Source organism: Equus caballus, chromosome 4 (assembly GCF_041296265.1).
Source record: "Equus caballus isolate H_3958 breed thoroughbred chromosome 4, TB-T2T, whole genome shotgun sequence".
Lineage (NCBI taxonomy): Eukaryota > Metazoa > Chordata > Mammalia > Perissodactyla > Equidae > Equus > Equus caballus.
The window spans coordinates 61,197,013-61,319,446 of NC_091687.1; the positions used below are offsets into that span (position 1 = coordinate 61,197,013).

At 42.7% G+C, this 122,434-nt stretch overlaps 3 long non-coding RNA genes and 1 pseudogene across 3 annotated transcripts; 2 read left to right on the plus strand and 2 right to left on the minus strand.

Moving 5' to 3' along the window:
* Window positions 1-35,288: 35,288 nt before the first annotated feature.
* Window positions 35,289-36,581, minus strand: LOC138923960 (uncharacterized). The gene is made up of 2 exons (XR_011438339.1): window positions 36,445-36,581; window positions 35,289-35,487 (listed from the first exon to the last, which is right to left on the minus strand). It is a non-coding gene; the product is annotated as an uncharacterized lncRNA (long non-coding RNA).
* Window positions 35,792-43,617, plus strand: LOC138923959 (uncharacterized). The gene is made up of 3 exons (XR_011438338.1): window positions 35,792-35,954; window positions 36,523-36,641; window positions 42,589-43,617. It is a non-coding gene; the product is annotated as an uncharacterized lncRNA (long non-coding RNA).
* Window positions 43,618-52,059: 8,442 nt separating this feature from the next.
* LOC138923773 (uncharacterized) lies at window positions 52,060-100,354 on the minus strand. The gene is made up of 8 exons (XR_011437884.1): window positions 100,205-100,354; window positions 74,613-74,831; window positions 64,465-64,533; window positions 62,888-63,100; window positions 62,576-62,730; window positions 55,981-56,062; window positions 54,859-55,172; window positions 52,060-52,305 (listed from the first exon to the last, which is right to left on the minus strand). It is a non-coding gene; the product is annotated as an uncharacterized lncRNA (long non-coding RNA).
* On the plus strand, window positions 59,080-61,654 carry LOC100068466 (S-phase kinase-associated protein 1 pseudogene; annotated as a pseudogene).
* Window positions 100,355-122,434: the final 22,080 nt, after the last annotated feature.

Consider the following 122,434-nt stretch of genomic DNA (forward strand, 5'->3'; position numbering starts at 1 on the left):
AATGCCCAAAGCAAATGCCAAAGGAGTCTGAGGCCATTCCCTGGAGTTTCTAACCGGTGAAGCAATGGCAAATTATTGATTATGTTGGCCCCCTCCCTCGAAGTGAGGGTTCTAAATATGTCTTGGTTTGTGTGGACACCGCGTCTAGCCTAACCCAAGCTTTACCAGGTTGCTGAGCAAACCAGGCTGCCACCATTAGGGGATTAGAGAAACTGAGGACCATGTACAGATACCCTCATTGAATAGACAGTGACTGGGGTGTCCCATTTCAAAGGTCACAATATACGAGACTAGGCAAAAGAACATGACATTCAATGGAGGTTCCATCTCCCCTATAACCTGTAAGCAGTAGGGTTAATGGAAAAAGTATGGAATATTAAAGCAGCAGATTAAATTACTAGCAGGTAAAATCCCGTTGGTCAGGTGGACTAAAGTACTGTCCCAGGCTTTAATACATTTGAATGATCAACCAGTAGGGCCTGTTACCCCTTATGCTAGACTGGGGACCCCTGCCGAGACACCCATGCCAAAAAGATAAGAAAGTCCAGAGGAACAGCCATTGCCTCATCTCTCACCATGGGTCAATGTGCTATGCTGCTGAGAACACCAAGCCCCGTCACACCTGGGAGAGACATTATCTCCTGGAATTTGCAATTAAACCTCCCACCAGGATGGGTGAGTTACTTCGTAACCCTGCATGAGAGAGAACTACTCAATCTCCACTAGGATGCCATTGTTGGCTGCAAGCTGAACCTGTTGAAATTCACTGCACCTGGAATGGAGCATCTGCCATTGAAAGAGGGGAGAAAGTAGGGGTCCTGATCCAGCATATCGCCCCTACCCAGTCCATCTCCTCATGCCTGACAGTGCTGCCTCCCCCAGCCATGTAAGGTATACACAATGAGGTCTAGTTCCTAAAGCTGCCAACCTCTCTCTCCTCAAGGCCAGGTGGGCATGTTCTGTTTTCCACTGATACAATCATTTGGCTACCGTCTTTGTACCCTCCATTGGCCCAGGGGACATTATACTATATGTAGAAGCCCTTACTAAATTCACCCAGCAAGCCTTAAATGATAGCCAGCAAAGCCTGTCCTTATTGAACACTGAAAGATCTCTAGTGAGAAAAGCCGTCCCCCAAAACAGAATGGCCTTGGACATTATTACTGCCTCACAATGAGGCATCTGTGTCATTAGCCAGAGAGAACGTGATGTGTTCATAACTGATGAGCTTGCTAATATAACATCTTTGTTAAATCACATGAGGACACAAGTGAACAGCCAGAGTGATCTGACCCCCAACCTAGGGGACGTCGTAAATCAGTTGTTAGAATCATGGGGCTCTTAGTAGAGAACATTGTTATCTATTTTGGGAACCTTTTTTTTTAAAGATTGGCACCTGTGCTAACATCTGTTACCAATCTTCTTTTTTTTTTCTTCTTCTCCCCAAAGCCCCACAGTACATAGTTGTATATTCTAGTTGTAGGTCCTTCTGGTTGTGCTGTGTGGGATGCCGCCTCAGCATGGCTTGATGAGCGGTGCTAGGTCCGCACCCAGGATCCAAACATGCAAACCCCGGGCCACTGAAGCAGAGCACGTGAACCCAACCACTAGGCCACAGGGGGCCCTGGGAATCATCTTAATCTGTGTTTTCTCTTGCATGTGCCTATACTCTTGCTATTGTATCTGCCTCCAATGCAACCACATAGCCGCCAAACAAGCCACCTCCCTGCCAGTGAAGCCCTGGCTGATGGCTCAGGCCACACTACAGAAGAGCGGGCACCAGGGGAAAATGTGGGAGGAGCTCATCAAGAGGAACAAACATACCATTAACATTTTGTGATATTTTCTTTAGTCTTTTCTGCATGCCTGCTTATTGTAACCATTATTTGTGTGTGTTTTTTAAAAGTCATGGTTACATTGTTGTTTTTAGTTTTGACTTAGAATGCATACACAACTTTGTATCCTTATTTCCATTTAACATAACACAGGAAGTATTTTCCACATTATTATACACTTCTTATAAATAATATTTTTAATGGCTGCAAAATAAGGGATACGCTTTTAAAGACAAAATTTCCAATTCTATTGGGTGCTGTGGGAGATAAATGTATAAAACCAAAATATAAATGTAGGTTTTCCGAGGACAGTGATTTTTGTCTCTTTGTATTCTCAGCAGTGACCCTGGTACGTAGACGAATTCCTGGCCTATGATAGGGGCCCTTTAAGTAATCAAGAATAAGAATGGATGAATATGTGGAATTCTAAAAGCCTCCAGGACTCTCTCTCCTAACCAGCACTGTCCCCTGGTTTGCTATGAACTCATTCTTCATGATAATTGACAAGCAACTAACTTTCTTCGTGTAACGGTTTCTTCTATGATCTGTTGCTAAGACACAAGTAAGAGTAAATACATGATTCTTAAAAATAGCAATAGGTTTCTAAAAGCACCTGTTTCCCATTTAACACCCTCACAAGCATGTTTTGAAAACTACAGGGACATCTGAGGATGCTTCAAATTGTTTTTAGAGTATTTCAGAAATTAGAAAAAGTGCAAATTACAATAAACTCATCTCTGTGACTCTCTGATCCCCGAATATCTAAATATGTTGGAAACTGTGAAAATGGATAAGCAAAGGACCTGGTTTAATGCAAAAATAAATTATAAAAGACACATTACTTTGTTAGGCGAACAACTTCAGTGGCCAACAAACAAGTCAAGACTTTGCCCCACCCTGAAAGTCTGTGCATAAAGTTCTGGCAAAGACAGTGTCTAGTTAGGTTCTAGGGTCTCATCACCAAGAACGAGGGCAAGATCAGTGGTTCAACCCAAGGACCAGAAATTGATTCGTGGAAAATTTCAAATAACAGCTAGGAAGAGCTGAAAGGATATTTTCTGAAATGCCTAAGCACTAATGGAAGGATCCCACAAGCGAAATAGATTTTTGCTTATCTAGGAGCCACCACTGAACTTAACCCTTTTATCATACTGAGTAATTTTCTTAGTATATTGTATTCATGCACTGTCATACTTCTCCTTCACTCCTGCAAAACCTAAAGATATATACTCCTATAAATGTCCACAGACCTACTGCATGAACAAAATTTGACTTTGAAAACAAATATAACGTGAGCAAGAAAAATGCTAAAATTTTAAAACATTATCAGTACATTTTAGCCTCTCACATCAGCTCTAGCACAGGAGCCTGAAGAAACAAGAGAAGGACGAGCGTTACCCACATTCTCTCTTCTCAGCCACTGATGGATTTCAGACAACACAGGAAGTTTCTAGTCCACAGCAAAGGTGAATAAGAGGTTGGGAGATGGAACCCCTGAGGGAAGGCCAAAGGAAGTGGGGAGATTCAATGTGATAAAGAAGTGGAGATAGAGAACTTTTCAGATTTTAAAAATTAATCTTTAATTATGTGAAAGGATGTTTATGCAAGAGGGTGACCTCTTTTTTACATCTTTTCTGGGGCAGGTCAAAAAAAAAAAATGGAGTTAGGCTGTAGTGGAGTGGGTTTAGGTAAGACAGAAGAAGGAATTTCCTGAATGTGGAGGTCATTAAAAACTGGACTGAGTTACGAAGGGAGGCTGTGGACACTCTTCCTCTGGGGAACATTTAAAAATAAGATAAATTTTCGTCTGTCAGGGAGGGTTTAGAACTAATCCAACCAGAAGGCCTCTCAAAGCATTTTCTAGCCCTATAACCTGAGGGCCAAATTCCCTCCAATTTTATTTCTACGGTTAACTAGACATAACAAGCATGCCTGAAGCAGGATTCAGGGTTTCAGATGCAGTAACTAGAGGCTGTCGCTTTTTGTTCTATGAGACACCACTTTGAATAAAAGACTAAAGTCGTAATCCTTCCTGAAAATCACATCAAGAAAAACTTGGCAAATTCACCATCGCACAGATACCCTCACTCTCATCCTTGCCATACAAAACAACTCGTCCTCCTCTACAGCTTTTTGTTCCCTTAGGTCCACTGAGCACACCTTTCCATTTTTATCTTTCTCAGACAGTCATTCCCAATATTCTGCTTTACAACTAGTCAATTTCTCCAAACAATCTTTCGAAACCTAACCAAATACTTTTCCAGCAATTATTTGGCTAAGTTTCGATCTTAGATATACCAAGCTAGAAAATAAACTTGCATTTTAAAAAATCGTACTCAGGCACATTCCTGTCTTTCCAGTTTCTCTTCAGTTAATCAAGCCAATGGGTGGATTTCCATACGCCCTCCGACGTGGACCGTCCTGACACTGTGGGTGCTGACAGAACACTGTCTCTTGTAAGTGATGGGCTTTGTTGGAGTTCCAGGGTTTGCCTTTCTTTTAAATCCTTCAAGTCTCTTTTGTTTCAGCCCAAAGCAAGAATTTTAAAAGGAATTGATAAGCAAACCCTCCTCCACAATCACGGTACCTCCTCCTCTTCATTCTGAGCCTCACTCTTTTTTTTCCTTAGCTTCTCCCACCTCCTTCTCACTCCCTCACACCCAGGCATTTGTCAAAAGTTCCCTCTGAGTTCTCCAACCCTTTTGTCCATTGTGAACTCTCTGAATTCAAGTGTAAAGAAAGGGAATTTGGTTTAGGTAAGAAAAGGGGAGATTGGACAGGGGAAAAGGGCAAGAGAAGAGGCTTCAGCCACTCTGACCACTGGGCTCGATGCTTTCTAACAGTTCTCCCTTAGGCAGAGAGAGAAAAGTCCTTGAAGAACTTGTTTGGTACATGTCACGGCAGGCTTTGGGCAAAAAGAGATATATGACCTCCAAGAGAGACAACATGCATTTATTCATCAGTTGTGAATTAAAGTAGATCCTATGACTTACACTATTCATGAGACCAGCAAGGCTCTACAGCTTTGCTTCTGGTTCTAAATTAAGGTGACCAAATTACAGTGATCAAAATAAAAGAAAATCATCATTACTTTTACTTCTGTGGAAGCTTCCCAGAGAGCTTCAAGTCTTGGTCGGGATGGGGTGAGGAGGACCATCACCTTGGTCTTTATGCGCCATGATGAAAGTAAAAGACGTGTGTTCTCTTCTTGTACAACAGGAGAAAACCAGAAACAAGGTGATGACGTAACTTACACAGGGTGGCCAAAGTAATTGCAAAGTTCTATTTATCCATATGCAATATATTCTTCACCAGGATGCCCTGTTAGGATGAAATTTATTTGTATAAATAGGTGGTAAGGTTTAAAAAAATTGTGCTCATAGCAAGACATTGAATTGAGCTTATGAATAACATCCTTCAAATAATAAAATCACTGAATATCTAACATGTTGAGAGAAGCTTGATAGATGGCAGTCAGTCTTCCTGGCAAGAGTTGGTTTCGTTGGCATGGCCAGGTCTGCAACCCCAAGGCTTTATCCAGGTTTTCCTGGAGACCTAACCACAGCCCCAGTCATTTTTAGGACACTCAAAGTTCAACTCTCCTCCCTGAGAAAGAGAGATAGAGATAGAGGGGGAGAGAGAGAGGGATAGGGAGAGAGATAGGAAAGTCACAAAAGATTCTTCGAATTGGTTCCACCTCTGGGGACCTATACCTTCCTGGACACACTCTTTACTGGGGACAAATAAACTGTACCAGGGTATTGTATGTTGCATGCTTAACCCAGCTCTGTTAACTGTAGTCCAGTCCTTCATGGAACAATCCCTTGGCTAACTGTATCTTTGTCCCCTGGATCACCGAGAGATTGTCATGAGCATAATTTCTCCCTTTCAGCTCACCACTTCCTTACCCCCATTCATCCAACCACCATGCTCACCAGCAGAAGGGACTCTTTATTTTCTCATGTGATCTGAGCCTTCGCCTTAAACCCTTTGCCTTAAGACAATCAGCTGGTTCTGTCTTGGTCCCTCTCCCCCTCTAGACAGGAAGAACCCACGAGCTTGTCTCACAGAAGCATGTAGCCCAGTCAGGGAGTTTCTGCCAAAGCTCAGGGTACCGCAGAGCATCAGGTCCTCTGCTGAAACTTCTGGAGACATGGCTGGTTCCATCACAGAAACGCAAATCACTCCTTTGAACAAAGAGCCCTGAAACTTAGAAGAAAGAGAAGATGAAAGCTGCAGATCTCTGTAATATTACCTGCACCTTGAATGCCCAGAGGGGTCATGAATTTCGAGACCTCAACAACAAAAAGCCAATATCTGACACCTTATGTTCCTAAAACTCATTACAGCTCTGGGAACGAAAGTGCAGGGAGAAAAAAAAAACAAACAAACAGTGAATAAATTATTTAAAAGAGGAAAACTTTCATTATTTTCCTGAGCTTTTCCCAGTAGTTTCAAAACTGGTGGAAGAGAAGTCCTGTCTCCTAAATTATCCCTTGAATTCAAATTTTCTCTGGTCTGGGATTGAAAAGATTCTTCATGCCTTTATGAACCAGACTGAAAGATACAGACTCCTCCAATCTTAACCCTTTCTTCTCTTTGTAAAATATCTTAAGGAAAAGCAACAAGAAGATTTAAATGGCCTAACATCTGAGAAAGAGATGTCTGGGTTTTTTTAATCAGCCTCGGAAATTAGTGAAGACTCCATTCCCTATTTTGAATTGGGAAAATGTACTCGGAAGAGGTGCTGACCCTTCTCTGATACACAAAATATGACTCCATACTCTCACGCTATTCAGAGAAGTTTCCCACAGTGCTTTGCTTCTCCAGACAGCAGAGCAGCTCCACTGTGCTGTACTGAACTGAGCTGACGCTGGACAAATTGAGGTACAACAAACGCATGGATCTAGCTTGTTAGCTGTGAACTCCTCAAGGTGTCTTGCTCCTCTCCATATCCACAGTGCCTCACTCATAGAGAGCACTCAATAAAGCCTGATTAATTAAATGACCAAATGAATGAACAATCATGTGTAAATGACTAAGATTTTTCTCCCTCCCCTCCTCCATATCAGTGTTTCCTGAGAATCACTTCTTGTCCATTTTCTTCCCCTAGATATTTTAGTAATCAAAGGAATGCACCATATTCCTACAGTCTCACACATTCTGTTTCTTATTTCATCTGAGAAAGAATTTACTGAAGAGTCCTCCCCACCGCATGTGGATTGAATTTCCATTCTCTTCTCCCCATTTCCACCTTTCTTTTATTTCTGTCTCCATCAGAGCACAGCACTCAATATGCTGCAGAAATAATTTTCTGCTGAATGAGGTTCGGCCATAAGTCAAGGGCAGATTTATTAAGGCCTCTGCACAGCCTGTTCCCCAGCTTACTGTCGACATGACAGTTTAAATCTTTGATCACTCTTACACGTAACCCCTTCAGTACCTAACAGTGCAGACCGATGAGATGAGCAGCCCCTCCTGGCACATGAGCTGTGTTGAGAATGGTTCTGAACCCAAGCAGACAGGGCGTCTTCACCAGGGCTCAGGGGACGCCAATGTTTTCAGGGATGGTCAAGGTATCCCTCACCCCCACCCTCAACACACTGCTCTTTTCTACCTGCCTCTGCCTCGGAAGGCCACTTCATTGTCACCCCTGCCATGCCCTGTCATCCGCTTCTTCCTCAGGGAGGCAGGAAACTGCAGTTTGTGTCCCCCGGAGGGTTAGCTGGGTGTCTGTGAGAGACTGCTGTTGTTTCTGTTTGTTTTGAGGTTCTGTTTTTAATCATTTTGCCTTTCTGTGAGTTTATCAAACATCTGGTGCCACATAAACCAGCCTTTAAAAACCCCTGAGTCAGCTTGGTGTGGGGGATACTTGGGTGCTAAGACGATTACTTTTACACGTAGTTGGATGTTGCTGCGTGTTACGTTTGAGTGCTTTGGTTACCAATTCACACACACACACACACACACACACACGTTCCCTTCACAAACCAGTGCTAGAAGCTGCCACTACGAACGTTAAACTGCTTGCCCAAGTTTGAAGGCTCCCAGGAAGGGTTCCTCCATTCATGGTAACAAAAGTAAAATATTGTGTGTTTCAGGTCACCAGGGTGCACGTCCCCTTGTTTCAGATCCCTTGGTCTCCGTCTGCCCCATTGATTCCTCCCAAACAGATGATTGCTATTGTATTCCTTCTGTGTGGGGAACACTTTACATATATCAAAGTTTTCTCCATATGTTATCTCCTTAGACTCTGGCCATAATATCTGCAAGTGGAGATTATTGTCCTCATCTTACACACAAGAAAACCTGAGTTATTCAAAGTGACACAGTAATGTAGGTAGCAGACTAACTGCTTATACTCAGATCCTTTTTAGAGGCACAATCTCCTTACAAATAACCCCTTCAGAAATCACCACAGTGCTAAATAGCTTGTGGAGGGGATTGCTAGTAAAATCGCCATTTTTTTTTTTTTTTTAGTATGAGTATAAATTCACACTATACAAAAAGGCATAGAAAAAATTACCTAAATCCCCCAAAGATAACCAGGCTCCCTTTTTGGTATCTAGCCTTCCAGGTTTTTTCCCATGAAAAGACATTGTTGTTGTCCTTGTCTTAAAGTCAGATACTGATCCGTTTTATTCAAATCTTCTCACAAATCCTCCTTGAGCATGTACTAACGGGAAGGAGGGATAAGACACTGACAAAATTGAGATTGCATTGCTAATGAGAACAACTAGGCCAATAAGTTTCTTTATTAGGTAGCAGTTTCATTGATTTAGCCTAGAATTAACCTTCAAGATTTCTCTTCTCTATTTTAAATGTTAAAACAGAAGGCAGAGCCTGGGCAAACTCCTTTTGAGTGACACAGGAAAGTTTGGAGGCAAAATGTAAGATGTGGACTAAAGGTATATAGTTTATTTATACAAAATGTATATTATGGATGATGGAAAGATGTGGTCTGGAGAGAATGGTCCCTAGAAGTTATCACAGAGAGGAGTATGGCTTCCAAATAGCCAGTAAAGGGAGCCCTAACTTCTCTTGGCAGGAAATGAAGAGTGATGGGAATTGGGGTGGGAGCCACACAAGGAGAAGAGAACAACTACAGGAAGTTTCCAGGAAGGGGGAGAGTCCTCTTCTCATGAAGAGAAGTAGAAAACCCTGTCCCAACGGAACCAACGCAATCACCATAAACTCATCAACCACAATATCATCCATGGAGCAAGATCCTTTAAAGTTGCAATTACTTCTAGAAAAACAGAAGATTCCCAGAAACCAACCATAGAGTGACATTGTCAGAGAAGAGTTGGCCAGAAGTGCTTAGAGATGCTGTACGTTTTCTGTTTTTGTTTAGATAAACACAAGTTCCTGTCCGTGCCCAGTTGTTGCCAGAGACACTTGAAGAGAAGTAAGAATATGTTTTTCCTTTGGTGGAAGATTAACAACGCATACACTGACTTGCGTGTTGGTGTGGTCCTTGGGGCCTCGCAAACTCTGCTCCAAAGAAGCAAAAGAAAACAATACAGAAAGTACACAAAGAGCTGAGGAAAGCGAAATCTGCAGAAACTGGCTCAGAGCTGTCAGGAGAAATAATGAAACATTAGTCAAATTCCCAGAAAGTTGGGTGTTTGAGAAAGACCCTGAGTGTCTCCTACTTTGGATGACCCACATAAGACAATGTGCTCCTGTTAGGATCTCCTATTAGCCCTGCAGAAACAGCCCAAGGTCCCGCACTCTCTCCTCATACTACCACGTAGGTTTGTCAAAGGGGCTGCCTTTTTCTCCTGGCCAGTCCTCAGTTGTCTCTAACACCTGCCAGTTGCACAGGGTCATCCACCCAGCTCACTTAATGGATATTTTCATTATCTGCCAAATAAGCTGGGAGAGGTCTTACTTGCAGAGACGTCTGTATTCCCTCACTGATAGCACCCATTCATTTCCTTCTTGGAGCATTTTACTTGGGCATAGCAATGATTTCAGGCAGGCATTTATCTCAGGTTTTATGGGATATTTGGCCAGATCTGCCAATACTGCAAATATTTTTTAATCTATGTGCTTTAATGTGCAGTTTTAATAATATAGGTGCACCATTCCTTAAACGTTTTCGTTTTTAAGCATTTCAAAATAATTTCTGTGATTGAATTTGGTCCCATAAATTTGTATTTATGAAAAGAAGTTGGTTACAAATAATATGTTTGAAAAACCACTTTCTCAGCATTTCCCCCAAAACACATTAAATGCCACAGTCAGAGCATGACAGCCACATTGGGACCATGGGAATAACTGACAGGTTTTGTGCGTGTGTATTTTCCCCCCATGCCCTAAAGTTTCTGAGCCTTTGGGAGCCTCCAGGGACAATGACTCCGGTTTAATAACTGTGAAATGCTATTGAACTAGCAATAAAAAATATTCTCCACCATGGAACAATATGATACTCAGAACAGCCAGCTTTCCTGCCAATCACAGGACATTCATGAAAAAGTGACTTGAGTTCCTTTAGCAACGGAAATGCCTCCTTATAAAATGTGCGTACACAAGCATGCGGGTTTGGCAATGCCCTAAGAGCTCTGCACCACGTACCACAGTGTGCGCTGCGTTGAACTGTTGTATTTATGTGCGCCTAGGAGAAAAATATCTCTCTTGTTTGCAGAAGCTAAATTAAAACATCAGAGTTGCGTGTTAGTGACCATGGCCTTTACAACATGCATTTCTACTCTTTAAGTCCATCATACATACACTAGAGCACTTATTATGTAGGTCCACCAAGGCATTCCCAAGGTTCCTTACACCAAAGGACAGATTTGGCAAAATAGCAAGTTGTTCCACATGAAGGTGATTTTTTTTTTTAAAGTAGAAGGAGGGAGCGAGACAAGAAGATGCCTCACCTAAAATAAACCAGAAAAGAAGAAAATGCTGTTTATTTAAGGTTGAGAAGTGTTCCCTTTCTGTGAAGAAGCCGTTAGGCACCAGTGCATTAGCAAAGGAAGGCTAACCAAATGGCAAACCTCTTAAAGAAGTTTAAGAAGCGTGCTCTGCATGGGTGATTCTTTCCCTGCGTGAGACCAGCAGCCAGCCTGATTCAGGCAGATTTCAAAGTTCTGGCTCTGTTTTCAAGTACACATTCTATGGAAGAGAATTGGCGGGCAAACACCCTGAAACTGAGAGACTTAGAAGAAGTCATCACCCCAGGCTGCGTTCTAAAGCAAGAAATCTGAACGGAAGAAACACAAAAGGTCATCTCAAATGTCACTTCGTGGGAGAATCCAGTGACACGTAGGTTGAAGTCATAGTCAACTTTTGCTGTCCTTCATCCCCGCTCCATTATTATTCCCTAGCCTCTGCAGGACGTGATTGGAGATTTGAGGCAGCACTGATAAGATTTTAAGTTCGTGTTTTCCCAGACAAAAGGGATGGAAGGAGAAAATTCTCATGCAGACAGGGTGAATTGGCACAGAGATGATTGAAAAGGCATATTGCGTTCAATCTTTTCTTTGATCCTTGACTCTTTGGACTGAAATGTGACAGTTCCGGAAGGGTTCTGAGAGAGGTTGCAAAAGGAAGGGTTCCAGGAAGTGTAGTTACAGGACTCAGAAGTTGACACCGAGATCCTTCTTAGATTGTACAAGGCACATTTCATTGATGAAGATGATATCTTAAAATAATAATAATCTTTTCATTAGCTTATGGAGTGAAGCCAACACTATAGCAATGGTTTCTTACTAAGTTGTAGTTCTGTCCCTGGGCTATGGTTTCCCTGAGAAGACGGACCTTATAGTCTCCATCTTTAGTCCCCTCACAGCATCCAGCACAAGGCCAGCACATAGCAGGCTCTCAGTGAATGTGACCTGACCATGTGGCTCTACTTTCTCAGTAGCTAAAAATGCTATTAGTTTAACCAATGAAATCACTTTTTTGTAGGTCAAAATGGTCAAATGTTGGCAATTTCATATGGTTAAACCCAATACTCACTAACTATCCTATATTACTAGCTTCTTCATTTATTCCACAAACATTTCCTAAGAGGCACTCTTTAGCTGGACTTAACTCCAGTTACGAGTGAGGAAAGAGATATGTAGATTAGTTAATGGATGGCCAAAGCCAAGCAGTTAGTTGGAGAATAGCTAAACCTTGTGTATTAGTCCCTAAATCTTGTATGTTAGTCAGGCACATTTTCATTGTAAGTGAAAGAAACCCAATGTAAACAACCATGAGCAGAAAAGTGGCTTTAGTGGCTCATAAACTCGGAAGTTAAAGGGTGGAATTTTTCAGGCTCAGGGACTTAAGTAATAGAAGTATTTCTCTCTCTCTCTCTCTCTCTCTCTCTCATCTCTTTGTTCTACTTGTCTCTCCTCTTTTGTACCTTGGCCTTATCCTCTTTTATCACAGGCTTTCTCTATACACAAAAGCAAGAGCCCCTAAATCTGGCCCAGTGCCCACATAACCGCCTCTTGTGGAAGGATATGATGGCCACATGCCCAAGCTTTGGCCCAATCCCTGTGGAGAGAAAGATTGGATTTGGTCAGGCCTAGTTCACCTGCCTACACCCCCAGGGCCAATGCTATGGACTGAATATTAATGTCCCCCCAAACCCCTCTCTCCCAACAGTGACAGTATTAGTAGGTGAGGCCTTTGGAAGGTAATTAGGATTAGATGAAGTCACGAGGGTAGATCCTTTATGAATGGGATTCATGCCTTTATAAGAGTCCTGAGAGAACTTGTTTGCTTCCTCTGTTTTCCACCATGTGAGAATACAAGGACTACTCGGCGGTCTGAAACCTGGAAGAGGCTCTCACCAGAACCTGACCATGCTGGCACCCTGCTCTCAGACTTCCAGCCTCCAGGACTGTGAGAAATAAATTTCTGTTGTTTATGAGCCGCCCAGTCTGTGGTACTTTGTTACAGCAGCCCGAACAGACTAAGACAGCCAGTGATGAGGCTCTATCGTTAACAATCCCCAGAACCATCTAGGATGGGGAAGAAGCGATTTCCCAATGGAAAGAGCAGAGAGGCGGACAAAACCACAGATATCCAAAACTGCCTTGTCAACCCAACCCCTGTGCCTACTATCCCAACTGAGAACTTGAAACAATTTATTTGCTGATTGACGAACTATGTCCTCATTAAAAGTTGGCATTCATGAGCCTAAAGGACCAAATAACTACTTACTCTGATTTGAACAACCCCACCGTCTCCCATCCCCAGCAACAGGCTGTATCTACAGCTCGCTTCCTGTCAGGGGCAAGGGGCTATAGGAGTTAATACACCCTTTTGCTATGCCAAACAGATCTGGGATCCATGTTAGCCCGTTAGTTCTGATCCATATCATGCTTATGGACTATACTGTGGCCAGGTCAGACCTGGTCAAGGTTCAAAGTCAGTTGCCCCTTATTTGATCATAAACCAAACAAAGGCATTTCAGAATTAATTTGGGGTGGACCAAGGTTATCAGAAAATGAAGTTAAAATAGTTTTATTTTGCAGAGTTTCTTGCTTCATAATAATAGGTACCCAGGGGTTTATTTAGAGGAAATTAAAAAATGATTAAAGGCATATATAGGTGTTTAATGAACAGCCATTGAAATTAACCAGATTAAATTGAGGGTTTTCTGACTTTTCAATTAAATAGGCAAGCATGACATGACTGGTGGACTTAACTGTCTTCCCAAAGGGAAAATGACAAATCTGGTAGCAATTAGGAAGCAGTGGGCGCAGTGTCCTGGCAGAATTTGACTGTGGTTGAAGCCTAAATTGTGTGATAGCATTCACTGTGTGAGATGGCCTGAGAAGACCCCAGGGAGAGAGTCTTGGTTTTCGAGAATACCCTCACTAAGCAACCATGCTCTGCTGTGTGCCCTGTGAAGAGGACTTCTCTAGTTTCAAGACTATTTTCTTAACAGAGGGTGCCACTTTAATATCCTGCCATGGCACTTAACAGTGAGGATCAAGAGCAGCCTGGGGGAAAACCAAGACAGGTTTAATGAGACAAGGGTCAAACATCTTGAAAGAATACGGACCTCAAGGGCCAGGCCCAGCACTTCAGAGACTGCACAGCAAGAAGAATGTGAGGGGTCCAGAGAACGAGGTGCCATTCTGGGGCTCCTCAGAAGTTTTCAGCCACGTCTAGGCCACTCTAAACTGCACTGGGATGAATTCAGTGTTGCCCTAGGGAAAACCCTTCCCTTCAGGGTTAGCTGCTCACAAGTGAGTTTTTCCCTGAAGGGTTTTAAAAACCATTCACTCACCAGAAGTTCACAACCACCAGCCTTGGGCCATTTTTGATACCAACAGAGCAAAGAGTTGGAAGATGAGCCGTGGTGGGAGGTAAGGTAAGGTGCTTATTGTTATTGATAAAGAACACTGTTCCTAATTGGTTGAAACCACCCCTTGAATTAGGCTACACACAGTGGAACAAAACAATTAAGTAATAACACTTATGATGTGCCAGGCACAGTTCTAAGGGATTTCCACCTGCAAACTCATTTACTTACACCCTGTGAAATTCATATGATTAACACCCCTATTTTATAGATGAGGATCACAGGTAGTAAGTGGCAGTACCAGCATTTGAAAGCAGGCAGTTTGTCACCAAAGGCTACACTCTTAACTGCTATAAACACTGACCCAATCAGGGGTTGTCTTTTAAATAAGAATGTACATAGAATGTGTGTGAAACGCACTTAGCACGTATTATCATACCAATAGTATAATGTCTAATTAGCATAATATATTATAATTTATAATTATCATTACTAGGATTATTATTACCTCAAATAGTTAATGGTAAAGATGATCTGATTTGACTAACAATCACATAAGAAATAGTGACACAGGAACTGGACCAGCCATGGCTCTCAACCTGTTTCCAACCCCGGTCACTGATGCACTGATTACAAATTTGCATCTAGTTTCCCCCAGCTCCGCCTGGAGAGATGACGCCCTCAGACTTCTTAGTAATCTAGTTCTGAGATGTTCAGAGGAAACTCCGAGTGTTTTATTGCAGAATTGACATTAAAGTTGACAAATGTGGAAATAGTAGGGCTTTTTAACAGGAATTTTGAACCCAAATCAGTAAAAATAACAAAAAAAACCAGTGAATTTAGCATTATCAACTAGACTTTCAAACGTGGCTTTCAGTTGGTTCCATGTACAACGCTAGGATGGAAATTATGTCATTGTAGCATCTATCCAAGACAAAACATTTAGCAGACATCCAAATGAAAGCCTAGCTGGACATACATTTAACAAGAACTGTTTAAGTATGAAGGCTGAGAAATGTATTCTGGACAATATGTGAATGTCAGGAGGTTTTAGTCATTTGTGGGCACAACCAAACCAACTCTGGGAGTGTCAGCACTTGTGTGGAAGGGCCATGACTTATGAACAGGTTTCTGTCTGCCCCTCCCCACCCACAGCCATAGGAAACGGCGCAGGAAGGATGAAAAACCGTTTGCTCCTAATTGTGCTTTGATTGACTGAATTTGGGGACTGCCAGAGCAATAAGCGGGATTTGGGTTTATTTTTGGTTTTTGGTTTGTGTATGTGTTTATTTGCTTTTCAACCAGAGCAACTATCTGAGAGAATTTGGAGGAATGAGGGCTTTATCTAACGATTTTTTTCCCCACTAGGGTACACATTTTCATTTTAAGAAACATTTCGATCAGCTGGTTTCAGTGCCTCCCTGCGCCAATAAGCAGATGGTGCCTTCTCTCGGAACTGTGGGAACCATGAAGTAACCTAAGTGGTGAGCAATTGGTGTGGTTACTTAAGATCAGCTGTAATAGATGAGCAAGTTTTTGTGTGGCCATTAATGTTAAAAACAGAAGCCATGGCATCCATTTTCAGTCTCAGGCATAAAGAAAAAATGGTTTCCGTTGTTGAGAAGGCTCCTGTGTTCCCAGTGCCTCAGATGCGATGTTTGTTTTAGGCTGAAGGGAGAGAAGGCAGACAGAAAGTGAGCCGAGAAATGGCCTTTTTTCTCAGTGTGGCAGATCATTAATAACCAGTGAAGGATGGACTCAGGAAGCCTCAGAGCACATATTTCTTGGACTGAAGTTGAAGACTTCATTAATATTCTAGAGGAATATTGTTCCCGTGAAGTTTTCTATGGGCCTAAAATCTAACCCACGGTCCCAAGTAAACAACTGGAGAAGCGGCGGGCTCTAAGCTCACAGAGCTTTATCAGCGGAGGAAAGAGAAGGGTACTTCTCAGCCCCGAAGTGGAAACAAGCTGTTCTACTTTGTTGTTAATCAATTCAGGTTTAGTCTATTTTGACTCTCTAATCTCGTATATTGTGGCAAAATGTTGAAAATCCACTTCTTTGGAAAATGTTTAACTTTAGTAACATAAAGTGTGCCATATTTATTTTAACCACGTTTAGAACTACTTCAGCTTGACAGAGTTTATCAGCCCATGCCAGAGGCCTTTCAAATTTCAGTTTAGTCTGTCTAAAACTGGTTTATCCCTAGAGGCCCGAATGCACGGCTGGAAGAAAATGCAGCATCTATATTTCTGAGAGAGAGGGATGGAAAGAAAGAAGAGGGGGAGACTTTTCATTGACTGATGTACCAATATCCATACACCGAGCATGGCAAGTGGTCCCAGGAAAGGCTAGGAGACGGACACCCTAATATCTAGATCTGGGCATGGGGTAACAAGGGGAAAAAGAGAGGAAACAGAATTTTCACTCACTCTGCCTAGCTCAGAAATAGCGTGTTGGGAGGTAGAAGGTAGCACATCAAAGAAAAGAAAACCAGAGTTGGGGGCAGAAATTCCTTTTGTTTTATGCAAAATCTCTCAAGGAGAGGGAAGCAAGTTACAAATAACACGCCCAACTTTACCCTGAGCCAAAACTCCCCTCAGAGTTGAGACGCTGCAGATGTTCTTTCCTGCCAGCACCCCGGCAGGAGCAAGCCACTTGTCCAGGTCAGTGGGTGGCTTTCCTCCCCAACACCCAGGCCTGCAGCCCTGGGTAAAAATATCTGTACTGCTATTTTGTAGCACTCTGATAAGAACAAGCCTTGCTTGTTTAAATATCAATTTCTCTACTCCCTCCGCCCCATTTCCATTCCACCTTCATCTTTCTCCTTTTTTTTTTTTTTTGAAAGCCCTTAAAGGAAATATCACCAAAACATAAGGAATAGATCGTTAGTATGTCTAATGGCGGACATTTTTTGTATAAAGCTCTGAATCCGTAGTGAACAAAAGCAACTGTTCAGAACTCTCAAAAAAAAAAAAATTGCCCAGCAATTTTAAGTTAATGGGCAAGATTAATGGATTGTCATATAATGCGAAGGGAAAGTATTAGGAAAAAACAAAAGTGGCTCTACAAAATTGGTTTGGAATTGGGGTCTACCTGGAGGCCCTTCAGAGGGAGGATTACTGTCTGCTGTGCTCACAGCTAAGCGGTGCATGAATTTGAAAGCCGTGCCTTGTCCCAATACCCAGCACTTAGTGGTTGGTTTTATGTTAAAAATGCTTAGTATGAAACCTGTGCTGAAAGTTTGCCCAAACATCTCATAGTTGATTGCAAACCCGAGTGCCTGGGGGCTCTGAGCCCACACCTCAAGAATGTTGGTGATTGGGTGACATTTTGGCTCCACACCTGGATTCGTCAAGGCCTCTTAACGGCTGCTGGGAATGTGCCCTGCCTGGGGCCCGCTGCTCTCCCCCGTCAGCCCTCTGACAGATTAAAACACAACAGGGTCTGTTGCCTGACTGACACATTCCTCTCCTGTCTGCCTCTGAAAGGACTTTATTTAACAGTCCTGGAGTCGGGCTTTTGACTGACAGATTGTGAAGGGTAAAAGTCATTCAGTTCCATTAAGGTCTGTTACTGCTCTGGAACAAAACACCTTTAAAAAAAATTGTGGGGGGGAGGGGAAAATAGAGCTGTGGAGAGTGGGGGCATGAGCTTTAGGGAGAAAAAAAGGGGATTCTTTTCAGGTTCAAAAACAATCCTTCTCTTTGCCTTCTGTCTATCAATTAGGGCGGCGTTCCCAGAGGGAATACAGGCCTGGCCTCATTGGTGTCATTCAGCTGCCAGTCTCCTGACAGAGACACCAAAGAGCCTCATGTAGCACTGCGGAAACTGTCTGTCAGGCCATCAGCAGCTGCTATGACGACATCACCTCTGTTTTTCTAGGACTATTATAGAGAAAAGGGGCCGGCAGGGCTCACCAGCGGAGTCTAAGAGTCTTGGCTCCAACTCTCTGTTCATATTTTCCTTTTACAACCCTCCACAACTCCTCCATCCCAGTGTGAATTTCTTCACAAAAACAACCCCAGATTTCCTTGTCTGGCTTGGCTATGGGGTAAATAACTCGCCAGCCAAGGACACGGTCTTGGGTGTTAGAAGGAGGCTCTGCTTCTGGGAAAAATGAAGTCCTGACTGAATATATTCAATGATTCTGGTTCAAACGAGTCCAGAGAAAGGCGATTTGTGGTGAGAGGTGGCTCAACCAGCCGACAGGCCTGTACAGGCAGAGCTGTGTGAAAAGCAATGCGGCCCCACAAACGGCTTCCTGCCAAGCCCTAACCTTGTTTGGGTTCCTGTGGGTTTCATTCCCCCTTGAGTTTTGCTTGGAGCCAGAAGGCTGAAATGGAGCTCAAAACTCTAAGCCAAACTCAGCACCAAGCAACCACTTCCCACTTCTCTGTGTTTCTGCCTCGCTTGCTGCTTTCCCTGAGGTCAGTCTCCAATAAGCTAGCTTGGGTTTGCCCCAGACTCCTCGGCCTGAGCCGATCACGCTGAAGACTCAGGGCTGCAAAGGAGGGGTACGTTTACCTGAGCTCCCTGGCTTGGCTGGGAAAAATTCTCCTCCTCCCTCCTACCCTCTCCTCTCTCTACAGTCTCCAGATTCTACCTGAGATGCGGGTGAACCAGAGCCGTGAAGGTAACCTACCAAGAGCCGGGGGTGTCCTTCTGTGTTCTGTGATGGCAGTGTTTGTGATTGCTGGAGTTTCCCTGGTAGTCTTTTCACGTTACAGGGAGCTGCTTCCAAATGGTAACGATAGCACTTTATACCAAACTGAGCGCTAGCGAGCGCCTCTGCCAAGCCCCGCGGCCAACCAGGCCATCCTGTTGCAATCCTTCGCAACAGGGAGGGGGATCACAGCACTTCACATGTCCCACAGCAATCGTGCAAAATGTTTAGCCAAACCGTGTAAGAACATGGACGTAATGCTGTCTCCGTGATGTCAGGACCGGGATGGCTATCTCTTTTTTTATCGCTTCTTTCTTCCTTCATTCGGAAAGCTCTGGGGGAGTCCTACGCTTTCTGAGCATCACCTCCATCTGGGGTGGCGGAAATCCATCCACACAGCAAAACACCCATCTCAGGCACCTAGCTGCTGGGCCTGGGATATCTGCTACCTAAATGAAGAGGATACCTGGGGAAATTCAGAATTAGTCAGATTTTTGGCATTGGGAGTATAGGCAGAGGAGCAAATGGACAGCATAATTAGAGAAAGAGAGGTTAACTCTGTCATCATCTTCCTGCTCTACCGGCTCAGGAAGACACACACAGGAGCCAGCCCTTTGCCATCTGCACCAATAGAAACTGCATCAGTCAGGGGAAGCATGAATAGTTCACTAATCAATGAACGTTTCCAAATCACTTTGCAGGTCCTTGGTTGTGATTGAGGCACATTTTCATTACTAAAGCAGAGAGGGAACCAACCTAAGGAATTGGCAGGCAGGCAGGGGTATACACAAAGAGCTTCACTTCCTGGGAACATCACCAAAAAGAGACTTCAGATACTGGATCAAAAGATGTTGGTTAGCTCAGCAACCATCTTCCTCACACACACACACACAAACACGCACAAACACACACACAGAAGATGTTGGGAGCATTTCACTTAGGATGGATTATCTTGAAAATGCTACTTGGAGTTGCCCCAAGTGAGCAGATGCTTCAGAGCTCTGGGGTGCTGAAAGGTGACGTGGATTCCTATTCTGGGGCTCACATCACCGTCCAATGTCCTGTAACCCCATTCCCTCTCGTCATGAGTTTTCACAAGGACTTCAGATCCAGTATTATGAGATGATCACATTTCTGGCCTTATCATAGACAATGGTTTTCCAAAAGTTTCTCAGTAGAAGGCCCAATAGTATGCCATCTAAATATCAAATTGTCTGGACTGTAAAAACAACCACCTTTAATACCACCTTCTCAAGGAATTCCTGATTATTTGCACCCACCTTGGATTCTCTCCGGCCTCATGTTCCAACATCTATTACACTGGGCACTGTGCCCTTCATATTCTTCTTTTCAATGGCCAGCAAGAATTAAATGGTCCTTTGGGCCCTCAATGACGGGGATGCTTCCTACCTGGTGTATAATATCCGTTGTATAGTATCTTCTTTGAATTGTTTATTCTTATAGTATTTCCCCATGACTGATTACACTGTGGATAAGCTTAAATGAAACCTGTTACAGTTCAATTTCAACAGAATACATAGTTCCTACTATTTAGTCTTTATATATAAGTTTTAACAATTTACTCCTACTTACATGAGTGGATTCCCCCAACTGTGAATTAGCCTCCTTCTCTCAGGTTCTTATAGGCATAAAAGAGCAATAAAATCCATCATAAACACCACACTTCCATCTTTCATTTTCATTCCTATACAAACTGTGAAGCTCGGCAAGAGGCACTTGACATAAAAATACCTAATTTCTTCCCCACCCCCTCAACTCAGGAAAATTCTGAGCCAGAAGTATAAATGCATAGTAAGTCACCTTGTGTTGATAGTTACATCTTTTAGTTTCTCTCCAGAATGAGATAAGAAGTAGCGATTGAATGATCAACTATAATCCCCATGGAGACAAATGAAGATGGAAGATTCCAACATCTTCCTTGGAATGTTGTGAATTTCTAAAATATCACATATACTCATATTCAAAGGCATATAAAACTTCATTATTATTAAAATTATCCACCATTTTCTATTAGCCAACACATCCCGCTCTCTTGATAGAACAGAAATAACTTTGAAGAAATTGGGATACAGAACATGTCAGAATAACCTAAAATAATTGACTGGAAAAAAATCCAATATATAAAAAAATTACATATGAGAAGTATATTCTTGGCACTTCACGGAAGCATTTTGGAAAGGCTCATTTGAAAAGATGAATGGAATTGATCTATTAAAAGTACAGAGACAGCTGTCAGAGCCCAAAACAGTAATGAGGCTAAATTTTTCCAAGTTAAGACTTTGATCCTCAGCAATGATCTTAGACTAGGGATTAAATATACACAGGCACATTAATCTTTGCTTTAATTTTCTAGACCCTGTGAATTATAATATCACGACTTTACTAGAATAATCATTAAATAGGAGAAGACTGTCTTTTTAAAAAGGAGCTTAAGTAAGAAAAGTCAATCCAAAAGTAAAATTAACACTGGTTGGGAGTGTTGAGTATTGAGCATTGAGTGCCCTCTTAATAGCAGTGGACTATAAATTTAATCCAAATATTTAGGATTTATCTTGTTTCTTGTATACGACTGACTAGCTTAAAAAAATATTGTGCCCTTTAACTTTCAAAAACTTATTTTGTTCTTAAATACAGAAGTAGAAGGAATGGAAGGAAATAACAGAGAGAAGAAAGTAAGAGGTAAGAAAGTAAGATGGCTAAGATTGTTACTAAGGTTAGTAATGATTTATCCCTGAAATGTCCGTTCATCAGCTGGGTTGAGAAACCTTCAGAGCCCAAAAGACAAATCGGCGCAGCACAGAAATGAGCCAGCCACAGATGACTTCTCTCATGATGTTGACGGTCAACTAATGCCTAAACTAAGCAATGAGAAAAAGTTTGATCTCGTTCCACAATGAAGTTGGGTATCTTGGCGCCTCCATAGCCTGAAGGAACTAATCGTCAAATACTGTCTCGTCATCTTTTCTCTAACTTTTAATCTTTATTGTCTTTTATGCATTTAGAAATGGAAGCAGTTTGTACTAACATGCTGTTTAACCTTTTGGTGAAAAGGCTAATTCTCACAACGCACGATGCCTTCTGCGGCCCCAGGAAAGCATGCCTTTAATTGTGACTGAAAGCCTAGAGTTGTTTGTATGTTGAAAATTAATGTATTTCATTGAATTTCATGGCATTTTTGTTATAATTTAAAAGGGGGGAGTTGATATTCAAGAATCTTTGGCAGAAGATCTTTGTTTTAAAATGTTGTTCCAAGGTCCAAAGCTCAGTTTCCTTGCCCTTCACCATTTGTTTTTCTATCTACTGGTGTTGACAAGTTCACAATGCTAAACAGCCAGTTCTTACTCATTTCTGGAACCTCTTTATCTTTCCTGGGAATGGGGAAATCTCCAAGTTTCTTCTAAAACTCTGGAGATGAAAGAATCAAGAGAGAAGAATCTGGCTCATCTTAGTTTTCATTTGTGCCATACACATAAGCAGAATATTTCAAATGCTCAGTTTTCCATAAGAATTGATCAACATCTTACCTGTTTCCTAGTCATTTTGTAGATGAACATATGAATGTGGAACTCAACCCAAAGGTTGACAGGTGAGAATGGTGTAAGCCACGAATAAATTCACAGTGCTAAAAGAAGCTATTCCTTTCTTTCCAACACTCTCTCACACCAGAGATGCCATGGCTAAGCCACTGTCCCTCTCTAATTTCCAGCTGCATAACATGAATAATATTTCATATCAGTCTTGCCATGACAGAATACATTTGTGACCTTTCTTAGGGTTCTTGGCAAAGGTCTTCCGTTAAGTCTTGGCATTTTTTCCATGACCTAGGCCACAGGGAAAATCAAAATCCAAGCTGGGACCGAACCAAGAACCTAAAACCATCTTCTTCAATCTGATGTGTCTGTAAACATCAAGCAAATCTAAAATTTTTCTTCAGTTCTTTTAGATGTGTATTTCATTAGAACTGAGGGTTTTTTTCTACTTTAAATACTTGAAATGTTTATATAATTGGCTATTTTTCTAGAATAGTCACCACTCATGTACTTTTAAATAGGTGTCAGAAAGCGCTATTTGTTTGACACTTACAATTCGGCTGCTAATGTGCAGAAGTGGCTTTCCTGCTAGATTGATGCATTGCCTTTTCTAGATTAATGTACATTGTGGTATCTGACAATAGTAACATGATTAGGCAACTACATTCTGAGCATCAGTTCCTCAATGATGCTTTAAAAATATTTGAAAGAGTAGGATCCCCAATATAACACAATTATTAATTTAATAAATTTCCACATAAAACAGGGCAATTCAAGATCCCCCACACACACACCCTGAATATCAATCACCACACAGAGAAAAAGCTAGAAACAACATTTTCCTTTTAGGTTTGGATTGGAATTTATCCCATCACCAGAATTTTTTTGTAATAGATTTCTCTTTATTGCTGGCTTTCTATAAAAATTTGAGTATAATTTCAAATCTTAGAAAACAAACAAACTCATTTTAAGAAACACAAAGCAGTGGCAAGGAGTCGCTTTGAAATCAATATGACACCAGAGAACAAAATATCCACTTACTAATTAACCTTACCTTCATGTTGATAGTATGCCTCTGGGCAAATCTGAAATGTTTTATTTATAATTATGGCATTTCCCCTCCTGCCAAAAGTCTCTTATCTTTACTGGAACTTTATTTTCTCCATTAGTTAAAAAGCAAAGAAATTTGGCCCATAATGTAAAATATATCAAGAAATGAAATCAAATGCTTAAAAATATATACCCACCATCACCAGTAGCACTTGGAACAACGTGATGGCAAGATTCATCTAACATGTCCTTGGCTGTTTCCAGAGGCCCAATGTGAAGTGGAGACATTGAGCTCAATTATGCAGCTATTTTAGATTTTGTTGCTTGGCTTGAATGATTGGGATAATTGTCCCAATTATTCTCTGCACTTTGTATGTGCAGATCCAGACTTAAATTATGATCACGTGCAGAGCAGTCGATAGGAAGATAGGAAACCCAGATTCTGTGTTGCAGTGGGTCAATGATTAAGCGTATGATGTTGAACAAGTTGCACCCGCTGTGTGTCTCAATTTACCCATCTTACAAATAGGGAAAGGAATAGAAGCCCCATTTTATTAGAGCCAATCAAGATGATTAAACTTAATCTTTTCAGCAGCTTTGAGAGGAAATGTCACATAAAAACAAAATAATGTGGTAGATCAGATTTCTTAGAAAATAGAGCCCAAAGCAGGAATTCAGTCCTGATGCTTTCTTTGGGAGGTGCAATCCCAAGGCAATGAAAGTGAAAGAGAAGAGAAGTGAGACAGGAAAGAATAAAAAACAATGCAAAGTGATATATTACTGTGTTGGCCACGCTTCACGGTGGGCCTCGAAGAGTCCACAGAAGGAGGAAGGAAGGAGAGGAAATTTATCTACTCAGTTTCTACCCATCTCCTGATTGCCATTGGTCAGAGAGCACACCATGGGGAATTAACACCTCTATGCTTCCAGGTTGCACCATCTGGCCCCTATGACACGGCCCATGCCTTGTGGGGTGGCATGCCGTCAGAGTTGGGATGTGCTGGGAGAATCCAGAGACATCGGTGTGTGACCGGATGGCATCAGGCTGCAGAATGGTGTGGGCCCTCAGAGAGTGAAAGCCACAGCAGGGACTGTAGAAGAATAAGGTGAGCAGCTGAGAGCTGCAGACAAAGCTGAGAGAATCTGGAAAAGCTCATGAGATGTGTCCAGTACAAACGCATTTCGCCAAATGGGATCCTTACGATAGCTACAGATTTGGTGTACCTATAAGTTACCAAGAGTTCCCAAAGTGTCAATTTGCCAAAGTACATTGGCCAAAATCAACACTATTGACACTTCTGATTTTGAACAACAAAGTTAGAATAAGTTCTCTAAATAAATTATTTAAATGAAAGGGACAAAATGCTAAAAGCATGGTTGATTTTAAACCTTTCTAGAAGCCATCATCTCACCAATGGGAGACAGCATGGGGGAGAGAGTACTGCACCGGGAAGGAGGGCCAGGTCTTCCCATAAATAACAATTCACTCCAACCAGCATCTGTGAGTCTCTGTTTTGCCAGTTCCAGTACTGGTAAGCAAAGCAGATGCAAAATTCATGGGCATTGTCTTTCCATTGAAAAGCTCAAGTTCTAGTTTGGGAATGCAGTGGCTATTTATTTTCCTGCATGCCCGGCCTCCAATCTTGCTCCTTTTAATATCGGTGCCCCAAATATAATTTCAGCACCTACCCTCCCCCTAGTCTCAGTTCCTGCAGTTTAGGTAGGTCGAGCCCACACCGAACTCCAGAGGCATGAGCCCCAGGCCCAACCAATCAGAGCCACATAATTTGTTCAGGAGTGGGTCCGAGCCAATCCAGCAGAGAAAAGAGCCTTCTTTGTCCTTCTCAATATGGAGCCATGGAAATCTATTTTTAGGGCTGCTGGCAGCCATTTGTCCTCACTAGGCAAAGCATGTATGAATAATGGAACCCACACAAGGGAATGCATGACTGCAAAATGGAGAGAGACTGGATCCCAAGAGCATTGTTAGGGCCTCCGGATCCAGCTGAACTCTTTAGTTTCTGAGCCAATAAAGTCCCTTTTTTGTTTAAAGTAGTTTGAGTTGAGTTTTCTGTCACTTGCAGCTGAAAGAGTCTGACCCGATATTGGGAGACAGACAGATACGCAAGTGCTCACAATGCAGTGTGATAAATCTTAAAGTGAAGACAAATACTAAATGCTCGGGGAGCTCTGGGCAGAAGGTAGTGCTTCTGTGGGTCTCTATTAGGAAAAAGACTGAGTCTGCAGAGACAACCCTTAAACTCTCCCCACCCTGACCCCATACTGACATTCTATTGTTCAGAGAAGCGCTGGCTCATGATGGCCTCTCTTCTGCTGTCCAGGACACCTACAAAGGGCATAAGTGTGCTCACAGCCATCCATTTACTAGCGAGTAGTGTGCCTTTCTCTGCCTCCTCAAAGATTCCATTGGATTATTAAAATGGCGGGTCACAGTTTAGAAATGCAAACCCATAGCCAATCAGTGGAAGAGGAGGTGAGCCTGCCAATCGATCATCACCACAGCACCTGAGACGCTTCCAAAACTTACCTCACAACATTCCTGGGGCCTTAGGTAAATCCTTAGACTTCAGGCTTAAGAAAATGAATCACATATGTGTCTTCCTCTCTGATGTGATGTGCGCTGGTCTGGGTGAAGCACTGTAACTGTTCCAAATAAATATGAAAAGCATTTGAATACAAAGGGTGATAGGTATCACAGGAGGGGTAATAAGAATCAGAGAAAGTTCCAGGAGTCGTCATCATTCTAGCGGTGGACCACATTCCGGGGTTCCTTTCCTGTAAAGCCTACGATTAGGTTATTATATATAGACACAGAATGAACCCAGAAAATGGCCTAGTCTCCTTCCTTCAACATACAGATCCTTCGGCCAGAAATGGGAGGTCCTCCACACAGGAGGCATCATCTGGACAAAGGGAGCTGCTTCTGCCTGCCCTCTCTCTCCAGGCTAACTGCACGTTTCGGATGTGGTGGAAATAAAAACCCATCGTGCATTGTTGATGCTGCTACCACCACTGCTGCTCTCAACAGAGGTGACTTTCAGCCATCTACATTCCCTCCTTTCAATGCGTTCATCATTCTGGTCATAAGAGAGTAACAATATTAGCCAGATAACAACAATCAGAACTCAGAGAAAGCATTCTTTAATGCTTTCCCAATACTGCCCCACCCAATGTGGCTGGCCACCCTGAAGAAAAATCATGCACTTGTTCCACGGTTTGTGTATGTGTGTTAGGGGATGTGGGGGCAGCACCCATTAGAAGCCAAGTACTATGTTAGGTGCTCTGCATGCATCACCTTGTTTTGTCTTCACGACCATTCCACCACATGAATACTCTTCTGTCTCTATTATACAAAGAAACTGAGGCTCAGAAACATTAGTTAACTTGCCCAAGATCACACAGCTAACAAGCAATGGGAACTGACTTCAAACCTTGGGGCTGCATTCTTACCCATTATGTTCAACTACCTTTCCTAACTTTTGCTCTCTTCCAAGAGATGATGAAATTTAATCCTACAGCACACCCAGTGTTTTTCACTCGACCAATTTTCTTCCATGACCTCATTTCCAACTCATCCTGCTCCCTAACCTGGAGACAAAAAAGTCATAAGATAAGACAATGTGCTTTTAACTAAGCCAGCAGTGTTATTCCCAGAGTATTGCTGGGAATATACAGAAGTCCTATGCATGTATCATTAGGCAGATGTTACATACGTGGACTCAAGCTCTGAGAGTGTGTGAGTGCACATATTTGGGTAGAATCCTCTCCAAAAAGACCTTAGGAGAACATTCATCCATCCAACAAATATTTATTGCATATCTCCTATGTGACCCTGGAAGAATACTAAATGACTAGGTTTATCTTTGCATTTCTGGGCAGATATGTAAGCCAGTAACTCCAAAAAAAGGGAAGAAGAAAACAACTCTATAAAAATGCTATCAGTCAAATCCTTTGACCACAAAATGAAAGAACTAGAAGTACAGTTTTCAAGGAAGTAGCATTTTAATTAAGTTTTGAAGAGTGAGAAGAATTTTGACAAGTGGAGAAGGGGAAGAAAAAATTCCAGGGAACACTGACTATAAAGAAAATAAGGTGTTAAGGTGAAGGCAGGTTTTCTTCAAAGGAAATAGTCCGATGTGATTGGTAGGTAAGAATCTATAGAGAAATCTGAGGAGAAGACAGATAGAAGGGACCAAATCGTAGAAGACCTTATAGAGGACAGCTGGTGTTTCTGTCTGCCCGCCACCAATGTTGCCTTTAGACAACTGCTCCTCTTCCACTGCGTGTGGTCCCAGTGGGACTGTCATCATTTTGTTCAGGTACTCACAGTCATGGCGGTGGCACATGGTTCAGGAAGAGCTAATTAGAGCCAGCATTAATAACTGGTCCAGGGGTGAACACAAGATCCAAGCAGAGTCAATCAAGGCTTCCCTGGATTCATGTCATGATATCAGAAGAAAGAAATGCCTCTTTCCTCCAAGACTGAAAGGAAATCAACTTTGGATGTGGGTGGCCATCTTCTCCATTTTCTGGAAAGAGCATGTCTATAGAATTAAGCCATGATAATGATGGGCCTGGAGCCAGGAGATGACAAGAGAGAGACAGAGCCTGGGAGGCATTGAACCAGAGCACTGGATCCACCTATGTCTCAAGTTCTAGATGGACCCTGGACTCCTCAATTACATGAGTCATTAACTTCCCTTTTTGTGTGAGCTGGTTTGAGCTGACAGTCCTGACTAGCATGGCTATGAGTGTCATGAGAAGGAGTTTGGGCTTATTGATATAGGGCTGGAAAACTGCTGAAAGTCCCCCTACCCTTAAATGCTTGTAGAACAGAGACTTATACCGTAGACAGAAAGACAATGGAGAGATTCAATGACCTTTCAAGGATAAGGGGCAATAATCCACAGAGCCTTCTAATTCCCTCTTCCAATGAAAGAAGTGAAACCAATACTATAGCTGTAATAGAATGACGTACTTTGCTACCCAAAGCTACCCAAAGATCCACACTAAATGACGACATGAGTTTGAGCTACACATTATTCCCAATATTATTAGCAAAATCTGCATAGTAGATGTCTCACCCCACAGGGTGACAATATCTCAAGAGGAGCAGGTGACTTGTAAGGTCAAGGAACAGAGCCTGAAACAGCCGTACTGTAGCAAATGTGAAGGATCTGGTTACCCCCCATCTGAAACCCAAGACATTTGAAGGAAAAGAGGTGCTGAAATATCTGCAGTCGGCAGTGACACCTGAGAACACGGGTGACCCCCACCCCCACCCCACACATACAAGGGCAGGAATCATGCCTTTTGCTGCAAATAGCTTTGAGCCTTCTACTCACTTCCAGCCCTGACTTCTATCTTGGACAAAGAAGAAAGCCACTTTGCTCTTAGGCCCAGGCCTAGCGCATCGGATGACGTGTCACTTTGGCAGGTCCATATCACAAGATGAACCCTTACCAAACAGGAGCTACTTGGAGCTGGGAAAAACTTCAAGCCGGGCACTTGATCTTCCAGTGCCTCTGGGTAAGAGAACATATAAGCCCAGCAACGTGTCTTCCAGAACTGAAAGGCTCTGCTTCTGAACAACTTCTTACCATGCTGATTTAACATAGCAACAAGGGGACTAAGGGAGTGGCTTCAAAACAGGAAGCTTCCCAGCCTCTACCAGCTCTTCCTCCCACTGCCCCCGCAGGATGGAAAGCCTGGGAAGAAGCAGGAGGCCAGAGGGTTGCAGCTCAGCATTGGGGTGCTTAGAAGCATATGTCTGCAAAGTGGGCTGGGGCAGGGAGACCCAGGACCCACTATGTCTGGGGCTCAGAAGACTCCAAACCGACCCTTGCCGCAATGACCCCACTGTGTCTGACTAATTCTGAGACACTCACTTTTCACACTGTAACAGCTCTGAAATAGGGATGCATCTTGTAGTCAATGGTGTGTCAAACTTTAAAATTGGTAGCACTTCTTCCTTTCTTGGTGATTTCTGAACTAATGGTGTGTTTTACAACTGATGGTGTTTTAGGTTCAACAAAATACCATATATCAGGACCACCTGCCCACCACTTGAAACTAAAACTCCCCGCCCGTTCCCAAGAGACATTTTATACTCCCAAGGGTCATTGTGGCGGTGAGAGCAGGAGCTACAAAAACAAGAAAAGAGCCCAATGCAGCAAGCGAGATAAATGGTCTAACCTACTCAGTTTCCTCAGAAGTCGCAACATACAAAAGAAGACATGATGTATGAATCATTCACATTTTGGAAAATGGCATATTGATATTTTATCCTATAAGAAGTCACCAGCTCCAATGGGCATTTCTCATCTGGATGCCTGAGTTGAAGTCAGATGGTGGCAAAGGTGGTAAAGTGATGGAGACCGTAATGTGACAAAGACAACAATAAGTCCTAGCTTTTAGACAGAACTTTACACTGTTGAGAACATTTTCCCGAATGTTACACGATCTCAGGCCCAGCTGGTGTCATTGTCCCCCTTTTTATAGATGAGGACATTGAAGTACAAGCAGTTGGGTGTCTCACCCAAGGTCACACAGTCAATGGCAGAGAAGTGACTAGATTCCTGAGATACATGATCTTTCCTTATGACACTGCGACTATCCCATAAGGGACGAGGGAAAGATTTAGCCCTAAGAAGACCGTTCTTCAACCCTTTCAAGCTCAAAAAGTAGAATAATGACATGATAAATCTGCTACTTACCAACACTCCAGAAAAAAGGTTAGTAAAGAGAGTTAAAAGGGCAAATGCATGTCTTAAATCACCATGTTTAAAATGATGTCTATGTTAATATTGATAGACAATATCAATATTATCAATATTGACAATTTTGAAATTATCGTATGATAATTTTAATTTATCATTTTAGTACGATAAATACCAAATTTTAGTATGATAAATAATTTGTGCCTCAGAGATACATTTTTCTGACTGTTAAAGTGATACAAATTTAGAAAATAATAAGAGCTCAAAATGTTGAAGTATGTGCACAATTAGCCCACGATTAACGAGTGCCTTCAGCAAGCAACTGACACACACACACACACACACACACAAACAAAAGGCTATGACAGAATTCTTCCCTCATGGGAGCAGACAATGCAATTACAATGCAATGAGGTGGACAAGATAAACACTAAAAAATATATCAATACAAAATAGTAAATGATTAGCTCCAATATGGGAAAAAGAACTACGGGCTGGGATTGTCAAGGCAGGCAACTTGAAGAAAGAAGGATTTGAGATGGGCCTTAAGGGATGATTAAGATTGAGCTCAACCGGAGGAGGGAGGGGTGGCATTCCTGTGAAGAGTAAACAGGTGAAGAAACAAATGAAATCTGCTACAGAGCAGGGTACATAGCAGGGCGCTCAGTGAGGGTCACTGAGGGGCAATGGAAACGAACAGCAGCTGCTCTAGAGGGAGCACAAGCCTGGCTGGAAGAGGGGCTTTTAAATAGAGTAGTAACAGAGAGTTCAAAGGGAAGGTTTTAAAGTTCCTTGAAAACAAGTCTAAGGCCTTCGAATTTTAACCTATAAATAATGAGGAGCCACTGAAAGTTTTTGAGCAGGAGAACGGGTGGGAAGAGTAGGTTTTAGATAGATAATCTACAACCTGTCAGTGATACACTCCATGAAAATTTCCACATAAACCCATGGGGGAGGATCATTGAGATAGGGGAGAGCTTATCTAAGGTGGATCCTGAGATGGAGACAGTCGACTTCAAAGATGGACCAACTGCTCAGCCCTCAAGGACAAATGACAATTTAGGCTGTCAGTGGGCATATAAGTAGAAATGTCCAATAGAAGTTGAACAATGGGGCCTGCACTCAGGAGAAAGGTACAAACTATATAGAGAAACCAAAAATAGATAGAGAGAGAAATAGATGTAGATTTAAAAGTTTTCCACATTGGTTAATTTCAACAGCTAGTTTTATATATGTGTATATATCTAAATAAAGAGATAGAGAGATGATATCTAGCTAGCTAGATAGCTGGATGGATAGAAAGATACATAGATAGATAGATAGATAGATAGATAGATAGATAGATAGATAGATAGATACGATGGACAGACAGATATGTTTGGCATTTGTGCTTCTTGTTCTCTCCTCTCTTGCACTAGTCATTCATCTTTCCTCCCTCCTCTACGGTCTAGCCCCTTATCTCACTGAGATAAGCTCTGACACTGTTTTTCAAATAATGACAATGTGCTGTTCTAGCAATCAAAAAGACCCCATATCACCTTGTTTCTGATATGCAACAGTACTGAAAATAGAAATACCTGTTGAAACTGTGATTTGCACAATTCATTCATTTGACAAATATTTATTGAATGCTTCCCCTGTGCTAGCACGATGCTTGGTGTTGGAGATACGGCAGTGAACAAGACATTCCTCATTCGTTCCTTTAACAAATGTTTGTTGAGCACATTGTATGCATAAAGCTCTGTGCAAAGAGTTGTGTAAGTTGTAGTTTCTGACTTCAAAGGATCACAGCCTCACAAGAAAGAAAATAAACCCCTACTGGCAACATCAATATACATGAAGTCATCACCTTGCAGGGAGTACATTCACGACTCCAGTCTCAAATAAAGTGTTCCACTCCACACACCCGGGGGGAACTAAGGTCTGGGGAGGAAATGAAACCTTTATAACTGTCCTGAGCATGTGGGATTAACAAGTGCTCTTGTAAAAGTAAAAGCCTGTAGCGGAGCAGCCTATTGGCCAGTCACCTCCTCAAAGGCATTTATGTTTATTTATTTATTTGTTTATTTATTTGCTAGATTTATCATATTTGCAGGCTGTGCCATTTGGCCTTAGGGTCAAATAAATCTCTTTTAAAATTTTAACATCATTCTTAAGCATTGTGTGCCCCTGCGTGCCCCTGACAGACCTTTCTAAAGGCTTTACAAGAACAGAATTAAATCCATTTTGCAAATAAATACACTGGGAACAACAGAGTTTAAATGCACCACAGAAGGGAAAAATAAATTCCAGGCAAAACCTGGTTATAGGATTAAAGTGTTCCACAGTCCTTTTTAGAATTCTCAAAATTCCTCAAAAAAAAAAAAAAGGTAGGGTGGAATTCTGCCTCTCTTCTTCTTGGCCCAGGTCCCTATGTAGAAAGTATTTGCTCCATGAGGATTTGTCATAAGGTGCAGGAAGACAGCCAAGGATCATAACAAAGTGCGTAATGGAATGGAATAGAAATACATTTTTAAGAAAGCTGGCCATGTCATTTGGAAATTCAGCCGAAGCAGATTCTCTCATCTCCCAGGGCCTAAGGCAGTCTCTGGGAGACAGTTAGACATGTAGAAAACAGAATTGACTCTTTGAGCCTCAGACTTAAGGTATTATTCTACTAACATATCTAATATTGTGTTAAATTATCCTTTCATTCATTCATCAAACATTTATCCAGCGCTATGTACTCAACACAGGATTAGCTGCCACGGAATACAACAAAATAAGGCAACGTACTTGGTTTTAAGGAGTAGTCACGCAAATTAAAAATTACAGGATAACAAATCCTACAAAACTTGCTATCACAGCCTGAAGAAGGTGCTCAATATTAGCAGATGACTGTTTCATTGTCATATAACCTCAGTCTAGCATTTTCTCATTTATTTTTCTGTGCCTTCTGGAAATGGCAAGATATGTTTATTCTACTATAAAACAACTTGCTTTTTCTATTATCTCTTTCAAAGGCGTTGACTTATTTTGGCTAAATCGGTTTACTTGGAAAGTATTATGATATTTGATATTTAAGACATGTATGTCTTTTGTTCTGGTTATTACCTTAAACCGTGATGTTGAATTAACCAACAGACTCCCAGCCCCCACTGCATCGGATGAGGGACCTGCTACTCTACAATTTCTACCGTGACAATAACCACAAAGAGCAGAAGCCATGCCCTAAATATCTGTGATTCCCTAGGCCCCACCCCCAAACCAGGAATGATTAGGTGGAGTTCAAGAAATACTTAATACTTAAGACAAGTAGTTGCAAGATCTTGTCATCTTATAACCCACATCCTCTCCAAAAACTCTAATCAAAATGTGTCAAGATTCTATACAATTGACATTGTGAAGATAACTCTATTTCATTATCCATTTATATTGTACCTTTATTTAAAAAAAAAAGAAAGAAAAATAGAGTTTTGACAAGAGTTGTGAGTTCACAGACAAGCCAGTTCACCTCTCTGAACTGTAATTCCCTTGCCTGCACTGGCCCCACAGGATGGTTTTGAGGCTCCAATTAAACAATGTGCCCAAATTGCCTTATAAACTGTCAAGATATGATAGACCAGAGATCTAGCAAAGCTGATATATGTTTTAAATAGAATAGAAACTTAAAATTTCTATTCAATGTTGCTGTTTTCCTAATTTTTCAAAACAAAATTATTAGTACTATAATCACATTATTTGTTTAATAAATATTAACTGCTATTCAGCTACGTTTTGTCTTAACTAAGTCTTGGAGGACTTGCCTAGAGACCTAACCACCAATTATGTTGTTATTTCTATGGAACTACGTAATCTGTGGTCCAAACAGCTGACTTAAAAATAAATTTTTAGGACATGACCCATTTAAAAGTAGGGGTTGTGCAGCAATGCGATTCTGACGCTGAAAAATGAAAAACTTACGAGAGTAATTCCAATGCTAAATGACGTATTCTGCTAAAGTCAAAAACCACACGCTCCATGGACATACCAAATCGCAACAGTGATGTTAACGGTTTAGCAAGTTTGGGAATAACAAACTGCAGACATCTTCTTTCTGATCCTCACACAGCATCCTGTTAACCAGAATGGCACATTCCCCATTGGTGGGGACTGAGATCACCGGAGCAGCCACCACTGGAAGATCCAATGTCAACCCCAAGACGTGACGCTTTAGCTATGGAATGAGCTTTCTCCAAAAATGCTTGAAGTCCTCTGTCCAAGGAAAAACCTAGACTAGAATTATTGAATTCTGTAAAGCTCACAGAAGTCCTAATTTAATGAAACCATCTTGTCTCCCCAAAATGAACAGTCCTATTCACTGCCTGCTCCCAGAGACCTTCCAGCCTCATACCTCCCCATTGCACCCCATAAATCCTTGGTCTCACCCCTTGGTAAGTGCCCCTCAATCCCTGGACACACTATAGGCTTGCGAGACCTGTTTTTGGACATGCTGTTACTGAATCCTGCCATCTCTTCCATTCTGCCCATGCAGCCTCCTATTTATCTCTCAAGATCCAAGTTCACCTCCTCTGTGAAGCCTTCCCCAATTCTTCCAGAGACAGTTGCTTTCCTCAGGCCTTTGGCCACGACAGAGTACTGGCCATTTGTGCGCTGGTTCTCTTCTGTTTACATGTGCACAGACTCTAAGACTTGAGGAGTGGAAATCATGCCCCAACCATCCTGCTCCCTGCCTGGGGCCTCGCACACAGCAATCCTCAACAATAATAGCAAACATTTAGAGCATCCCAGGCTCTCTTCTAAATGCTTTAAAATACATTAACTTGGTAAATACTCATTATAGTCCTATGACTATGATAGCTACTTTCATTAACCCCACTTTACAGGTGAGGAAACTGAGGCTCGGGAAGGTTAGGCACTCACTCAAGGTCACACACCTAGAAATGGCAGAGCTGGGACTTGAACGGAGAGGAGCAGACTCCAAGGTCTACGCTCTTACTCGCTATGCTATTCTCACTCCCAATAACTTTACGGAGGAGAGAAGTAAAGGTTCAGAAGTTGGCCTGAAACTTGACAAGGACTGTCTTTCTCCAGAAGGCAGCCCAGGCATTTCCTCAGCCACAATCTAGCTTCAGAACCGCTTCAAAGAGAGGGGGTAGGAAAATTCTCATTTTGTGGCTAATTGAATTAGTGCCTCCCTCTCAAACATAATGAAATTCAAAGCCATTTTATTAGTCCTCTTGGGGCTCTTTTTAAAAATTCTTCCTCTGCTGGATTAGATTAGCCGCACCAAGATGGCCCTGTGTAAATGGAGGTCAGGCTCTTTTGCAGTGTTTCTTTGTTGTGCCGATGGCTCCAGGGCACAGGAAGGTCACCTTGTTCAATCTTCCTGTTTCCCTTCCAAGCACCCCTGGAAGAGATCAGAGCATCTTCTAAACACCAGAATCAAACTGACCCTCCGTTCACCACATGCTTTCAGTAGCTAGTACTACGTATTTCTGGATGTGTCTTTGAAACCATTGCCCAACATACCTCAGAGTGACAGAGGTGGCCTGTTTTAAAGGAAATTGTCTTTGTCCCTGACCAATGCCACCCCAAACACACACACCGCCTTTGAAAAATTTAGCTATGCCCTAAAAGGTCTCTTGAGGACAACATGGTATCCGCTTTATTAAGCACGCAACTTGAAATAGAAAGTCAAACATTCTTTTCCTCCCACAGACTTGTCTACACGTCCTCAGGCTGGAGAGAACATCAAGGAGGGAATTTCATGACTGCAAATCGGTCTTTCCAAAATAATATTCCTAATGATAGCTACTGTTTACGGAGTGCTTCCTCTGCGTGCCGGGCCTGCACTTGCTGAGCACCGTGCATCCGGTGAGTGGACATCGAATGCTGACTCCCAGTGTAGTGTAGTAAAAACATGGGCTCTAGAATCAGGCTGTGTGGATTTGAATCTACTCCACCACTACTAGCTGTGTGACATTGTCTAAGTTACTTAACTTCTCTGCCACAGTTTTCTCATCTGGAAAATGGGGTGGATAAAGTTGCCTAATTCATGGGGTTGCTGTGAAAGTTGCATGTGTTAGTATATGTAAAGTTTTTAAGTCAATGCCTGGCACTTGGTAAATCCAATAGAAGGGTTTGCAAGTGGTATTTCTTCCCAACATCTACTTCTCCTCTCTCCCAATGCCCGGGTATAAGGAATGGCCCCAGCCTCCACCATTCACTCGATAATTAGCCCAAGCTAATGCTCCTCAACTTTTCTTTCATAAACCAAGTTCATGAAATAAGTTTTGTATTGCAACTAAGTACACTCACAAATACATATAAAACTTAAGCAAAAGTTTCATGAAACGTTACTTACTTTTATCATATGCAACATGCTCTGGGATTCTTTATTCACTACTGTTCCATTTTGTTTCTTTCCTTTGTGGTTTTCAAGATAGCCATAATCAACTAAATTTACTTCATGCTTACCAACGGGTTGCTGTGGATGGTCTGAAGAAAACCACTGATGTAAGATAATCATCATTCATTAAATTCTAACCCCACCCCTATGAGGTAGGTACTATCTTGATGTACATTTGACAAATAAGGAAACTTAGGCACAGAGAGGTGAAGTAACTTACACAAGGTCACACAACTTTCCAGGAATTCACAGAGGCACCCAGGGTGATGGTTCCTGGTTCAGAAGCGGGTGTTGGCCTAAGCTAGCCCCACTGAAGTGGATATGGACAAGGACACGTGGACAGTGACATTCATGCTGCAAACATGGGTGGAGTAGGTCTGGGGAAAGCTGCCACATAGATGGCAGACTAGAGACTGACAAAGCCTGCTCCTTGATGAGATGGTTCCACCCTGAAGCTACTCCACTCTCGGTTGCCTCTTTTACAGCCTAGTAAATTCCCTGTTTTCACCACTTGGGGCTGGGTTTTCCGTTACTTGCAGACAAATCTGTCTGCATATCCTAACTGATATGTTGTCTTGTTGTACCCCAATAACAGTTACATGAGGTAAGAATATCATCACAATTTTGGAGAAAATGAAGCTCATTAAATTTACCGGAGGAGTCCTGGCTAGTAGATGGTGGAGCCAAGATTCAAACCAAGGTCTCTCTGACTTCCAGACACTATACCCACCATAGAAGGCATACTAAATTATAAGGACAAAGTAAGGGGATGATATACGCTGTCTTTCTCCAAAGAAAGCCGTCATCATTGCTTGCACCCCCTTTGCCACCCAAGCACACCATCTGTACTCTCTCCAGTGCTCTTACCCCCTTTCACTTTATCTCACAGTTATTTATGTTCGTGTCATAGGTTTTCCTCTGGACGCCATGCTCTTAGAGGATGGGGCAAGGTGACACAGCTTTACAGCTCTGTTCCTTGCCCAGTGAAAGCACACAAGAAATACACGAGGAATTGATTGTCCTTGAATCACTCTTTGTCCCATTTAGAAGTTAACAGGGAGGGAGGAGAAAATGCTGCAACATTTAGTGTCAAGTTGTATACAAATTTCACCCAACGTGGCTCTGTCTCAGATGTGTGCTGTGTGCTGGTGCTCCTTGCTGTTTCTTGTAAGTGTCTCGATCAGACCGGCAAAAAGGCGAAAGCAAGATGGGTGGGATCACTTTAAAAACAGATAAAATATTGGCACTGCTGTTGATACAGGGACCAGACCGGCTAAATCTGGCCCCTGGGAGTTTTTAGGTCTGATCTAATCCTCATCCTTAAAGCCAAACTCACATCCACTTTGGACTGTGGCCTGGCTCTGAGTCCATTTTAAATCCCAGGACCAATGGCTTTGCCAATATTTTATGTGTTCCCTGGGTAACTCTTGGAGCACGGCTGCATTCAAGAAGCAAACAGCTTTGACCATGGCATTTACCACTTATGATCCCTCAGTGGCTTCCTTGCCTACCAGATTTGGTATAAACTCTTGGAATGCATTCAAGGTGCTCCACGACACAACCCACGCTTTCAGTCATAACTTATATGTGTCCTCTACCCTTGGCCAAGCGACCTGGTCACAGTTGCCCCAAATCTTACCTGCACTGTCCTACTTCCTGCCCAGGTCACTGCCCAGGTCCCATTTGTGCTGCTGCCTCTGCTTACGTGCCTTTGCAGCCACGCTGTCTGTTGTGACCATATCCTTTCTGGAAGGCTCAGCTCCAAGACCCCCCTCTCTTATGAAGTCTTCACCTCTCCTGGATGCGCTCTCTCCCTGTATTGAACTCTCATAGCATTTTGCTCATACTTCTCAGAGCAGCTGTTACAACTATTTGGAGACTGGCTTCTACCAACCCATTAAAATGTAATATTTTATTATTATTGCTAACACTTACTGAGGACTCCAAATGTCAGGCATTGTGCTAAGTGCTTTCTATACATTAACTCATCTAATCCTCACTATATCCTATGAAGGCAGTAAAAACGGAGATAATATTAACCTACCTTATGGGGTTATTGTGAGGATTGAATAGGAATACATGAAAAGCTCTTACAACTGAGCTCATCGTGAACCCGGCACATGGTAAGTGCTCAATACACGTTTGTTATCACCATCATCATCACCATTATCACCACCATCATTGCCGATATCATCATCATCACCACTGACATCATCCTCATCACCACTATCAAATCCATTTTACAGATAAGGAAACTGTGTCTTAAAGCAGTTTGCATATGGCTATATCACTGATACAACGTGGAACTTGTGTACTGTGTTAATCACTGCCTTACGCTGCATTTTAATGTAAATTGCTTTAGGATTGACATTATATGAACACACCTTTATACCTGTTCAGAGTTTAGCACAGAGTCTTACCCAGAAGAAGCCTATAAGTATATAATGAAATGAATGGATTACATCTGAAACCATCAAGAATTTCGTGATCTTTCTAGGTGGGTTCCACCAGCAGCCATTGAATAGAGTCTATTTTCCTAGATGAGGCAAACATTTGCACACCCAGTATAAGCTTTTCTGAATATAGGCTTGTTTCCTATTCTTCCACCCTTTCCAATGAAGCACTTTCTTAAGCTATTAAAAATGCCCTCTTACAATGTGGAATGTAAATAAATCCAACTATTTTCACAGTTTTAATGTGAGCAGAACATGTTGCTAATGGCCCAAACGCCAAAGCCATCCTGCCCGGGCTCATGCAACATGAGGTGAAAGGATGTTAACCGCATTATTCATGCCCATGCTTCTCCCCATCACCCTCATTTTTGTAGTTTCAGTCCAGGCTGCTCATGTTTGTTTATGTTGCCATAAATTAAAGGACACGCTTTTTACACGTCCTGAATCCATTTCACTCAGGATGGCAGAGTAAGGGAAAAGTGGTTTCCCATAACCCTCTTAAATATCCCAGTGTGAAATTGCATCAAGGAGCATGCTTCCCAGCCAGGCACTCTGGTACCTGGACGGGAGCATGGCCGCCTGAAAGTAATGCGCCATGCCCAGCGAGCTGCCCATCGGGCCAGAGCTGGAGGGGCGATCATTTTCACCCACGCATGAGCTGCAGCCTCTCGCCCCAGGCGACGGTGTGCCTCTTAGTTAACCATGAAAATCGCTCACATATGTCTCCTGGTCTCTTACATGGCTTGATTTGACCACGGTATTTCAATTTGTTTCACCAACATTTGCAGAGCGACCTATGACTTCATCCAAAGTCCCAAATAGTCCCCCTGTGCAAGCCCCCACACGGAGACCCCTAGTCAGATACAATTGCTGAATCTTGAATATCCAGGATCCCACCCATCCTGACTTGGCTCCTGCTGTGATGAAAACAGGTCAGACACAGGGCTCTTAGCCACACCAGGAAAACTGCAGAGACTGAGCTGCCTGTCAGGGAGGAGAGGCCAAAGGTTAGCACCTGACGATGAAAAAAAACCCACTCTCCTTACAGATCTGTGTGTTTTGTTCAACACGGTGATTACAAAAGCAACAGGCATACAATGCACACATTCGCTTCCAACTCATAAAAAGGAAAATATCGTGGGGCCTCCCTGGTGCTGTAGTGGTTAAGTTCGCACGCTCTGCCTGGGGTTTGCCAGTTTGGATCCCAGGAGCAGACCTATGCACTGCTTGTCAAGCCATGCTGTGGCAGGTGTCCCACATATAAAATAGAGGAAGCGGACACAGATGTTAACTTGGGGCCACTCTTCCTCAGCAAAAGGAGGAGGATTGGTGGCAGATGTTAGCTCAAGGCCAATCTTCCTCAAAAAAAAAAGGGAAAATATTGTGCCTTTCTATATTTCATTCCTTTGACAACTCCTCATCTTCATAGCAATCTGATGGCCCTGGTGCTATTGTCTCTACTTTATAAATAAGCACATTGAACCTCAGGAAGTTTAAGAGTTACGTGTCTAAGGTTATTCAGCCAATTGATGATAAATTCAGGACTCAAAAGACAGTGATGTGATTGGACCAGGTCCTGTGTTATGTGTGAGGGGAAGAGATGCTCTGGCAGTAGTCCTCAACACTGGTCACATGAGAATCACCCAGACGTCTTTTAAAAACAACACTCCCCTGGCCAACTGCATCAGAATCACTGGGGAAAAGGGCTCAGATTTGGGTATTGTATTAGTCAGGATTCTCCAGAGAAAACAAACCAATAGGATGTATATATATAAAGAGAGAGATTTATTTTAGGAAATAAATGGAGGCTGGCAAGTCCAACATCCACAGGGTGGGCCGTCAGGTCGGAGAACCAGGAAGAGCCAATGTTTCCATTGACGTCCAAAGGTCATCTGCTGGCCAAATCCTCTCTTGCTTAGAGGAGGTCAGTCTTTTGTTCTAGTCAGGCCTTCAACTTATTTGATGAGGCCCACCCATACTATGGAGGGCAACATGCTCTACTCAAAGTCCATCTATTTAAGTGTCAAACTCATCCAGAAACACCTTCACAGAAGGATCCAGAACATCTGGACACAATGACCCAACCAGGTTGACACATAAAATTAACCATCACGGGTTGTTTTAAAGCCCCACAGTTACTTCTTCTGGGTAGCCAGGGTGGAGAACCGTTAATCTGCCATTCCACATACTCACAACTGCCTACAGCCTCTTCAGAGCCAAACGCTGCCCCACCGCTAATAAATGGTCCAAGACAGAGAGAGATGGGTCTCGTCTAAAGCAGGTACCGCTTCTTTCCGGGAAAGTTGCAGGGCTGTTTTGTAGGTACAAAGGTAGGTACAGCCAAGAGGTGCATTCGCAGGTTGACTAGAAGGCAGGCAGAGCGATCACATCATGCACAGACCACTTTGGCTGCAGGTTCCAAATGGTTTCTGGGGAACGGCCAGTGTTTACTGTATTTATTCTCTTCTCAAGCGCTCTCATGGCAGAATTCCCTATCTTGGAGAGAAGGTTTAGCTTTTAAAACTTAGGAAAAGCCAGAATGAAATGGTTCATTTGCACCTGACCTATGGCTTGACAAGAGATACTGGAGGCTTGTGTTGAAGACAATAAATCTTACCCAGATGGCAGGAAAATTTGTAGCCAGAGCTGGGCAAAGCATTTTCTAGGGCAGTGAATTCAGAAAAGCTGATAGTACTGGCTGATAATATATTTGCGAAATTTACAACGCCTCCCCTTTTGCTGGTTGGCTAAAAAAGTTTGAAAGCTTGAAGCATCACGAGGTAGTACCCCTCTTGGGTTTCGTTTAGTTTTTGTGGTTTTTTTAAGGTATGCTTTTTTTGGTGAGGAAGATTGGCCCTAAGCTAACATCTGTTGCCAATCTTCCTCTTTTTTTGTTTTTTCTCCCCAAAGCCCCGGTATATAGTTGTATATCCTAGCTGTAGGTCATTCTTGTGCTTCTGTGTGGGACACCGCCACAGCATGGCCTAATGAGTGGTGTGTAGGTCTGTACCCAGGATCCGAACTGGCAAACACCAGGCCACCGAAGTGGAGTGTGTGAACTTAACCACTATGCCACCAGGCTGGCCCCTATTTTAAGTATCAAAACTTTGGTATTTTTGTGATGTGTTGTTTTGAAAACATTTAGATGCATTTTATACGTGTTTAATTAACATACTCAGGATAAGGTGAGTGCTTACCTGTGGACTTCAGACCAGCAAAATCATTTGCTGGAGGATGGGACCTCAGGGCCAGGACCCCTGGGGAGTACAGAGTGCCTCCTGAGAACCCAGGCCTGCCTTCCAGGTCCCACATCCCTCTCAGCCAGCCCCCAGGAACTGCCCCAAAGGCTCAGGGACAACTGCTGAGTGGACAAAGGCAGCCTTTGACCCCTCCCCTCCCTGCAGATATCCTTCTCTTCCCATCTCTTCTTCTGGCTCAGCCTTCTTTCTGCTCAGTTCAGCTTTTAACAAATCAGATCTTGGTTGAACTCTCTTGAGGCTACTGTGAGCTGCAGGTCGACCAGTTGCCTCTGCCAATAACAGTGGTTTTCCTGCTCCTGTGTCTGAGCGTCGGCTATCTGCTGGCTAATCTAGGTTGGCCCTGACTGGATGACTCAGTTTTTTTCACTTATCTCTTTTCCCTGCAGGCAACTCAAACGTGTTCTTCTCAAGACAGTGGCAGAGTGCAAGAGCACGAGTGGGAATAAGCAAGTGCCTTTCAAGCCTGTTTGCATCATGTCTGCTCACACCCAGTTGTTCCAATAAGTCAGATGTCTGGGCCCCTTCTAGGGCACCACAAGGTTACAGGACAAGGGCAGTTAATGCAATCAACCTACCGTAGCTCTCAGAAACTGGGGCAGCAGAGGATGCCTGGGAAAGCCCTATCATTTGTTCTAGTCCACCCAGAAGTCTGCCTTGTCCAAGGATAGCATATCCATCCGTCCATCTATTCAAACATTTGTGGGGACTGACTTTAGCCTAACAGCTTCAGAGGACATGGGAACAGAAAGAATTGGGTCCTACTCTAAGGGAGCTTAAGATACAATAGGCATGAACCCAAAAAATGTCAGCATAATGGGACCTTGAGAAAGGCCAAAGAATTACCAACAAATTGTTACATGGCTGAGATTGCCAAATATTGTGGTCTGCAGAAGGATCTAGGCCCATTGTGGATTTTTCAGAAATCTAAGGTAAAATGAGCCCAAAAAAGCCAATGTAGACAGATTTGTTTGTAAGGTTAAATTTGTTCTATTTCAAAAACCATTGTTTATTCTGAAAATGTCCTTCCTACATTTGAAATTAACATGTTGACTTTTATAAAATTAAAAGAAAATAGTTGTGTTTTTTTTGAGGAAGATTAGCCCTGAGCTAACATCTGCCACCAATCCTCCTCTTTCTTTCTTTCTTTCTTTCTTTTTTTTCTGAGGAAGATTGGCCCTGAGATAACATTCATGCCCATCTTCCTTTATTTTATATGTGGGACGCCTGTCGCAACATGGCTTGATAAGCAATGCGTAGGTCCACACCCAGGATCCAAACCGGTGAACCCCAGGCCACTGAAGCGGAGCGTGCAAACTTAACTGCTGCACCACTGGACAAGCCCCAAAAATAGTTTTATTTGTGGCTTTTTAAAATATCCTTACCTAGTAGAATAAAAGTTGTCAATCTAAAATCTATCCTTCCCAAATCCCCACGTTTGTTTTTTTTTTTTTTTTTCTTTTACCCCAATGGTCTGGGCACCACAGTTGGAGCAGGGAGAGGACATTTCCAACTGTGTTACTTCATGGAGAAAGTCATCTGAGATGGGCCTTAGAAGATGGGCTGGGTTTCCATTTCCAAGATATGACAGTGAAGCAGATGAACCCAAGAGAGGGTGCAAGCTGGAGAGAAAGACCAGGGCATTCCACCCACAACCTAGGGTAAGGTTTATCCGAGCACCTTTGAGCAGCCTGGGGTTACTGGAGGACAGGGCTCCTGAGGAGCAACAAGCAGCAGCTGGAAGCCCATCTTCCCATCCTTCAGCACACCTGGTTTTGGCCTGGCTACCATTGGCTCCTGGGCACTCTTCCCCAGCCACACATTTTGAAGGGTTCTCACCGTTGCCTGAAGCTCATATGACAATTTTCTTCTATTCCTCTTCCATGTGCCAGTAGACCTTACTGAGAACCAGCCTTATACCACTCCGCTTTCCAGTTGGTTCTTCTCCTACAGGGGAGTCAAGCTGATGGGCTGAGGCCAAAGCCAATGCCTCCTGTCCTGGATCATCCTCCCACAGCCTCCTCCCAGGTTGTTTGATCATGAGCCAACCAGGTAGCCATCCTTGATGCAAAGACAGCAGTGTCATCTCACCTGAGCCAGAATAATACTATAAATTATTACTATTATTATTAATTCAACATTTATTAATTCAGAGTCACAGGTAAAAAGTAGAGCTCTGTAAACCCAGGTTAGTCTAACTCAAAATCAGGTGTCCTCCTCTATCCCCCCATACATACACACACACACACACGCACCCACACACTATAATAACCATCATGATGTCTTCAACATCATAAATACTACTGAAAAGTAAAGTAGGCCCTACCCCACATCCCAGTTGACATCTAGTCCAAGCAGCCCAGGCTGAAGCATCACATAGGAATCATAGAATTGGATGGTTTTCTTCTGAGCTTGAATTATGAGGTTGGGTTTAGGTGACGTCACCTCTGCCCATCTGGAGAAGGCTTTTACTACTTTGTGGTAGTTTATTCTTTGGAGCACTGTGGCTCAGAGTTGCCATCAAGGGGCCACTGTGTGAAGTCCGTGGCATTAAATGGAGATCAAGGCTAGGGAATTCCATTGTCTCCATTCCACATGTGCTGTCTCAGAGCCCAAACTTCAGGACTGCACAATGAACGGAATGATGGTATTAGCCAAAAATAACAGCTATACTGCACATGTGAAACTGAGTGCTAATGCAGTGTAAGACTTTGAACACAAACCCAAGATAAAGTTAACGTAGTATTCTTTTTTAAAAATCACCAAAAGAAAGCTCTTTCGGTACGAAGACTTCCGTTTGCATAACATTTTACACTTCTCAGCGTGCTTTCAACTTATTTGATACAAACTAAGCAATAGTATTTCCATTTTACAGGTGAGAAAGCCAGGGTTGGGGGGGCGTTAACTGATCTGTGCAAAGGTATATGGCCTGTCAATAATAGATATGAGACTAGAACTCAGGACAAGTACTTTTGCAGCCAAGTCTACTCAGATAAACACAATTAAACTAGTTTCGTTGGCTCTCTTTGTTTTGTTATAGTACCCTGATTAACCCACTAAACTATCTGGAGCTCCAAGTGTTTTCTAAAGGGAATGGTTGCCAACAGTAATCTCAGGCTGTGTAGTTGGGTCACCCTGTTGACTTAACCAGTAAAGAGGCCTGAGTTGCAGAAATGGAAAAGAAAACAGACTCATTCAAATATTTGGATGTCCCTTCATGACTGTAGAACCTCATGACCACAGGTGTCCCAAACCCCATCAGATGCTGAAGAAGAGCCTGGTATCATACTGAGGGCTCTATTGGCAGTAGCAACTCCAGAACTCTATATAGGACTTTCATTAGGGAGAACTTCCAGTTGAAAGCTGTGTGTGTGGTAGGCAGTTTTTTTCTTGGATTATATGTTACAAATAATAAAAAAATTCTACATTAGCTTTCAATTACCTTTGCATAAAATTGAGAAAACAAATTGTACACAACAGAGAATATTAGCAACTACACTAATGGTGGTGGCAATAATGGCAACACATGATAGTGGTAGTAGGGTGAGCAAATAGTCCCTGAATGCCTGGGACTGTCTCAGTTTTAAAACTGAAAGTCTCGTGTCTCAGAGTCTGCCCTCAACCATTCCAGGCAAATCGGGACAGTTAGTCCCTCCAAGTAATAGAATCATCATTATTATAGGAAATGTCTAGAAAGGAATCTGATGGGATTATGGGATATGTAAACCTCAAAGCCTGTTGCCACTGACTGCCTGAAGAAGGTGTCGGCACGCAATAAAGCTCGTCCTTAATGTTGCCACCCATCCCTAGTAGCCGTGTTCCTTGTTCCCATCTGGACTTCTGGCATCCGTCTGCTCAGGGGACCACCAGGCATCAGCCCTAACCTACACCAAGGCCTTGTTGGGTCAGGTTCTCTCTTAGCAACATCTGCTCCCCTCTGAGTAACAGGGACTCTCAGAGCTGTCCCAGACAGTCATTTCTGCTCTGGGCTCTTGATTCCTCTCTGGGCCTCTCCCCAGGAGCAAGATGCCCTGCTGTCAGATCCCCTCACCACACTGGAGTTTCTGTTGTGGCAAAAAGAGCAAGGAGGACAATAAACACCACCTGTGTTAGGAAGAGGAAAGCAATGTGTGTTGGGAATTCTGAAGGAGATGGGACTGGAGAGGGGGAAGGATTTAGACAGAAACAAGCAAGAAGACAGACGTTCAAGGCAGCGAAGACGTATAAGCAAAGGGCAATACCGAGCATAGTATGTGGCATGGGGACTAGAGACAGACGTGCCTCCAGGACAGAGTGAGGGAAGGGATCAAACCTTTGGTGTTAGAGAAGGGAAGATCTATACCCTTTAGTGGACAGACCACTGGTTCTCAGCTGGGGGCAGTCTGGCCCCCCCAGGGAACAATGTTTGGCAATGTCTGGAGACATTTTTAATTCACGACTTTGAGAGTGGGGATGCTACCGGCTGCCAGTGGGTAGAGGCCAGGGACACTGTTAAACATCCTACAGTGCTGGGGACAGATCCCCACAACAAAGAATTATCCAGCCCCAACATCAAGAATGCCGAGGTTGAGAAAGCTTGCAATAGTCGATAAGGAGATGCAGCTGGTTTTTGAGCTGGGAAGTGACAGAATAATGTTGGTGCTGATACCCTTATAAACCTGAGAGGAAGTGAGCCAGCACAAGAATGTTTCCCTTTATGTGCTAGAGAGACTCCTAAAAAACTTGTGGCAATTAATGTTTTAGAAATTAAATCCTATTTTAAATATACTGGAGTAAGCTTCTAGATAAATCTGGAGGTGAATACTCATATAAAGTGAAGACTTTTTTCCCCTGTGCAGGCATCATTCCTACCCAGCATCCATTCTGATTTTTGCAAATGGCTGTGCTTTCAAGTCTCTTAATACGAGGTATACCCAATTTTCTTTCAGACATAGGAGGGTAACGAGGGCTTCCCCACAGGAATGGAAGATGAGAAGCCAGATTCCCTGACTCCCGCCCACCGTCTGACCCCAGAGCAGCCCCATGTTAGATCTCTGATTGGTTCCAGGACCACAGTTTCTTTTTCTCCATGATTCATAGACTCTCAAATGCAACTATTTCTTCACCCTGTCATTGTGAGACACTCAATCCAAAATCTTTTTGAAATCAAGAGATAATTTTCCTTGCTGCTATGTTGGGAGCAGAATATGATTCCCTTGAAAACTTCACAAGTTCATTTTTGTTTCTTGGTGACTGCTTTCAAGTCTTCAAACAATAAAAGCTTTCATTTTCCTCTAGATAAAGCTTGTTTTTACCCTCTCTTGGTTTTCTTTCCTTCCCTTTAAAACCCTTCAACACATCGAAGTACACTAAATATTTATGAATGTAATTTATGAGCCTTGGCTGTTTACTTCTTGCCAAAACTAAAAAGCATGTCTGTGTGTGGCCTAAAAAATCCTAACTATGACAAAACCAAAACAGAGAAATGAGCAGCTACTTCATATTTTAAAAGGGGGGGAAATGTCAGTCTTCAAAAAACCCGGAAGTTACTCATTCAGCATATTGAGATTGCACAAAGGGAAATAAATAAATAGATAAGCTATCTTCTCCAAGGAGCTCTTCCTGTCGGTCCTGCTTCAGATGGTCATCAGTGAACGTTTGTTAAGAGGATCAGAAGGGAAAAGAGGCCAGGCATTTGATAGTTGGAGGACTGTCACTGCTCAGCAGATGGGGCCAAAGGTGCCGCCCTCCTCGACCTGTCCCCCGGAGTCTCCCCCAGCTGCCTGCCTTGAGCTCCTAACTGCGCAGGGAGAGAATTCAGCAAATCTCGAAGGAGTCCCCGATCTGCCAACAATCTCTCCCTTCCTTGCACACATTGCTTCTGAGAATCAAAACCCAACATCTGGAATTTGGCTTTTCACTGTCACAGGATGTCTCAAATGCTGGCGGTTGTTTCTAGAGTTACATAATTTCTCCTAAGGAGCTTTTTTTCTTGCTTCAAAAAGAGAGAGTAAGAGAGATTGCGGAGGAAATGCCTATGATATTAGAAAGTCCTAAGTATTCATCTGTGATAACGAAAAAGCAGTGGCCCGGGACGTACATAGGTTCTGATAGTTAACTATGAGCTTGAGGGAACGGAGCCTGGTGGAACTGACCATAAACGAGCAGAAATAAAGAGTGTGAGGAAAAGAGGTAAATGCCCCGTGATGTGCCAACATTGTGGCGATGATTTAAACACCTCCGGGAGGAATGAAAGAATCGGTGGTTTGAGGCTCATCTGGTTAGCTCAGACCACCTAACCCAGATAATCTTACCACCCTTCAATCAATGGTTGACTTAAAGTCTTTAAGCCTCGCCACTGGATGCCTCCTTCCTACTACAGAAGGGCCACCTTGGAAGCACATACTGTGCTGCTCAAGGAAGAATCCGAGGGAACTGCAGGGGCCTGTCTGCAGCAGCCAGACCCCAGGCTGGCCCACAGCAACTCACTGGGCAGCCTCTGGTTCTTCGCCCAAGATTTCTCTGGCCCTGCTGAGTGGAAATGAGCTTTGCAAACCACTGCTTGGCCTCTTGAAAGAGGCAGTTGACCCAATGGCTGGTTATTTCCTTGGAATGGCCCATTGAACTGGATTTCCATTCTGTTAAAGGAAAATAGGGATAAATACAATCTAAGAATCATTATAAGCAGGAGTTTTACCCTCCCCCCATTAAAACTTTTACCACAGCAGTGTCCCAGTGCAGAAGATCCCAGGAAAATTAAATCTATTCTTAAATTCTCAAATATTTTAATCTCCAAAGGTATGTAAATCCTCTGCCCAACCCTGGAATCAGAGCTGAGAACTGCTGTGTGTGTGTGTGTGTGTGTGTGCGCACGTGCATGTGTGGTGATGGATTGGTGTGATGGCATTATTCTCACCGGGGTGGACAACCACTGAGTACTTCTTCCTCTTCAAGGAGACCAGTACTGGGAAGCAGATGGGGTTGAATTTCTCTAGAATGTCAAGACCTCTCTCCATTCAGAGTTCTTAAAAGTAAGACAGGTGTCTAAAGTTGTTGCAAAATTATCAAATTTAAAACTGAGTACTATCTGTTTGGTGCTTGGAATTCAATAATTAACTGAATACTATCTGTCTGGTGCTTGGAATATACTCCTTCCTGTTAAGAAGTCTATGGTCTCATGGGAGATCCAGATGATGAAATGGGCAATTACAGTTCAGGGCAATTAATGTCCTGATGGGAAGATCAAGACTCTGTGAAAGTATATATGAGAGTCAGCTGGTCAGTTTTGGGAGGTCACGCAAAGCATCATGGAAGAAATGACATCTAAGATGAGGTCAGAAGGACAAGGTAAGAGGTGACAAAGAGAAGGGGTAGAACACCAAGGGAGAGGTAACATCATTTGCAAAGCTCTAAAAATTTAAGTACATGGCATTTGGCTGAAATGTGAGTGGTGAGAGAGAAACAAAAGGAGATTCCATGAACCAGGGATCAGCAAGCTTTCCTGTAAAGGGTAGAGAGTAAATATTTTTGGCTTTGTGGTCTGTACAGTCTTTATTGAAACTATTCAACTCTGCAGCTGTATCGAGAGAACGCCATAGACAATATGTAAAGGACTGTGTTCCAGTAAAAGTGTGTTTATTTCCAGCAACAGGTAGCAGGCTGGATATGGCCTATGGCCTTACTTTGCTGACACCTGAACCCTCACTGTTCTAAGTGTGGTCCCCAGACCAGTAGCCTCAGCATCACCTGGAAGCTTGTTAGAAATGCATGTCCCACCCTGGACCTACTAATCTAGAATCTTCGTTTTATTTTCAAGAGCACCCCAGGTGCTTTGTAGGCACATAAAAGTGGGCAAAGCCCTGCTGTAAGTTGTGAAGGCCTTTGGACACCATCTTTGGGGCACTCAGACTTACTTGTTTGGAAGATCCCTCTGGCTGTAGCACTCTAAGTACTCAACAATGAGAATCTCCTTCAGTTTTGCACCCTAAGTACCTGGCTTGCACCCAGCTCCCCATAGTCCTGGCTCTGGTGAGAAAAATGGACAATAGAGGGCCAGACTACAGGATGGCCCCTCCTTTCTCCTGGCATGGGCAAACTCACCCCTGCTCCACCTCATACCACAGCAAAGGCTGATCTTCAAAAGCTCTTGGTGGCTCCCTTCATTAAGCCTCCTAAAGGTTAATTGCTTGGGTATATTTCCAAGTGTCAATTGAAGCCATTTTTCTAGGGTCCTTCTCTCCAGACTAGACTAGACATCACATTTCTTTGCTATCCATGATGTCATCATTTGTTCCCATAAAGATTCCACAATGGTTTGGGGGTCCAGCGTTCTGTGTCTGCTCCACCTCTAGAGGCATCTCTGGACACATGGGTTTGATGTCAGCTTCCAGACCAGCACACAGGCAGCAGCTCTGAGCATGAGCAGAATAAAGCCCCTTAATTAGGCAAGAGAGAGACTCTGGACCAGCTGTGTATGCTCTGAAGGAAGACATCGATCAAAGAATGCATCTCCTTTCCCCACCTTTTATTTATGGTTTAGAAAATCCAATTAAAGCAGAGCCTGGCACTCTCCTAATTTTTCAGCCATTTAACACGTACAACAGAGTTACTGGCCATGAATTTAAACATGCACACAATCGTGCATGCACACAAAATAAACACACACATCTTATTTCTTCCTTGTTGGCTTCTAGGACTTAGGGACTTGAGGTGTGGCACTATAGCCAAAAGGATGATGGAAAGTTGGTCAGAAAAAGTCATTCAGCTGGCTTTGTCAATTTCTCATGTCTTTTCCTCTTCCTCTGATGATTATATTTCATCCACATGTCTTTCCAGCTCATTTTGGCTTGTCCTTGGGGATGCTTCACTCAGATTATGCTGATGTGAGCAAACTGTGTGAATAACTTTCCCTTGCTGTTTCACTGGTTTAAGGTTAGACTGATACTTTATAGTCCAACCTTCACTTTCTTAGCAGAGTCTTGATAATGTATGGCTCCAAGAAAGAGAACCAGTGGAAATTACTGTAATGATCTGGCTCGGATGAAATGGAGCCCAGGCATCTCCTGGTGACAAGCTCGCTGTCTGTAAATGCCCCTTGTCAGTTCAGCTGCTCTGTCACTTGAGTGAATGTGGTGGAACCCAACACATCCAGTCGTGTACCAGGACACACAAGGGTATCTTCCCACATCTAGAATCCAGTGAATGCTTTATCAGTCCTACTAGTGTGTTTGATGCATGATAAAGTTCAACACTTTTTAAATGGGATTTTTTTAATGGGATATACCTAAGAGCATAGTGTTTGGGAATGTGGGTTCTGGAGTCAGCCAACTTCAGCAGGAATTCTAGTTTTACTTAGTAACTGTGTGACCTTGAATATGTTTCCTAACCTTCTCTATGACTCAGTTTTCTCATATTTTAAAATGAAGATAATGATGACACCTGTTTCACAGGGTTATCATACATGAGGATTATACGAGAGTGCACAAGAAGCAGTTGGCAGATGGCCTGGTACATGGCAGCACTAATAAATGTCAGCTATCATTCCTATTGTTTATTATTATTAAAGTCTCCCCTTGAGTTTTTTCTAATCCATGTGTGTTCCTCCCTTACAGCCCAACTTAACACTCTCCATCTCACAAAGGCTTCTCCAGCTAAGCCCAGCCAGCCCTGGACATGACTTTGGTCCATCTTCCCCAGGACATAGGAACAGGGCTCTTGGGTGGCTTTGATTTTGTTGGTTTTTGTTTTTTCCCATTTGTGTGTTTTACCTCCTCAAATAGAATTATAAATTCCTTAAAGAAGAGGACCAGATCTTCTTGTTTTGCACATAACCCACTCAAGCTCTAAGATACTTACCATAATGCCATACACATAGAAACAACTTAATCTTTGAAGAATTAATTTTATTTCGGAATAAACAGCATCATGTGTGTTACAGGTAACACGGATTTTGTGCAGTTGTCATCTGTGGTACTGTGACACAGGCTGATCTGAAATTTCCTTTTGTTTTCAGAGTACTCAGTGTGCAAGTTCTGCAGCCAGCCTGTCCAGGTTTGATCTGAGCTCTCCTAATTATTAGCTGCGTGATTGGGGAAATTACCTAGCGTGTTCAGCCTCGGTTTACTCATCTGCAAAAATGGAGATAATAAGAGTTACTTATCTCATGTGGTCTGGGTGAAGATTAAATGATTTAAGACATATTATGTGCTTAGCGTAGTGTTTGACACAGAATCAGTGTTTAAGAACCTTGTCATTTATGATTGTCTGTAAATAAGTTATTTGGTATGAAATTAATGGGATAACCATATTTGCAGAAAAGAATGTTCACTTGAATTAAAGTAAAAAACTGTTTGATAAAAATTATAATATGTTGATTGTGCTAGCATGATCAAAAACTATTTGCCAAGTAAGTTATGTAAATGATACAATTGTTTTTCCCTAAAAGCATCCTTATATGATATCAACTCTCTGCTTTTCCTCTGGAGGATCACCCCTTCGCCTCCATGTGGTCCTGGTGAGACTGCCTATCTTAGCAACTGCCCCTGTCCTGAGTGCTGTGTTCTCACCATATGTGTGAGCACCTGACCAAAGTAAGCCAGTGAGAGTCTTCTCTGAGATGTGATTCGTGGATCCTGGCAAAGAAAAGCTCCTCTTCTCCTGGGATTGAGAGCTCCAAGGACAACACAAGCTGGAAATGCTAGTTGACTACCTTGGACACCTTTGAAAATTGGAAGAAACTCCAGATTGAAGCCAATGCACAGGGCTGAGAGATGGCAGAAGAAGAGAAAAATCTAATAATGTTTTATGAGTCCCCGGATCATGACATAACTGGAGACAACACAACCTCTAGACTTCCAACGTCTGTGAGCCAGTAAGATTCCTCTTTGCTTAAGCTAATTTTGTCATCTTTCCGTCACTTGCAACCAGAGGAGCCCTGACTGAAGCCTTTTTAGCTGTTTGAGTCACATGTCCGTTAAAGCAGGTCCAACCAAGAGAGGAGAGTTTACTTTCAATTAGTCAGCATTATGTGAAACTAACAAGAGTTATTTTATTTTTTAAAAAATTCTGTAATTTAGATGCTTATTTTGAATTAAAGAAGTTTAACTAAAAGGAATTGTTTTATTATATTTTATATTTTTATTTTAGGCAGTCATAAGTAGAGATTAAAGTAGAAAGATTAGATAATTTTTTAATAAATACGATACTAAATATGCAAAATAAAAGTGAGTTAGAGTTGTTCTCCATTCATCTATAAAAGGTAAAATATTATATTTGGATATATACAGATAAATATACACACATACATATTTTTTACAGTTTGTATATGTATATACTGAGAGAGAGAGAGCACATGAATTTATCGAGTCCCTGCTCTGTGTCAGATGTAGTTCCAGCATGTTCTATGTGTTATTGCATTGAATCTTTCCAACACCTTCCCTGAGAGGTAAGCATTGCTCTCCATGCATAGCACACATGAAAACAGAGACTCAGAGAAGTTATGTAATTTGCCCAAGATCACGTAGCTGCCAAGTGAGAGAGCCCAGATTTAAACCTGAGTTCTCCCAGTTCCAACAACTGTGATGTCTTTCCATTACACGGCACTGGCTACCTCAAAAACAACTGGCATGGTCCCCCCTGCTTTTCCAGTGTCAGGAATGAATTAGAGTACTATTACATAAGTGAGCTCCACGTACACTTGTGTGGAACAAGCGTCTCCAACACTGTTCTCACATTCACAAAGGGAAAACACAAAGCCCCACGTTAGCTAATTACAGGACGCAGCTGCCTGGACTGACAGCATCGGCGGGGGAGGCCACAGATGGAAGGGACCCCAGCTGGGAGACATCACATCTCACCCACAAGCACCTTTCTGCCACTCAGTGATCTGCACACTTGCTCTGAAATAGATGGGAATTCCTGGAATAGAGCAACCATGCTATTGGATTTGAAAATAAATGACTCAAATATAAGCATATTATTTAGAATTATTAAGGCAAAATATTTAAAAAATGATAAGATCATCAGATAAAGTAGAACAGCAAATATTTGATGATACTAAGGAGATAATGATATGTGGTTATGTTAGAAACAAGATTCCTTATCTTTTTAGAGAGTCATAGTAAATTATTTACAGATGAAATCACTCAGTGACTTGGATTTGCTTTGAAATAATCTGGGAGTGGAGGGAGATAAATGAACAAGACTGGCCATGTGATGATAGTGGTTGAAGCTGGGTGATGGAATGTGAAGTTTCTTGTACTATTCTCTCAACTTTTCGTATATGCTTGAAATTGTCCTTAATAAAAGAAAAAGAAAAAAATATGGACTTAAGAATCTACAGCTTTTAAAAATTGGAAGAGATTTGGGTGGGGGAGCGGGGGGCAGAGGGCAGGACTCAGGCATGGGGAGAGGTGAGATCAGGGACTGCTGTTTTCATTAAAGCCCTGTAGTAGCATTGCCTTTTCCCATTATGTCAATATATTCCTTTGAGAAAAATTAAAATTAAATTTTAAAAGAAAGAGCCCATGGGTCACCCAGTCCCTCCCCGCTCCATGGCAGACATCACTAATCAGCCTCAGCCTGATCTCCCACTGAAGCAGGAGGAGCCTCTGGAATCCTCAGTGCAGCCTGCCAAAGAGGAAGCCCGTCCTGGGAGAAGACCTCATATAGTGTGTGCCTACCTCATGCTTTGCCTGTACCTTGTTCTTACAGTTTAGACAGGCTCGTATCTTCCCAGAATGCTTGTCCTCCATTTCTCCAGGTCAACTTGGATACTCTAGACGTTAGGACTCCTAGACCCTCCGGCACAAGCCCTCAGAGTGAGGTCTTCATCCCTGAGTTGGCCTTCAGCAGCCTGAGCTGACGCTTCCATTTCTATTGGAGTTCCCACTGAGCCAAAACTACCAGCTCTCCTTCTGTTGCTGGCAAGAACATTTTCCTATGATGCGCTTTCTTGCAAATCTCAGAAAGCGATGAGTGCTAACAGATTCTGGTCCTGTGCAAAAGGAAAACATTAGAATTATATTGAGTCGACTTCTGATGTGTAAGGGGCTTTTCCACGTTTGGACAGAAGTTGAAATGCCAGTCATGTTTTTCCTGGCTGGCTTACAATTCTCTTGGATGGGTAACTGCATCAACGTAAACAGGGTAACGGGCAGGGACTAATGCAGCTGGAACCGGTCCTCACTCCTTTTTTGAGAAAACTCTGCTATTGTTCAGTAGGCCTTGACCTGTAGACTCCAGTCATCCCTATTCGCAAGTTTATCGCAGTGCTAGACTCTTCAGCCAACCCCATAATCAGTCTCTTAACACCTAACCCAAAAGTAGGGACATTCTTCAATTCTCTCGCCTGAGAGACTCGGAAACAAGGAGGAACTAGCATGTGTCACTTATCTTGATAGGCAGGCACAATGCTAGGAGCTTCCTACTTCCACACCATAAATCCCATGAATCGGGTGTTACAGATGAAAACACTGAGACTTGGGGAGTTGTGATTTCGCCCTTGCCATATAGCTAGAAAGTACAAGAATAGGATTCAATTCTAGGTCTTCTGAATTCAAAAATCTTTGTTCTTTCCCAACCTGATCCTCCAAAGAAGCCCATGCTCACTTGTTAACCCCTCACCAGTACCAAGCCCAGAGCCGTGGACAATTTGGAGTCAGCACATCTGCCCATCCGGAAAAGGCTCACCACTTAAAAATGGGTTTGGGGGATGTTTAACCCAAATTTCAGCAGTGTCAGGTCCCACTTCCAAAATCAGAAATTGTTAAGGAGGCAAATCTCCACAGGTAAAAGGTACTTACTGTGTACTTCTCAGCATGTTATTTCTCAGGGTTATTTCTATTCACATTCACAGTCCTCAGACCTCAGTGTGTGCTCCACAGCCTGGGAAAAGTGAGCATTTTTATGATCTGACTTAAAGAAGAAGAAATAGCAGACCAAAGAAATAAAAAATCCAACCCAAAGCCAATTAAGTGATTGACAGTTTGATTTGTCATTCAAATATGGCACTAAATGTTCAACACAGGACTCTGGCTCATCTTGAGGTTGCCTAGTCTACTGAGGCCCAAGTCCTGGGATTCACATTCACTTTCAGCATAAATTCCAACCCACAACTCCAGGAAGTGCCATTCACATTTCGTAAGGGCAGGACCAGTCTCTGTAGCCATGCAGGGCAGCCCTGCCCACATTCTCCAGAGCCAGACTAGTACCAGCTTTGACACACCTCTCTCAGTAACTGATGGAACATGCAGATAAAAGATCAGTAAAAAATACAGACAATTTGAAACAACATGATTTACCAACTTGACCTAATTGGCACATTTAGAATATTCTATTCAACATCTGGAGAATACGTATTCTTTCTAAGCCCTATGAAACATTTACCAAAATAAACCATAAGCTGGACCAAAATAAGTCTCAACAAAGTTCAAAAGATTGAAATCAGAATATTTTCTTTGATCATAGTGGCATTGAATAAGAAATCAATACCAGAAAGATAAATAGAAAATCACCAAATGTTTGGAAATTAAGCAACACACATTTAAATAACTCATAGATCATCGAAGAAGTCAAAAAGGAAATGAAAAAATATTTTGAGCCAAGTGAAAATGCAACATATCAAAACTTGTGGAATGCAGCTAAAGCAATACTTAAAGGAATATTTTAAAAACTAAATATGTATATTAAAAAATAAATGAGGGCCAGCCCCATGGCTGAGAGGTTAAGTTCGCACGCTCTGCTTTGGCAGCCCAGGGTTTCACCAGTTCAAATCCTGGGCACGGACATGTCATCGCTCATTAAGCCACACTGAGGCAGCATCCCACATGCCACAACTAGAAGGACCCACAACTAAAAATACACAACTATGTACTGGGGGGCTTTGGGGAGAAAAAGGAAAAAAAGTTTTAAAAATCTTTTAAAAAACTGTAAATAAATAAATGAATATATTAAATAACTGCATATATTTTAAGAGAAGAAAGTTTGAAAATTAATTATATAATTTCCCATCTCAAGAAGCTTGGGGGGGAAAGCAGCAAATTAAACCCAAGAAAAATAGAAGGAAAACTATGATAAAAATAGGTGCATAAATCAATGACATACAAAATAAATATACAATAGAGAAAAATCAACAAACCCAAAAGTTGGTAGTTTGAAAAGATTAATAAAATTCTTAAACACCTAGCCAGACTGATTTTTAAAAAGAGAGAAAACACAAGTGACTAATTCCAGGGATTTAAAAAAGGATATCACCACAAACCATACAGGTATTAAAAAGACAATAAGAGGATATTATGAAGAATGTTACGACAATAAACTTGAAAATTTAGAGAAATGAATAAATTCCAGAAAAACAATTTATCAAAACTAACATTAGAAAAATCTGAATACTCTTATATCTATTAAAGAAATTAAATCTATAATTTAAAGACTTCCCACAAAGGAAATCACATACTCAAATGGCTTCAATTGTGAATTCTTACACAAATCTTTCCAAAGAATAGAAAAAGAAGAAATATTTTTCCCAACCTTTTTGTGAGGACCATAACATTGACATCAGAACCTGATATAAGAAAATTACAGATGTGAAAATCTTAAGCAAGATATTAATAAATCAAATTCAATAATGGCTCAAAAAGATAACATATCATGACCAAATGAACTTTACTCCAGGAATGCAAAGTTGGTTTAACATTCTAAAATAAAGCAATTCATCACATTAACAGACTAAAGGAGAAAGAAATATGCTTCTCAAATATACTCATATCTCAAATATGCTCACAGATAAAGCATTTTATAATATTCAATAACTGTTCATGATTTTTTTAAAAACTCTCAGCAGACTAGGAATAGCAGAGAAAGTCCTTAATCTGATAAAGGATATCTACAAAACTCTACATCTAACACCCTCACATCCTTTCTATTCAGTATTATACTAGAGGTCCTACCCAGTAAAATAAGGCAAGAAAAAGAAATAAAAGTTAAAAAGATTGGTAAGGGGAAAGTAAAACATCAGTATTCATGGAGGACATGATCAAGTATATAGAGAGAATCCTAATGAAACTACGAACTATTACATTGATTAAGTTAACTTAGCATGGTTTTTGGATACAAAAAATAATTGTATATTTATGTAATACTGGAAACAATTAGAAAATTAAAATTTAAAAATGTCAAATACAACAGCACGAAAAATCATAAAATACCTAGGAATAAATCTAACCAAAAAAGTACAAGATCTATACATCAAAAACTTCAAAGCACTACTGAGGGAGATATTGACACACTTAAGTTAAGTAGATTAAGGGATAAGCCATTTTCATGAATGAGAAAATTCAATATTGTTAGAACGTTGATTCTCCCTAATTGACTTAGAAATTCAATGTGATCTCAAGTAAACTCCCAGCAGGCTTTTTGTGGAAAATGACAAGCTGATTGATTCTAAAATGTATATGAAAATGCAAAGAACCCAGCCATGGAACTCTTAAAGATTGTATCTGGATAATGTATGATATTAGATAACAAAACTTTCAAAGCTCCAGTAGTAAAGATAGTAATGGAAGCATAGGCATAGATAAATTGACCAATAGAACAAAATAGAGAACCCAAAAATAGACCCACACATACAGAGTCATTTGATTTACAATAAAAGTACACTGTAATTCAGTGAGGAGTCCTTTTAATAAGTGGTTCTAAGTCCAAAGGATGTGCATATAGAAAAATGAACTTTGATCCCCTACCTCACACTATATACAAAAATTAATTCAATGCAGATCATAGACTCAAATGTGAATGTTAAAACAATTAAGCTTCAAGGAAAAACATAACAGAACAGAGTGGCCTCGTTGTCTGTCTTTCTCTTCTGTGTGTTGATGTCCCCCTGCCCCCATCAACCTCGGCCCGCCGTCTCCTTGAGACCCAACACCATGCCTTCAATTAAGTTGCAGAGTTCTGATGGAGAGATATTTGAGGTTGATGTGGAAATTGCCAAGCAATCTATGACTATCAAGACCATGTTGGAAGATTTGGGAATGAATGATGAAGGAGATGATGATCCAGTTCCTCTACCAAATGTTAATGCAGAATATTACAAAAGGTCATTCATTGGTGCACCCAACACAAGGATGACCCTCTTTTTCCTGAGGATGATGAGAACAAGGAAAAGCAGACAGACGATACCCCAGTTTGGGACCAAGAATCCCTGACAGTTGAACAAGGAACACTTTTTGAACTTATTCTGGCTGCTAACTACTCAGACATCAAAGGTTTGCTTGATGTTACATGCAAGACTGTTGCAAATGATCAGAGGGAAAACTCCTGAGGAAAGTCACAAGACCTTCAACGTCAAAAATGACTTCACTGAATGGGGCTGGCCCCATGGCCCAGTGGTTAAGTTCGCGCGCTCCGCTGCAGGCGGCCCAGTGTTTCGTTGGTTCGAATCCTGGGCGCGGACATGGCACTGCTCGTCAGACCACGCTGAGGCAGCGTCCCACATGCCACAACTAGAAGAACCCACAACGAAGAATACACAACTATGTACCGGGGGGCTTTGGGGAGAAAAAGGAAAAAATAAAATCTTTAAAAAAAAAAAAAAAAGTGGCTGAGTAAGGTTTAAAAAAAAAAAAAATGACTTCACTGAAGAAGAGGAAGCCCAGGTACCCAAGGAGAACAAGTGGTGTGAAGAGAAGTGAAATGTTGTGCCTGATGCTGTAACACTGTAAGGATTGTTTGAAATACTAATTGCACTGCTCTGTTTATAATTGTTAATATTAGACAAACAGTAGACAAATGCAACAGCAAATCAATTGTATTAGCAGAATATTGTCCTCAATGCATGTGTGGTTTGAGTACAGATTCCAAACTTATGGCTGAGTTTCTTCTAGTATGATCAGAAGTTTCCTTTTTCTTTGCTCTGAATAAAACTAAACTGTGGGTTCTCTATAGCATATGGCATTTTGGGCTTTCCCTCTTTTTGTAAAGTGATTTCTGCCTAGTTTATTGTCCAGTTAACTTTAGTGATCTTTTAAATACAGGTTGGCATTATAAATAAAACAACTTGCAAAAAGTTTTCTGAAATAGAAAAAAAAACTTATAACAGAACATTATCATAAACTTGGACTGGGCAAAGATTTCTTAAATAGGACACAAAAAGCACTAAATTTAAAAGTTTGAAAAACTGGACTTGCTTATTAAAAATTTCTGCTCATCATGATACAACATTAAGAGAATGAAGCAGGCTATAGACTGGCAGAAGATATTTATAAATCATGTATCTGACAAAGAACTAGTACCCAGAATATGTAAAGAGCTCCTACAAATCAATAAGGAGAATGGCAATCCAATGTTTTTTGAAAATAGGCAAAAATTTAGAGCAGTCATTCTATGAAAGAATAGCCAAGTAGCCAGTAAACATATAAAAGTTGTTCAATATCATTAGTCATCAAAGAAATGCAAATTAAAACCTCAGTGAAATATCAGTACAAGACCACAAACAGAGCTAAAATTAAAAGGACTTGCAATACCAAGTGTTGATGAGGTTATGGAGCAACTGGATCTCTCACGAATTTTTGGCAGGATTGTAAACTAGCGCAATCACTTTGGAAAACTGTTTAGCAGTATCTACTAGGGCTAGACATACACCTACCCTACACTCGAGCAATTCCACTTCTGGGTGCATTAACAAAGAGAAAAGGGTGCCTGTGTCCACTCAAAGGTATGTACAAGAATATTCTTAGCACCTTATTGTGTAATAACCCCCGACTAAAAATAACCCAACTTGCCATCAGCAACAAAATAGTTAAATAAATCAAGCTATGCTCATACAACGGAATATTAAATAGCAATAATAAAAACAAGGTTTGCTGCTACACTCAAAAACATGGATGATTCTCACAGAGTGTGAATAAAGCCAAACCTAAAAGAGTACATAGCACATGATTGCATTTATATGAAGTTTAAGAAGAGGCAGAACTCAGCTATGGTCAAGTGTTCAGAACAGCGTTTACCTTTGGTGGGAATGTTCATTGAGAGGGGGCACGAGGGAACTCTCTGGAGTGCTGGAAATACTGTAGATTTTCACTTGGATGGTGAGACCTCATCAAACTTCACTGAGTGGGCTGTACACTTAAGATTTGTGAACTTCATGTAAGTTGTAAAAAGTCAAAAAAAACTTGCCTATTGGAAATCAAAGTAATTGACGCTTTCTTTCACAAATTTGTCTCTGTTTTTGGCCTGGCTGCACAGCCACTGCACAGAGTCAAATGGATACTTTAAAATATGCTATTTATCAGGATTGTTGTGAGCTGTCTCATATGAAAATTAATACATCGAATGGGATGTTTTTCCTTGAAATCTACAGCTTGTCCGTGAACACTGATTGTACTCATTTCCAGTTCTCTGCTCGGCCTTCTGTTCTGAAACTTCTCTTCCACTTTATCAGAGGAGGCCGGCAGACGATCTTATGAACCCAAAGCTTAAGGGATTCCCTCAAGCAATGAAAACACCCCTAAAACAACTGCTGGTTTCCTCTACAGTGGCTTAAACCTCTCTGCAAGTTTTATTATCTGTCTTTTTATTATTTGTTCTCTTTGTGAAAAGTCACTGTGTCTCAAAATAACCTTTCCTGCAGACTAAGAAACAGAAGTAGATGTGATTGTGTACGTGTGTCCTATGAGCGGATAAACATAAATTCATAAAGGTCTGGCTATATTCATATATTTCTTCCTAAAAAGACATTAAAGGTATCTTTTGCTCCTCTTAGAAATATAATGAATGTAAGAGGAATATAGGGGCATCAGTTTTGTTAAAAAGAGAGAGATTTTCTAGGAAAATATAAATTTTATATACAATTTGAAGACAGATACTTTTACTAATGAGATGGTAAAAAAAAGTCAAGACTGTTTGATTATAGTTGTCAAATACTCAACTAAAAATAGCTCAAGCAAAATAAAGGGGGGTAATCAGGACGGACTGCAGTGGTTCACGGAGTCAAAGAAGGGCTTCAGAGATCAGAGCTGACCTGGGCATCTCCAAGGGAAGCTGGGCACCAGAACTCTTTCTGCTCATCTCATCTCTCAGCATCTATAAGCCATTGGTACTGTTGTCTCTACTGCCAAGCTGTCTTCTGTGCTACAAGGAGTATAGTCATAGACAGCTCTGGCTCGCACCTTTCCTGTTAGGCCTGGAAGGAAAGACATCCTCATTGCCAGAACCACCTTCTCACACTCTGCAGGAGGCCTCTGATTCACCTGGCTGGTGACATGTGACTTCCTGCCCCAGGCATTATGGCTCAAGGAGCAGGCTAGGGCAGTCAAAAGCAATAACTGCCCACAACAGATGAGTTCTGAACCTCAAAAAGGCTTTACAGCCTAATTCAGCTTTAACACCGCATTTACTCACTTCTCCAGACATCCCAGACCAAGGCATCCTCTTTGATTTCTATAAGGTGTCAGTTTTCCATTTTTCCTTCTCTGCCTCTGAGACCTTTCCCACGGTCTGTCAGCACTCTCAGCCGGTCCCGGGCCCTGATCTCTAACAGCACACACACAGGAAGGCTTGGAACAATTGAAAAGATTGACAGGAGAAAAGACCATGTAAAACATTTCAAATTTTGAAAACAAGTAGCTTACAGACACTTCAGATTTCTTATATTTTGATTCACTTTAACATCCATAAATAGATTTGATCAGATCTATAAGCACACATACTTACGCATGTACCTGCCACTCCCACAAGGCAGAAAAGTCACTGGCTGTCTAGGTTTACACAACTTTGAGAATAAAGATCCACAGGGAGTAACTAAGGGAAGCTGTCTGGGTGAGGAATCATAGCATGTGGGAGCCAGGAGTAAAAGATTCTAGTCTCCCGTAACCGGCTAGACGATTTTGAGTGGTTTGCTTCATCCCACTGGTTCCATTTGCTCACCTGTAAAATGAGGAAGTGGGACTAGATCAGGGGTTGGCAAACTACAGCCCCCAGGCCAAATCCAACGCACTGCCTGTTGTTATAAATAAAGCTTTATTGGAAGACCGCCGTGCCTACCCCTTTAAGTATTTTCTATGGCTGCTTTCGCGCTACAACAGAGCTGAGTGGTTGCCACAGAGTCTGTATCATCTGTAAAGTCTAAAATAGTTACTGTCCGGTCCTTTACAGAAACTTTGCCAGACTCGGAAAAAAATAAGTCCCCACAAAACCATTTTTCCCTTGAAACACTTTCAAGTAAGTAGTTTTTCAGCTGAATTATCCAGATAATCACCACATCTCTAGTTTTCTTTGCTGGTGCTATTGCTGTGTACCCCAGCCACACGGACCTATGTCTGCCCGGGCAGAGACTAGCAGGAAAGTTATCAGTCAACTGCATTCAGTCAAAATAAGTAGCCAACCACATTACCCATATTTCCCTCCAGCAATTGCAACTGTCAATATGAAATAGCCAAACACTTCTCTCACGTGTCTCCATCCACCTCCCTCTGGTCACAGAAATAGACAAGAAAGTTTTAAGAAGATGCAGTGTCTATTCAGTTCAAAGTGAGGTGAAATGATGAACATCACTGAGTTCCATGTAGATGGCGAGAGCTGGCAAAACACACAAGGAAATCTATTTGGGGTGTTGATTTTCTACTTTGCAAATTGTTGCTGAAATGCCATTTCACTCTACATTGGGTAGATACACCAAAAGAAGGCAAAAATTGCACTAACAAAACACTATACCCACATTTTTCAGTTTTATTCTTTGTTAGCGCATAAAAATTTGGAAAACACCATGTATCCTATGAAGCTCCACTTCTCAAAAATTTTCTTTGTAACATCATACTGAAATATTAGGAAAAACCAGACGAGAGTGAGCAGGAGACCCTTACACACACACACACACACACACACGCCCCTCTGACAAGAAAAGGAATCCAAAAGCAATAACCAATCCCAAAATGCCAGGAAGCAGGGTTATAAATTTAACGCAAACAGCTCCCTCTTCAAATTCCCAGTCCGTTTATCAAATTTTAAAAACGAAATGACAAGTTAAGATTATTAGTCAAAATATATAAATAAATCACCTTACATCTGTTATTGCCAAGGTCTGTGAATGATTTCACAGTGGTTGGTTGTAATAAGTGAATACACAGGCAACCTGGGCTGGAGCGGAACTGGGCCAGGTAAAGCTGGCAGCTGGCCAGTCCTCAGACAGCGCAATTAGCTCAGAGGGCAGACGCCAATGCTGGGCTGCACACAGGGGCCTTTAAGAAGTCATTTGGTGAGATTGCTCTCACAATGCAGCACTGACAACTTACCCGTTGCTTGGTCTACGATCTCCTACATGCGAGCCCGTTGTTTATAGAAAGAAGTTTTTTTTGACGTCTCTGAAAAGCAAGGATTAAGTCAACTCATCATAAATTCCTCCTGCTAGAAACCAAGTCCTGGAAAAACTTTTTTAAAATATAGTTTGTCAAATGCTTTGGGTTTTAATGAAATGGCAAGATCTAGGAGTCATAAATTATCTGGTGGAACAGGAGGCCTCACGGAGAATGAGGAACGCTGGAGTTCTGTGTTCAAGATGAATTGCTGGAAAAGTGTCTATCTTAAAACTCGGTCCTGTTCCTTACCTGTTTAGATTTACACAACAGCCAATGTTAACAGCCCTTATGTGGCTGCCGAATGCCAAATGTAAACAGAAAAACAAGACAAAAAGTTCTTTGAGTGTATTTCCCTCAGTTGGCCCAGAGCCAGTTCTGCCATGCAGGGCCCCCCTGCCCTCCTGGCATCATTCTGTCACTGCTGTTAATAGTATTATTGGTGTTGGAACAAAGCCAGCTGTCTTATTTCTCAAACCAATTTGTCTGATAGCATGGATTATTGTGTTAGGTAATCTGTCACTTCTGGAAAAGACCAATCTTTAATGTCCTTCCTATACATATTGCTCTCTGAGCATTTGAAGGCTTTTTGGTGACACCACCCCATGCCCAGCTTATTCACCCCAGAAGTAACTGTCATTTGGCACCTTCTCAGCTAAACAGCAAAAGCATTTTAAACAGAGAGCTACACAAATCTAAGCTTCTTAGATTATTTATGCAATACACGTAAATGTTAAGAGCAGATCTACACCAACAAAGGAAAATGATCCCATAACGTGCCTAAAAATCACTTGTGACTCGATTATAGGAACAGTTCCTAAAGGATTCAGGAAGTCCCGCCTCTCTAGGCAATTGCTTCAATTCTCCACTTCACCTGGTGAGCATAATCTGAGAACGAGAATCTCTTTTTTTTTTTCTTTTTTTAGGAATATTTTCAGTGCGCCCTCCAAAGAAGATATAGGCTATTTTCAAAAAGGACATTCACCACTTGGGAGGCTGAGCCCTGAGTCCCAGCCTCCTTCCCTGCCTCGGCTCATCCTGGTGCTTCTTACCTCATGGTCACGAGACGGTGGTCTCCCTCCAGTCCTCCATCCAGATAGAAAGAAAAGGGGAAAAGAAGAAGGTGATGCCAGCCTACACCAGAAAAACAAAATCTCTCCCCAAAATTCCAGCAAATTTCTACTAACGTCTCACTGGGAAGGCCGGGGCATGTAGTGGCTGGGTACATTGCCACCTCAAACAGGATTAGAATTCTCTCAGGAAAGCAGAAGGGGAGAGTGGATATTGAGAAGGTCTCTAGCGGAGTCCCCCACAATACATTCTAGTCGTATATCTCCACTCAGAGGGGAGGGCCATGCCCAGACTTCAGTGAAGTGGGCTGTCTTCTCCAAGACTCCCGTAAGTACCAAAGGCAAAGGCGTTCACTCTCAAAGGGGGACAATTTTGACCTGAACTCATAGCCAGTGAAATGCTGACTTAACTGTCATGCCTTCAGCAAAGTGAGCAATTATGAGATCAAGATGTGATCGCTACTAATTCTGGAAGCAAGCAGCTTCAGGATTTTCTCATACAAGGTTGACCATGAAACATGAATCTCACACACAGTTATTTAAAAAAAGAAAACCAACTTTCTCATGGAAATTATCAGGTTGCATATTGCTATAGAAACGGACAACTTCCTGATCCAACATATTGCGAAAAGTACTCCCTATTGAATCAAAATGGAAAGGGGTGAGGGGAGGAAAACAGAAGTTATTAATTCTATTTATAAAACAGAAAAATAACAGAGTGAATATTCCCTTTAACTAATGGGTTTCCCTTCAGATGATTTCTAAGAGCAAGATTCCCCGATATCTTTACAGTAGCTCAATTTAGATGCCTCTTTTATGGGAACATGGCTAATTGAAAAAATGTAACCCAACACTTGAACTGTGTAAAGACTTGGCACGAGACTGGCAACACATTAGTAATTGCTAAAGCTGGATAATAGATACACAGAGGTTCATTGTGGTCTGTCCTCTGCTTTTGCTTTTGGTTTGAAATTCTACATAATTTTTTAAAAGATTTGCCACTAGAAAACTAAAAGTTCTGATTTCTTCTTAAAACAAAAGTTTCACACTCTCTTTTCTAACTTAAAAGGGAGTGTGCTGTGTGAAGAACAGATTCAAGTCAGTGGGGAAATGCAGAATGGGGACTCATTAATTCATAAAATCTATTTTCAAATTCAGAAAAAATGGTTTCTGCTATGAAAAATGAGCATTCTTTTGAGAATACTTAAAAATGTAGGGATGTGTTACTGTGGCTACAAATGTTATGTGACGTAGGAAAATAATCTCTGTAGAAATGTTGTCCCCAGAGAGCCTCTCTCCACCTTTCAGCTGGGTCATATCACTTGATGCTCAAAGCACATGACGAATGCTGTGATCTCTCCAATATCCTTTCTCCATAACAAGTGGCAGGAATTCCTCCTCTTGTTTTTCCAGAACAAACTTTGTAAAGAAAGGCTGTGGCTTATACACAGCTGACTTTTGCAAACAAACCATACTCTGTGTCTATTACTGTGCACAAGAGTATTTCTTATTCTTGGCTTATTAATTTAAAGCCAACCATGGCTTTTAAAACATTTATCTACACCCAGATTATTTCCTTTCAGCCCGTCATCCACACCACCGTTTCCCAGTTGTCTATCGTTGTATGAATTCCTGAGATAAAATCATTTCCATACTGTTCACTCTGAGATTTCTCTAGTTTTGAAAGAAATCTTTTACTCACTCCCTATCTTCCCAAACCCTCGATATGAGTGTTTCCTCAAGTTCAGTTATTCCTTCAGAGGCACACTAAATATTTTCGTATTCATTCACTTATTCATTTGCAATGCAAACTAACTTATTTTCCAGATCACTCATAGAAAGGTATCTTTCCAAAAGATGCCCTATCCCATGCATAAACCATTTCTATTTTCAAACAATAAATGTATGTCCAAATGAAATGTTTCTGCAATGAAAAACAAGTTGGTAGCACTACTTAATTTGATTATGATCTTGGAACTGAAGGTCTGGAATGATTTTTAATCGTTGCAATTTTTTTCTTGATATTTCTTCTGGAGCACTATAAAACACTTTAGTTTTCTAAGTATTATTACATGGCCAAAGCTGCATTGACAAATGAAAATAAAGTGTTAGCTTAAAAATAGAATTTTGTCCATCAAGATAGCCTGCAAATGGGGCTGGCCCCGTGGCCGAGTGGTTAAGTTCCTGCGCTCCGCTGCAGGCGGCCCAGTGTTTCGTTAGTTCGAATCCTGGGCGCAGACATGGCACTGCTCATCAGACCACGCTGAGGCAGCATCCCACATGCCACAACTAGAAAGACCCACAACGAAGAATATACAACTATGTACCGGGGGGCTTTGGGGAGAAAAAGGAAAAATAAAATCTTTAAAAAAAAAAAAAAAAAATCCTACAAAGCAAAACAGACCTATGGGAAGCTACAATCTTGGAACATATTACCAAATTTGTGGTGGGAAAATGTTTATGGCTTAGTTCTGGTTAATTATTCTAGTCCACGTATGCATGAGAAGTAAATTCTGCCCTTTTGAAGAGAAAAGCACCAAAAAGGAAACGTTGGCAGTTCTCTGTATACCACTGGGGCAGTTTAATGTGTACCATACTTTGCCACGTCAGCAGAAGTGGGGACCCCTGGAGCTACTGTGACCCATGAAAAAGGCAATATTGGGAGAAGGGGAATGAGCAAAATCACACCAAACTGCATAAGATCCTGGTCGCCGGGCTGTTATGGAATTGTAAATCCGTTAAAACCTGCTTCAAAAACAACTTTTCACAACTGTAAAGCAGAATAGCTCGTACAGCCACAAAATCTTTCTCTCTTAAGGTCCTGTCATTTGAACAAATCCCCCAGGGACCCTGGCAAGTGGTAGCCCTGTTAAAGAATGTCACCAGTATTAACAGTCTATTTCTATGCTAAAAAAAAAAAAAAAAAATCATTAGATGGCCACCAAAGAAGACTTTGAAGAAAATACCCTTTGCTTTAAGAACACTGTTCTTTTTTTTTTTTTTTTTTAAAGATTGGCACCTCGGCTAACAACTGTTGCCAATCTTTTTTCTCTTTTTTTTCTGCTTTATCTCCCCAAACCCCCCTGTACATAGTTGTATATCTTAGTTGCAGGTCCTTCTAGTTGTGGGATGTGGGACGCCGCCTCAACGTGGCCTGGCAAGCAGCGCCATGTCCGCGCCCAGGATCCGAACCCTGGGCCGCCACAGCGGAGTGCGCGAGCTTAACCACTCGGCCACGGAGCCGGCCCCAAGAACATCGTTCTTTATTAGAAGTTTAATGGAGAAAAAAAGGAGAGATCCACAATAGGCAAATGTAATAGATAGGAAATGTAGAAATACCCAAGAGCAAGGCCACACATTACAACATTCTTGGAAGGGGGGCTTTTCTTCAAGAGAGGCTAACCAGGCAGATGTTAGTACCTTGAATTTACTACCATCAGGGCACCCTGGCAGGAGGATAAGTGGGGGGACTTGCCTTATACCCTAATGACAGCTCAGTGTTCATATGATTACAAACCAGACATGTGCGGTCTGTGGAGAGCAGTGCCCAATCTGTGCCAACATGGTATCGACACCTATTTGGTGTGCAGCAATGCTGGGTATAACTTGGGTACATTGGAATGATGTGCTGGAAAACCGGCAGAACATATTCCAAAGAATTTCTTTAAGAAACTCTACAAAGGGTGGGTATGGAAATGCTGAGACAGAAAGACCTTATGGAAACATTTTGGGAAGACCATACCCCTGGCAGCATTTACAGACAGTATGGCCAAATCATTGGTCCAACAAACAGTTCTACAAAATTCAGCAGCTGTCAGACTCACAAGACTGGACGGGGCTGGAGGAGGTGTCGCAGCCCATCTCTTGCCTCCTTAAGCAGGATGTCAGGAGAGTTGGTACCATTTTTTTTTAACATCATCTATTAGTCACTAAAGGACTGGCGGGGGGTGGGGGAGTGGCAGGTGGTGCGGGCAGAGGATCGTCGCTTTGCTTTGTTTTGGTTTTTTATCTCCTTCATATTTGCCTCTAGCACTCTTGCTTGAAATTTGTAAGAGTCAAGGCAGCATAAATATAGTTCCACAAAGCTATCCCAGGAAGGAGCTCTAATGAGCTCTTTTAGAGCTTGGTCTGAAAATCCACACTGGAATCTTGATGCTCAGAAGATGATGTTCTTATCAGGCAATAGAGCATCGTAGAAAAGACATGGAATTTAGAGTTAGAACTGAGTTTGAATCCTGAATCTGCCCAAGTCATAAAGAGTTGCAGATGCTAAATTATCCTGTTCAAAGCTCACCTTACTTCTTTATCATGTCGCATGGGTAGGTCTCTTTGGTTGCCACTTAAAGTATCCTTGTGCTTAGAAATATATGGCTCTCTTAACCTCCAGACTATAAGTGCAAGAGAAAGCACTTGCCGGGCCTTACCTAGGGTCTCTCAGGTGTGAGAATTGGCCATACGTCAGTAACAGAAAATCAGTTCATCCAAAACTAATTTGCTGAAAATCAACTGCCAAATAATCCATTTATCTAAATGCCCAATTCACTGAATTTTCCCAATTTATGGATTTATTAAAAACTAGTTTCTTTCAACTATTTGTAGACTTTACAGAAATTTGTATTGGGCAGAGTGATTTTTAACAGCTGTTGAAATAAGATTTCTTCAAAGTTAGAGTTAATTGTGTTTCATTTTCTCTTCATAACAACACATTAGGGATTATTCCATTGGTCAAAAGGAAAGAATCACAAAGTGATTTGGTCTCATGAGTTTATTTAATATTAAGAAAATATTGTTCATTGTTAGTAACCAAAATTTCATCATTTTATAAGGTAATCTTTTGGTTTACACTGATTTTTTTCTCATTCTTTTATATCCTTTTTATATAATTCTTGTTCCAAGTTCAAATCAAGACTCTGCCCTTAGTCTCCGGGTAGCCCTGGCCAGGGGGCTTCATCTCTCTGTGCTTTATTTCCCTCATTTGGAAAATGGGACTAACAGCTCCTATTTCATGGCTGTTGAGAAGATTAATCTGGTTTATTAATATATGTAAAGTGCTTAGAACAGCAATTGGTATATAGTAAGGCTCAAATGAATGTAAGCTATTATTATAGCTTTTTAAAAATATTGTATTAAAGTGTGTCTTTCAACACTTGGGTCGCCTTCAATATTTTGAAAACTTCTTACTTTGACACTCACTTACTCTACACCTCCTACCCCCGGAAATGTCCCTTCTTGCCTCTTCTGTACTGTGGCAGCACCTTGAACTGGCCTCTATGAGAGCATATGTTTATATCCACGTCTAGGTGGACTGTGACCAGAGACCATTGTCCGTTCATCACCGTAGGCTGTAGCACCATAGTGCCTGCTAGCACGGTGCTCCGTGCTTGGTGCTTGGTGAGCTTCCCTTAAGCCTTTGCCAAATGAACAGGTAAGTGATACAAATGAACCTAGCACATCTTAGGGTGGGTCATGTGACTGGTGTCTGGACTCATCCCTTTTATGTTGGCTTTTACTGGCTTCTGTTTCAAAGGGCGGCCTTTTGTGAACTCCTGCCCTCATTCTGGAATACACTCTCTTGTGAGCAAACAGCTCCCATCTCCACTTAACACCAGCCCCCTTCCCTCAGAGCCAAGCAACGGTATTACATTACCAGGCGTTCTCATTCTCAGAGGTACTTCCTGGGATGAAGTGTAAATTAATGCCAGCCTGACCACTCTGGGTCATTAAAGACCAGATGGTAATTTTTGCAAGAGGAGCAACTGAACCCTACTGGCCTGGCCCAAGTCCGACCCGGATAATTGCCTCCTGCCTACGGAATATCCCCCCCTCTCATTTCAGACACAGAAATGATTCTCACTTCATCCTCTGAAAGCTGGCCAGGCAGGGCTGTGATGGTTTTTCACCCGACTGTGCTGCCTGGGGGCGGTGGGGTGAGCAGCTTTCCTCTGGGGGACTGCAAAGTGCTCTGGGGCAAGGGTGGTAGGCAACATAAATCCAAACGTTTTAATAATATATTTGGGGAAGAAAGACTTAGTCATCTTAAGTGAAAACACTTCATCTCTCATTGCATTTCTTTTTAAGCTACAGGAGTGATCAGAAGTCCATTGTACCTAAACAAGTTTTAATTTGGATGTGACTTATCTTTTTTTAGAATCACAGACATGTGGCTTATTCCCAGTCTAGGTCGTCCCTGGAATGGTCCACTTTTGACATTAAAGCTACATAAAGCAGTCATGGATGGGCTTTTGCTGGCGCAAATCCCCTGTATTATTACTATGGGAGGAAGCCAAGGGGTTCAGCAAGAACCTCAGATGCTTGCTCAGCATGTAACTGCCTACATAGGAGAAAACCTGATTGGCAGGACAGATGGAACAGTTCAGTCCAACCATGAAACATCCAGGGCCAAGGTCAAGAGCGCCCGAGGTTGACTGACACAAAGATAAACAGACGGAGCACAAGGCATAATGAGCAAGGACTGGTTAGGAACACCATCCCCAGTAGGCCTGCAGGTCTTGACCCTTTTGCATGAGATTATCCAGAATAGTTGGATAGACCTGAAGGGGGAAAAATTTCCTGAAGTGGTTTACGGTTATGTATTGGCTTGCCACTCTTGGAAAAACCTGAGGTTCAGAATTCTCTACACCTCCCTTTGTGTCCTTGGCCAGAGGTATGGTTTGCATGGAACGGGCTGAAGCATATTTTCTCCACCCAGAAAAATGTCACGAGGCCTCAGAAGACCACTAAATAGCTTATTGCAGGACCGTAGGGGACCCCTGACTTGCCCACAAACACATTCTCTTCACCCATGGCCTTGGCTCAAACCTGCCTTGGAGAAGCAATGTCATGAGTCAAGCTAATACTTAGTAATAAAGCTTCCTGGGAAAGCAAGACTGCCAAAGTTTAAGTGGTGGGTTTTTATAACCAGGATTATGGTCCATTAAGGGACGAGGATGAAAACACCAGCTCGTTTCATTTTGATCTCTTGTCTAAGCAGAACCACCATTCTATTCCCAATTAAAGTTCCACAAGAAAAATGCTGATATTTCTCCTCCAGAAACAACCTTCCTGGCACTTTCCCAAAAACCCACCGTGGTCTGAAGCCACATGCTCACACTACTGAGATTCTGTGGCTTTGTTTTCTCCAAGGAGGTAAATGGCCTGTAAATAAAATGAGTTTTCAATTGAGATTTTTTTTGCATGCAAAAGAGAATACACGAAATATGTTCAATCCACATTGGACATGGAAAGAGTATGCCATTTGATAATATGGAATAGTGGTTCTTCCCAGTGATGATCTTCCTGGCTTTGTGCTGCACGAAGGGAGGACGTGGACAACTGATGATCACAGTGAAGCCACCATGGCCACGAAATAGAATTCAGCTTCGACCTTTAACTTGCCCCATGGCTCAGGGAATGGGCATGAACTACCTGGTTCCTCCATTCTTCTCACACTAGTAAATTCCAACAGTGACTGGCGTGCACAGCAAAGACAAGCGCCCTCTCTTCTAGACATGGCCTGGTCACTTTTGAGAGCAAGGCACACAGGCATCTTCAGGGCATTCTAGATGAATCTTCACAGGCATGAACATTGACAAGGAGAAAATTAGGACTTTTGGTTAAACAACTGAGGAAGGCTTGGGTCTGTCCCATCCTTCCAGAGGTGTCAGTGTAACAAGCTATTTTTTGGACTTTTCCAATAAAAAGTAAAAAGTAGCTTTGTATTATGTACTAAAATAAATTCCAGTCTAACCAAAGAGCTCTCATATCTACATAAGGAATCTCCCAAAGGCTATTCGAAATGAAGTTTAAAAAAAAGAACTAATAAACTATTTTTATAAGACATATTGAAGAACAGCGTCAAGAAAGAAGTCTAGGGGCCGGCCCCGTCGCTGAGTGGTTAAGTTCACACGCTCCACTGCGGCAGCCCAGGGTTTCTCTGGTTCAGATCCTGGGCATGGACATGGCACTGCTGGTCAGGCCACACTGAGGCGGTGTCCCACATGCCACAACTAGAAGGACCTGCAATGAAGATGTACAACTATGTTCCAGGGGGATCTGGGGAGATACAGCAGAAAAAAAAAAAAGATTGGCAACAGTTCTTAGCTCAGGTGCCAATCTTTAAAAAGAAAAAAGAAACCAGGCGTGAAGCAAAAAGACAACCTACCAACCAGGAGAAAATATTTGCAATCACATTTCCAACAAGGGGTTAATCTCCAAAATATATGAAGAACTTAAAACTCAAGAACAACAACAACAAAAATAATAATAAAGAAGTCTAATAGGTTGTTAAATAAACTCATCTTCAGGTGGAGATGAGAAGGCTCAACTTTCCCCAAGAAAGTTAAGCAATTTCTTTTTGAGAATGTTTTTGTCAAGCCATGAGATTTGAAGTAAACTCAAATTAAAAATGAAACAAATAGGAAGTTCTAACATCACCTAGCTTACGTGTGTCCTGTTCTGGCAACACATATGAGAAAATACATTCACTTGTTTCTAAACAGACAGAGGAAAAATATCGTTCATGGACAACCAGAAGCAAATATTTGTAACAAGAAATCAAAGAGAAATACAAAATCCCTGAAAAGAACTACCACTTGAACCAAGCAGTTTTTCTGTCTGTCCCCTTCTCTTCCTATGACTCACTCTAGGATACACTTGTCCCACATGATGGCTTGGTTTATCTCTGGACAAGAGGGAGTGTGAGATACAATATCTCCATGGAGAAGATTTTCTTTTTTTCTTTACCTAAGCTTTAAGATGTTGAGGATAGAGGAAAAGGAAAGATGTCTATGGGCTATGAGTTTGGGTTATCCCCTGGCTGGGCATTATAGCAGGGAATCTTCCTGAGTAGGATTTTCTTCTTCCAGAGCGTGTTCAGAGGAGGCAGAGCTGGTACCTCAGATACAGTGAGCCTAGGAGATTGATGCTGCTGAAATTTGAACTTGGAATCTGTTTTTATGTAATTGCATATGGACAGATAAACTGCAAATAGCCACCAAAACAAACAAAAAACCTACTAACCCTAAAGATGACTCAATGGACTGCTGGAATTTTCAGGGAGAATCAATATTTGCTAGGAGGATGTCTTAGTCTGCTCACGTTGTGATAGCAAAATCCCAGACCAGGTGGCTTCAGTTACAGAAAGTTGTTTCTCGCAGTCCTGGAGCCTGGAAGTGCAAGGTGGCAGCATCGGTGTCTGGTGAGGGCTCTGTCCTTGGGCGGTAGACAGCTGCTTTCTAGCTGTGTCCCCACACGATGGGGAGAGAGAGAGAAAAGAGAGAAATAAAAATCTCTGGTGTGTCTTCTTATAAGGATACTAATCTTATTGGATCAGGACTGCACCTTCACGACCTCATTTAATCTGAATTACTTCTGGAAAGACCCTATCTCTAAACACAGCCGCATTGGGGGTCAGGATTTCAACATGTGGATGGAGAGAGGAGACAAAATTTAGTCCGTAGCAGAGGGGCAATATTGAAAATGTTTAATTATTGGACACAGGCACCAACCAATCAGAACAGATGCTTGCCAAGTCTGGTCGGATGCCAGCTGGACTGGCACATACCAGCAGAATATCAGCTCTACCCTTGAGATCTGGAAGAAACAAAAGAAGCAAAAGACCTCCCCCTTGCCTCCTCCTGGAAAAATCTTCGCTGTCCATGTTAGAGATGGCTTCTATGACATAGTGCATTGCCCCAAAATATAAAAACTAGATCTTATCTATTCATGTCTGGAAGTAAATGTGTTGCTTTATCAATACAAACATATTTTAGTTAACCTATTAACAGTGTTTATCTGGAAGGAAGAGAATTCTAGGAAACTTTCACTTTATGGATGATAGGGTTTTACTATGTGCACGTATTTTTTTGGTAATCAGAAAAATCAACAAAGATATTGAAACTGTTTTACATTTGCAAAGCTGTCTGCTCTTTAGTCCTAAAATCCTATAGGAAAGAGCTACGTTAGCAGCAGAGTTTTTCCTGGGGTTTTCCTATTGGAATTAATCTACTGCATGAGGAGTTGGATCTGTTTTATACATAAAAACCACTTTCATTCATGTGAATAGTTTATTCCTTGTTCCTAGGTTGGTTTTTTAAAAGCGACAAGAATGACAAATTTCTTAATGAGAAATTGAAGTGTTTAAGAAGACAGTTCTAACAAAATTCAAAAGAGTGGTTGTCGCAGGGCTGTGGGCACTCTTTAAGCATGATTTCAGTCCCTCTCTCCTAGGAAATGAAATCGCTCCTTCTCTTCCTCAGTATTTGAAGAGAGGAAGCCTTCTTGCCCCAAAAGGAGATGTTAAATAGACAAGAAAGACAACCCAGATCTTGTTTCCATATGGATGTCCTACTTGATGTTTGTATTAGTTTCACAAGTCTCACACTGCAGGACAGTTAGTGCCCAATACACTAAACACTAGAATCATCTCTCAGGCATTGTGGCATTTCCAAATTCTCCCTGAAGGCTAGTCCTGCTGAGAACCACTGCATTTCACTAAGCTAGACTACTCACAGCCTCTAAAACACTCCATATCATACTGTGCCTGCCTCTGGATCACTGCATATTCTGTTCCTTCTAACTGAAACATTCAACTGACCTTTCTTCCTTGAGTTACTGCTTATCTTTTCTAAGTCTGAAAAGGTTGAGTTACTATTCACCCTTCCTAACCCTGAAAAGGCTTCTCTCATTTTTCCCATGCCACACTTCTCATGCTCCACTTTGAATATTGCACATAGTAGCCAATGAGTTCATGTGCAAATAACTGAAAACCTGTCTAACGGTGGCTTTGAACCAAAAAACAAACACAAAGTCTAGAAGTGGGTGAATTCAACGCTATTTCAGCAGCTCAATTTTATTATTGAAAATTCATGCTGTTTTCTTCCTTCAGCTCAACCATTCTCAGCATTTTTGGCTTTTTACCCTCTTGCTAATTGCCTCATGGTTGCAAGATGGCTGCCCAAGCTCCAGCATCATGCCCTTGCATAACTATTGCAATTAACAAAGAAGAGGATGGTCAGAAGGCTTTCTCCCAAACATATTCTATCTTTTTATCTGGGAAATAAATCTGAGTAATAAGATATCCTCCACATCTCATTACCTGGAACTGTTCCACATTAACATGCCCCAAAAGAAGCTAAGCAAGTCTCTATCAAGGAGTAATATGTGCAGTTTATTGTATCAATTATACTTCAACAATGCTGTTAAAATATCCACAACTAGGCTAACAAGTGCTATTAGCAACATAGTTTAAAATAGATTAAGATACCATTCTTTATAAAATAAAACTGCTCCTTAGCATGTACAGAAAACTGAATTAATGTATTTGGAATGAAGAATGCCTTGTGATGGGGGAAGAGGGACCAAGTTGTGGTGAAACCATCAAATTCCCTGTCATTCAAAGTTGTGCCTCTATGATTCGTCCCTCAAGGATGCTGGATCCCTCTATAACTAGGTGATGATAATAAAACAGCTGCTTATATTTGACATACCACTTTGCAAAGTTTTTCATCTAATCTTAACATCTATCCTGGAGGTAAATAGTATTGTTCCTAATTTACAAGGGAGAACAGAGGCTCAAAGAGGGTAAGTCCCTTGCCCAAGTCCACCTGGCTTAAATAGCCCAAGGGAGGCCACACCCCAGGCCTGTCTATAACACCTGCACCCTCATGTCCTGGTCGTGTTCACCCTGGGGCCACTCTGAGTTAGAAATACCCAAAACCTTGGGTACAACTCCATGAAATCCACTACCCTTACCGCTCCAAAGGAGATAAACAAGCCCCCCAACCTCCCCCCAAGCAGTTATAGAATCAGTCCAGACCTAGCCTGCAAGAAACGAGCCAGGAAATAGTCTTTCTAGCCCCACCATAAAGTTTACTGACTGACATGGTCCAAGAGACCGTTTCAGAATTCATATGGGCTAAGAGGACCCAACTTCTTGTCGAAGCAGAGAGATTGTAAGCATTTGGTTAGTATAATGAAATCCAGTTAGTATTAAATAAAAGTGTTTATTGAGGGTCCAAAATGGGTTGGCTCCTAAACAAAACACAAGATCAGACCTGGATGTCTACAGAAAATTTAGCTGCTTCACTGACTAGTTTATGAACTAAATATAAAAATAGACTCACACGTTATTCCAAGTAAAGATAACAGATGGAGGCCCTTTTTAGACTTAAACTGCTATGCCCTATTATTAAGAGAATTAATATAAATGTTCCCTGAATGTTTATAAGGTGTTTACTCAGTTTCTATTCTGAAAATCAGGACATCTTGGTACCAAAAATATTTCATGCCCAACAGTTAGACAAAACCACTATTTCTTCGGTTTACAGCCTCTCTTAATCTCTTTGTGGAAATCTCCAGACCTCAACTACATTCCTTGAAATTTTACAGGGCACAAGAGGAACAGAAATCAGCTCAAAATGAATATGTGTATTCAGAAATGCATTGAGATTTTTCCAACTTTTCAGGTACCTCCTACAAATTAATCTTCTTCAGGGCCCTGGTGGTCCCTGAATCACTGTTTCACATCCCCACTCCGCAGCCCCCCCTCTGGATTCTCTTGATAGGAATAAGTGCCCGATCATTAGGGAAGAAAAACTTTATTGACTCAAGATCTGGGAGGGCCGGCGCAAGGTCAGGAGCAAGTACCACCAGTTTTACATAATTTTTGCATCTGCACCAATTTGATTTAAGGCTATAAGTGGAATTTATTGGTGAGTATTGCATTATAAAAAGTGGTTTATACCACATTGTCTCATATTTGTTATGATTCAGTCAGAAGTGAATTGTACGCATGCTGTCTGCAGTGAGCCGATACAATGGAGGAAAAAAATGGCTCTTGAAAGGCACATTTGTTCTCCTTCCCATTGTCTTTAATGGTTTACTTAGGTGGAAGAAAAACTGCTTTAATGTTAAAACTGTATCTTTTCCTATGACACTGGTTACCAAATGGAAATTATTAGAACAAAAGAAAGCAAAAAGAAGTTGAACCTGATTTATTAAGACAGTGGTTATAGAGAAGAATGGAGTTGTTTTAGCAAAATGTGCAAAATGAAGAAATTACTTAGGATCTCCAAAAAGAAAACAAATGTGTAGAAATTCAGGATGAAACATTCTGGAATTTCAAATTCCAACAAACAACAACAAAAAAACTTATTTGCTTAGCATCCCTTGTTTTACCTTGATTGTATCTCTATCAGGAGTTGGAAACCTTTCAAAAACAGTCCACATGGCTTGTCCCCATGCACCTGGCATGCCTCAGGAGTGGAGAGAACGGATGCCCACTATGCTTTGAGCAAGATGACAACTGAAAGTAACTTAAAGTTCCATGAAACTCCTCCAGGTTCCTTTTTAGAAGGCAAATTGGGCAGTATTTTTTCCTATACCAATCCTGCCATTTTTCCCCCAGAAATTTAAAAATCCTGGTTGCTAGATCTGAAGAACTGCTTGTACCATTCCGAGAGTCAATGACACACTCTCCAAGCTGACAGGAACGTCGGCGTCTCCTCTGAGACTACAGCCAGGCTTCCAGATTCTCTCTCAGTTCTCCGTTAATGTTTTCTTTGTCACGGCTGTAATTTGTCTAAAGTCCAAGAGGACACTGAAAACAGAAAACTCACTTCTCAATCGATTGATGCTGTCAAAGAGTTGAAGGCTCATGACCAGATGTGTCCCTAGGAGCTGCCTGAGACTTGGGAGAGTGAGTATGATTTGGCCATTTCTCCACTCCATTTTTCTATAGAGGCCCCCCATAAGCTCATGGGCACACTGGATACCTCCAGTTTGGTTTGGTTTGGTTTTCTCTGCCTTTTACCATCACCCTCTGGTCCAATATCCTAAATGATCTTTTTTTAATATGTACGGATGAAATAATATGATGTCTGGGATTCGCCTTAAAATATTCCAGGGACCAGGGGAAATCAGGCAGCTATAAATGAAACAAGATGGGCCGTGCGTTGGTAATTTTTGAACCTGGGTGATGGGTACAAAGGGGATTCATTATACTTTCTACTTTTGTATATGTTTAATGTTTCCCCTAATGAAAAGTATTTAGATATTGCTGTCAGGAAGTGGCGTTGTTTGGGGTTTTGTTTGGTTTGGTTTGGTTTTGGAGAATTTACATGTGGCTGTCTACTGGACAGCTAGGCCAGTGGTCTGGTCCACTCAGGGCAGCTGTAGCAGCGTTGGCCTTTGCAGACAGTCAGGGACAAGACATTTCATTTTATTATGAATAGATGTGCTACCAATCCATGAGCCAGAGCCAATGCTGAGTCCTATAAAACCCACACTGTGGGATTCTCTTGGAAGCAGAATTCCGTCCCTTGTTCACAGAAGGCTGCTTGGAGAGGGCCCTCAGCTCCTGCCCCTGACACCTGCAGGTGACTCACAGGGGATTAACTGGTGGAGAAGAGGCTGCTCCAGTCCATGGGGAGAAGGGGTGAAGGGAGAGGGAGGGAAGGTGGCACGAAGGATGCCCAGCTGCCCAGAGACAACTCTTCTCAGCTCGGAAGTAGAAGGCTAGGTCCATCCTGGGTGTCTGTCACAAGCCTGGCAAACAATGGGTTAACTAGGGCTGCTTTAACTTGAGGCACTGAGAATTGGAGACCCAAGAAAATGAACGTATCTGGCAAATACATCTTGCATTGAAATGAATGTCACTTTACATCTTTTCTCTTCCCCCAACATGTCAAAGAAAAATTCTTTCACTGAAGGGTCTCCAAATCTTCTTGGTTTTCAAAATCAACCTCTCTCTGAATCTGTTACTAGAATGCGGAGAGGGCAATTATTCCAGAATAATCTGCTTTTCCAGGGCTCTTAAGACTAGAACATCCCTACATTCTCAACGCAGCTCAGCTGTCTGTAGAGCAGCCTCGGAAAACATGTCCGTAATTGGAAAGCACTGAGTGCCCTTCTGAGGCTTTGTTCTTTTATAGCTCGAGTGGTTCTCTCAAGTGTTGATACTAAAACTTGCTCCATTTATATAAAATCACAGCCATCCGCAAACTGTGTCCTTACAAAGGTTAATGTCATGGTTGTTAGATGAAAAACGATCCTCATCCCCTCAAGGAGCGATCTCCGGTTTTTAATGGTCCACCCCATCACTGAAAAATGTAGACACATACGCACCTCATATTTTCATATTAGTTTCCTTATAAATTACAACCCTGTTGTAATAATAGAAAAATAGTGACAAGTACATATGTAACAATGCGCCGTGCTCCTTTTTAAGCACTTTACATATTTTAATGCTTTTAATCTTCCCAACAACCCAGCAAGGGGTAATGTTTTTCCATTTTGACAGTGAGGAAACTAAGGCACAGAGAAGGTGAGGAGTTTACCCTAAGGGATACAGTCAGGAAGTGGCAGAGCCAGAATTCAAATCCTGACCATCTGGCTCCAAAGTTGATCTCTTAACTAGTAAGTTAGTACATGATAGAACTTGGGAAACAGGATGGGAGGGGTGGAGAGGAAAAAAAACTAAAGGATGAGAGCTTTCAAAACAAAATTAGAGGGACAGGCCCCGTGGCCGAGTGGTTAAGTTCACGCGCTCCACTTTGGCAGACCAGCATTTTGCCGGTTCAGATCCTGGGCACCGACATGGCACCGCGCATCAAACCACGCTGAGGCGGCGTCCCACATGCCACAACTAGAAGGACCCACAACTGAAAATATACAACTATGTACCAGGGGGCTTTGGGGAGAAAAAGGAAAAATAAAATCTTTAAAAAAAAAACAAAATTAGAGGGGCCGGCCCTGTAGCTGAGTGATTGAATTTGCGTGCTCTGCTTCGGTGTCCCAGGGTTTTGCCGGTTCAGATCCTGGGCACCAACATGTCACCGCCCATCAAGCCATGCTGAGGTGGTGTCCCACATAGCACAACCAGAGGGACCAAAAACTGCAATATACAACTACGTACTGGGGGGCTTAGGGGAGAAGAAGAAGAAAAAAAAAAGAAGGAAGAAAACAAAGAAGATTGGCAACAGATGTTAGCTCAGGTGCCAATCTTTAAAGAAAACAAAACAAAACAAAATTAGAAGGGAAGTCCTGTGGTGTAGTGGTTAAGTTCAGTGCACTCCGCTTCAGCAGCCCTGGTCCACGAGTTCAGATCCCAGGCCATATAAAGTAAAGGAAGATTGGCACGGATGTTAGCTCAGGGCAAATCTTCCTTGGCAAAAATAAAATAAAATAAAATTAGAATGTCTACCATCTTCTTCTAGGCCCCCACAAGGTAACATCTTGCACATTCCCAGGGGCTCCTACCTCCCCCATACCAGTTGGAGACCATTGACGCAAATGTTGTTTCTTTGGAAGCTGGCAGAAAGCTCTCTGGGAGGGCTTGGAGCTATAGATTCTGCAGATTGTGCCTGGTATTCAGTGTAATCAGAGTGATTCACGGCCTCTGATGAAGTGAATAAGCCGATACATCATAACTGGAGGTCTAGGTGCAGACCAACGTTCTCACTGTCCTCCAGCTACGTCTCTGGGCACTGTTAGACTCTGCCTATACTCATACTATCATTTATCCCCTGAAGAGCTTTGGATTGCATTTCCAGAAAAAGAGAAAAAAAGAGGTGTCAAGCAGTGAGTGGCCGTGACCATATTGTCTTAGAAGCACAGAAGGTCTGCGAGGGAGCGGAAGAGATCCCCTGCACCCAGGCCCAGCGCCAGCTTCATGGAGCCCGGTGCTTCTTCCTCCTCTGCACACCAAACACAGTGACAAACTGTGGATACAGTCCCTGCAGGCCACTGGGGGAAGCATTCTCATGGCGTAAGTCTTCCACACCTTTCTCCACCGCAGTCGAAGTCAGCACCCAGGAGATCTAGCAATATCCAAAAGTAGAGAGAAACTAGACTTCCTAAATGCCCAAACCAAGACGAAACTAAAGTGTGACAATCCTGGTGAACTAAGCAAGTCATGTGAGGATGTGGGCATCGAAAGTATTCCTGCTGTTATCTCCTGGAAGAGGAGAAAGATAACTAATGTCTACTAAGTGCCTCCTACATACCAGACATTTCACATTCTTTACACATAACTGTGTAAAATAGGGAAACCGAGGCACAGAGTGGGCCTCACATCAGGCCTCATACTCCCTGCAGGGCCCTATATGATGGACCCCCTGGCTGCCCTGGGACCCCACTCCCTACCGCTCTTTCCCTTAGTCACCCCATGCCAGCCACACTAGCATGCCTCCAGCATGCCAAGCAAGCACCTTCCTCAGGGCCTTTGCACATGCTAGACCCTCAGCCTGGAATATACAGCCCCAGAAATTCAGCAGCTCACTCTCTTGCTTCATTCAGATCCCTGCTTCACCTCACTGAAAAACTTTTCCCCGGCCTCTGCATCTGTAACAGCACTTCCCTCTAAATCCCTTACTTGCTTTATTTTTCTTCAAAAGCCTTATCTCTACCAGACATCATATTATACACAGATATTTGATGTATCGATTTCTCCCACTCCTAAAAAAAAAATTCCATAAGGCTAGCAAAACTGTCTAGTTTGTCCTGAAATATATCCTCAATGCCTAGAACGGTGGCTGGCACACAGTGAGCGCTCCATAAAGATGTGTTGAATCAATTCCATAAGTTGGGTATTCCAGACACGAAACCTCCTGATTATAAAAGTCCTTCTTGACTCTGCCTTCATGGGAAACGTCCGTGTGACTTGTTCTCAGGGCCTGCTGCTTGAGAAAGCCAGCCCTGCCCGCTCCTCCCAGTCTGTCAACACGCACACGCGCGGCCGCTGTCTGGAAACGCCGTCTGGCGCCTCAGGGTGAGGCTGAGCGAGACCACCTGATCCTGCACGGCACCGCTGCCATTCTGCTCTGATTACCTGTCACAGGGTGGGAAGCCCGGGAGTCCCTCAGAGGGAACTGTCTCCTCTCTGCCCTGGCTCTGGGGTGCAGCTTCTCTCCTCTGAAGCCATGGCACAGATGTTGGGTTAGCAAACTCCCGAGGAAAATGCCAGGAACATTTCAGACGTGGTGGAGGCAGACGCAGCCGTGTCAACCCAGAATGTCACAGACAAAGCCAAGAAAATGAAAAACTGCACAGTTTTAATAACCCAGAAAATTCCAGAAACCAGGTCAAGCCAAAGGTGGCTTTTGAGTGCACATTAAATCAAATTCTCTATGAAGTGCTGTAAGGTCCTCAGAGGGCAAGTGCGCCCACTGTGTTCTATCCGGGGATTCGTATTCATCTCACTGACACTTTCATTTAAAAGCACGAAAAGAGATGTTAAAAAATTGTAATAATAATGACCCTAAAAGAAGCTCAAATTGCAGCTGAATAGTTTGTATGATTTTGGTGGGCCTCAGGGACCTTGAAAGAGCAAGTTTAAAGAACTAGAGGTGTTAAGATCCAGTTGGGAAGAACTTCCTTCTGTGTAAGGGGACTCACCTGAAATCCTTGCCGGCGGATGAAGGTCTTCCTTCTGCCGGGTGGCTCTGTGCATCCATTGTGGGCTGTTCTGAGGACAGAAGAGGATATTCCAGAGAGCTCTCCATGGGCCCTGACAAATGGATCAGTACACGCGGCCGCTAGTTGGAAATATGGACGTGCAGGAGCAGTTGTCCATGCAACCAAAGGAGGGAACAAGGGCTCTGCGGCCCTCATTTCCATCAGAACCAGTTCTGCCCTGCACACTTGATCCTTTCTGTGATTTCTGCCAACAGTGAGAATGCAGGAGGAAACAGGAAGACCTTTCAGGGCCATGGTTATGGATGGGACCAGGAAACACTCTTCCAACATGGGTGTCCAGAACTCCTGCCATGCCATCTTCTTAGATACTAAAAATTAGTTAGTTTAGGAAGACTTGACCAGAAGCAATCAACATCCTATGTTGTAAATAAAGATAAAATGCCTACATGAATGGATAAACAAAACACGTTGTACCCCATACCATGCAATATTATCCAGTCATAAAAAGGAGTGAAGTACTGATACATGCTATAAGGCATGGACGAACCTTGAAAACATTACGCAAGTGGAAGAAGCCAGATACAAAAGACCACATACTCCATTTATAGGAAATGTCCGGAATAGGCAAATCTATAGAGAGAGAATGTAGATTCGTGGTTGCCTGGGGCTGGGGAGCCGGGAGAGTAGAAGCAGAGGGAGGGATAGCTGAGGAAGGAGGGCTTTCTTTGGAGGTGATGAAAATGCTCTAAAATTGACTATGGGGACTGTTGCATGTTATCTGTGAAAAACCATTGAATTGCACATTTTAAATAGGTGAATTACATGATATACAAACTATATCTCAATAAAGCTGTTTTTTTTAATCAAAACAAAAAAGATGGAAGGTCTCATCCACACATGTCATAACCAGCTCACCTTAAAACATATCCTGGAGTACTGTTTTCAGATCGTGGGTTAATCATGAAATCAACCTAATGCATTGTATTGAGCATGTTTGTTTACTTGGTTTGTTTTTTGTTGTTGTTGGTTTGTTTTTTTTAAAGATTTTATTTTTTCCTTTTTCTCCCCAAAGCCCCCCAGTACATAGTTGTATATTCTTCAGTGTGGGTCCTTCTAGTTGTGGCATGTGGGATGCCGCCTCAGCATGGCTTGATGAGCAGTGCCATGTCCGCACCCAGGATTCGAACCAACGAAACACTGGGCCGCCTGCAGAGGAGCACACAAACTTAACCACTCAGCCACAGGGCCAGCCCCCGTATTGAGCATTTTTAAATAATAAAATAAAAACAAAATAGAATATAACACAAAATAGCAGAGTACATTGCACAGAGTAAAGCTAAGGACTGCCTCGTAAAGCTTTTCTTTTCACTTGGTGTGCGTGCACTGGGTCACAATGTGTCCAGAGCCAAAGCTATCATCTGATTTTCCTTGTATTGCCCCCCGAACATTTGCACTGGACATGTGAGTCCATAAAACGGCAGTCCACATTCTGCCATCAATATTAATGACAGATAGAAATGTTTTATTCTCCCAAACAACCATTCTGTCAGTCCGTCTTCCAGCATGCCGGGGCGTCTGCCCTCCTCTGTATGAGATTCATTCTTATTGCTTGGGGTTCCAGGCCATAGAACTAGCAAGCCTTTCTCTCAAATCTGAGGTGCTCCTGGGAAGTCTCTTGTTTCTATTCGTCCTTCCATTTATCAATTTAACAAATATCTTCTGACTACCTGCTGTGTGCCAGGCATGGGATACCTACAATGGTGAGCAAGATGGGCATGGTCATTGCCTTCCCAAAGCCCACCGCCTTATCAGATGTCAGAGTCCAGTCGTCAGAAGAGAGAGTCAGTCCCAAGTTCTTTTGAGAACTGCCAATCAACTGCTGCTTGACCTTTGGCGCGCTATTCCCCCTGCCACTCTGAGGTTGGTTTGCCCAGAAGCTGAGTTTTCTGGTCTACTGTGAATCATAGGATTTTAGAGCTGAAAAGACCTTTAAAGAACAGCTCCCCATTTTACTGACAAGGAAACAGGGCCCAAGAGGTGATGTCCTCCCCGCACTGATACTCAACCAGCCCAAAGCACACCGTCCAGCATCCCCACAGCTTCATAAGGAAGCTGACTAGGGCCTATTCTTTATGAAGAATTGCAAGACCTTCAAAGGAAGTGCCTTACATCCTGAACTTTTCAGAGAAATGGTAGTGCAAAATGTTCAAGCTGCCGCTGATGTGAAAAGAACCAAAGCCATATTTGGATCTTGCAGAAGGGTTTTTGACAATACGAAGGCACAGGAATGAGAACAGCAGGAGACCCAGTTACCAGGAACACTCCCCTGAAGCTTCCTGTATGCCTCCTAATAAATCTCCTTTTTCCTTTTTGAAGTTTAAGTGCTCCCTTACTGAGTGGCCTTCTGAGAACCAGGACCCGCTTCAGAAAAAATAGCCGTGTTCCGTGCCTGGGCACTCAGCATTGTTTGTTTGTTTGATTGGTTGGTAGGTTGGATGGATAGATGGGTGATTTTTCTCTCCCTTTCGCCTCTTAAACATCCAGCCCGCACGCTAGGAGCTCTCGGTTTTAGCTTCCCCAAATCCCCAGCAGTTTCCCTAAAAGTCTGTCCCATTAAACATGAAATCCAGAGAACACACACCAAGCTACTTTTTCTCTCCCCTAATAAATCAGGTAAATTACCTCCTTTGTTTTTAAGACCAAGTTCACTTTTAACATTCTTAGTTAAGGTATTATTTATGTTGTGATTTAATCGAGATTTAATCCACTTTTCAGCACGCAATCGTATCACAATATCCCTGGATTTTTCACCATATTATTAAAGTTGAGGAGAAAGGCAGCTTTCCTCAGACACGACGCTGATCGTGTCCAGATTGCGTGTGTCTCTCTGGCATTTTAACCCACCTGAGTTTACACGGCCTGCTAAAATAAATAACGGTTTGGTTTGGTCTGCAAAGAATTGGACTGTGTTAATATATGCAGAGAAAGATCTATGTTTATCTCCACTTTCTAGAAAGATAAGAGACTTCTACAAATATGTTTATACACAGCAGAAATCATGTGAATCTCCTGGTAAATGTTTGTCTTCATACTCCTGGGGTATGTTGTACACCAGATGGTTTGGTCAAAACAAAATCATACACACACACACACACGTTTGAGCACTGTGCCTCCCCATTTTTAAAAAATTTTCTTCTCCTCTCATGCATGAGAAAGAATGTAGAAATACTTAGAATAATGACCAGTATGTTCTGTGTTTACTGCTGCTTTCCCTCACTAGAGATTAACTCATAAAACTTTACTCCAAATTAAACAAACTCAGGCTCTCCTTGCAGCCAGTCAAAAGCTACCACTTAGACCGAAGGAAATCTTGACTTCCATCTCTGAGAGCTTAAATGGCCACCCCTATGAAAAGATACAGGGTCTCTCTTTTCCTCTGCATGTTCTGTCAATGCTTGGTGGTGCCAAAATTCTCCTCTGGACTCTGACACCCACAGCACTTCATCTGGAATTAGAATACAAGTAACAAGGATCACAGACAGACTATATTCTAAACATTAACATCTCTCCTGCTGCTTTTAAAAAGTAATCTGATTGCTCCAATTCTAGTTATTTAGAGAATTCGGATATCAAGGAGTTTACCAATGGGTGAGCAAGAAAGCACCTCTGACTGTGGCAGAGAACTTGCAAAGAAAACAGTGTCCAGCACAGATTTAGGAACTCTCTCGTTGTCCTGTCTTTTCAACCATGACTCCTCTGGGGGTAGTTAGATGTTGTCTTGGAAGAATCCAAATGATAGAATGAGTAGAAGACCATCTAGATCTGTGCCTTGAGCATAGTAAATTCTCAATGGATACGAATTCATTTGGAATCCCAGACTCGAGACTGTAATCTAACAATCTACGTAAAAGACCTTGAGAAGGGAAACAAAAAGTCTCAAGGTCATGTCATTCCAGCCTTGACCTCGGCGGTCTATTTGCCTTCCTCTCCACAGCACTTGGGTTTCACAACCTCCAGTCCCTGAGACAACATTTTTACCTGGAAGAAGCTTAGAGAGGATTTTAATTTTAGAAGGGCATTTATAAAGATCATTTGATGCAAGTCCCTGCTTCCTACTCCTAAAGGTCTGCTTCTTTTCAAACATGCCCGCCTGGAGCCGTGGGTGTGTTTTTGTGTGGTCCAGTTCCCGTTTTATGGATTGTTCCTGTACTCTGGAATCCCTGGAATACTTCAATTACGAAAATTACCATGTGCTGGATCCTTTCGGGTTGACAAGACGGCTTTCCTTTCTCTCTAAGCCGGGTTGTGTTTGTTTACACAGGAAATGTACTCTTTCTGAACATCCAGACTGTTTCAACATCCACTTAGATGGCCCCGTTTAAAATAGAAGGTTAAAAAAATTAAGAAGGGAGACAAGAGAAGGATTAAAAAAAATACATTTTAGATTCTAACCAAGAATTTGGTTCAGAACAAACTTGAAAAATCAGGGGATGTTTTTCTTTTCATCGTTGAGACAAAGCTTTGCTTGTTCTCACAGGGCAATGAGGACTACCCCAGTTTGGATCAGCGGTCACGTTGTGCAAAGCGATTTTCCTGTTTAAACTGCACATTCTTAAATGTTATCTTTTCAAAGGAAAATTAGATAACCCTATGTCCCCAGACCATATCGTATTTGTTTGAATAGGAAATGCTAATATTTTTCTACATGTTTTGTATCGGTATCAGTGGTAACTCAGTTTGGTGGTTAAGACAGGCCCCTTTGAGCTCTGGGAAACTCATTGGCTGGCTTCCAGGAGCCAGAAAGTTCATGGTAATTTTGAATAATGATCTCCATAGCTATGTGAATTATTTGTATTATTTAGCAAGAGGGAAGGAAAATTAGATTTACTTTTTCTATATCTAATTAATTTATCTTTAAATGTGTCACATCATGAGGGCTTTTCTTCTTAATTTCTCTTCTTTTCCTCCACTCCCATGTTACTTCTGCCTTCCACCCAGCCCACTGCAAAACGAACTTTCCAAACTTCCCTCAACCTCTATTTAAAGACTCGTGTTTAATTAATCATTATCCCCACGGATCTCTGCCTGGTTCATCTGTTTCTACAACTCATTGGTCTAAGCTGCTGCCTGTCACATCGTAGTCCCACCCTTTCCCATGAGTCCCCAGTTGTGTTCAGGCCTCTATATCTGACATCCCAGAAAACAGAAATAGTGGCAGAAGAACGTTTCTAAAACAATAGTTCTCCATGGGAACAAGCTCTCTACTAGGGCACAACCACCATGCCCTGCATAGCCTGCACTGCCGTTGTTAGTGCCCTCGTGTCAGTTCTAACTCCTAGACACTCTGTGTAGAGCAGAGCGGAGCTCTTCCCCATCTTTTTGTGTCATCCTCACCCCATCTGGCACTATCTCAGACAATGCTCCGCTGCTATTCACAGGGTTTTCATGGCCAATTTTTTTGGAGGGGAGTGACCAAGTCCTTCTTCCTAGTTTGTCTCAGTCTGAAAGCTCTACATCACAGCCACACATAGCCACCACAGTATGACCACTGCAACACTGGTGCTGTGTCATTTCCCTGACTGGGAAATGAATGCTGGCTGCAGTGGTGACAGCATTGAATCTTGACCACTAGACCGCCAGGGCCAACCACTAGCCAGCATTGGCCCATGCAACATTTTCAAGTGTAAAGCTTGTCATTAGCACTCCAAACTCCATTTTTCAGTGCCTTCTCTTCAAACACACATGTTAAGATAACCAATGCCATCTTGCTTCCCCCTATGAAAACCAACTCCTAGAAAATCCAGCATCAGGCATTCATATCTTAATGCAAACTTAAGCTGGTGTGTTCTGTCTCCCAGGGAAACTTATATCCTGAACCTCACATGTAACTAAAGAATGAAGATCTGGCCCTCTTAATCATGCTTCAGCCATCGGTGCTCAGACAGCAGGGGTATATCTTGGGCAATAATACACATGCATTGTCACCAAAACACACCATATAAGTGGTTTGTTGCTCCACTGAAGCAAGTAAGGACTCTCCCAGAAACCTTACCTGTCTGCTTAAACCCAAAGCTTCAAACCTGAGAACCTTCCACGCCAAATGGTAACTCTCCTCTCCTGCTGCTCATTACTCAGAACCAATATCCTTAACTGTACACAGGCAAATACAGATGAGAAGCATTATGTGCAATATCAACTAAAGTACAAAACAGCAGTGCGCAGAAGCAGGCCAACCGCGCAGTCAAGGAAGCCCAAGTTTCAGGGCTCTTCATTGCACCAGCCCCTCCAAGGCCCAGGGAGGGGACCCAGCCATTTTATAGTCATGATTTTATATTCTTTTTAAAGAGGTCCTCCAAACTGTATAAGCTGTAAGCCCCACCAAACCTAGATCCATTCTGTCGTGGACTGAATTGTATTCCCCCAAAGTTCATATGTTGAAGCCCCAAACCCGAATGTGACTGTATTTGGACACAAGGCCTTTAAAGAGGTAATTCACGTTAAATGAGGTCCTCGAGGGGGGCCCCAATCCAGTATGATTGGTGTCCTGATAAGAAAAGGAAGAGACACCAGGGATGCATGCACACAGAGACAAGGCCGTGTGAGGACACCGCGAGAAGGCCGTCTGTGAGTCAAAGAGAGATGCCTCAGGAGAAAGCGAACCTGTCAACACCTGCATCTTGGACTTTCAGCAGCTAGAACTGTGAGAAGATAAATTCCTGCTGTTTAAGCCCCCTACTCTGGTATTCTGATACGGCGGCCCTGGAAGACTAATAAACACCCCTAGAAATTAGGAAGCATTTTTTAACTTTTCACTGGCAAATTTTGTCAATGATAACATTCAGGGCTAACTGAAGTACAGTAAAACAGGTCACCTCATACATAATCAAACAGACATTGCTGACAGCACATGATTCCGCACAACTTTTTGGAAAGCAACTTTGAAATAAGTATTAAGAGACGTAAAAATGTTCATTCTCATTGCCTCGGTAATTCCTCTTCTGGGAATCTATCTTAACCAAAAACTCAAAATATTTTTTTAAATATACACACAAGGAAGCTCATTAAAGTATTATTTATAATACTTGTCCATGACTAGAAGCTCCCCCTTCCCATGCATCACAAGTTGTGTGGCCCTTGGATTTCTGAGAGAATCTGCCAGAGACTTTTGAAGTTTCCCAAATTTGACAATACATCTATATATGAAATTGTGTTAGTTAATGTGCAAACAATCATTTTTTCCCATTCCAGTAAACATATCCCTTTGTGATGTGATATCGCTTCTTTACCTGTCCAGAGGTAAAGTCTGTTTATCCATCCTTTGATCTGGGCTTGGCCATATGGCTTACTTTGACTTATGGAACATTAGCAAATATGATGCAAGCACATTGAAAAATGATTGAGAAATGCTTGTATGTGACTTTTGCTTTATCTTTCTGCACTTGGAACCACAAGACCACTGTGAGCTCAAGCTAGCCTGCTGGAGAGGTCATGTGCTGAAAAACCAAGGCACTCTGGCCAACAGCCTGCCAACCCAGATATGTGATTCGTCCATGCTAGGCCATCCAGCCCCAGCCAAGTCATCCTAGGCCAGAATTCTCCCAGCCAGCTCAGCCAACCATAGAATCACGAGCTAAATAATAAACGTTTGTTGTTTTAAGCTTCTAAGTTTTTGGTGGGTTGTTATGCATCAAAAACTAACTAGTACAATAATTTCCTCCATAAAATACATATGGGACAAACAGAGAATAGACAAACTATGTTAATATCCTATATAATAAACTATAATAATAACCGATATTCGGCAATCGGTTCATGGACTGGCTGGCTAGCTCCTGGAGTCCAATATTATGAGTCAAATTTCTCCAAGTGCTTCAATGAAATGACTAATTATCACATGCCCTGGGCCTTTGGAATTGCTTGAGAGCAGCTGAAATCTTGAACGATAAATCTGCAGATGCCCATGGTCTAGTTTCCATAAAATTGGAAGGGCGGTGAATACTCTATGTTACACACTTTCCCTCAATTAAACCACTTAACATTATAGCTACGAAGACAATACAGAAACACTGGGAATGTTTGAATGCAACATTAAATGGAAAGAATAAGATACAAATTTGTCCTTCAATTATCATTACAAATATGTTAAGAAAAATAGATAAGTAGTTACGCTGAGGAAAAAAACTATAAAGAATTATACCAAAGGATGTTAGTAACTGCTTTAGAGTGTTGGATTATGAGTAAATTTTTTCTTCTCTATCTTCTCTGTGAGATAATTATATTACCCTGATAATTCAAAAAAATTAATATGTAATCTTTTTTAAAAATTGAAGCCTGGTTAAGGGTAAAACCCATCTGTTTGCTTTATAATTTTTAAACTTGCTAGCCTACAAACTGTCTCTGCTAGTTTAAAACTATAATATCCCAGAAGATGAAAGTGACTATAGTTTTCTGATTTATTTAGATCTTACTAATATTGCACTAGAGTTTTGCATAAATCTGTTTAAATCCAATTTAAACCACCATTTGAGACCAAGGCAAGCCTAACCTCACTAAATTATAAATTGTTGAAATCTCCTGGTTGAGACCCAGATCTAAGCTGAGTGCGGAAACAAAAATCATGTTGCCTCCCTTTTAGACCATAACTGCCCTGAAAAATGACTCCAGACCAGTTATCCAGCTGGGAATGAGCAGACCTTAGTTATTCTCCAGAGAGGATATATGCCTGAAGGTTTTGCTACCTAGTATATATTTATACCCCCAGCCAGGGAAGCATTGTGAAAGAAAGAGAATAAAATCAGACTCTTTAAGTGTTTTTCTCCACTCCCCCTGCCCTCAGACAATCTCTATAAAAAGCAATTCCTCTGATTTTTGGCCTCTGCAAGTTTCTGTTTTTGAGCCAGTCTTCCCTCATCTCACATCCAATCATTGCACAATGTGTCCAAATGAGTGAAAACAAGGATTTCATCTCCAAGAAATTTCCTTGTGGAACTTAAATGGAAAGGACGCTGGTCAGTTTGTACTTCCACCTCCCCCAAACTATCACCATGGATTTCCCACCTCAGTCAGCTTAACAAATTCTTGATAGAACCGTGTCAGTCTCCATGAATACACGTAGTTCCAACATACAAATTCAATCACATTATGAAATGTAACATGTCAAATGGCAAAACCATAACACAGAAAGTTTATGTAATTAGAATATTAAACAACTGTCACTCGGTTGTAATTCTTTCAATCCCACATCGGCAAATGGCCCCATTAATATAGAAGGAGCAGGATTCAGTCGGCTTTCTTGCTTTGTCCGCCTGCGGCACCCCCTCAGCCACCCATGGGGTGGTTCTAAGAGCTGAACTTGATTCCAGGAAAAGATCTGCCCTAAGGGAAAAAGAGAGAGAGAAACTAAGCCTATAAAATTTCAAGCCAGAACTTTAACCATTTGCCTGCTGCCAATGGCGCTTTTTTATTTGCCAGACACTGTACGTCCACCCAACTGCGAGTTAGGACTTTAAGACTGCAAAGCTGGACTAGAACCTTCCGGAAAATGCTTGGCTTGCACACCAATATTCATAGCAGCATTATTCCCAATAGACAAAAAGTGGAAACAGCCCGTCTGTCAACAGGTGAACGGATAAACAAAATGTGGTATATAAGTACAATGAGTGATATTCAGCCATAAAAATGAATGAAATTCTGATACATGTGACAACGTGGATGAACCTTAACAACATTATGCTAAGAGAAATAAGCAGACAGAAAACGACAAATATTGTATGATTCCACTTATATGCAGTACCTAGAATAGGCAAATTCATAGAGACGGAAGGTAGACCAGAGGTTACCAGAGGCTGAGAGGGGCAGGGAATGGGGAGTTTTTGTTTAATGAGTACAGAGATTTTGTTTGGGATGATGGAAAATTCTGGAAGTGGATAGTGGTGATGGTTGCACAACAATATGAATGTAATGTGACTGAATTCTACACTTAAAAATTATTAAAATAAGGGGCCAGCCCCATGGCCAAGAGATTATGTTCACCCACTCCGCTTGGGTGACCCACGGTTTCGCAGGTTCAGATCTTGGGCGAAGACGTGGCGCCGCTCATCAGGCCACGCTGGGGTGGCATCCCACATGCCACAACTAGAAGGACTTACAACTAGAAGATGCAACTACGTACTGGGAGGCTATGGGGAGAAGAAGAAAAAAAAGAAGAAAAAAAGAACATTGGCAACAGATGTTAGCTCAGCTGCCAGTCTTTAAAAAAACAATTATTAAAATGACAAATTTTATGTTATAAATATTTTACCACAATAAAAACATTCGAAAAAAAGCCTTGAAAGATCACGTATTTGGGATAAAAAGAAAATGAATGCAACTTAAACAGTGCTGTGTGGCACATTTCCATCCTTCTGCAACACTTTTCTTCTCTTTTTAGTCTTCATTAGCGGAATTTCTTCAAGACCTCATGTAGTATCTCATTTTGCAGGTGAGAAGACTGATGAACAATAAACTGCCCAAGTTAACCCCCAAGCTGGGGACTCGAATGAGGACTCTCTTGTTTCCATCTTGTCTTTTAGCCCAACAACCTGTATCTCATAACTTCACGGTTACGAGACACTTACCTTATGCTGTAAAGAATATGTGTTCCTAATTTAAGTTTTATTTCTCTGCTTTCCATAAAGCCCACAGAATGAAGATACTCTGTCATGCACATATCACATGTGTGCAAGTTTTCATCATTAAAAGCAATTTATCATTCACGTATCTGATACCAAGCTGGGTGCTACAGTTGGTGAGTTAAACAGTTCAGCTCTGACTGATGTTGGAATCTGAGACAGACAATACTCATACCGAAAAACACATAAAACAACCAGATGGAGACTCTTGATTTTGTTATTTGAAGAAATACATGGCAAATGATCATTCCTTAGCAACAGATTATTTGAGGAAAAAAAAGAAAGGACAGTTGGGGAGTGGGTGGTTCCTAACAAGATTACAGATGATCCACAAGAATCAGAAAGCATGAGAACTTAAGGATTTTTTCCAAATCTGTTTTTTACAGCCCTTTAAAGCTGAAGAAGTGTTAGCTAATAAAGAGGCATTGGACTTGCTGACATGGGAAGGTTTTAATGTCCGGTTCTCACTCACTGAAACATGAGTTTTAGAACTGTATAGACTCCATTTACCCAGACTTTCAAAGGAATGTCTTTTCTGAGGTCAGTTCTAACACCTTGAGATGGATCAGAGCAGCATTCCCCAGGTGTTGTCTGGGAAATATGAGTCCTAAAAGCTGTCCCTCAAGGAAAGGATTCTGTGGTCAATTAATTTGGGAAATTCTGCTAAAGTGTCCCACTTGAAGATTTACTGTGCACTTGGGCATTTTCGCATCTCCCTTTCTCCCTTCCCTGTAAGCATACAATCCTCTCCTCACCTTTGCTGTGCTTGCATGTGGGAGGAGTATACTTCTTGACCCCACTGGGATGCTTGGCTGTGTGACTTGCCTTTGCCAATGGAATCTGAACAAATATTATGTCTACCACGTCTAAGCATAAGCTTTAAATGTGTTTGAATAGTTTGGGTCAACCTATTTGTTCCTGCCCTCTGCCATGAGAAGAGTGTGTCCCAAATAGGGGCTGCTCCTGCAACCTAGGTCTTAGAGTGAAAACAAATGTGGAATCCAGCAAAGCCAAGTCAAGCCAGAGCTGATCTGCAGATCTGGAAGGAAGAAGTGATGTGAGAAGAAGATTTCAGGTCTGAAGGATGATGACAGCCACCTAAATCTGAATCTTCACATTCTTCCCTCTCCCCCCAAAAAATCAATGAAGAACACAAATAAAACCACACATGACTAGTAGAGAATGCCACTAACTCCAAATGATCTGTAAGTAGAGAAATCAGCACCAAATTCCCACAGAGTGGCACCATCATTGCAAGCCTATGACTACAGAAAGCAAGAAAGGGGAAGCTTAAGACACTCTGAAGAAAATAAAAACAGGAGAAGGAAGAAAATATACAAAATACAGACAAAAAGGAAAGTTCTAGAAAGAGCAATTCCAATACTAACTGCCAGAACATTCAACAGTGGTTCAGGGAACCTGCTGCTGGCAAGGGACTTGAAAGTGAGCAGGACAGAGTTGGCAGCCTTGAAGAATTATTGTTTATGGGGAAGAATCAGAAAAGTAAATAAGGAGTGGCATCCCTTGGAGATGAAGGACAAAACAGAAGTAAGAAAGGGGAAATAAGAAACCAGCAAAAACAAAAAGAAATAAGACATCTCTGCCACTTCCAGCCCACCCTTCCACCATGATCACCAACATTCTCCACTAAAGAAACTGAACTTTATCATAGCGACATAAAATGGTGCTTTTGATACAGAAAACCTGTCTACAAAATGCCTAGCAATAGAAAACAAATCCAACCAACTGCATATGATACTACAGAAGAAGGAAACAAAAACATCAAACGTATTTCAGTTAATCAAATCTCCCCCCCAAAAATCCAACCACAAAGTAGAAGACCTCTGTAAGACAATACTACAAATTGATTTGAGTATTTTCAAATAAACCTATAAATTCATATATTCAAAAACCAAAAATAAAAATGGACAAAAAGCAGGAAGAAATATAATGAAAATTTATTTTACTAAGGAAAGAAATAAAAAGAAAAGACATAGCCATCTCAGAAACTACAGCATGCCCCAGGGAGAGCAGATTTAAATGAAAAGTAAATAAGTGGCGTTGTAGAAAGGCAGAGAAAGAACCAAGAGAATAAAAATAAGGAAAGGAAAGAAGGGTATGAGGAAAAGAAATGAAGGAGAAATGAGGAAGAGGAATAGAAGACAAAGAAGGTCTCATATGAGAATAATTAGATGATCTGCTAAAAAGAAAGACAAAATAATGGAACAGGGCTAATGTTCAAAACTATAACTCATGACAACTTACTAGAAATACGGGACAATAAAAAAGAAAATCTGGGGGCTGGCCCTGTGGCGTAGTGGTTAAGTTCGGTGCGCTCCACTTCAGTGGCCTGGGTTCATGGGTTTGGATCCCAGGTATGGATCTACACCACTCATCAGCCACACTGTGGCAGTGACCCATATATAAAGTAGAGGAAGACTGGCTCAGATGTTAGCTCAGGGCTAATCTTCCTCAGCAAAAAAAAAAAGAAAGAAAGAACAAAAAGAAAATCTACTTATTTAAAGAACTTGCGTGCCTGGGGAAACTGATCCAGAACAATCGACTCCTGATACAACTCCTAGTAAAACTATTAGATCTTAAAGACAATGACTTTAACAACAAGGAAAACACTCAAGTCCTCCAGAAAAAAATACGAAATTGCTTATAAAAGTAAGAAAATTATACTGGCATTAGACTTGTAAGAGCAACATACAAAGCAAGGCAATAGTGAAGCAGCATTTACATGAAGCTCAAGGAGAGAAAGCGTAAGCCAAGGATTCTATATGCAGCTACACTGCCTGCACGTATCAAGGATCTAGAAAAACTGTTTTGACAAACAAGAATCCGGACTACTGTACACGGCTGCTGTTCCTGAGGAACCTACCAGAGGGTGAGAGTCATCTAACCAAGAGATCACTGGGGAAACTTTGGCAAAAGGACTGATGGCAAGCACTTGATAATTCTAGAACCAGCTTTAAAACAAGGGTGAGAATTAAGTATGTAAATATTACAGTTCTGACATAGTTGAAAGAATGCAATTTTTAAATATGCGAGGAAAATTGAGAGAGAAAGGAGAAATTAGGGAAAAAAGGTCTGTTACATGGGTGGTAAGTAGAAGTCACAGATACCATTTGAAACTGATGTAACAGAGAGTAACGCGTTAAGGAGGAAAAAAGAGGAAGTAAGGACTTTACAAAAGGCTATAAGAGTAACCACTAGAACAAAAATACATTCCTCCCTAAACACCAAAATAAGTTTTTAAATATAGCAAAGAAAACACACCAAGGAGAGAAAGAAATGCAGTAAATTCAACATAACATACGTAGGAATTATAACAAAATAATATGACAGAGTCAAAACTAAAAACATACCAATCATATCAATCATATCAATAAATGTGAATGAGATTGATTTACCTATTAAAGAAAAAGGTTTTCCGATTTGTTCATAAAGCAGAACTGCACTCCTATATGAGGATGTGATACTCATATCAAAGCAGAATTTAGGCCCCTAAAAAGCCATTAAAGTCATTTATAAAACCAAAAGCCACATTCAACAAGGATGAAATAAACTAAAACAATACCAAAAAAATACATACACTCAACTATATCACAAACAAATACTATTATACACCGAAATAGGAGGAGGATAAAAAGAATTAATGCAAGTAACTTAGGAACTGATAATATTTACTATAAAACCTCAACTAGGGGGAAGAGGACTGCAAACAAACCTTAGCAGGATTGCCCGGCACAGAGGTCTGAGGGTAGCAGTTGTGAATGGGTTTTATGTGTGTCAGAATTGGTCACGTGAGTAAATGAGTTGATGTTGAAAGTCAGGGTTCTAACTGTAAAGAAAAGAAATACAAAAATGGAATGGGGGAAGCAAGGAAGAACCTTATGGGGCTGGATTGGAATCGGAAGTAACAGTATAAACTCATGATATCAGTAATAATTTTTAAATCTTTTTAAATTCCAAAAGCAATTGCACTCCATAGCTGTGAGCACACCTGGCACCCTGTCTTCGTTTCTAAATATCATTCTCAACTAAAAGAAACCCGAAACAGCTGATTCCAGGGCTGGGGCAGGGAAGGTAAAGATGAGTCTGGAATATTTTGTTGTGCCAATAAGGAAGTGCTCACAAAAGTGATAGAGATGAGTCAGAAGAACAGAGGGGGCAACTTGAAAGGGTTCCCACTGGGACAACTTGAGCATCAAAACAAAATGGCTTATAATCCATTTAATAAATAGGAATCTATGAGTAATGGATAAAAAGAGAGAAAAGGAGAAGGGAAGGGCCTTCCATAAAGTAGAATGCACATTAATAAATGCAAAAGGAGTGGCGTGCACTCTGGATTGAAGCCTCCACTCACACCCTTTGTCCAGGCAACCTTGTCCCCATCACAATCCACACTCCTACATGTGCTGTCCTTGCGGAGCAGAAAGAAGGACCCTCATTGGCCAGAAGTGTCTAAAAGATAGACTTCTCAACAGAAGTCGTTACAGTCAGAGGAGTTGAGAAAAATAAACAAACATAGAAAGGGGGGAAGAAAGAGAAGTGTAGCAGCCAGAGATCACAGAATACAAGTGATGATAAGACCCAGTACAGGGACATTGAATCTCAGTCCTGCTGACAATGAAGAAGAGAGCTGATAAAGAAACAAAAGACCACTCTGCATTTCAGAGCCCCGAAGCCAGAGAGCAAGAATAAGAATTATGTACCATGAACTATAAAACTCTCCCTCTTTAATCATCACAGGCATCAATCATCAATCACAGAGCTCTTTCCAACGGCTCCTGGATGCATCCTCAGAATCTTTCTTGACACAACAGCCTAATGGCTTTTCATCCAAGGCAAAGCACATCTTCTCTCCGTGTGTGAGAGTTTTATGAGGTTGGGGGTAGAAAGTGAAAGAAGGGGAGCCTCCAGTGCTGGGTCTCAATTCAGTGCCATGTTGGTGACAGACCTAAATCGGGGACTTTCATACTAAGAGTACATTTTAGAGAGCTTTCAACCCAAACAACTACTAACATTTTAACATTTATAGCAATCTGGCACTTTAAAAGTTAATTCCCTCCCAGCTATAAACAAGAAATCTTTCTCTAAGCAGTCCAGAAAGTTTGGATTTAACTATGGTATATGCCAGAACGAGGATGCCTAACTTTTACTAAATTTGCCTGTGGCACTGGAAATTGTTATAGTCATCAAAACCAAACGCCAATCAAAAGCTTGTGTTCAGCTTTTACACCTCCTTTTACATTAAGAAATCAGCAGTTTAGCCTGTGAGGGCCAAGGGATATAAGATTCCATCAGTTTTCCCATGTTCCCTAAAATTCAAGAGGCACTATTATCTCAGGGAAATAGAATCAGAATAATGCAAAAGAGTGTTCAAGTTTTCATAACAAGGCTAGACTCTACCCTCATTTCTCCCAGGCCAAGCTTTCTAGGCCTCAAAGTCCACATTTAATTGTGCGGCTTCTCTAACATTAAAGAACTTCCTACCGAAAGCTCAGTTTGGTGACTTACTATGAAAATCGTCATCAGGCCTCATACACGAGAGCAGGAGTCGGCAAACTTTCTCTGTAAAGCATAGAAAGGAAATATTCTTGGCTTTGCAGTTGATCCCCTCTCTGTCGCAACTACGTGCTCTGCTCTTGCAGAGCAAAAGCAGCAGTCAACAAGCGTAAACAAGCGAGCGTGGATGTGTTCCAGTAAAACTTTATTTACAACAGGCCTTAGGCTGGATGTGACCCAAGGCCACAGTTTGCTGAGCCCTCAGGACAGTTTGCTGAGCTCTGAGTCCGAAAGAATTGCAAAGCAGTTTTCCGGATGAAGGATGTCGACTTCCACCCCCATCCCTGGTATGAGACCTTCCCTTCCGGTGGCTCCTAACACACCCCTGTTTTAATATTCAAGGGGAGGCTCATGTCTTATTAGATACCCACTGCCTCCTGATTTCTTGTCTATGAAAAGTTACCGGGACCCACTGAGAGTTAGTTTACCAGCAACCTCTCAGCACAAGCAGAACCTGGAGGCTGCACTGCAACGGCTCCTCGCGCACAACTGAAATGTTATCACTAGTGATGCATTTTTGCATCCTGAGCTTGAGTTTGGTGGAAAAGTTCATATTTGCCCTTTCATTCCCCTCTCTGCATTATGATGGCTTCAGGTCTTTAGCATCAGCCATATTTAAATTGTCAAGAGATGTCAACAAGTTGTGAGAGACAGCCTCACACTGGCAGCAATTACTAGCGGGCTATGATCAATGGGGGTCTTTTGTTAGCATTGCGGGTTCACCATTGACTCAGGAAGTAAGTGTCCCTGTGGTTTAGGCGAAAGCTGAAATGGACAAGCAGTTTTAGCCTGGCTGCTGGCAAGCCACAAACCTACACTTACTCCATTAATTATTCCTGCTCAAAAGACAGGGGTTGTTACCATCCACCGTCTGCCGTCTACTGAGAAGAGGGGGTGGCCAGACTCACAGAGGTTCTATTTACAGTGCCAGGAAATGCATCCTTCTTGCTTTCCGGGAAAGGATGATTGCCTTATTCCCCTGCGATTCCTTCTATAAACAGGTAGAGGCACATGACAGCCATTGGAGATGGAGGACTTTGAAATCTTGGTCAAGTTTTTTAACTCCAGAGATTATCTTTATCTGGCTTAATGACCTGATGAGTTTCTCCAGTGTGGAAGGGACGCCCTTTATGACCCATAACACCCATGTTGATGTGCTCTTCTGCCTTGCATTTTTTATTTTTACACTTTCTTGCTTTAAAGTTATGTGACTCGTACAAAAGAATCTAGAGATCGAAGTTGAAAGAAAGGTCTGTTCTGATCATCACACAACTCTAATTTCCATAAAGAATGTAAGTACCTAGAATTATTCTTTCAAAGAATATAAAGTCATGATCCCACTCCCACTTTGTATCACCTTTTCTGCATCTGCCTACAGTATTCACCTAGTTAGATGCCACTGCCTCCAAGAAGCCTCGCCCATCACAAAGCTACAAGCAATCTCTCTTGACTCTGACCCTCCACAGGAATTCTGCATCTCACCAATATGCCATATTCAGGCTTGCCTTATGCTTCGACAGGCATGTGCCTCATCCTCACCACCTCGTCTGCATCCTTGAGAGCAGGATCCAGGTCCCGCTCATCTTTACAGTGTCCACAGTGTCCAGAACAGTGCCTCTCATGAAGCAGGGGCTGGCCAAATGCATCATGCATGAACAAAGCAGCTCCTTCCTCTGACTCTGGGACTCAAGGAACTGGAATAAGCACAGATATTTAGCATTATAAGCCATGATGTTATTGCACGGGACTGCCTCTCTCGTTAAGATTAGAAGAACACAAAAGACCTTAGCTTCCTTCATAATAAAAATTCAGACAAAATCAGCAGCAGACTTTTCCACGGGGCTCATGAAGAGCAGCAGAAACAAGGAAGGCTTGATGAACTGAATGCCAAAGAGAAACGATGTCATTGCAAATAGGAAGACAGAATGCCATTTGCAAAATGATCCTGAATTAGCATCTTGCTTGTCCACAATGGAGTCCTGCATTTAGAACACTGCTGGGCTCTGAAGTCAGCTAGAAGACACAAGGGAAGCCACAGCGAGTTGACTACACAGGGATCCTTCTGGTCTCCTCCTCGGCAGCTCCACCAGAGGCCCCTCTGCACACTGGGTCAGTTTCTCCCTCCCTAGATCCGCCTTCTCAGAGGAGAATTCCCACCAAATTCCATAGGATGGAAATCTGGCGGGCCGCCTGGAGATGAGAACAGATAATGATGAATGAGGCCCGTTTCCAGTGAGCATGTCATTGAGGAAGTTTGTTCCTGAGCACCGACACTTTCTCCCTGGATCACTGAGTAGTTCTATTCCACAAGGGCCCCAAGAAATGGAAAGAACATCCAGCCAGAGGAATGTTTCCCATTTAGAAATTGGCTTTGTGGAGAGGTAATTATGTCCTAAGGTAAATTTTAAATATAAGACAGGACAGCCATTTCCATACACGAAATTACGCCATTTAACTTTATAACCATATCTTTCCTCAAGCAGTTAAGTTAATTTTTAGATGAAGGGCTTGACTGTCTATTTTTACTACATGTAATTTGGTATTCTGTAACTTTCACAGCTATTGGTCTTCATTTCCATGTGAAAAATCATGGAGACTATCGGAGTGTAGTTTCAACCATTCAGCCGTATCTACAGGGTCTGCAGATTTACGACACGAGGGAGACATTTCCTCCCTGACAGAGTTTGTGGTAAATAGATTCCTGGGGCCACCGGACCATGGGGAGTCCCCTTTGTGATGTTTTACTTGGCACATGGGTTTGCCCTAACCTGAATTGAGAGTAACTACTTCTGACTTAGTACATATATAAAAATGTGCCCTCCTCCAGCTCCGTTTGCAAACCTATAAAGTGGAAGCAGCAACAGTTACTTATGTCACAAGAAAAGCCGCAGTTTACAGTTGAAATTTTCATTTTATAATCATGAAATGAAACTAAATGTTAAAAAGATATTATTAGAATAATAGCCAAGATACCAAAAGAATGCAAGACGTGGGAAAACAGGATTTGTTTATGTACAAAAGGGGAGCCCACGCCCTGTGGACTTTACTCAGAAAAAAAAAAGTAGGGAGAGTAAGGAAAAATAATTTTGCAACTAACAGAAGGTGGGAGAAAAACAGCAGTGACATAAAACCTTGGCCGAATCTGCCTGTTTCCTGGGGAGCATATGAATTTTCCCATTTTGGTCAACCTCACGAATCACGTCTTCATCTTTCTGACAACATAAGTTTGACTCTGTGGAAGATTTCTCCTCCAGTAGCTCCATCAAAGACAGTGGGTCTTGTTTATTTGGAGTTTTTTGTCTTTTGTTGTTACTGTTGTTGTTTTTTGTTTTGTTTTGTGAGGAAGATTGTCGCTGAGTTAACATCTGTGCCAATCTTCCTCTATTTTATGTGGGATGCCACCACAGCCTGGCTTGACAAGTGGTGCTAGGTCTGCACCCAAGATGCCACCTCACCAACCCCAGGCCGCTGAAGCAGAGCACGTGAACTTAACCACAAGGCTACCAAGCCAGCCCCCAAAGACAGTGGTTCTTAAACTGTTTGGTCCAAAGCTCCCTCTGAAAATTTGGCAAAAATCTAGGCACATCATAAAAACATAATAATTCTATTAATAGCATCGAATATTTGTAGAACACGTTGGGGCAGGCATGGCGGCATTAAGTACTCTACGTACATCTTCTCATGTAATCTTTGCATTAACCCAGTGAGGCATGCATTCTTTTCCCTCACCTCACAGATGAAGAGAAAAGCTTGAAGAGGTTGAGTGACTTAGCCCCTCATGCAAAGATTTACCTACAATCATAGGGATTCCCAGACCTTGCTGAGGCCCACCCATGGACCACTGAGCGTCACCCCAGGTTAGGAACTCTGCCCTCCACAGGTAGAACAGGTGCACACAAGTCTTCGAGATGTGACAGAGGGTGCCCTACATTCAGAGCTCATTCTAAAACATCAAAAAACAGCAACATAGAAAGATGTGTGTATATACATGCACACATATACATGTATCTCTATGTATGCATGTATGAATTATCACGTCTAGGAATCAACCATTTTTATCTTTGATGCAGCTCCCTAAAGTCACTTGAGAGTGATGAACTAGTTCGTTTCTATCCAGCTCTGTTACCTGATAAGGTACTAATATCAGGTGTTTACACCACACGTACACACTCACCAAACAAAAGCTGCATTCCAGAAGCCATGGGCTTCTGCATTGACCCTGAGGAGGTGTCATATAAAGTGCTACCAACCAACAGACAGATTCACAGTTCCTCAATTGATGTTGATAATGAATAAAATATCACCCCGGGCCTTGAAACTCCTCTTAGACCCATTACTGATGACCCTCCCTGTCACAGGGCTGCTCTCCAGGCTGGTGTTTAATCATAGGCGTGCAATGACATCAGAAGTCTGGTGCTGGGCTTTTCAGAAGGGTCTGGGGGAGGGGTGGCTAATGTTAAGTGCCACTGAGGAATCCCCAGAGCAGTCGCCAAGAGTCCTGACAGCCTGCGTCTTTCAGCAGCCGGCATCCAGGTGAGCCAGCACGGATCCAAGAGGCTCCCCCAGCTTGCTGAAGAGTCCTTCAGCATCTCATCAATCTTCCAAAAGGAGGTTCAACCTGAAGAAGTCAGTGTTAGCTTCAGGCTTCCAGGGCATCTGCTCAATGACAAAGCAGCTTTAAGAAGAGGGTGCTGACTACCGGGATGTATTTTTCCCTCTTTCTTCCCAACAAGAGACTTTGAAGTCCAGGTGGAAAGCTGAGAATCCTCTCCGATTATCGGAACTTGTCAGAAGAAGCTATCCAGTCCTCTGATTGTGGCAGTCAGTAATGAGCTGCCTGCAGCGCTAAAAAGATGAGTTTCCCAGCTCACACAGAGTTGAGTTCTGCACCATACACTAGTGCTGATCCCCTACTCAAATTTTGTGGCCTGATACCTGGCCGAGGGAAAAAAGTCAATGTAGAGAAAACTCAATTAGAGAATACCAGAGAGCATCGTGGAGTTTCCTTAAACTATAGCGAATGGAAGGTGTTTTGGCGTCAGCCATTTCATCCAGCATGAAAAATGCAATATCCACGGAAAGCTAAGATACTTTTTCAAAACACCATCCTGGAGTTATTTACCACTCTCCCACTTTCCAAACAGATCAGTTGTTGATTTGTTTATTCGTTACAGGACCAGACATATACGGCTGCTGAAAGCAATCAGATGTCAGTGGGGCGAAAAGAGAATTCAAAAATAAATCCAGTTAAAGAGCAAAACATACTGCAAAAAAGCTCAGGACTCAGGCGCACCTTCCAGCCGTGTTATTCTATGCTATTCATACACTTCCCTTATTTATGTAAAACAATTTTTGTTTTCTTTTCCAGAAAGAATGCTGCCAATCGCCAGAGGCAGACATGTTTATCAAGCTGTGCATCTTGAAGTCTGACATAAAATCTGTGGCCTTTGGTACAGCTGAAAAACACTCTGTCAACACCATGGAGAGAGCAAGCCCGTGGCGCTGGCCTCGACCCAAGGAGTGCAGGGGAATGGATGAAAACTTGACTCGAGGCCAAAAATTACAAGATGAGGGAAAGTCAAACTTGAGGCGAGCAAACCTTTTCCATCGGGTCTGTTTAATATCTCGTGTAAGCATCCAAACCACAAATCGGTCAGTGCTTAGGTGAAAAGACAAGTTTTTCTCCCTTTTGGAAAGCTATTTTGCTTAAGCTCCTATGAATACATCAATTATATTAGCCCTGAAAGTGTCTGTCAGTGCAATGTTAAAAGGTCCACTATTTTACAGACTGCCCACTTCAGAAACAAAATACCCTTCAAACTCTCTGCCCTGAATCGCTTGGGCCAAAAAGAGCTCCAGAGAAAAAGAGTGTAAACTCTGCCGGATTGAGAGAGGGAAGAGCCACTGGTTTTAAGTAAACTTGTATAATATTTGCCAGCTTAATAAAATCCCCCCAGCACTTGTGTGCCTTCAAATTCTTCAACAACTCAAGGAAAATGCTCTTTAGTGACAGAAGATGGGAGGCCAAAGAGAAGGTTGCCAGAGACTCCCACCAGCCCCGTTGTGCTTGGAAGTTTGGGGAGCCGAGCTCAGTGAGAGGAGAGCCCTGCCACAGAAGTGCTCTGTCTGAGCTTTTCCTTCAGGGCAGGTCTCTAGATTCTCAGATAAGACTACAACATCCGGGCACCACACCAAATCAGGATTGTGTCAAGAGAAGCAAACTAAGGTTAGAGACAGTCTACAGGCCTTTGCCTATAGATGGAAAAAAAATACTAATGACAGTTCATAACTGTGCAGCTTCCAGTGGACTTTATTATTACCTGGTACTCATCAGTCAATTGCTGTCACCCTTGGCTAAACTTCCAGAAGTGGAGCAACCTCAAAGCTGTCGTTTTCATACATCATGTGTTCTTTCCAGAGTCCCTCTACCCCTGCCTCTTCCAGTCACATCTGTCCCCAATCTTTGCCACCCTCTGTTGCTTACATTGGCCAACCCGCCCGAAACGGGAGAGTTTGAATTCTTCATGCTATGTGCATAGCCAACATTCCACAAGATTTATGTCACGAAAGTCTGTGAAAATGACAAATGGTGGGAAAGAGGACCAAAAGGGGAAGCAAAAATAAATCCAACTATGATTTAACCAAAGATGGCCCAGTACCTGTCCCTAGTGGGTCCTGTGATTTCTTAGGGGGCACGGATTCAACAAGAGAGAAAGAAAACACTATATGAGTATCTTCATAATGTTCCTGTTTTCAATTCAAAATCTCTTTGGAAAAATTTACTTTTTAACCTTAAGTCATAATCCAAATGCGTCAAAATAGTAACCAAATATCTAGATTGATTGGGTGGATGCCTGGGCATGGGGAGGGGCGATTATTTTCTAAGATACTTACATCTATTCTTTAAAAAGTAAGCAGAGATGTAGAAGGGGTTCTGGTTGCCTGGGGTAACTACAGTCACGCTAGGAGAGCCCCCCACAGGAGGGATGAGGATGGCCACACTGTTGGGCGCCCTTCCATAAAGTAGTCCTTTTGTCCCCATCACCATTAGTGAGCTTACTGCAACCTTTACCCTATCAAAGGTCACCAACTTCAGTGGACTATGGCCCACCCAGATGAATGGAATACCACCCCGATACTAACAATTATGCTTACGAAGGGCTTTTAACAACATATAGAGATGCCTCTGATCTAACACTAAAGGAGTAAAAGGAAGATGGACAAGTGCATTTGCAGTATAATCACCACCATGGAAACAATCTGTATATGAGGACAGCAGCACCCAAAACTCTGACCGGTGGTTATCCACAGATGGGGGGCGGGGTTATACCTAGATGACTTTTATTATTTTCTATAGTTTGTACTGTCTAGGTGCTCTATAACAAGCAGGAATTCATTTATAATTAAAGATAAGCATTTTAAAATAGAATAAAATCCCTAAAAGGCATCACCTACTTCTTTCCAACACCAGATTCATGGCTTGGGGTCTAGGACTCTCCTTTTCAAAGGTAGAATGACACTGTCAAAAATAAATTTCCATTCCTGCCCTGTGGTGTAGCAATTAAGTTCACACGCACCCCTTTGGCAGCCTGGGGTTCAGAGGTTCAGATCCTGGGTGCGGACCTACGCACTGCTTATCAAGTCATGCTGAGGCAGGTGTCCCACATATAAAGCAGAGGAAGATGGGGACGGATGTTAGCTCAGGGCTAATGTTCCTCAAAAAAAATAAAATAATAATATATATATATATTTCCATTTTAGAAACTATTTTCTTCAGTTTTTTCTCTGATACTTAAAAGTTCTGTTGACCTTAACAGAAATGTGGGAGGAAAACTGCTCTTGACTTTGCACATGCTAGATTTTCCAAAGCTGGAACTCTCTAGAACTGCATTGCCCAGTACAGTAGTCGCCACCACACGTAGCTCCTGAGCACTTGAGAGGTGAATTGAGATGTTTAGAGAGCATAAAGTACCCACCAGATACTGAAGACATAGGGGAAAAAAAGAGAGCGTGTAAAATATCTCATCTATAACTTTATACTGATTACATGTTGAAAGGATATTTGGGAGATATTGGGTTAAATAAAAAATAGTAAAATAATTTCACCTGTTTCCTTTTATCTTTTTAAAATGCGGCCTCTAGAAAATGTAAAATTACCTATGTAGCTCACATTATATTTCTATTGGACCGAAATGATCTAGAAAAAAATTCTGCAGAAGGGTGATTCAATTACCCATCTACCATCTTTTAGAAAGATAAAGGATTCCTAATATGCTTGCTCAAGCCGTATCTACGGCCCCCATAAAATGTATTCGGCCCCTCTTCTAAGTTGTATTACACTTTCAGTGGTCAGGTAACTTCAGTTAGTTCCAAGCATGGGTGAATTGAGGCCACTTCAGGGGCAACAGCACACACCAGCTGCACCTAAAGGTCATCTTGCCTTTTTTAGACTCACACGGCCCACGTATCTCAGAATTCTCTGACTCCCCAACACCAGCAATGGCCAGCCTCTGTTCCCATGGATTCACTCACACATCTGTATAACACCTCATTCAAAGAGTGCAGTCCCCATTTGGGACAGCCTGAAATATTGTCAGGTCCCAAAAGGTCATGCCAAAGGGACTTCCTCCATGTCGTTCTAGGTCATCTCTCCAAGTACCGCTGGCGTGAGGAGACTGAAAATGATTGCTCTTCAAAAGGGCAGGGAAAATGTGAAAGGAAGGATTACATCTGCCTGAACTGCCAAACCAAACTCGGAGGAGCAGGTCCTCCAGAGAGTGACTCAGATCCACATGATGTTTTCCAGGGACGGTGCTTTCACAGGAGGGGGAGGTGGGCATTCGGCTTTCTGGCCAAAGGCTACTCCAACTTTAACAGCCAGCCCATCCCACAGCAAAGGTGTACACCTCGGCTCCCTTTTTCTCCCTGCTCAGAGCTGCATTCTCTTTCTGCAGCGGTCATTAGAATAAAGAAAACCCTGGTAATGAACATGAGGAGCAGAGGACAGACCACCCCTGCAATGCAGTGGGGCAAGGGGATGACGAAAAGAAAAGAGACAAGAAAAGAAACAAGCAGCAAACAGTCCCCCGTCAGCCAGAAGCAACGAGTTAAGCTCTTCCATGACGGACTCTCTCAGAAAAGGCACATCTGTGATGGCCACCTTCCTTGTGGGACAGGAGAAGGAAAGAGCTGAACTCTGAATTTTCCACTCACAATAGCCTTCTCCTTTTAGTTTCTACTGTTATCTAAAAGGAAAAAGGAGAGAAAGAAAGAAGAGACTGGCTCTTGAATGGGGGGTGCCCTCAGCTACCACAGGAGGTCCCCTGCTTCTGAGGCTCAGATGCAGGTAGAGACCCAGGAGGCCACACACCTGCGGTGACTATGTCAGGACTCACCAGGCTGAACTGAGTTAACAACTCCAGATAATCCCCTCAAAGTTGACTAACACACAGCTCTAGTCCAGCAGTTTTCATATTTTAAAACAACTTTCCAGAGTTCTCTTTAATCAACCTCAGCAGATCCAATGTCTTCATAAAACTAAAGTCCCTTTCATTACAGCGAAGTAGCTTCAATTCAAATTTTCCTCCAGGGATCAGAATCCAGAATCCTGGTGCTGCGTGTGCCATGCTACTGAGCCGTCCTCATTTTTCCCTCTGAAATTTTTTGGCACAACTTACAAATGAAAACGTTGAAGAAAATGAAACTATAAACATAAAAAGAACAATAAAGATCATGATTTGTTTGATGTTTACATTGTTATTAAGACAGAATTTAGGAAGCGAAAACTACACAATTTCTTCAAAATATACCTCCAAAATCACTACATTAAAGGCTGTTATAAAGGGTGACATTGTGGGCCCAGCCCCGTGGCCAAGTGGTTAAGTTTCTGCATACTGCTTCGGTGACCCAGAGTTTCACCAGTTCAGACGTGGATCCTGAACACAGATCCTGGGCTCGGACCTAGCACTGCTCATCAGGCCATGCTCAGGTGGGGGTCCCACATAGCAGAGCCAGAGGCACTCACAACTAGAATATACGACTATGTATTGGGGGGCTTTGGAGAGAAGAAGAAAAAAAAAAAAGATTGGCAACAGATGTTAGCTCAGGTGCCAATCCTTAAAAAAAAAAAAAAGGTGACATTGCAAGAACATTTAATTGACATGATGGGGGGAGGTGACTGGCAGACACAAGGAAGAATCAAATTTGAAAGAGAATCTGTTAATATTAAAATTTCACCCAAGTAATTACACCCAATATACCTCCCCATGTGCAGCAAAGAAGTAAAGATACTAAGCTCTCCCGCAAATTTTCACGTATTTATATGAAAATTTATATATATATATATCCTGTTAAAACATACACGTGTGCATACAAACACATACAGTGAAACCAGATTTTAGACTTCGGCTCTTGCTTGCCAAGGTTCACCCTAGAGCAAATATTTACTGCGGAGTTACAAAGTTTTCCTAGAGGAGGACCCAAATGGAAGCGTTTACATATGCTGTGAGTACTTTATATGCGCAGGCACCACAAGAAAGATATAGTTTAATAAAAACATTTATGGACTTTGAAAGCAAACACAATCCAAGAGGCTTGCACATGTGGGAAAAGATGCTCTTTCAGCCTAACACGTTTTCTCTTAAAGATCCTTTGGCTGTTTGCAGTGAACACGCCCCGGTTTCCTCTGAGGCCCCGCTAATCCGTGCTGTAAAACTATCGCAGGAAACGAATGAAAGAACCATCCGACACTGCGGTGGGAGTCAGGGGCAGCGACGTGGCTCTTCTCTCTTATACGCAGAAAGAAACTTTCTAGAATTAACGAAGGTCGCTGCACTGGGGTTCGCTAACCTAAACCATCCCACCTCCTCTCCTACCCTGAGAATGTCTCTCTTAACTGCTTTTCTCTGCTTTCTCCCACCCCGTCAGCCTACCCCCATCGCGATCCCAAAATGAATCCGATATTTGCAAAATATTGGGGGGAAATACACTAGTATGCGTCCTCGCTGTTTCAGTGCCTTTTGGCACTTGTCTCCACTGCTTTCTCCGAGCCTGCGAGCCCACTAAGTGTGCCTGGCCTCAGAACCAACTTTGCATTTAAAGTCCGCATTTTGCACGTTCACTCCATTTCGCTCTGCCACTGGGCCTTGGGGATGGGTTAGCCTGTTCTTTCTTCGTTAGTGTTTTGGTACCTCATTTCCCATGAACCCCGGGCTGCATCCATCTGTCTCAACGCTGATGACCAAATGGGATCTTAAAAGAAATAACTCTGTGCCATTTACAAGTCACACAAATACAAAAAGGAATCCACGCCGAGTTGACAAACTTTTGGACAGACCTCGCGGGGCCTGGCTACTCTATCCTTGGGCTCTATCGCCCCCTGGTGGCTTCTTCGAAACAAACACGGCCAGGGCTCAGCTCCTCAAGGGTTCAAGGGTCCAGCCCTTGGAGGATGGAGCTGCTCTCTGGGACGCTCTGGAGGCAACTGGAGTGTGGGGAGGGAGGGGGCTGGAGGAACAATAAACGTGGAGGAAAAGGGAACTTCTGGAAACCCATCAAGCAACAAAGATTCAGGCTTCTCCACCCCAAACAAAAGAACATCAGAGCTGGACAAAAAGGGCAGAGATCCTAAAGCAGCCACTTCGTTTTAGAGATGAGAAACTGAGGCCCAGAGAGATGATGTGATTAGCTCGGGGTCCCTGGTTGCTATTGACTAATCTCCCCACTCCCGGTCACGCTGCTTTTTCTGGGATGACAGGGTTTGAGGGCCCTAGCCGCCGGGAAAGATTCAGGAGCTGGCCTTATTCTGTTCGAAGACGCAAAGGAGCCATCAAATCAGGGGGCGAGCGGCACGGAGATTTGTCGTCGGTCTCAGTTACCCCCGTTACAGGGTGGGGTGGGTGGGACGGTTCTCAGGCCCCCTCGGCCCCTCGTGGGAACCGCCGCGCCCCCCAGACCCCGAGCGGCCAGGCCGGCTTCCCAGGCCCCGGGCAGGCGGCGGGCGAGACACAAAGCAGGCCCGGCGGGCGGCGCTCGGGGTTTCGGGGACTTGATTGATTGATCCACGGCGTTTAACCCCCGCCGCCTCGCCGGGGCGGCAGATCCAGCTGCGGCCGCGGGCCTCGGGTGGCCGCGGACCGGGCCCCGCGCCCCCGGCGTCCCAGCGCCCCCGCCCTGGCTCGGGAGGGCAGCCCCCGGGGCGGGGAGGGGGGTGATTTACAGCCGCGCTGGGCGGACTCGAGCGAAATCACTTCAACCGAGGAAACCGACTCCGGAGGCCCAGCCCGGAAGAGGCCCTGAAAGGGGAGAGAGCGGGGGAAGGGGGCGGCCGCCCAGCCTCAACCTCCCGCGCGGACCGGGCTCGGGGAGAGGCGGCTGCAGCGTTTCCCGCCTTCTGCCCACATTTCTGCGGGACCTGAGCTCTCGGGAGGGCTGGGGACGGCAGCGTCCTCGCCCCCCGACCGCTGCCCCGCGCCCGCCGCGCAGTCCCGCTCCCGGTTGCACCGTCCCCCCGCGCCCGGGCCGCCGAATTCGCACCTCGGGGCCCGCGTTTATTGAGGGGGAAGCAAAAGAAGTTCAGACGCAGAGGTTAGGGAGCGGAGCTGCCAGCTCCCCCGGGGCCCCGGGCGTAGCCTGCAGAGCCCCCAGGCCCCATCTCTGTTGAAACACAGTTTGCTCCCTTTTTTTGCAGCGCGGGAAACAAACTTTAAGAGAGCAGCGAGCCTGTGCTTGGAAACTTCAGGGAATTTAAGAGAAACTTCTCCCTTAAATGTTAGCCTGAGAGTTTAGGTTGCTGAGTTCTCTCCCTCTCCTCATCACTCTTCTCACTACCTAAGGGAAATGAGCCCTCCCTAATATTTTCGGTTTACCTTTCCCCTCTGTATGATGCTCCCTGATCATATGTTGCTTCGGAGGGAAAAAGAAAAAACCGTGCGAAATAAAATAAACGCAGGGTTCAATCTGAACGAACAAATCCGAAGTGGTAGCTCTTCAGTAAAAAAATGTTTTACGTGTTCAATTTCCGTATGTATATGTGACTGGGTGTGATGAGCTTTCCTACCTACAGCTTGTGAAGTGGATCACTAGACACTGGGGCTGGTGAAAATGTGCAGTCTTGCTCCGCAGACACGAAGGATATGGTGTTGGGCTGGACAGTTACCCACAGTTGGGACGTCAGGGCAGACATGAGTTCGCGCGAACATCCTAACCATTACTTTCCGGCTAAACAAAAGTCTGCAGACAAAGCAGAAGCAACCAACCCAGTGAATTCGCCTTTTTGTAAGATGAGAGCTTAATGGCTGTTTTCAGAGACATCTTAAAAAGTAATAAATATGCCCATTTAAGATCTATTTTTAACTGCTAACTGCAATTTTAAAATGCATAATTATAGGGTAGAGTGATCGAAAATGAATGTACAATTATTCTGCTTGTTTAAATGAGGGAAGAAAACATGAAGGGTCTCGGGAAAAGGGCGGTCAACCTGTAAATAGGCTCACTTGTTTCTGTACTTGGGTCTTTTCTTCTTTCCTCCTTCTCCCCTGTGCAAATACCATTAGCTCTGTCTGGCCTTGAAGTAGGGACCGCACGAACCCCTCTCTTCATGATAAATCCAAACAGAAAAACAAAGATACTCGTAAAGAGGAAGACAGATGAGAAGTAGAGGTCAATACTTTCCGAGGTCCCATCCCCAAAGCCACTGCCTGGAATGGCAAAACAAAGGCTCTGCCTCCGACTCCAGTGACTTGTGAAGGGAAAGAAAATCTTCCCTGTCTGTAATCGGGACCCCAAAATGAACCCCTAAAGAAGTCACGCTACTCTAGCCAGCTCGATCCAACCTCGCGCCACTGGTCTAGCCAAGCTCGGCTCCCTGGAAGACCGCTCGTTGGGGAGTTAAGCTTCACCCTGGATCTCATTTTAACCCTAAGAAGCCGTGCAAACGACACCCTCAGAAACGCAGCCGCTTCTTACCCTTACCCTTCTAACTCGCTTGGTGCTTGCTGTGCTTATGGTGCACACTTTGTTTTAAGGAAATGTTTTTGCAAACAGTTTCACAGGATGAGTATTTTACTCACAAACTTTCCTGGGCAAAATCTCAAGAGGAAGTTTCGCATTAAAACAACAACCAACAAAGCTTATTTTCGTAATATGCAGCTTCATAACAGTGCGAGTACGTTCTCACTTAACTTAGCTATAAAACATAAAAGTGTTCGATTTTCAATTTTTCTAAATTACTTGCAGGGGTGGGGGCGGTGAGGAGAGTGGAAGGCGATCCTTGTGCCATCTGGCGGTGCCATGCGGAATTTCGCTGAAGAAGCCAAATTTACTGACCATCTGTGCCTAGGGTGGGTTTCTCCGGGGAAAGGCTTTGAACATCTCGTCGTTTTGAAACCAAGGTAGGAAACAGCCTCCTCCACGAAGGATTAATTTAAAGACAGAGATTCCGTGGGTTGGTGGGAATGGAGAAGGAAATTCTTTGCGCTGGAAGTTCACAGTTACATTACATAGATTTCTAGACTAAACCATTATATACGTGCACGACGTAACTCTTGATTTTTAAAAAAGATAATTTATATTCCAGTGGCACAGAAGTTTGAGAAAGGCCTAGGTGAGCTGTAGAGTTGAGCATTTTGCTGCATTTATTCAGAGGATCGTGCTGGCGTCTGTGCAATATCCACCACTGAACACGTGAGGGCGTGCTCAAGTCTCCCGGGCCCTTGGTAACGTGACTCCTTCCTTTATTTGCATGAGTTGCCTTGATTGGATGTTAGCTTTTTGAAACGTCAATTTTACGTCAAATCGTTGCCAACCAACCAGCAACCTACTCCAGCGTGATTGGTTTCTACTGTAGGTGTCAATCATCTGAAATTTGCATACTAGTCCTCCAGTCGCTTGGAGCTTGTCAGTCCGCTGTGGCAGCTGTAAGGGAAAGAATCGGACGGAGAAGAATGAAAAACCACTTCGTTCTAGCAGAGCGAAAGAAAAGTATTGTTTTACTCGTTATTTTCAAATAAATTTAAGTCTATACTTATCTAATAAAATAAAAACATTCAATTAAACAAAAATAAGCAACTATCAAAGCCTTGTTCACTAATTTTATTTACTGTTTGCTGCTTTAAAATATCTATAAGCAATCAAAGGCATAATAAAAAGCAAAGAGAATATGAATGCTAATAATTTCATGTAAATGATAATTTTAAAATTAAAGGGGAACATGAGGTTTCTAGACAAAATTACTGTGATAGTGTAAAAACACTGCTTTCAATGCTTAGATAGGCAAGCTGAAAGCACTGCTTCACAAGAAAAAATGCACCAAGGGGGATATTTAAAAGAACATTATTTTGCTTTTTAATAGTCACATTTTTCCTCACTCTGCTCTTTTTATTTATTTACTGTGCACTCACAGACAGAGTAGTACTTGAATGGAGGGTCTGTGATACTTTTATTTGTACATTTCTTCACATACACCCACACCCAAAATAAAAACAAAGGAAAAAATCTCAGGGCCTGAGAAGAGATAATTGCCAGTTTTAAATTCTAGAATTCGTAAAACCGAAGCTTTGATTCGCCAGCTATAAAATTCTTCTAGGGCTACTGTAATTTAAAATACGTGCAGAGCTAAAAGACGTTTATTATCTCCCTAAAATATAGGCAAACACGAACCAAGGACATAACACTTTATAATGGGAAAACACTCTCCAGCCCCCGGCCAGCTCCAACACGCCGAAGAAACTTGTCTGAAACGAGAATTTGGATGCAACAGGGCAACGGAGCAACGTCTCTCCTCTCCACTAAGCCAGCCCTCGCCTCTGAAGAATTTTGTACTAGCCGTTAACAACAAGCATTGCAATAAACTGGAGTTGCTTCTACGGCATTAACCGATTTGGGAAATTAATTTCAAACTTTACATTCAATAGCCAATGGGTTTTTCCTTCGGTATTTTATTTATCTTTAACACTATTGTTTACTGATTGATGCCTATTTCTTTTTCTTTCCTCTTTTTTCTTTCTTCTTCCTTTCTTATTTCTTTTTCTTTTTTTTTTAACTTCTTTCCTTCTCTTTCTTTCTTTCTTTCTTTCTTGCAGTTAAGGATTATCAGACTGTTCCGGGTATCTTTAAAGTTCGCCCTGGTTTGCATGACTACAAGAGGCTAAGATGTGTGTGTAACCTGTGACTGCAGGAGAACCGAACGGGGCTAAATCGGTGCTGAGAGGAGGTGGGGAGAAGTGTGTGGTGCATACGAAGCCTCGGCTGTTAGACGAAGCGTAATTTAGTGTGCACTTTACAAGAAAAGCACAAATCGACACAGCGGCAAAATTAAATCTCTTCCTGAGGGTTTTTAAGTATCTTTTTCAGACCAACAGTAAACCATGCCTTCTACTTTCTCTTTACTCCCTCCCCCGTGTGTTGGCTGCTGGAGACCCTCCTTGGTAAATCGCTTCCAGAAGGTCTTCCAAGCCCGTGAGTGTGCGGTTTGTAACTGTCAGCCCCTCTGACTCAGCGGAAAATGCCCGCAAAGAGAACTACATTCACGCAGCAGGCAGGAGCAACTCCAGTTCGAGCACTCATCGCCACTACTATCACCACCATCACTCCCATCACCCTCACCACCACACACATCCCCCCGCCCAACAAACGCACAGACCCACGCGCACGCGCGCGCACCTCCCCTTGCTGTCAATCACACACTCACGCCATAGGGCGCATGCGCGCTGATGGACTCCGTCCCCTACCGACCCCACGCCCTTTCCGTACGTCACTCCGCCTGACGGACCAATAAGAGGGAGGATTTGGGGGCCGGGCTACAAGGAAGCAGCCAGTGAGAGCGTGGTTTGAAGTCCAGGCTTGAGAGGAGTAAATCCTTCCGTGGTCCACGTTCAGACGCCCCTGCGATGATTTATGCGTCCTTTTTATTATTTGTAACACTTTGGGAAGTTATTAAAAGGAAGATCTACTGCTTCCTCTTTTTTGGGTGGAACTGGACGGCAATATTTGTCACTGGCCCTTATTAGGGAAGAGTGAGGCGCGGTAGAAGGCGGTTGGATGCTGGGTTTGTTTGTGTGGGTCCTGTTTTTCATTACAAGACAGATTATCCTTTTCATTACAAGCTGTAGACGGGGCCAACTTCGAAGGTCCTCGTGGCCGAATGATCTTCCATCACTCAGGGAGCTGAAACTTGATGCCTTCCGACTTTCATGTCTGTACTCTTGGCGTTGGGAAGAGCCTCGCGGGAAGGTGTTGCAAGCTTTGGTCGCAAGAGAAAGAAATAAGTCAACTTTTTACCCCCTCTGCCTTAACACGGAGTACACCTCGGCCTTTTTCCGCTTGGATGCTCATTAAGAGTTAGTTGACTTTGTAGCGGATGCAATAAAACTTGGATGGTTTCAGGGCCCAAACAATCCTGGTTTCTGTTTTTCTCTCTCCCCAACCACACCCCCAAGGAAATTGCCTTTTCAGCAGGCGCCTGCGGGAAAGAACCGCAGGAGACAGATTCCCTTGGAGACCTGCTGGGGTGGGGGAGAGCTGCGGGTATGGAAATAAAGGGGGCCAAGGTAAGAGCGCAGGGCGGCAAGGGAGGTCTTTCATGTTTGCATTTGAATTTCCTGGCCAACTAGGAGAGGAATCTACAAACCCGCGGTACCTGGAGGACACGCTGAGAAGTTAGTGGTCACCCACAGAGCCGCTGATCACCCCAACTCTGGCTGTGCTTCTGCTCTGCGGGGGAAGACCAATACACGAGGGTGGAGTAAGCGGGAAAGAACCAAAGAAAAACAGACGGAAACAAATTTGTTCCTCCCGAGCTCCAAAGATAAATAACAGTTTCAAACGTAAAACAGGTTTCCAAGGAGTCAGGGATGTGGACAGTATGCTGCCTTTGTTCGCTAGGTCAGTAAGGAACTTCAGTCGCTGGTCTGAAGATATTTTTGTTTGAAATTATGAAAATCCCTGCTGGAATTGTTGCTAGGGAAGGAGAGGGGTGATGAGAGACCCAAGGAGGAGGAGGAGGAGGAGGCGAGTAAAAGGAATCGAGAACTGTTTGATCGCAGGGCTGAGTTGAAGGAAAACAAAACCGTGAACTTCAAAGCTGCAGCCTAATCCCCCTCAGGTTAATTTCTGCTTCCTAAAAAGTTGATCAGGGCTATAAATCACCCGGCCTGCCCTCGCCGGTTTTGCTCGGTTCCCGAGAGGTTCTCTCCCCGCCGCCCGCCGCAGGGGCACGGGGTGATTCTCCAGCACGAGTTTGTCTGCGGCCTCCCGGGGCAGAGGGCTCCTGGGGCTGGGTGGGCGGATGGAAGGGCGGGAATCGCCTGACTGAAGGAGGCGAGGATCTAGGGAAGATGCTGGAAGAGGGGCGGGCCCGACCGTGGAGGGGGCCTCTGCAGATGCAGTTTCCATTCTGCTGGGCCCTAAAATAAAACCCAACCCTCAAGTGTGTCTGGAGCATTGTTTGAAGAAGGTTACAGCGTGTTTAGAGATTTGCAAAGCTCTGCCAAGCAGTAAAAATTAGAAAGGCCTGCCTGAGACTTGTCAAATGACTTCCGGTAGCAGAGCCCCCTTTAAACCCTGGCGAGCCCTGCGGCCTCTGATCTTGGCTAGGTCGGAGCCAAGTAACTCCGCGCTGGACAGCGCGCTAGTGGCACCGGGGGGCCAGGCGCGCGGGGGCGGGGGGGGCGGGGGATCGGTGAGGCGTCCACCTCCAGTCCAGAGGTGAACCTGCTTTTGGGCCCTCACGGTGTGGTGATAAAAGTCAAGTCGCGGCTTTTCCACCGACTTTTCCGCGCGGAAAGCTCCAAGTGTGAAGCAAGCGCCTTGAAGTTGACTGTTAGATTGGGGGGAAATGTCAGCTGAATCCAGAGGCTGGCCCTCCCTAAATGAAAGCAGTCGCGGGAGAGGCTAGGAAGCGGACCTGCCCAGGAAGGCCAGGCAGGTCTTCGTCATAAAGGCTCGCGTTCCCAGCAGCAACAATAACTAAACGATAAGATTTTAAAATAAAGCAAAACATCAGTTTGTCAAAAATCTGAAGGACAGTGATTCTTGCGATCTAGGATGCTTAGTGGGCTGCAGCTCGCGGGAATTCTCGGCTTTCCCGGATTCTTCCCAGGCGAGCGTTGACGCGGGATTTCTTTCCTCGAGAAATGACAGTTTGCGCTTCCTCATGCCCCAGCGCTGCGAGTCAGATCGCGCGCGGGACGCAGCCGTCGCAGAACCAACCACACCGCTCCGGTTTACGTGGAGTGTACAGCTTGGGCTCAGGAGGCTAAAATAAAGAACTGAACGAGACTGCTGACCCAGAACAAAAAAGAAAAAAAGAAAAAAAAAGAAGAGTGTTCCTCTGTTGTTGGACGTCAGCAAGGTCCCTCCACTACACCAGAAGATCTTTTTTTAATGTTGTTAATGTCCCTCCAAACTAGATACAAAGAAGTATGTCTGAAAATGCAAAATCAAGCCTGGTAGAATCAGTTACCCTACATGAATAATTACTCAGATTCACACACGTAAATGCTCTTTTTTCCGTGGATGGAAGATTAACATGATCTATCTATAATAAGACACACACCAAGGTTACATCTCCATTTTAAAAAACAAGAAATAGCTCTAAAGTTGACCAGTGATGAATAAAGTTTATAACGGTTTAAATATTTTCTGATCCATGAATAAACGCAGGCTTAAGTTCGAAGAAACAACCGATTGGAGATTTGATTATTTTCCCCATTTCTGGGGGGAAAAATAATCCTTACCCAAAATAAAATTATATCATTGATAAAAATAGAGGAAGTAGAGGAACTCAAAAGAGAAATAAAGTAGAAAAAAAGAAGACTATCCGATGCATGGAAGCATTTTAAAGACCAGCCGCTGAAAAAATGAACTTCAGGGGCAAATTAAAAGAAGACAATGAGGGTTTATCTGAGGGACCGCCAACGCCGGAGATGGAGTAGCCACCTCTGTCCCAGACGTCAGACTTTCCTGCAGCTTGTTCCACGCGTTTCAATTCTGGTTTCCGAACACAGCACCAAGTGATGGGAGGGAGCGCCTGCAGACCCACTAAGTGCAACGAGTGCTTCGCCTCTGGGTGCGCTTGTGGACTACGCCCAGAGGCTATGAAAGCCGAACCCAGGACTCAGTGACCCTGTTTCCCAACCCACAAGGAGAGAGTGACAAGAATTGTTTCTCTCTTATCAATCCCAGCCCCGCGCGGCCAAGTGAAAGCAAATATTCTCGACAGCTTCGGAATTAAAATGATTTGCTAATAACCGCTGCTCGCTCTTTCCGGGGCCCCGGCCTGTCTGAACTCGTGATATTTACATTCCTAGAGGCCCGGGTGAGGTACACGCAGAGGCGCTGGTGCCCTCAGCGCCTAGAGCCCTGCACCCAGGCTACAGGCCTAGGTCAAAACATTTTTAAGACCTGCCCCCCACCTTTGTGGAAGGACTTGGGGGCATTCATCAAGTCTGCAATGCGTTTATTCATTGCTGTAGTTCAGAGCTTTCTAAACGAATAGGAACCTATTATTTACATCCGTTCCTTGCACAGATATTTATTATCTGTAGGAATATTTAAGAGTCTGTATTTGGCTGGCCACCTTTGACAGGCGCCGTCACCTCACACTCTCGGGTAATGGACCACACTGTGGCTGCATTTAATTTATTGGGGTGAGAAGTTACTGCGGGAGGTTTCCAAAGGGGGCCTTTGCCACGAAGAGGCAGGCCCCGGCCCAACCCGGTAGGTGCTTAGGAGATTATACTTTTGCCTCAGAAAAACACACTCAAACAAAACCCAAAATATGAAAAAAAAAAATCCTTAAGGTGTGGGTTGTTAACTAGGGTCTATGGATGCTTAGGGGTCTGTGAACTGACCTTAGAACTCCCTGAAATGGAAAGAGAACCTAAATTTGGGGTGGCGGTTTGGGGCTGTTCAACTTTTTAAAACTAAATTCTGCAAAAGTTCGTGACTACCACCCAAAAATAAAGAAAAAAATCAGTAAGAAGCCGTAAGTCGAAATTTACACCAAGAGTTCGGAAGCTTTGCATTGGGCCTGAGTAGGCGAAATCTGAGAAGCCAGTGTAATTAGCAGCGAACTAGGCACTATTTTTTGCTTGCTTTAAGGCAATAGATCAAAACAAGCGATATTGAAATCCTGTAATAGCCCTGCCATTGTGATAAACTCAAGAGAACTCGGGGGAACTGGCAAGCGGCTACCTGGTGTTAATATTAATGCGTTTTTAAGCCAGAATATTTCAATGACTCCATTTTCCCTCTAAACTTCAAGGCAACTCAAGATCTCTTAATATTGTCATTACCACGGCCGCCAGAGGGAACCCGATCCGATGTGGTTCTAAAACAAAATGGGATATTAACCGTGTTTGTTTTCACTTTGATCCATAGGAAATAGGTCCTGCGCCCTGTGACCCATTAAACTAATAAGATTATACACATCAGCAGAGCGGAGGTTCTAATTGTTTCCATCTGTCCCAGATCTTTGCATTTTAAAAACCGATGAAAATGGGACTTGTTACAAAAAAGAAAATATATTGAGAGCGAAAGAGTGACAAAGCTAAGCCGGTCGGACCACACATGAAATCAATTACCGAGAAAAAAAATAGGTGTATATGGTGTGGCGCTTTTGAGGAAGAAAAAATGCAGGAAACAATCATTTAATTGATATGTGGGGTTCTCGCAGGTTTCCTAAAGGTAACACTTGCTTGAGAAAACCAGCCAATCAGAGACGTTTCCAGGAGACACTCTACACCTCCCCGCCCCCTTATGAATATTTACACATCTTGATTTTTTATTTAAATATTCCATGAACCGTGCCGCTCAGGCTCGTCTTTCATTGGCTTGCTCACACCAAGGTGGGGCAAAAAGGAGGAGATGCGATTGCCCGGCGCTCTCATTTGCTTAGCCTGCCCTCACTTACGTCATCGTACTGTTAAGCCAATCCGGGAAGCTCACTTTGACAAGCTCCTTCGCCCTGCCTTCCTACGCTCGTAGCCAGGCTTAGCCAATAGAAAGGCTGCATGTAAATGAGAGAACGCGAGCCTCCCTGCGCCGCTTACTTCCCCGCCTCTTCCCGGGGCGTGGAGAAGCAAATTGAGTGAAAGGGGCGGATTGCGGGCGGGGTGGAGGGCGGGGATGAGGAAGAGGAGGAGCGAGCCGTGACACGTGGGACTGGGTTTACCTCCTCGCTTC